This window comes from Zalophus californianus, chromosome 12 (genome assembly GCF_009762305.2).
Source record: "Zalophus californianus isolate mZalCal1 chromosome 12, mZalCal1.pri.v2, whole genome shotgun sequence".
In the NCBI taxonomy this organism is placed as follows: Eukaryota; Metazoa; Chordata; class Mammalia; order Carnivora; family Otariidae; genus Zalophus; species Zalophus californianus.
The window spans coordinates 23,775,442-23,919,620 of record NC_045606.1 but is presented as its reverse complement, the minus strand read 5'-3'; the positions used below and the strand labels follow the sequence as shown (position 1 = coordinate 23,919,620).

General features: G+C 38.5%; 1 protein-coding gene across 1 annotated transcript; it reads right to left on the bottom strand.

The window, feature by feature from the left end:
* Positions 1-38,927: 38,927 nt before the first annotated feature.
* On the bottom strand, positions 38,928-130,638 carry GNAI1 (G protein subunit alpha i1). Its single transcript, XM_027573991.2, has 9 exons — positions 130,519-130,638; positions 129,843-130,011; positions 68,371-68,413; positions 68,125-68,266; positions 58,001-58,158; positions 54,088-54,216; positions 47,955-48,084; positions 46,286-46,439; positions 38,928-41,027 (listed from the first exon to the last, which is right to left on the bottom strand). The coding sequence occupies exons 2-9, from the start codon at positions 129,958-129,960 to the stop codon at positions 40,837-40,839; spliced, it is 1,065 nt and encodes a 354-aa protein (XP_027429792.1). The 5' UTR covers positions 129,961-130,011; positions 130,519-130,638; the 3' UTR covers positions 38,928-40,836.
* Between the last annotated feature and the right edge of the window lie 13,541 nt (positions 130,639-144,179).

The window sequence follows — 144,179 nt, the reverse complement described above, 5'->3', positions numbered from 1 at the left end:
ATTAGTTTCAGGTGTACACTATAGTGATTCAATAGTTCTGTCCATTACTCAGTGCTCATCAGGATAAATGTACTCTCTTAATCCCCTTCACCTATTTTCCCCGGACCCCTACCCCCTTCCCTCTGGTAACCATCAGTCAGTCAGGAGTCTGTTTCTTGGTTTCTCTCTCCCTCTCTCTCTCTCTTTTTCTCCCCTTTGTTTTATTTCTTAAATTCCACATATAACTGAAATAATATGGTATTTGTCTTTCTCAGACTTATTTTGCTTAGCATTATATTCTCCAGCTCTATCCACGTTGTTGCAAACAGTAAGATTTCACTCTTTTTTATGGCTGAATAATATCCCATTGTGTATATATATACATATATACTATATATTATATATATGACTATATACTTTATAATATATAATAAGAAAAATATGTTATATATAGAATATATCTATATACATCTATACATATATATATATTCTTTATCCTTTCATCTATCAGTGGACACTTGGGCTCCTTCATAATTTGGCTGCACCAGTTTGCATTCCCACAAATAGAGCAAAAGTGTTCCTTTTTCTCCACATCCTCACCAACACTTATTTCTTATGTTTTTTATTTTAGCCATTCTGACAGATGTGAGGTGATCTCTAGTTGTAGTTTTCATTTGCATTTCCTGATGATGAGTGATGTTAAGCATGTTTTCATGTGCCTGTTGGCCATGGATGTCTTCTTTGAAGAAATGTCTGTTCGTGTTTTCTGCCCATTTTAATTGGATTATTTTTTTGAGTGTTGAGTTGTAGAAGTTCTTTATATATTTTGGATACTAGCCCTTTATTAGATATGTCATCTGAAAACATTTTATCCCATTTTGTAGGCTGCCTTTTAGTTTTGTTGATTGTTTACTTCATTGTGTAGAAGCTTTTTATTTTGAGGTAATCCCAATTCTTCATTTTTGCTTTTATTTCTCTTGCCTCAGGAGATCTGTCTAGAAAAATGTTGCTAGGGCTGATGTTAGAGAAACTTATGCCTGTGCTCTCTATAAGGATGTTTATGGTTTCATATCTCACATTTAGGTCTTTAATCCATTTTGAGTTTATTTTTGTGTATGGTGTAAGAAAGTGGTCTAGTTTGATTCTTTTGCATGTGGCTGTCCAGTTTTCCCAACACCATTTGTTGAAGAGACTGTCTTTTTCCCATTGTATATTTTTTCTCCTTTGTCAAAGATTAATTGACTATACAACTTGGGGTTTATTTCTGGGTTTTCTCTTCTGTTCTATTGACTGATGTGTCTATTTTTAATGCCAGTGCCATATTGTTTTGATCACTACAGCTTTGTAATATCACTTGAAGTCTGGAATTGTGATACCTCCAGTTTTGTCTTTCTTTTTCAAGATTGCTTTGCCTATTCTGGGTCTTTTGTGGTTGCATACTAATTTTAGGATTGTTCTAATTCTGTGAAAAATGCTGTCAGTATTTTGATAGGGATTTCATTAAGTGTGTAGACTGCTTTGGATAGTATAGACATTTTAACAATATTTATTCTTCCATTCCATGAGTAAATCATGTCCACTCTTAAAAATGGCTTGCTAGGCTGTGTCTAAGTTCTTGCTTCCTCTATCCACTATTCTCCTCCCCAAATTCCTCCTATGCAGCAGCCGTACTAAATGGTTAGTCTGTTAGTTTGAGCCCAGCATGTTTTCTCTCTCCTCCTACCAGCAGATCACATGCTATTCTCTCTGCTTGGAACAATGCTCCCTGACAGGTGGTCACCTCACCATCACCCATTCATCCAAGTCTGTGATATGATGTCTTCCAAGAAAACTTAACTGATCATTGAAGCTTGGGATAACACTCTGAGGTTCCTTAGGATCTGCTTTATGGTACTTTGGTATATAGCTTGCTTACTTACCTCAAATTCCCAGGGGACTGGAAAATTAAAAAAGGTATTCATATATTTATTAAATTTTTATTCCTACATCTAGCACAGAGCCTACACATAATGCTTTCAAGAAACTTTTATTAAGTAAATGAAAAAATGAATTTTTTCATTTAAACATTTAAACATTTAAACATTAAACATTTAAACATTTAAACTTAAACATTTAAACATTCACTTAAAACAACCTAAAGACAGGCAGCACAACCACGTAGCAAATTAAAAAAGAAATACACCAAAGAAAAAACAAAAAGGTAATATAGAGTCAGAGTGAAAGTTGTGTATTCACTGCGGTGATCGACCTAGGGTTCAGATGGCTGAGCTCCCAGGTAAATGGCCTTGTTCCTATGTCAGCCTGACACTTGAACCCTTTTCTCTCTGTCTTCCATGAAAATACTGTCTTTTGGCAAAACATTTCAGAGATGCCATTGTCTTTAAAAGGAAGTCCACATCTCTTCATTTGTCAGTATTTCCCATACTTTGTTCCTCAAGCAACAGACTTAAATGATTTTAACGAATCTGTCCTATAAAACTGTTCTCTGGCCAGAAACATTTGGGAGGTACTAGGTTAAATTAAGCAGTTTTCTTTAGTGCAGGCACATTCAGAATGTTTATTATGCTAACCTACTTTGTAAATCTCAAAAGATTTTTTTTTGAGAGATGGCTTGCAGAAATAATTGTCAATAGATTGAAACAATTTGAGAAACATTGGCTTAAAAATATCAGTAAATTTTTCACTACAAGAAATTTGAGAGAAAAAAGAGGAGGGTGTTGCAGAGAGATTCCCTCCATCCCTCAGGAAACTAATTGATCAATTATTTTCTGAACTATGTGAACTTTGTGAGCTCAAAACAAAAAACGATATATAAAAATAGTGACCAATTTATATATTATCAAGGCTACTTAAAAGTATGCATTAAGTGCATACAGCATACAGTATGATAAGTATAAGATCTTGATCTTTCTATAACTACACACTCTTGTGGAACACACAATTCACTGTGGGGCAAAGATGTTCTGCATTGCAAAGACTAAATATAACAGTTCAGAGAAAAAGTTTAGCAAAAATGTCAGCTAAAATAGATAAGGAAGACATAAAGATTTAGGAGAGAACTTAATTGGCCCTATGAGAAAATAGTATGAGACCTTTTTGGAGTCTTGGAACTTGGGGTTCAGTTTACAGCGAACACAGTGGAATGACGCACCATTCGTTTCCAAAGTTAGGCTTTGGGTGTCAGTGGGTAGCTTTAGTGGGTACCTCTACTCTGTGTGCACATTTATACTTAGGAGCCTCTTAGGAGAAAAGGTACTGACACTTTGATGACTATGATTTGAGGGTATGAAACTGTGACTGACCAGAGTGGAGCCAACTGAGTGATTCTTGATTTTCTTGGGCCTGAGTTCCTCAGAAAGAAACTCCTCTCAGTGAGAGAGGCTGGGCCAGGGAGCAGCACTTGAGTGTGCCAAGGTCTCAGTTATCAGAAGAAAGTGTCTTTTCAGGCACACTATACTCTTAATTCTTTAACTTCTCTAAGCAGCCATTCTGGCAATGAGGGAAAATTTAGATCTAAGACAGGCAATTTGACCAGCTCATGTCATAAGAACCCACTTCAAGTTTCTGTTAAACATGGGGGCATGGAAGTCTTCAGTATAGGATCCTTAACTGGGCTTATATTAGAGGGGTCTAGTGGACTGTGTGTGTGTGTGTGTGTGTGTGTGTGTGTGTGTGTGTGTGTGTGTGTACACATGCACATATGTTCACATTTCATCACTATTTGCACTGAGGAAATATTCCTCTTCCTTTCGTGGTGATTCTGAGGGGACCTGTCAATCACATAGTCCCACCCTCTCCTAGCCACAGGATTTGGCCTAGCTCATCAGGGTAACCTATCTAGTCAATGAGTATGATAGTCTAACGGATAGATATGCACATCTGAGTCCTTCATGAGATGAGCTAGATATCGGGAAAGAGAGAGGCTCTCTTTCTTTTAGTTCATAAACTATGCAGATAAGGAGCTGAGGCTGACTGCATTCCTCTTTTCTGTCATGTAGAAAACCTTCCATAATAATGAAGTTGTCATGTAGAAGGAAGCAGAGCCCAGAAATGGAGAAACTGAGTCAGCTTTGTTAGAGACCCTGAATCCAGATGTTCTCAAAGTCTACCTCATGCTTTCACTTCTCAGGTGCATGAATCAATATTTACTTATTTACTCCCTTAAGCTAGCTTGAGTTTGCTTTTGGTTTCTTTTAGAGAGAGGCTTTTACTAATGGAGGGACCTTTTCACAAGGAGGAGGCAGGAAATGGACGAGACCACTGGCAGCAGTTTTCATCAGGATCTTGGGGAGCAAGACTCTAGGGATTCAGAAAGAGGTGCCTGATGTTCAGATGAGCCACAGACTTGAAGAATTGCTAGGGCTCCCAGCAAAGTTGGCCATGACAGCTAGGTCCCACTGTACAACTAGGAAGAACGCCATCTGACCCTGGGCCATGCTCAATTAATGGCAGAAAGGGGTTTGGAAATGGAGTTTGACCTCTAGGAGACTTACTTGTGGTATTGCTCCCTTGGAGTCTGAAGGGTGAGTCCAGTGACAAATATTTCATAATTGACCACAAGCAAATGTTGAAAATTTCTAAAACAAGTCCTTCCAAAATTGTAATTTCCACAAGCAGAATTGGTGGAGGCTTGTAGGAACTGTGGTTTAAGGTACAGTTTAAGTATAACCTCAGACGACTTATGTAGAGAAAGAAGTGAGGAGAGGTCATTCTAAAGAGAAGGAAATACAATGAAATCTTGACATATTCATACAACTGTGAGAACCTCAGACTGATAAGACAAGATGACAATTTTGGAGGGGGTTGCGAGAAATAAGCCTGGCTAATTATAAGAAACATGGATTATGGTGCAGCTTGTCAGAGAAGTTTAAATCAGACTTAGTATAAAATAGGGGAGAAGATCGGGCAGAGCAAGATGGTGGAGGAGTAGGAGACCTAGATTTTGTCTGGTCTCAGGAATTCAGCTGAATAGGGATCAAACCATTCTGAACACCTATGAACTCAACAGGAGATCAAAGAGGAGAGTAGCAAAAACTCTCTAAACAGAGAAGCGACCACTTACTGGAAGGTAGGACGTGCGGAGAAGTGAATCCGAGGCGATATTCGGGAGGATAGACGGCGGGGGAGGGGGCCTCTGTCGGCCGCTTCTGGCAAGTGCTAGAGCTGCGGAGCACAAAATCGGAACTTTTAGAAGTCGGCTCCACTGAGGGACGTCGCTCCAGTGGCTAAGCGGGGGGTGGAACCCTCGCGGGACAGTGTGGTCTCAGGACCCTTGGGGTCACAGAAGGATCGGGGGTGCCTGAGTGTGGCAGAGCTCCCAGGTATCGGAGGGGGAAGCCGGCTGCAGAGACGGAGCCGAGGCGCGGGCTCTCAGCTTGGGGTTGCCATAAACGGTGATCCGCGGCCCAGTCGGGCCACTGCTCCTCCAGCAGGGACCCAACAAGCGGCAGAGCCGGGGAGACTCCCCTCCCTCCCCCGGGAGGAGCAGCGCGGGAGCGCACCGCAGGGATCTGCTAGGTTTGGAGACTCCACACGGGGTCGGGTGCCAGAGAGAGAAACACTCGGTCACAGGCCGGGTGAGCACGGAGTGCGGCCGGAGACCGGGGAGATGGGAGTGACTGCTTTTCTCTGGGGGCGCACTGAGGAGCGGGGCCCCGAGTTCTCAGCTCCTCCGGGTGGAGATTGGGAGGCCACCATTTTCACCCTGGTCCTCCAAAGCTGTACGGACACCTTGCAGGGAACAAAAGCTCCTGAGAGCAAACCCGAGCAGCTTGCTTAGCCTGGACTCACAAGGGCGGGGCAATTCCGCCTCCGGCAAAGACATTTGGGAACCACGGCAACAGGCCCCTCCCCCAGAAGATCAGCAGGAACAGCCAGCAAGCCAAGACCAAGTTTACTGATCAAGGAGAACGGGAGAACTCCAGCGCTAGGGGAATACTGCACATAGAATTCATGGCTTTTTTTTTTACCATGATTCATTAGTTCATCAAAGTTAATTTTTTTAACTTTTTTTTAATTTTTCTTTTTCCCTTTTTCAACCAACATCTTATCAATCCCCCTTTTTTTTTTAAAGATTTTATTTATTTATTTGAGAGAGAGAATGAGAGATAGAGAGCACGAGAGGGAAGAGGGTCAGAGGGAGAAGCAGACTCCCCGCCGAGCAGGGAGCCTGATGTGGGACTCGATCCCGGGACTCCAGGATCATGACCTGAGCCGAAGGCAGTCGCCCAACCAACTGAGCCACCCAGGCGCCCTTATCAATCCCTTTTTTAAAAAAAAATTTTTATTTTTCATTTTTAGAATCATATTTTATCCCTTCATAGTAGTTACCCTTATTTTTGGCATATATATATAAGTTGTTCTCTCTTTAAAATTTTGAGATATAGTTTCTTTTAACAGATCAAAGTATACCCTAAATCACTAGTGTATGGCTTTGTTCTAGTTTCCTGCCTGATCACATTCTCTCCCTTTTTTTTTTTAAATCTTTCTTTTTTCAAACAACTTATCAATTCCTTTTATAAAATCTTTTATAATTTTCATCTTTACAGTCATCTTCCATCCCTTCATTGTATCAAGCCTTATTTTGTACATATGTCTTTCTTCCTTTAGAATTTTAGGAGGCACTTTTTTCTAACAGACCAAAATACGCCCAAAATCTAGTGTGTGGCACTGACCTATGCACTAGCCTGATCATATTTGATCATATTCTGCTTTTTTTGTATTGTTCTGTTTTGTTTTTATCTTTTTTTTCTTTTTTTCTCTTTCTTTTTATTTTCTTTCCCTTTCTTTTCCCCTGGTTTCAGGTCTTTTCTGAATTGTATACAGTATATTTGCTGGGGACGTTGTTAACCTGTTAGCATTTTGTTCTCTCATTCATCTATTCTCCTCTGGACAAAATGACAAGATGAAAAATATCACCTCAGCAAAAAGAACAAGAGGCAGTACCGTCGGCCAGGCACCTACTCAATATGGACATTAGTACGATGTCAGACCTAGAGTTCAGAATCATAACTTTAAAGATACTAGCTGGGCTTGAAAAAAGCATGGAAGTTATTAGAGAAACCCTTTCTGGAGAAATAAAAGAACTAAAATCTAACCAAGTCTAAATCAAAAAGGCTATTGATGAGGTGCAATCAAAAATGGGGCACTAACTGCTAGGATAAATGAAGCAGAAGAGAGAATCAGTGATATAGAAGACCAAATGATGGAAAATAAAGAGGCTGAGAAAAAGAGAAACAACTACAGGATCACGAGGGCAGAATTCGAGAGATAATTGATACGATAAGATGAAACAACATTAGAATAATTGGGATCCCAGAAGAAGAAGAAAGAGAGAGAGAGGCAGAAGGTATATTGGAGCAAATAATTGCAGAGAATTTCCCTAATGTGAGGAAGGAAACAGGCATCAAAATCCAGGAGGCACAGAGAACCCCTCTCAAAATCAATAATAATAGGTCAACACCCCGACATTTAATAGTAAAACTTACGAGTCTCAGAGACAAAGAGAAAATCCTGAAAGCAGTTCAGGAGAAGAGATATGTAACCTACAATGGTAGAAATATTAGATTGGCAACAGACCTATCCACAGAGACCTGGCAGACCAGAAAGGACTGGCAAGATATCTTCAGAGCACTAAACGAGAAAAATATGCAACCAAGAATACTATATCCAGCTAGGCTGTCATTGAAAATAGAAGGAGAGAGAAAAAGTTTCCAGGACAAACAAAAACTAAAGGAATTTGCAAACACGAAACCAGCCCTCCAAGAAATATTGAAAGGGGTCCTCTAAGCAAAGAGAGAGCCTAAAAGCAGCATAGATCAGAAAGGAACACAGACAACATACAGTAACAGTCACCTTACAGGCAATACAATGGCACTAAATTCATACCTTTCAATAGTTACCCTGAATGTAAGTGGGCTAAATGCCCCAATCAAAAGACAAAGGCTATCAGATTGGATTAAAAAACAAGACCCATCGATATGCTGTCTGCAAGAGACTCATTTTAGACCCAAAGACACCCCCAGATTGAAAGTGAGGGGGTGGAAAGCCATTTACCATGCTAATAGACACCAAAAGAAAGCTGGGGTGGCAATCCTTATATCAGACAAATTAGATTTTAAAACAAAGACTGTAATAAGAGATGAGGAAGGACACTCTATCCTACTTAAAGGGTCTATCCAACAAGAAGATCTAAAAATTGTAAATATCTATGCCCCTAACATGGGAGCAGCCAATTCTATAAGGCAATTAATAACAAAAGCGAAGAAACACATTGACAACAATACAATAATAGTGGGGGACTTTAACACCCCCCTGACTGAAATGGACAGATCATCTAAGCAAAAGATCAACAAGGAAATAAAGACTTTAAATGACACACTGGACCAAATGGACTTCACAGACATATTCAGAACATTCCATCCCAAAGCAACGGAATACACATTCTTCTCTAGTGCCCATGGAACATTCTCCAGAATAGATCACATCCTAGGTCACAAATCAGGTCTCAACCAGTACCAAAAGATTGGGATTATTCCCTGCATATTTTCAGACCACAATGCTTTGAAACTAGAACTCAATCACAAGAGGAAAGTCGGAAAGAACTCAAATACATGGAGGCTAAAGGGCATCCTACTAAAGAATGAATGGGTCAACCAGGAAATTAAAGAAGAATTTAAAAAATTCATGGAAACCAATGAAAATGAAAACACAACTTTTCAAAATCTTTGGGATACAGCAAAGGCAGTCCTGAGAGGAAAGTATATAGCAATACAAGCCTTTCTCAAGAACAAGAAAGGTCTCAAATACACAACCTAACCCTACACCTAAAGGAGCTGGAGAAAGAACAGCAAATAAAGCCTAAACCCAGCAGGAGAAGAGAAATAATAAAGATCAGAGCAGAAATCAATGAACTAGAAACCAAAAGAACACTAGAACAGATCAACAAAACTAGGAGCTGGTTCTTTGAAAGAATTAAAAAGATTGATAAACCCCTGGCCAGACTTATCCAAAAGAAAAGAGAAATGACCCAAATCAACAAAATCATGAATGAAAGAGGAGAGATCACAACCAACACCAAAGAAATACAAACAATTATAAGAACATATGATGAGCAACTCTATGCCAGCAAATTAGATAACCTGGAAGAAATGGGTGCATTCCTAGAGATGTATCAACTACCAAAATTGAACCAGGAAGAAACAGAAAACCTGAACAGACCTATAGCCACTAAGGAAATTGAAGCAGTCATCAAAAATCTCCCAACAAACAAAAACCCAGGGCCAGATGGCTTTCCAGGGGAATTCAATCAGACATTTAAAAAAGAATTAATACCTATTCTCCTGAAACTGTTCCAAAAAATAGAAATGGAAGGAAAACTTCCAAACTCATTTTATGAGGCCAGCATTACCTTGATCCCCAAACCAGACAAAGACCCCATCAAAAAGGAGAATTACAGACCAATATCCTTGATGAACATGGATGCAAAAATTCTCACCAAAATCCTAGCCAATAGGATCCAACATTACATTAAAAGGATTATTCACCACGACCAAGTGGGATTTATCCCTGGGCTGCAAGGCTGGTTCAACATCCGCAAATCAATCAACGTGATACAATACATTAACAAAAGAAAGAACAAGAATCATATGATCCTCTCAATAGATGCAGAAAAAGCATTTGACAAAGTACAGCATCCTTTCTTGATCAAAACTCTTCAGAGTATAGGGATAGAGGGTATATACCTCAATATCATAAAAGCCATCTATGAAAAACCTACAGCGAATATCATTCTCAGTGGGGAGAAGCTGAGAGCTTTTCCCCTAAGGTCAGGAACATGGCAGGGACGTCCACTCTCACCACTGCTATTCAACATAGTATCATAGTATTAGAAGTCCTAGCCACAGCAATCAGACAACAAAAAGAAATCAAAGGCATCCAAATCAGCAAAGAGGAAGTCAAACTCTCACTCTTTGCAGATGATATGACACCTTATGTGGAAAATCCAAAAGACTCCACCCCAAAACTGCTAGAACTCATACAGGAATTCAGTAAAGTAGCAGGATATAAAAGCAATGCACAGAAATCAGTGGCATTCCTATTCACCAACAACAAGACAGAAGAGAGGTAAATCAAGGAGTCGATCCCATTTACAATTGCACCCAAAACCATAAGATACCTAGGAATAAATTTAACCAAAGAGGCAAAGGATCTGTACTCAGAAAACTATAAAATAAAATACTCATGAAAGAAATTGAAGGAGACACAAAGAAATGGAAAAATGTTCCATGCTCATGGATTGGAAGAACCAACACTGTGAAGATGTCAATGCTACCTAGAGCAATCTACACATTCAATGCAATCCCCATCAAAATGATATCCACCTTTTTCAAAGAAATGGAACAAATAATCCTAAAATTTGTATGGAACCAGAAGAGACCCCGAATAGCCAGAGGAATATTGAAAAAGAAAAGTAAAGCTGGTGGCATCACAATTCCGGACTTCCAGCTCTATTACAAAGCTGTCATCATCAAGACAGTATGGTACTGGCACAAAAACAGACACATACATCAATGGAACAGAATCGAGAGCCCAGAAATGGACCCTCAACTCTATGGTCAACTTATCTTTGACAAAGCAGGAAAGAATGTCCAATGGCAAAAAGACAGTCTCTTCAACAAATGGTGTTGGGAAAATTGGACAGCCACATTAAGAAGAATGAAACTGGACTATTTCCTTACACCACACACAAAAATAGATTCCAAATGGTTGAAAGACCTAAACGTGAGACAGGAGTCCATCAAAATCCTAAAGGAGAACACAGGTAGCAACCTCTTCGACCTCAGCCGCAGCAACTTCTTCCTAGAAACATCGCCTACGGCAAGGGAAGCAAGGGCAAAAATGAACTATTGGGATTTCATCAAGATAAAAAGCTTTTGCACAGCAAAAGAAACAGTCCACAAAACCAAAAGACAACCGACAGAATGGGAGAAAATATTTGCAAATGACATATCAGATAAAGGGTTAGTATCCAAAATCTATAAAGAACTTATCAAACTCAACACCCAAAGAACAAATAATCCAATCAAGAAATGGGCAGACGACATGAACAGACATTTTTCCAAAGAAGACATCCAAATGGCCAATAGACACATGAAAAACTGCTCAACATCGCTCGGCATCAGGGAAATCCAAATCAAAACCTCAATGAGATACCACCTCACACCAGTCAAAATGGCTAAAATTAACAAGTCAGGAAACGACAGATGTTGGCAGGGATGTGGAGAAAGGGGAACCCTCCTACACTGTTGGTGGGAATGCAAGCTGGTGCAACCCCTCTGGAAAACAGTATGGAGGTTCCTCAAACAGTTGAAAATAGAGCTACCCTATGATCCAGCAATTGTACTACTGGGTATTTATCACAAAGATACAAATGTAGGCATCCGAAGGGGTACGTGCACCCCAATGTTTATAGCAGCAGTGTCCACAATAGCCAAACTGTGGAAAGAGCCAAGATGTCCATCGACAGATGAATGGATAAAGAATAAGTGGTATATATACACAATGGAATATTATGCAGCCATCAAAAGGAATGAGATCTTGCCATTTGCAATGACGTGGCTGGAACTGGAGGGTGTTATGCTGAGTGAAATAAGTCAGAGAAAGACATGTATCATATGACCTCACTGATATGAGGAATTCTTAATCTCAGGAAACAAACTGAGGGTGCTGGAGTGGTGGGGGGTGGGAGGGATGGGGTAGCTGGGTGATAGACACTGGGGAGGGTATGTGCTATGGTGAGCACTGTGAAGTGTGCAAGACTGTTGAATCACAGATCTGTACTTCTGAAACAAATAATGCAACATATATTAAGAAAAAAAAAAGAAAAAGATAGCACGAGGGCAAGAATGAAGGGGAGTAAGTCAGAGGGGGAGACGAACCATGAGAGACGATGGACTCTGAAAAACAAACTGAGGGTTCTAGAGGGGAGCGGGGTGGGGGATGGGTTAGCGTGATGATGGGTATTAAAGAGGGCACGCTCTGCATGGAGCACTGGGTGGTATGCACAAACAATGAATCATGGAACACTACATCAAAAACTAATGATGTAATAAATGGTGATTAACATAACAATAAAAAATTAAAAATAAATAGGGGAGAAGAGAACCGTTTTTGTATCACCAAGTGGTATGAATTTAGCCTCACCTGTTTCACTTGCTTCCAGTATAAATACAATCACATGTCTTACTTTCCAGTTAGTGGAGTTTTCAAGTTTCCTTGTATAGCATAAGTTCCTCTCTTTCCCTTTTTGACATGTCCTGCTACACTCCCACCCCAACCCCACATTGAATTGTTGAAGAACCAAAGGGCTTACTCCATACAAAGGAAATTATTTCTGCTTCCATATACTACACAGGGAGAGAGGCCAGTAGGGTCAGACGGGCCCACAGTCAACACTGGTTTGGTCACGGGCATCTCACACTGTCAGATGTTGCTTGCCACCTCCTTCTGAAGTGCCCTTGCAGCTCCAGTTTCCTGCCCAGGATGGCGTGGTGACCAGTTTTCAGCTTCAAGGATAGAGATCTGAGGTAAATAGTTATTTTCACAGACACTGTTTCCAAAACAGGTCACCATATACCAGAGTGGCTGGGTCTGAACTCACCCCGCCTCATAAGGAAGCTGGAGTCACAGGGATGTTCTTTTCGGGTAAACTCAAAATTCCACAAGCTCTGCCTCCCAGCAGCTGATCATGGAGTACATTTTGCTGCCCTGCTGCAAATTAGCTACAAGTTGAACAATACCAAGTGTTCTTGGGGATGTGAATAAACTGCAAGTTTTATAAAATGCCAGTAGGAGTAAAAATTGCTACACCCACCTTGAAAAACAATTTCACATTTAGCAGAGTTCAAGATGTGACTCTGCTTGTATTAGATAATTCTGCTTTGAGATGTGACTCTGCTTGTACTCTCTACTTCTACTTCCTATCAGCTCAAGATGAGCATGCTCATGGCAGTATTGATGAAAGAAAGGAAAATGATCAAAACGTTTAGCAATGAGGGGCTCCTGGGTGGCTCAGTCAGTTAAGCGGCTGCCTTCAGCTCAGGTCATGGTCCCGGGGTCCTGGGATCAAGCCCAGCATCGGGCTCCCTGCTCCGCGGGAAGCCTGCTTCTCCCTCTCCCACTCCCTCTGCTTGTGTTCCTTCTCTCGCTGTCTCTCGCTCTCTCACAAATAAAATATTTTTTTAAAAAGTTTAGCAGTGAAGAATACATAAATTGACACGATCATACAATGGATTAAAATTTAGTGAAAACGAACAAGAGCTACACATGCCAACATGCATAAAGCTCACAAACAGGTTGAGCAACAAGAACAAAGGCAAGTCCTAAAAGAACACATGCAATTTGAGGCCATATATCCTATACCATTTCAAAAATATGAAAAACTGAGCAATATATAAAGACTATGTACATGTGTGCTAAGTTAATAAAGTAACACAAAGATTGCTAAATATCAACCTCAGGATCCTGGTTAGCTCTGTAGAGGATGGAGAGAGCCCAGTCAGGGTTAGCCATATGGGGGGGCTCCAAAGATACTAACTTTATGTAACACAGACAACACAAGAATCTGTTTTATTTAAACCATACATCCATGCTCTGTTTTGTGCACACCTATCTACATACAAACAGATAGAATTTCATAATTTAAAAAAAAATTCTTGAAGGATCATTGAAGTGGGCTCTGGAGCTCTAGAAGTGCAAGTCAGTCAGAACATCTTCTCGGCTCCCTCTTGACTCCCTGGCTTGCAACATTCTACAGAGGTGAAAAATCATTTGCAGGGTGACTGGGTGGCTCTGTTGGTTAAGCAGCTGCCTTCAGCTCAGGTCATGATCCCAGGGTCCTGGGATCGAGTCCCATGTTGGGCTCCCTGCTCAGTGAGGGGTCTGCTTCTCCCTCTGCCTCTGCTCCCGGCCAACTTCTGCTCTTCCTCTCTCTCAAATAAATAAATCTTTTAAAAATTTTTAAAAAAAAGAAAAAGAAAAACCATTTGCACAAGAACCTCCGGGGCTTTCTGAGCCAGGAAAGCTCAAATACCAACTCCTCCCTAGCTGTGCTCTGCAAACAACCACAGATACTTGTGACCAGATCATGAGACACTGGGAGAGCCTCCTTACACAAGAGTCTCCCTATAAACGATGACCACTCACATCTTCTTCTGGAACTTTACCTCAAGGTCTCTCCCCTCCAGGCAACCATGGCTCAGGCGTGTAGCCTCCCGTGTAGCCATCTACTCTACATTTGTTCAGCATTTGTTCCTTCCCTGCTTTTCTCCTCTCTTTCTTCACCTCCTTTCCTGTTCCTTTTTTTTCCTTTAAATTTTTTTATTGTTATGTTAATCACCATACATTACATCATTAGTTTTGGATGTAGTGTTCCATGATTCCTTGTTTGTGCATAACACCCAGTGCTCCACGCAGAATGTGCCCTCTTTAATACCCATCACCAGGCTAACCCATCCCCCCACCCCCCTCCCCTCTAGAACCCTCAGTTTGTTTTTCAGAGTCCATCATCTCTCATGGTTCGTCTCCCCCTCCGATTTCCCCCCTTCATTCTTCCCCTCCTGCTATCTTCTTCTTTTTTTCTTAACATATGTTGCATTATTTGTTTCAGAGGTACAGATCTGTGATTCAACAGTCTTGCACAATTCACAGCGCTCACCATAGCACATACCCTCCCCAATGTCTACCACCCAGCCACCCCATCCCTCCCACCCCCCACCACTCCAGCAACCCTCAGTTTGTTTCCTGAGATTAAGAATTCCTCATATCAGTGAGGTCATATGATACATGTCTTTCTCTGACTTATTTCACTCAGCATAACACCCTCCAGTTCCAGCCACGTCATTGCAAATGGCAAGATCTCATTCCTTTTGATGGCTGCATAATATTCCATTGTGTATATATACCACATCTTCTTTATCCATTCATCTGTCGATGGACATCTTGGCTCTTTCCACAGTTTGGCTATTGTGGACACTGCTGCTATAAACATTGGGGTGCACGTACCCCTTCGGATGCCTACATTTGTATCTTTGTGACAAATACCCAGTAGTGCAATTGCTGGATCATAGGGTAGCTCTATTTTCAACTGTTTGAGGAACCTCCATACTGTTTTCCAGAGGGGTTGCACCAGCTTGCATTCCCACCAACAGTGTAGGAGGGTTCCCCTTTCTCCGCATCCTTGCCAACATCTGTTGTTTCCTGACTTGTTAATTTTAGCCATTCTGACTGGTGTGAGGTTGTATCTCATTGAGGTTTTGATTTGGATCCTTTTTTTTTTTTTTAACCTTTGTTCTCTACTTGCCTGATTCTTAAAGCACATAGTTAATAGAGAAGAAATGGAGTGAGAAAAAGACAAAAAGAAAAAGAAATACTTCCCCAAATACTGTTCTGAATATACTCATTTTGTCCCTGTAGGTGTTTGAGAGGGACACAGCCTTCCTTACTCGCTAAGTATAGCAAACATAAAGAAGTTTTATTTTGCATCAGGACTTATCAGTGTCTTTAAAACACTAAGGGGAGGATCTAGTATGCTATTCATTTCCAAATGTGACCAAAAAAATTCCTTCTTTTCTACCTGTCTTTCTTGAATAATACTAAGTTCTGTGGAGAAATTATGGGAAATACTGAGTTTGAATCATGACCAATATTGTTTTCATAGTAAAAGGAAAAGAAGTTAAAAATTATACTTTTTCTACATGAAATATTAGTAATAAAATATTTTAATTGAATTCTCCTACTTTCTACAGTGGATTCTTTGTTGATAGGCGGATAGCAAATTCTCTCTGGTAAATACTGCAGTTTAGTGAATATTTTCTCAATGTAATCACCTTTAAAACAAACTAACATCATGCTTTCTCCCCCAGTACTGAATGAGTGTCTGCTGTATATTAGGTACTATCTTACTGCTGGGAACACAATCGTGAAAAATAGAGACCTAATTACTTTCCTCATGGAGCTTATATGTAAGAAAAATATATTATTAGAAATTAATCCCTTCTCTTTTAAATGCACTTAACAGTAACATAAGGAATACAATTTTAAGGCAAATTTAATGTGATTCTTTTAGCCCCCGATATGTTTTTCAAATTGTTATGACTCTATTCAGGTAAAGGCCTGGATTAGTTACCTGGGTTTTATTATTTGAAAACTATTAAAAGTAAAAAATATTGTGTAGGGAAGAAAAAGTCGTCCTGTCATAAAAAAAAAATTGACTTAGAACTTTTGATTTAGCTGGTCCTTGCTCAAACATCCCTCTTCTTTTTAAATTTTATTATGTTATGTTAGTCACCATACAATACACCATTAGTTTTTGATGTAGTGATCCACGATCCATTGTTTTTGTATAACCCCCAGTGCTCCGTGCAGTACGTGCCCTCCTTAATACCCATCACCGGGCTAACCCATCCCCCCACCCCCTCCCCTCTAGAACCCTGTTTGTTTCTCAGAGTCCATAGTCTCTCATGGTTCGTCTCCCCCTCCAATTCCCACCCCCCCTTCATTTTTCCCTTCCTTCTCCTAATGTCCTCCATGCTGTTCCTTATGTTCCACAAATAAGTGAAATCATATGATAATTGACTTTCTCTGCTTGACTTATTTCACTTAGCATAATCTCCTCCAGTCCCATCCATGTTGATGTAAAAGTTGGGTATTCATCCTTTCTGATGGCTGAGTAATATTCCATTGTATATATGGACCACATCTTTTTATCCATTCGTCTGTTGAAGGGCATCTCGGCTCTTTCCACAGTTTGGCTATTGCGGACACTGCTGCTATGAACATTGGGGTGCATATGGCCCTTCTTTTCACTACATCAGTGTCTTTGGGGTAAATACCCAGGAGTGCAATTGCTGGGACATAGGGTAGCTCTATTTTTAAATTTTTGAGGAACCTCCACACTGTTTTCCAAAGTGGCTATACCAACTTGCATTCCCACCAACAGTGGAAGAGGGTTCCCCTTTCTCCACAACCTCTCCAACATTTGTTGTTTCTTTCCCTGTCCATTTTTGCCCTTCTAACTGGTGTAAGGTGGTATCTCAATGTGGTTTTGATTTGAATTTCCCTGATGGCTAATGATGATGAACATTTTTTCATGTGTCTGTTGGCCATTTGTATGTCTTCTTCAGAGAAGTGTCTTTTCATATCTTCTGCCCACTTTTTGCCTTGATTATTTGTTTTTTGGGTGTTAAGTTTGAGAAGTTCTCTATAGATCTTGGATACCAGCCCTTTATCTGTAGTGTTATTTGCAAATATCTTCTCCCATTCTGTGGGTTGCCTCTTTGTTTTGTTGACTGTTTCCTTTGCTGTGCAGAAGCTTTTTATCTTGATGAAGTCCCAGAAGTTCATTTTTGCTTTTGTTTCACTAGCTTTTGGAGATGTATCTTGAAAGAAGTTGCTGTGGCTGATGTCCAAAAGGTTACTGCCTATGTTCTCCTCTAGGATTTTGATGGATTCCTGTCTCACATTGAGGTCTTTCATCCACTTTGAATTTATCTTTGTGAATAGTGTTAGAGAATGGTCGAGTTTCATTCTTCTGCATGTGGCTGTCCAATTTTCCCAGTACCATTTATTGAAGAGAATGTCTTTTTTCCATTGCATGTTTTTTCCTGCTTTGTCAAAGATTATTTGACCATAGAGTTGAGAGTCCATATCTGGGTTCTCTATTCTGTTCCATTGGTCTATATGTCTGTTTTTGTGCCAGTACCATGCTCTCTTGGTGATCACAGCTTTGTAATATAGTTTGAAATCTGGCAACATGATGCCCCCAGCTTTGTTTTCTCTTTCAACATTTCCTTGGCGATTCGGGGTCTTTTCTGATTCCATACAGATTTTAGGATTGTTTGTTCCCGCACTTTGAAAAATGTCATTGGAATTTTGATTGGGATGGCATTGAAGGTATAGATTGCTCTGGGTAGCATAGACATTTTAACAATGTTTATTCTTCCGATCCATGATCATGGAGTATTTTTCCATCTTTTTGTGTCTTCAATTTCTTTCATGAGTGTTCTGTAGTTCCTAGAGTATAGATCCTTTACCTCTTTGGTTAGGTTTATTCCGAGGTATCTTATGGTTTTTGGTGCTATTGTAAATGGAATTGTTTCTCTAATTTATCTTTCTACAGTTGCGTTGTTAAAGAAAGCAACTGATTTCTGTGCATTGATTTTCTCTCCTGCCACATTACTGAATTGCTGTATGAGTTCTAGTAATTTGGGGGTGGAGTCTCTTGGGTTTTCCACATAAAGTATCATGTCGTCTGCAAAAAGAGAGAGTTTGACTTTGCCGATTTGAATACCTTTTATTTCTTTTTGTTGTCTGATTGCTGTTGCTAGGACTTCTAGTACTGTTGAACAATAGTGGCGAGGGTGGGCCTCCTTGACGTGTTCCTGATCTTAAGGAAAGGCTCTCAGCTTTTCCCCATTGAGGATGATATTCGCTGTGGGTTTTTCATAGATGGATTTTATGAACTTGAGGAATGTTCCCTCTATCCCTATACTCTGAAGAGTTTTAATCAGGAAAGAATGTTGTATTTTGTCAAATGCTTTTTCTGCATCAACTGAGAGTACCATATGGTTCTTCTCCCTCCTCTTATTAATGTGTTCTATCACATTGATTGATTTGCGAATGTTGAACCACCCTTGCATCCCAGGGATAAATCCCACTTGGTCATGGTGGATGATCCTTTTAATGTATTGTTGGATCCTATTAGCTAGGATTTTGTTGAGGATTTTGGAATCCATATTCATCAGGGATATCAGTCTGAAATTCTCCTTTTTGATGGGGTCTTTGCCTGGTTTGGGGATTAAGGTAATGCTGGCCTCATAGAATCAAACATCCCTCTTCTGTTAATAGGAGCACACTGAATCATAGGACAAAAGCACCTTCATCCATCCGGGCTTTTAATTATTGTTTTTGCCTTTTATTACCCGAAGTTCTAGCAAGTGTACTCAAATCAACTGTGAAGTCAAATTACCAATGCCGTTGAGAATCTGAGAATTAACACAATTGATGAAAAAAATGATGGAAAAATACTATAATCAAATCTGATATAGAAAGGACAGTCTGGCAGAATAAGAAGTGTTAACAAATAAAGAAAAGTAATTATAAGAATGATAAAATGAATTATTCAAGGGTGAAATAAGAGAGAGGCTTGACAAATATGGTAATCCCTCTAATATTCTTCAAAATACCCCTTTAAGATCATTCTGTAAAAGCCAAATATGAAGGTAGTCAGACTCTATCACATTCATTTATTTATTTGGAAAAATACTATACCAAAAGTATATATTGTTTTACTCTTTGTTCAACAAATTAGAGCACAACTGAAACGTAATCTAAATTTTGTTAAATATAAGCTATGTATTTTTTTCAGTATTCTTAAATTTCATCTGTCAGGAACACATCCAGTCAATTTTATCATTAGTTATTACTCATTTTTCTTCCTATTTTAAAAGGATTCACGTCAAAAGCATTTTTCATTGTCTATTATTCTCATATGAAGAAGATTTCCTACCCTGGTATTCTCCTAGTTTAAACATAAATCTAAAAGTCACACTGAAGTTTAGAGCCCTATTTTCTCAGTAAATGAGTTCCTAATTCTAGTTTGGGAAATTGTAGTTAGCTGACTTAGCCGTGTGCTTGAGGTTGCTAAAATATTGAAACTTTCATTTTTAATAGGATGGGTTTTGGCTCCAATTACTATGCTCTTGACACCAAAGCAATGAAAACAATAAGTCTCTGTTGTAGGCAGAATAATGGCTCCCCACAGATGTCTATGATCCAATCCCTGGAATCAGTGGATACATTATACAGTGTAGGGAATTTTACAGATGTGATTACGTTAAGGATCTTAGCATGGGAAAGAGTAGCCTAGCTTACCCAGGTGGGCCCAATGTAATCACAAGGGTTCTTAGGGAGGCAGGAGGGTCAAAATATTTAGATGGAAGCCAAGGTCAGAGAGGAGAGGTTGGGCTGCAGGGAGCAAGGGGCCTGTGAGGCAAGAAACACAGGCAACTTCCAGAAGCTTGAAAGTCAAGCAAACAGATTCTCCCCTAGAGCCTCCAGGTGACATGCAGTCCCGTGGACCCATGTTAGACTTCTGACTCCAAAATTGTAGGAGGACAGTTTGTATTGAGTAAAGCCACTAATTTGGTGGTAATTTGCTGCAGCAAGAGGAAACCAATACAGTCGTGTTTCAGTTTTTTTCCCCCCTGTTTTCTGCTCTGCTGAAAATGCAAGGAAAACTTAGGTTTCCCCTACCTCAGGTCTCTTTTAGGAGAAACTTGGCAAGCAACAGAAAAATGGCTTTCATTTTCCAACTGTTCTTTATAGATCAGTTCAAATGTCTTTCCTCCACAAGGCGTAAGTCCATCCCCTGGCCTCTCCTACCAGGATGCTTTTATTTAAAGTGACCATAGGTCAATTCTGAAGGTGCAATGGGTGAAATTAATAACTATGCTGGGAAAACAGGGATAAACTGGAACTGTCGTGGGACAGGTGGTCACCTTACTTATATTTCCACCACAGTGCTCATTGCAGCTTGCTTTTGAATTACAGTTAAATACTTGTTTGTCCCGCCGCTCCCCGCCACCCCCCCGCCCCATTTATTTTCTCCTTCTGCCAGAGATAAGGGAGGTTTTCCTCTTTCTCTATTCTCCATGATATATTTATCATCATCATTACCATTAGCATGCTCATGACCATCAGTATCATGATCATTATCATAGCTAAAAGTTCCATCGTACTCACTATGTGTTGGACACATTGTGTGCATCACATGTAGTAACTCAGCCCTTGCAACTATGGAGGATGGCACTAATGTTATCCTCAGTTTATAGACCCATTATTGAGGCAGGGAGAGGCTGAGTAATATGCTCAAGTTCATACAGTGGGAGGTGGCAGAACCAGGATACAGCTGTAGACAGGACAGCTTCTCTATCACTCTTGCCTCCCCAAGTAGGACTTTTCACTGACACAGTATATGTAGTCATTTGAAAAGTAAAGGACATAGAATTTAGCACAATTACACCCCTAATTCTAATTGTTAATGGAAAAAAGGGTTTAGGAAACAAATAATTGCAATATAATAGTTCGTGTTCTATCTAAACCTCTATGACATGGGGCACCAGGGTGGCTCAGTCGGTTAAGCATCTGCCTTCAGCTCAGGTCATGATCCTGGAGTCCCAGGATCAAGCCCCACGTTGGGCTCCCTGGTCAGTGGGGAGTCTGCTTTTCCCTCTGCCCCTCACCCTGCTCATGCTCTCTCTCTCTCTCTCTCTATCTCACTCTCTCTCTCAAATAAATAAAATCTTTAAAAAAAATTTTTTTTAAATAAACCTCTATGGCAAATTAAAATAGCTATCCATACAAAATGTTGCCCTTGATATTTTAAGACGTCAATTGAAATTATTAGAATTAACTTGGGGAAATAGAAGTCACTAGAAAGAACATATGCATTTTTTATTTTCCAGTTGATTAAGATATAAGTGACATACAGCACTGTAAAAGCATACATCATGATTCAACTTACCTATATTGTGAAATGATTAACACAGTAAGTTTAGTTAATATCCATCATTTCATATTTTTTTTAAATTAAAACTTTTTTTCTTTGTGATGAGAAGCCTTAGGATCTACTCTCTCTTTTTTTTTTAAGATTTTGTTTATTTATTTGAGAGAGAATGAGAGAGAGCACATGGGGGGGGAGGGTCAGAGGGCGAAGTAGACTCCCTGCCGAGCAGGGAGCACAATGCGGAACTCGATCCAGGGACTCCAGGATCATGACCTGAGCCGAAGGCAGTCGCTTAACCAACTGAGCCACCCAGGTGCCCAGGATCTACTCTCTTAACAACCATCAAATATACCATACAGCAGTGTTGACTATAGTCATTGTGTTGCACATTAAATTCCCAGTAATTATTTATCTTTTAATTGGAAATTTCTACCTTTTGACCACCTACATCTAATTCCCCTTTCCTTCCCGCTCATCTCTAGTAACAAGGCTGATCTGTTTTTCAAAGAGTTTGGTTGGATGTTTTTCTCTTTTTCTTTTTTAAGATTCTACATCTAAGTGAGATCACATGGTATTTGCCTTTCTCTAACTTTTTTTTCCCTCTAACTTATTTCACTAATCATAACCTCAAGGTTATGTCACAAATGGCAAGACTTCTTTCTTTTTTATGGTTGAATAATACGCCATTGCATTGTGTGTGTGTGTGTGCGCGCACGCACGAGCTTGCCCATGGTGTTGTCTTTATCCATTCATCCATTGGTGGACGCTTAGGTTGATTCCATGTCTTGGGTATTGTAAATAATACTGCTATGAACATGGGGATCCAGACATTTCTTTCACATAGTGTTTTCATTTCCTTCAGATATATTTCCAGAAGTAGAAATGACAGATCATATGCTAGTTCAATATTTAATTGTTGAGAAAACTCTATATTGTTTTTCATAGTGTTTGTAAAAATTTACAGTCCCACCAACAGTGCACGCAGGTTACCTTTTTGCCACATCCTTGTCAGCATTTATGTCTTCTTCTTGAAGATAGTCGTTCTAACTGGTGTAAGAAGATACCTCATAGTGGTTTTAATTTGTCTTGCCCTCATGATTAGTAATGTTGAGCCCCTTTTCATGTACCTGTTGATCATTTATGTATCTTCTTTGAAAAAAAATGTCTATTTAGGTGCTTTGCCCATTTCTTAATAGGATTATTTGGGGGGTCGTTAATGGGTTTTATGAGTTCTTGATATATTTTGGCTATCATCCCTTTATCAGTTTATGGTTTGCAAATATGTTTTCCCTTATGTAGGTTGTATTTTCATTTTGTTGATGGATATTTTTGCTTTGCAGAAACTTTTTAGTTTGTTGTAGTTCCACTTGTTAATTTTTTTATTTTGTTGCTTGTGCATTAGGTGTCATATTAAAAAAATCATTGCTAATATTGATGTCAAGGAGCTTACTGTCAATGTTTTCTTCTGAAAGTTTTATGTTTCAGATCTTATATTTAAGTCTTCAATCCATCTTGAGTTAATTTTTATGAGTAGTATAAGATAGTCTAGTTTCATTCTTTTACATATGAATATCTAATTTATTGACAAGACTATATTTTTTATGGGGTATTTTTGGCTCTCATGTCATGTATTAGTTGTCTTTATATGCATGTGTTTATTTCTGGGCTCCCTATTCTGTTCCTCAGATCTATATGTCTGTTTTTATGCCAGTACGTGTCATTTTGATTACTATAACTATATAATATAGCTTGAAATCAGGAAAAGTGATTCCTCCTGTTTTGTTCTTTGTCAGGATTGCTTTGGCTCTTTGGGGTCTTTGGGATTCCAGAAAAATTTGGGGGTTATTTTTTTCTACTTCTGTAAAAAATACCACTGTAATCTTGAGAGGGATTGCATTAAATCTATAGATGGCTTTGGGCAATATGGTCATTTTAACAGAATTAATACTGTTTGATCTATGAACACAGGATTCCTTTCCATTTATTTGTGTCTTCTTTGATTTCTTTCATCAGTGTCTGATAGTTTTCAGTGTAGCGATCTTTTATGTCTGTGGTTAAATTTAGTCCTAAGTATTTTATTTCTTTTGATGCTAGTATAAATGGGATTATTTTCTTTACTTATTTTTCAAATAATTTGCTAGTATATAAAAATGCTACTACTTTTTGCATGTTAATTTTGTATTCTGCAACTTTATGGAACTTGTTGATTAAATTTAACAGTTTTTTGGTGCAGTCTTTTAGGATTTTCTATATATAAAATCATGTCATCTACAAATTGAGACAGTTTTACTTCTTCTTTTCCAATTCTGATGCCTCTTATTTCTTTTTCTTGCCTAGTTGCTCTGGCTAGGATTTCTAGTACTATGTTGGTTGGGAATGGAGAGTGAGTATGAAGCTTTAGCCTTTCACCATTCAGTATATGTTAGCTGTGGGCTTGTAACATATAGCTTTTATTATGTTGAGACACATTTATTTTATACCTAATTTGTTAAAAATTTTTATCATGAATGGATGTGAAATTTTTATCAAATGCCTTTCTGCATCTGAAATAATCATATGACTCTTTATTCTATTAATGGGATGTACCACATTGATTGATGTGTGTGTGTGTGTAGAACAATCCTTGTATCCCAGGGATAAATTCCACTTGATTGTGATGAATAATTCTTTAAATGTGCTACTGAATTAGGTTTGCTAGTATTTTATTGATAATTTTTGCATCTGTATTCATCAGTGATAGTGGACGTAGTTTGTTTTTTCTTCCTAGTGATGTCATTTTCTGGCTTTAGTATCAGGATCCTTCACTATAAGTATGTGTCTCTTTCAGGCTAAAGTGCTCTCTTGTAGGCAGCATATAATTGGAGCTTGCTTTTTATCCATTCAAACATTCTGTGTCTTTTGATTAGAGAATTTAATCCATTTGTGTTTAAAGTAAATAGGTTAAGAAATTCCTAGAATTGCCATTTTGTTAATAGTTTTCTGGCTTTTCTAGATCTGTTGTAGATTTGTTGTTTCTTATTTCTTGTCCTGCTGTCTTTTCTTGTGTTTTCAGGTCTCTTGGGTATCAGTATGCTTTAATTACTTTATCAGGTTCTTTTGTGTAATTGCTACAGGTTTTTGCCTTGTGGCTATCATGAGGCTTATATAAAATATCTTAAAATTATAGCACTCTTATTTTAAACTGATAATTTGATTTTGATAGCATTCCTAAACTTTACACTTTTACTTCTCTTCCCCACAATTAAGTTATTATTGACATTACTATATTTCATATTTTTATGTTGTGAATCCAGTAACAGATTATTGTAGCTATGACTATTTTTATCTTTGTTTTTCAACTTTTAAACTGAAGTTGTAAGTGAATTATACACCACCATTACCATAATGCACAATCTAATTATGACTATATACTTATTAATACCAGTGAGTTTATACTACCTTCTTCTATTTTTATGATGTTAGTTATGAAAGTATCCTTTTACTTCTACTCAAAGAACTCCCTTTAGCATTTCTTATAAGGCAGATTTAGTGGTGATGAACTCCCTCAGAGTCTCTCTCTCCTTCATTTCTGAAGAACATCTTCAGCAGCTATAGAATTCTTGGTTGACAGGTGTTTTTTTTCCCCCCTTTAAAATTTTAAATATATCATCTCATTTTCTCCTGGCCTAACAGTTTCTGTTGAGAAATACATCAATACTCTTATGGGGATTCCTTTATACGTAACTTGTCTCTTTCTTGCTGCTTTCAAAATTCTTTCTTTCTCTTTTGACAATTCAGTTATACTGTGTCTTAGTGTAGCCCTATTAAGGTTCAACCTATTGGGGGTCCTTTGACATCCATGAATCTGGATGTCCATTTCTCTTCCCAGTTTCAGGTAGTTTTCAGCCATTATTGCTTTAAATATACTTTTTGTCTCTTTCTCATGCTCTTTCCTTCCAGAATTCCCATAATGCAGATATTGTTTCTTTTGATTGTGTCCTATAAGTCCTGTAGGCTTTCTTTGCTCTGTTTCATTCTGTTTTCTTTTTGACCTTCTAACTGGAAGATTTCAAATGTTCTGTCTTTGAGGTCACCAATTCTTCCTTCTTCATGGTTAAGTCTCCTTTTGATGTTCTCTATTCAGTTCTTCAGTTAAGTCATGGTATTTTTAGCTCTAGGATTTCTGTTTGGCTTCTTTTTTCTTCTTTGATGGTTTCTATTTTGTTGAATTTCTCCTTTTGTTCATCCGTTGTTTTCCTAATTTCACTTAGTTGTCTGTGTGTTCTTATAGTTCATGAAACTTCTTTAAGATTATTTTGAATTCCTTGTCTGATAGTTCACAGATTTCTATTTCTTTAGGGTTAGTTATTAAAGCTTTATTAGTTTCTTTGGTATTTTCATGTTTATGTGATTTTTCATGATCCTTGATTCCTTATGTTGTATCAGTACATTTGAGTAAGCCATCTCTTCATCCAGACATTACAGATTCATTATTTTTTTTAAAGATTTTATTTATTTATTTGAGAGAAAGAATGAGAGATAGAGAGCACGAGAGTGAAGAGGGTCAGAGGGAGAAGCAGACTCCCTGCTGAGCAGGGAGTCCAAGGTGGGACTCGATCCCGGGACTCCAGGATCATGACCTGAGCCGAAGGCAGTCACTTAACCAACTGAGCCACCCAGGCGCCCTTTACAGATTCATTATGGCAGAGAAAATTCTTCACCAGTTGGCTCAGTTTATCCGGATGTGTCCACTTATAAAGTCCTTGGGGAGGTGGAGCTTGCTATCAGTGTCTATTTATAAGTGAGGCCACTGCCCACACTCTGAGGTCGGGGAGGCAGGGCTACTACTGGCTGAGAAGAGTTGAATAAAACCCCAGGCTTTGTTCCCTGCCCAAGCAAGCCTGCAGGACAGTCTCCACAATTTCTTGGGTTCTCCAGTCAGGCTTACTAGATGGTCAGGATTGGGAACTATACTGAATAATAGGTGGGGATACAAATTAGCTTCCCTGCCCTGGTGGGGCAGCAGAACAAGCTCCTGAGGGCCTGCATGGCTTATTGTTTGGGAACCTGAATCAGGCAAGACTATGTACTAAATTCCCTGGTATTAGAGCCACTGGTTTTGTTCTGCAGATGGGGGAAAGCCCTGGTCTGTGCTTTCTGTTCAAGTACCAGTTAAGCATGGATGTTGGGTGGACTGTGCAACTTCTGTGTGCAATACTGACATTCAGTGGTTGAGTGGGCTGAAGGCTGTATTTGGCTATGAGTGAGGCTACAAATATTTTTCCTGCCTAGGCAGAGTGGGAAAACTGGTTCCAAGGTCAGAAAGGCTCTTTGTGGTCTACTCAAGTTGACCCATGCCCCAAGTTCTCTGGCAGACTAGGGCCACTGGATTTGCTCTGTGGACAAACAGGTCTACCTGCTGGACTCTGCTCAAGTATTGCTAGGCTATATAACATTCAAGATGTTTTTGGCCAGGCTTTCTGCTAAAACAGTTCCAGGAGCTACACTTAGCTGTGGGCTGGGCTATGACTCAGCTCCAGGGCCAGCAAGGTGTTTATGTGAAGACCAAAATCAGGCAGACCTTTCAGGTTCCCTGGTCAGATTACACCATTGCCTTGGCTCAGCAGATTAGCAAAGCTGCTGGTTGGGACTACAGCTCAGGCCCCACATGTATGAACTTAGTCTCTCAAGATCCAAACGTTGGTTATGCAAGTCTCTCCCTCCATTCTCCATCCCAATCAGATTCCCAGTGGCCAAGCCCCAAAGATTCTGCCACAGTTTCTGTGGGACAGGACTGGACTGGGAACTCCCGGGAAGTTAACCCCAAGGCTGGGGTTGCTGGATGTCTATCCTGGACTCTCCCCCCCTGGAAGGACCATAGGCACAGGGTAGACCTCTCTGCATGATTTTTAGCCAGCGTGGGAGAGGGGCAATGTGATCAATGTGTAGTCATTCCTCTTACCCTTCTATTGTGTTGTCTGTTGGTCTCTGTTATAGAGCACGGTGCTTCAGTCTCAGCCCTGTGTTCTAGGATTCTCTCAGTTGTCTTGTATATGAATAGGTCTTAGTTCTTCTTGTGAGGAGGAGCAAAGTCAGGAATGACCTATGTCATCATCTTAGTGACATCTCTCCTGAATTTTTAAGTTGCTTAACCTTAGTATCTGTAAGTGGAACTGGCAGCTATATTTTCCTAAACAGGTAAATGCTTTCCAATTGCCCTTGACAATAACTAAACAAAAGGCATTTTTTTTTTTGTCCAAGGTTCAAGAAAAATAACATTTCTTCAGAAAATAAGGAACATTTATATGGCTTATTAGATAAACTCTTTTGTCAAATTTGAGAAAATCATGTTGAGATACAACCCTGGGCTGGGACTGCCAGCCAAGTGAGTGAAGTCTTCTGCCACTTAGTAAACAGAGTAACTATGATTTTGATTATCCACACACTTATGAAAAAAAAAAAAAAAACGAACAGTAACAACAGCAAAAAATAGGCCTAAAAGAGGAAGTTAGACTCTTAGGATTGATACAGCTATTTCTCTATGGAAAAGTACTGCTTCCAGTCTGAACCGTGGTGTATTTAGGTAAAGTAAGTTCATTCTAGGGCGCCTGGGTGGCTCAGATGGTTAAGCGTCTGCCTTCGACTGGGGTCATGATCCCAGGGTCCTGGGATCGAGTCCCGCATCGGGCTCCCTGCTGGGTGGGGAGCCTGCTTCTCCCTCTGCCTCTGCCTCTCTCTCTCTCTCTCTCTCTGACTCTCATGAATAAATAAATAAAAACACTTTAAAAAAAAAGTAAGTTCATTCTACTGATTCAGTGATATAAAGGATAGAAACACATGGAATTACCAGAATGCAGATAAAACGTGTATTCATGTTTGCATGGTGGTTTGATTAAAAAAATTATTCTTTCAAACATTATATTGTTTGATACAAAAATAGGGATATAAATTTACTTGAATCTTAATGCCTTTATCGGATATGTAATGATTTAATCAAATTACAATTAAGTTGATCTAAAAATAGGGTTGTTTTTTTATTCATAATTGTTAGAGCAACTTAAATAAGCTTTAATCATTTGGGCTCTTCCAAACCGAAAGAAATATACCTAAACATAGTTCTGAAATGCCTAGTGTCTTTATGATTTCAATAATTACAAGTGAACTTATTCACCTATTCTGATATAGCTAACTTTTATTTGGTGCATTTTGTGCCACATAGAAAATTGTGATATTTCTCATGGAGTAACTTATCCATGTATATTCTAAAGAGGAGTACAGCTAAAATATGCATAATGTATAATAACCTTCCTCAGATTGATACGATTGAACTAATGAGCTCAGATCCTGAGGGGAGTTTTGACAAACTAGAAAGCTTCAATTGTATAGATAAACAGATGTGATTTTATTGAAACTTTGAGAACAGATGTGATTTTATTACTGTCTTTTGTCTTTATCAAAAACCAAAACATGCATTGAAGGCATTGGACTATTTGATATGCTCTCATGATTTAAGTCCTGCAGAATATGAAATTCCTGTCCTCCTTCACAGCTCTGGGGAGCTACTCTTTCCGAAAAAAGTTCAGAAGCTTTTTTAATGCATGACTGTCCTCGGCCCAGTCCTGTGGGAGGTGTGGAGGAAGAAAGGAATTTGGCTAAGGGAATTGAAACATATTAAAAAAACAAAACACAACAACATTAAAAAAAAAAACGAATCTTGTGATTTGGCTAAAGAACACTGAAGACATGGGTTTGTAAACCAGGGCTTAGTAATTTTCCAGTACCCTGATGGGTCTACTCCTACTCCATGTATTGGAACTAAAAATAACGACACAGCTAATTTAAAAATTCAGTTTTAGAGTATGGATTTTAAAGTGTGTATTGCTCTCTTTTATTACAGCTGACATATTTGAAGTGAGAATGAGCTAGTTCCCCCCCTCCGCCCACAGTAAAAGGCCATATTACATCAAACCATAGCATTTCAGAACTGGAATAGTCTTCACATCTAAGCTTTTTATCTATGGTATATGCTCCTCTAAAAACTTGGGAACTTTTCCATGGAATGCAAATCGAGTTGTGGAAGAAAAAAAAGTGTTTTACTTTTCAAGTAGAAATATAATTCTAGATGCTTGAATATTTTATATATTCCAGTAGCCACATTAACAATGTGAGAAGAGGTCGAATTTTAAAGATACATTTAACTTAACCCATTATATCCAAAATATTAGTTTACCATGTGCATTCTTTTTTGTATAAGTCTTTGAACGCCTGTGTGTGTGTTAGTCTTGCTGCCCATCTCAATTTGGAACAGCTACATTTCAAGTGCTCCATAGTCACATATGGGTCATAGCTACTGGGTCAGCACTGCTCCAGTGTTTGTAAAACAGTGTGTTAACACACTAGGCGTCTTTCCTGCAGGACTTCTCATAGCCATTGGCATGCTAGTGTGCACCATGCACAGTTATTAACATCTACTTAGGTAACAGCATTTGGGATATGCTACTCTATACCTTGTGGCACTCAGGAAAAATGTCTTTATGCCCCTGGATTTTGAAAACACGGTTAACAAATGACCTGTAGCTCTGAATTTTATCTGCCTCTGCCACCTTACTAGTAGTCAACATTCTACCAGATACTTAACCTTTCTTAATTTGTCTCCTTATCTGAAAAATGGAACTTTGATCAGTGACTTTGCAGGACTAGTCTAAGGACTAAATGAGAGCATTAATAACGTACCGTAAGTGCCTGGTACTACAGGCGCTGAGTAGATATCTCATGTCTGCATTTTTATATATATTTATGATGTTAAAGGAGACAGATCATCTGTAATATATTTAAAACTATGTACAGATTTATGGTCTTGAATGAATCTTATGACACTAGTAAAATTTTTCAAGGGACTCAGTTTGGAACTATGTTGTTCTAAATCTGCACCTTAGGTGCAGGAGATTAAAGGTGGTGGTCTTAGAAGAAAGCGTACTTTATACTGATTCCAAGTTTTCTCATCTACCTTCAGTCATTAATTATAAGATTTTAGATGAGCTTCCTTTTGAAGAACAGATCCACAGTTAAAATTAATTGGTACTCTACTATAACAGAGAATTTAAGAATGGAATAAAATGTATGCCCATGCCTACACAAATATTCTATTCATGAGAGGTTAACTGTCTTGTGAAGTAATTGCTTGAGAAATGGTCACTTATATTGACAGGTACTTATCTTTGTCATAAAAAAAAAAAAAACCAAAACCAAACAAACAAAAAACCCTATGTTATTCTCCAGTGGAGTGCTACAAAGTGAGTCCAGCACAAATTAGATGAATGAATTTGCTGCCAGGATGGTTCACATTCCACAGGCTACAGAATACCATTCACATTTTCTTTATCCATTCATCCATGGTGGAAGCTTAGAATGCTTCCATCAACACTTGCTATTTCTTGTCTTTTTGATAATAGCCATTGTGGTTTTGAGTTGCATTTCCCTGATGATTAATGATGTTGAGCACCTTTTCACAGACCCATTGGCCATCTGTATGTCATCTTTGGAAAAATGTCCATTCAGATCCTCTGCCAATTGTTGAATTGGATTGTGTGGCATTTTTTGCTATTGAGTTGTAGGAGTTCTTTATATATTTGCAAATATTTTCTTCCATTATGTAGATTATCTTTTCATCTCATTGATCGTTTCCTTTGCTGGACAGAGCTTTTTAGTTTGATGTAGGCCCACCTGTCCACTTGTACTTTTGTTGCCTTTGCTTTTGATGTCAAATCGAAGAAGTCATTTAAGGCCAAAGTCAAGTTACTTACTGCCTATGTTTTCTTCTAGGAGTTGTATGGTTTCAGTCTTACGTTCAAGTCTTTAATTCATTTTCAGTTACTTTTTGTGTATAGTGTAAGACGGTAGTTCAGTTTTATCCTTTTGCATGTAACTCTCCAGTTTTCCCAACATTATCTATTAAAGAGACTGTCTTTTATCCATTGTATATTCTTGTCTCCTTTATTGTATGTTAATTGACATATATATGGGTTTATTTCTGGGCTCCCTATTCTGTTCCTCAGATCTATTTGTCTATTTTCGTGTCGATACCACACTGCTTTGATTACTGTAGCTTTGTAATATAGTTAGGAATCAGGGAGCATGATGCCTCCAGCTTTGTTCTTCTTTCTTAAGATTGCTTTGACTATTCGGATTTCATGCAAATTTTAGGATTGTTTGTTCTATTTCTATGAAAAATATTGGTATTTTGATAGGGATTACATTGACTCTGTAGATTACTTTGGATAGTCTTTCTATTTGCATCTTCTTCAATTTCTCTCGTCAATGTCATGGTGTTCAGTGTGCCTCTTTGGTTAAATGTATTCCTAGGTATTTTATCCTTTTTGATGCAATTGTAAATGGGATTGTTTTCTTAATTTCTTTCTCATAGCTTGTTATTAGTGTATAGAAATGTATAGAAATGCAACAGAGTTTTGTATATTGATTTTGTATCCTGCAACTTTACTAAATTTATTAGTTCGAACAGGCAGCAGCTTTTAAAGTATGAAAATATATACAGTTCTGTGGGGCTGCAAATCTGAAGTCTCATTGGCCACCACAGCCAGGTGTCCTAGAGGTGTCCTCTGGGTGGCAGTAGCAAAAGTTAGGGTGCCAAATGAGTGTATAAGCTCCTTTCCAGGAGATACTGATGACCTGGAGTGAGGCAGAAGGAGAATGCAAAGATGGTCAGTCCACCGACCTCTCTCCCTAGAGAGCACTTCAGGAGATGCCTAGATGTGTGCCACATTAGGAGCCTGTCTCTTAGGTTGAAGCTCCAGGAAAAGTAAATAGGCCACTTCCAGAAAGACTATGTTTCAGTCTATTGTTTGTCCCGTCCCCTGAGGGTGGTAACTAGTCAAGAACTGTTTCTCCATGTGTTACAGTCCCATGAAACCCATGAAAGCAAGCTCTGCTGGGCTACCAGAAACAAGTAATCAAGGGGCATCCCTGGGTGACAGTCACAGAAACTAGGACAACAGACACATGTACAAGCTCCCCTCTGGAAGACTCTGTCACTCAGGAGCACAGCAGAGGAAGAGCACAAAGCCTATGCCAGCCCTTTGAGGTCTCTGGAGAGGATTATAGTCGGCCCTTAGATGTGTGTTCCATTAGCCTGACTCTCAGGCTGCAGGTATGAAGAACTAGTAGGCTTCTTCCACAGAAATACTGGATGCCTCAGTCTGTGGCCTCGTGCTGTGCCCTAGGGGCAGTAGCCAGTTAAGAACTCTGTTTCTGTTTCTCTCGTGTGTACACCATGACCATAAGCCCCACTAGCCACCCAGAGCGAGGTGTTCTGGAGGTGTTCCCTGGGCAGCAGCCATAGAAGTCAGGGCACCAGAGGAGGGCACAAACTCCTTTGCAGGAGATAACAGCAAGCCGGAGTGAGGCAGAAGGAGAGCGCAAAGATGGCACCTGCTGGCCTCCATCTCCAGAACATTTCAGTAGACCTCTAGATGTGTGTGGAATTAGATGACTGCCCTTAGGCTGATGCTTTAAGATAAGCAAATAAGCCTCTTTCATAAAAGTCTGGGCAATTTTCAGTCAGCGGCCTCTGCACTGGGCACTGGGGTGGATGAGTCTGCACACTTGAGCCTTTAAGAAGTGTTTTCTCAGTTCACTATAGTCTTGCGGGTTTCATGGATGCAAGCCCCTGTGGCTTTCAGAGCTGGACTTTTTGGGGGTTCATCTCTCAGGTGCAGGTGTTAAAAGTTGTGGTGCTCAATGCCAGGTTCAAACCCTTAGCTGTTCACAAAGAAGCATGGGGTTTTGAGATTTTTCTCAGTCGTGGGTAGCCATGCTAGGAATGGGTTTTATGGTGAGATTGTGACTTTATCTCTCCTACCCACTTCAATATGGGGGTTTTTTTCCCCTCATTCACTCAATGTTTAGGAGTTGCTCAGCTAGTTTTTGGGATGTTGGTGGTTTTGTTCTGTTTTTGTGGTTTTTTTTTTCCCAGAGGAAATTGTTCCATATATAGCTATAAATTCAGTGTGTCTGTGAAAGGAGATGAGCTCAAGGTCTTCCTACATCTTGACCTGGAAACCAGTACTATTTAATGTAATAAAAATTAAGGACAGAGTTGTCTGGAAATAGCTTTGACTTCACTCCTTTTTGATTTCAGAAGGAAAGGATCGAAGCTGTACTGTGAAGTTGCACAGAAAATAATTAAAATTCAAGAGTGCCTAACAAAATTCTAGGTAATATGTAATCTCCCAAATGGCTTACTTTTAAGACTAGCTTTATACTGAAATTGTACAAACATCTCTCAATTTAGTAAAAATGAACTCCAAAATTACAGATCTCATTAAAAAAAGAAAATTCTGGTAAGATAGAGAATACATATATAGCATATGCAGGAATAAAATTAATTTTAAGCATCCCTTCATAGACACTGCAACTGGAAGAGTAATTTCTTTGGCCTTGAATCTTAGGTTATCAACAGTCCCGCTCTCTATCCTCCTGGGCATTCTTTTAGATGAGGCACTATGCAATTCAGGAGGAAACAGCACCTTCTCTTATTAAAAGTGGCACTTACCATCTGCTAAAATAGTCGTTCAATCGGCCTCGATCTTCTATACCTGCTTTGCTCAACACTACTGTCTCAATTTTCGTCAGTAAATCAATGCATTCTTAATTCGAACAACTGTCTCTTGGCGATGGCAGTTTGCTGGTACGGAGCTCAGGAAGATAGCCTGTAAGTCAGGGAAGCTGGAAACATCTGTCCTTCTGTACGGTGCTTGAGAAGATTCATCCCATGGCATGCGTGTCATGGCCTCCTCAGCCCCAGTCTGCATGCTGCCAGTGACTTCCTGCCTGTGCACTTTGGGGTGTTTCTGTACTTGATGAAATGTGTTTCACAACTTTTAAGGTAACTAAGAAAATCCAAGTAAATAATAGAAATCACAACAGACACCAAGGCAAGTCATATTGATTAAGGGAAAAATGCCTGGGAAACCCGCCAATGGAGTTGTGAAATATAAAGCTCGTGATATAGAGGGGCATTTTAACTATTAAGATAGGGTTTTGAAAAGCAACTAACAAGAAAAAAACCTTCCCATATCAACTTTAAAATAACCTAAATCTCTCACATTTTTGGTTACATGAAAACAAGAGATGCATTTTTGGTCCTCCTTCACTTGTTCCATTCTATCAGGATCAATGTGAGACACTCAGAAGTTTTAACTATAAAGATAAATCCCAGTGGTTATTTTGTTTCTGAGGCGTTGCATCCAAGGCTCATAGCAACAACCACTGGTCAAGCACTGACGATGATTTTAAAGGCACTGCCAAATTAAATAGTCTTTATAATCAAATAACAGGGACATTTATTGTTTGCCACATGCCAGGCTCACTTCTCAGTGCTTAACAGTCATTGTGAACTTACTAAATACTGACAACCATTATGATTAGTGGTCTGATTAGTTAATCCCTATTTTTTTCAGGTGATAAAAAGGAAACAGATACAAATTAAATAAATTGCCCAAGGTTACCCAAGTAATAAGAAATAGAGCCAGGATTTGAACGCAGACTGGATGCCAGAGCCTAGGCCCTACCACCACTCTCTACTTGCTCTACAATAGCACACTGAGCAATGACAATAGTAACATCTGTAACATTGATGATGTTATTAATTAAATTCATTTACACAAGGCACCATGGTTGGTTTGGCAGACACTACATGATATAAAACATCTAAAACTGTTCATACTCTTAGGTAGCTTCAAATCTAATGGATGTTACACTTAATCTTAGCCAAAAGGCCGAGAAGCAATTAATGGATGTTATAACATAAATAGCTTGGGTATAAGACATAATAGGTATCATATTTAATTTTTTATTTTTATTGAGATATATTTGACATATAACATATTAGTTTCAAGGTGTACATGATAATTTGATATTTGTATATATTGTGAAATGATCACCTAGTTGACATCTGTCACCTCACAGAGTTACAAAATTTTTTCTTGTAAAGATTTACTCTCTTTCAAATATGCAATACCGTATTAACTATCATTGTCATGCTGTATTTTATATCTCCATGACATATTTTGTAACTGAAAGTTTGTACCTGTTAACTTCTTTTGCTCATTTTGCCCACTGCCTGTTCTGGCAATCACCAATCTGTTCTCTGTATCAATGAGCTTCTTTCTTTTTTAACTTTTTTTAAAAAAGATTTACTTATTTATTTGAGAGGAAGAGAGAGAGAAAAAGGGAGAGAGAGCATGAGTACGGGTAGGGGCATAGGGAGAGACTCTCAAGCAAACTCCCTGCTGAGGGCAGAGCCCGCTTCGGGGCTGGATCCTATGACCCATGAGATCATGACCTGAGCTAAAACCAAGAGGCGGGTGCTTACCGACTGAGCCACCCAGGGGCCCCAGCTTCTTTCTTCCCCCCCCCCCTTTTTTTTAATCCACATATAAGTGAGATCATATAGTATTCGGTCCTTCACTCTGACTTATTTGGCTTAGCATAGTGCCCTCAAGGTCCATCCATGTTGTTGTAAATGGCAAGATTTCATTCTTTTTATGGCTGAAAAATATTCCATTGTGTATGGAATTGATCCACTCAGCTGTTGCTAGACACTTAGATTGTTTCCATATCTTGGCTACTGTAAATAATGCTGCAGTGAACATGGGGATACATATACATCTTTTTAATTACTGCCTTTCTTCGGAAGTGAAATTGCTGGATGATATTACAGCTCTATTTTTTTAATTTTTTTGAGGAACTTCCATACCGTTCTCAATAGTGGCTGCACCAATTTACATTCTCACCGCAAATGCACAAGCGTTTTTTCTCCACATTCTCACCAACTCTTATTTCTTGTCTTTTTAGTATATGTGCTGCCGAAGCGAGCACATTTCTTGTCTTTTTAGTAATGGCCTTTCTAACAGGTATGAGGCAATAGCTCATTGTGATTTTATTTGCATTTTTTTCTGATCATTGGTGATGCTGAGCACATTCATGGACTTGTTGGCCATCTGTATGTCTTCTTTAGAAAAATACCTATTGGGCACCTGGGTGGCTCAGTTGGTTAAGCGACTGCCTTCGGCTCAGGTCATGATCCTGGAGTCCCTGGATCGAGTCCCGCATCCGGCTCCCTGCTCTGCAGGGAGTCTGCTTCTCCCTCTGACCCCCCCCCCCATGTGCTTTCTCTCTCTTTCTCTCAAATAAATAAACAAATTCTTGAAAAAAATAGAAAAATACCTATTTAGGTCCTCTGCCCTTTTTAAAAATCGGATTGTGTGATTTTCACTATTGAGTTATAGGAGTTCTTTATATCTTTTCAGTATTAACCCCTTATCAGATAGGATTTGTGAATCTATTCTCCCATTCCATAGGTTGCCTTTTCATTTTGTTATTTCCCTTGCAGCACAGTATCTTTTCAGTTTGCACTCCTACATATTTTTGCTTTTGTTGCCTTTAATTTTGGTATCAGATCCAAAAATTGATTGCCAAGGCCGATGTTAAGGAGGTAACTATGTTTCTTTAGGAGTTTAGGGTTTCAAGTCTTAGATCCAAGTCTTCAATCCATTCAATTTTTGTGCATGTTTTAAGATAGTGGTCATTTCATTCTTTTGCATATGGCTGTCCAGTTTTCCCAACACCATTTATTGAGGAATGTCCTTTCCTCATTGTATATTATTGGCCCCTTTGCTGTAAACAAATTGACCATAAATGCATGGGTTTCTGAGCTCTCTAGTCTGTTCCTCAGATCTGTGTATCTATTTTTATGTCAATACCATACTATTTTGATTACTCTAACTTTGTAATATCGTTTGGGATCAGGCAGCATGATGCCTCCAGGTTTGCTATTATGTATTTTTAATTTAAAAAAAAAAAGTGTCGTGGCTCAGATAAACTCAAAACGTTAAGAGTGGGGACAAGCTACTTATACATTTTCTGGAAATTAGGTAGCATTCTCAAGAGTTCTGTAACAGGGGGCACCTGGGTGGCTCAGTTGGTTAAGTGTCTGCCTTCAGCTGAGGTCATGATCCCGGGGTTCTGGGATCGAGCTCAGAATCGGGCTCCCTGCTCCACGGGAAGCCTGCTTCTCCCTCTCCCACTCCCCTGCTTGTGTTCCCTCTCTCACAGTGTCTCTGTCAACTAAATAAATAAAATCTTAAAAAAAGAATTCTATAACAGACATTAAGTCAGAAGTCACAGATTGAAAACCTTGTTGATTTGATCTTGCTCAAGTTAATTAACCTCTCTGAGCCTTTTCTGGTCTTACAGTTACTTTGGTATTCAAGTAAGACCACAGGCATTTTATTCAGGACTTTTTCAGTAAGTAATTGAATGACTTAGATTAAGCATAAAAGGAGTCTTTTAGAAGGGTATTTAATGAAGGGCATTTTAGAAACCAGAACAGCTTTTAGAAACTTAGGGATGAGAACTGGGACTACAACTGGTTCATTTTGAGTCACGTGCCTAGTGACAGGAGACTAGGACTGGTCAGGCTTGGAGCCTATGCCAGCGAGGACTGGCAGCTCTCCTAGAACTATGGAGTTCTCAAAAGGGCAGAATAAAGAAGATGCCAGTTGAGTCTAAAAAGATATCACAAACAAAGGTCCTAATAAATAAAAATAACATTAGATAGGAGTGAACACTTCCCATGTCCTGGACATTGTCTTAAACATGTCTCACATGTATGTAGAGAGATGCTTGAAAGAAAACACAGGCTATGCACAAAGTACTATTAAGATGTAGTGTGGGAGAGGAGTGGAAATGAAAGGAACTGGGCTCAGATGATGGAAGAGCCCTGTATAGGAGGCGAAGTTAAATTTGATTTTGACAGGTGAGAGACAATGCAGGTCAATGCACAGATGATAACACAACCGCAGTTCTGTTAGGATCACTGGCCTGGATTAGAGAAGGGAGAAATGGGAGGTGGAGAATTTAATTAATAAACCATTTCCTGTGCAAGTTACACAAAAACCTGCTTTCAGTAGGTGGTCGTAGGTATGGGAAAAAAAAAAGTGAGGCAGTGGACAAGTAGAATTGTGAGCAAGATGGAGATGAGGGCTAAAAAGAGTTCTAAGTGGCTAAAAAGTTCCCCACTAAAGGACTGAATCAATGATGGTATTGAGTGGCCACACCAGGAGGTAAGAACTTGTTTAGTGGTAGAATGATGAGGAATATGGCTTGGCGCATATGGACCCAGAGCTGGCGGCACCTTCTCAGAAGCGGGTATCAAGCAGTCAGCCCTAAATGTGATACCATAGCTCATGAGGAAAACTTGGAGCCGGAAAATTTACTCAAGCTTCTGGAGTGGATGAAATTGCAAAAAGATACCAAAGATACAGGAGAAATGGACATTCTAGATAGATGCTTAAATCCTCAGGCAAAACATGTTTAAGTCAACAGGTTTGTAAAATTTTAAAAATTTGAATTTATTAGGATTTATTAGTAACACAATTACACAGAATAAAGTTCAGGAATTCACCAATGATGGTCACCAAGATGTGCTTCTTTGTGGCTTTTTAAACGGTATTTCTCATGATTCAAATTTATTCATAGTATAGGTGAATTTCATACATAGCTTCACAATATGGATGTTACAGGTCTTCCATCGGTAAAATTAATGAAAACATATCTTTCATGAAAGGCACATAAAGAATCTAAACTAACACATTTAAGAAAGTGTGACAATTTTGAATTTCTTTACAAAGAAGAAAAACGAATCCCCAAAATAGAACAGGTGAAAATGTAGTCTGTGGTTACCCCCCCACACACACACATACACATACTCTTCAAGAAATACACTTCAACAAAATGACAGCACATAACTCAACTTAGAAACTACTTATCCACGAAGCTTACTGAAGGACTTCTTCAAGATGAGGAAACAAAACAGAAGGAGGGTAGGGAATGCTGTTCATGTTGCTGAAATGAGGTCACAGACACACGTTGTGAGGAATCAAAAGAAAAGACTATCAAAATTCAATATCGAGCTGACATGTAAGACTTATTTCAGGACACATACAGTCACTGACTTCTTTATAAATACTACTACTCATTTTCTAAGTGTAATTGCCTGTTTCATTCTCAGAAATAACAGCACAATTTAAAAAGATATTGACTCAAGCAAGTGGAGGAAATCTGAATAGTCTAAGGGAAGAAAGTAATTTTAATATAGTGTGATAATTAAATTTGAAACTAGTTACATATATGAATTTAAAGCTTGCATTATATCAGCAGCAGAAAAATGAAAGGTCTTTCTTGTTATCTTCCAAATAAGGAACTATCATGTATACTAGGTACAAGGGATTTCCCAAAGGAAATACACAAATGAATGTCTCAAAATTCATTATGCTGACATATTTTTTACCCACAAAATGCTCTCAATAATCCACCTAAACTTAGTTATAAATAAAAATGTAGTTATTTAAAGTGTATAAAAATTAATCTGGCATCACCTTTAAGGAAATGCATGAATACCATCCAAATATTAAAATTCAAAGTGAAAACAAACCAACTGAATAAAAATTGTTTACAGTAAGCCTAAGAGAGTATATCCTCAGAAATCTGAAATTTTAGTTTTTCAAACCAAATCCAATGTAGAATCAGATCAGCATGCACTCTTAAAAGAAAAATTAAAATGCATACAATGTTTACATAACTGATCCAAAGGCAGCTATATTCATCCTCTTAAGAACATTTCAATAAAACACATTGAATTTAAAGAACAAATCATGTTATTAAAATAGTCTGTGCAATGTTTATACAAATAACTTTTTTAGGATTATAAGTATACATATAATCAAGATAAGGACGGCAATGTTTCCTATTTTTAATTACTATACTTAAAAATTTACAGGACATGAACATAAATAAAGCTGTTTAAAACTGGCAAACACAGTAATAGTCTGTCATTCAGTACAAAGTACTTAATATTTCTGATATGACCAAAGCCATCACGCTAGAATTTTGCCACTCTTAAAGCCTAAAAGTAGTGTGGGAAAACTAAAGTTATAAATACATGTATACATACATTTGCATATTTACACTTAACGCAGAAATCATCAATACACTAGAGACGAGCGTTAACACTGCCCTTAGTTTCACACTGCAGGACCACCCTTTACATTTAAGAAAGATCCTTCTGTACCTTTCAGTTAAAAAAAAAAAGACACAACAGAACAACTTTGGTCAGGTCCCAGATGCATTTGCTGTATACTACATTCCCGTGTTGCTGCAAGACTCTAGTTTAGAGAGATCCACATATAAGCACTCATTTGGTTTGAAAATGCATTTTTTCCCATTAACTGCAAGACTCAGAAGAGACCACAATCTTTTAGATTATTTTTTATGATGACATCTGTTACAGCATCAAAAACAAACTGCACATTCTTAGTATCTGTGGCACATGTGAAGTGGGTGTATATTTCCTTTGTGTCCTTTCTTTTATTGAGGTCTTCAAACTGACACTGAATGTATGCAGCTGCCTCTTCATATGTGTTTGAGCCTGAGATGGGAAAAGGCAAGAAAAACATAAGGTGAAAAGTTAAAATGAGTACATGGCTAAGCAAAATGGACCTGCAAATACTGAAGTTCGTTTCATACATACAAAATATGTGGATTCTGTCACTGTGTTTTTCCTTCTGGGATGAGAGAAATGATTTCTTCTAAATGAAAAATGCCCAATGTTAATTACCCTTTCATGACTGTCAGCCTTTTAAAAAAACCCCACAATCAAGAGCATGGTATTCCAGGCTCCCCAAGGTCTTTGTCCCCACCAGATTCAAATACCAGATCTCCCTTTTTTCTTCTCCCTTATATGCTCCATCCCAACACCGAACCAACTCCCTTCCCTGATGGTGGCATGCCATTTCCTTTCTAGCCTAGTGGTTGATCAAGAAATGTTGGCTGAATGCTGATCAGTACTTTTTAATTCCCTTTTCTCTATACACATTACTTAGCTTTTCCCATTTTTCTTTATTGAAAAACTGGGACATGGGTCTCCAGTGTGGCTTACGGCCATGAGGTTAAAGACTTCTGAGTACAAACACTCCAGAAGTGGTCCGTATCTAAAGACAATCACATGCATATTCTGCGATGCAGCAATAGTGTCTCGGTGTGCCATGGACAGAACCACGTACATATGTTCACCAGAAGACCTATAAGGCTATTCATAGCAGAACCAACTTCTATGTCAGGAAACCACCCCAAAGTTCATTGATTACAGACTGGCAAATAAAGCTTGTATATCTGTATAATGAGCTGCCGTACAGTAATGAGAAATGAGAATCAAAGTACTATTGCTATGCACAACATGAATGAGTTCCAGAACCATACTGTGCAACAAATGAAGCCAGACACACAAAGGGTATAAAACTGTACAATTCAACTGATGTTTGTTTGGAAGAAGATGGAAAACAATCAAAATTAATCAATGAAGATGAAGGTCGGGCGCCTGGGTGGCTCAGTCGTTGAGTGTCTGCCTTCAGCTCAGGTCATGATCCCGGGGTCCTGGGATCGGGTCCCGCATCGGGCTCCCTGCTCAGCGGGGAGCCTGCTTCTCCCTCTGCTTCTCTCTCTCTCTCTCTGTCTGTCTCTCATGAATAAATAAATAAAATCTTAAAAAAAAAAAAAAATGAAGATGAAGGTCATAATTACCCTATGTGTGTGTGTGGGGGGGTTGTGATCACTTAAGACTAGGAGAGGCATGATGGGGTTTCTGGGGACCTGGTAATATTCAGTTTCTTGATCTGAATGGTGAATAGATCTGTATTTTCACTTTTTAAAATTCAGTGAGCTTCACATTTATGCTAAGTGTGCATGTATGCATCTATTTTATATGTGTACATATAGAATACCTCAAAGATGTTCCATTTGGGAAAAAAAAGGTGAACTCTCTTTTGCAGTAATAACACAAAATTATTTGGTTTTCAAGGTCCTCTGTTACCCAGCCTGCTTGATAAAGCTATTCTGACATCCTCTCCTCCACACCTGTGGTTCACTCCATGTCGGGCAGGACCCTGTACACCAGCTCCCACCTGTGATACTACAGCATGCTTCCCCTCCAGTGGACTTCACCAGTTTCCATATCTTGGCTTTTGTAAATGCTGCTGCAACGGATGTGGGGGTGTGCTTATCAAGTGTTTTCATCCTTTTTGGAAAAATTCCCAGAAGTGGAATTGTTGGATATTTCAATTTTCTTTTGTGGGACTCTATACCACAGTGGCTGCACCAATTTACACATTCTCATCAACAGTGCAAGAGGGTTACCTTTTCTCTACATCCTCGCCAGCACCTGTTGCCTTTTTGATAATACCTATTCTAACAGGTGAGGTGATAACTCACTGTGGTTTTGATTTGCATTTCCCTGATGAGTAGTGATGGTGAGCAACTCTTCATGGACCTGCTGGCCATCTGTAGGTCTTCTTTGGAAAAATGTCTTTTCAGATCCTCTACCCTTTTAGTGGATGTTTTTTGCTATTTAGAGGTCTTTATAGGTTTTCAATATTAATCCCTTATCAGATACATAATTTACAATATCTTCTCCCATTTTGTTGATGGTTTCCTTTGCTGTGTAAAAGCTTTACAGTTTGATGTGGTCCTACTTGGGTATTTTTGCTTTTGTTGTCTTTAATTTTGATGTCATATCCAAAAACTCATCACCAAGACCAATGTCAAGGAGCTACTGCTTGTTTTCTTCCAGGAAGTTTTATGGTTTGGAGTCTTCGTTTTAAGTTTTTGATCCATTTTAAGTTCATTTTTGTGTATGGTATAATACAGTGCTCCAGTTTTCCTAGCACAATTTATTGAAGAGACGGTCTTTTCCTCATTGTATGTTCTTGGCTGTAAATTTTTTGATCATATATGTGTGGGTTTTCTTTTGGGCTCTCTATTCTGTTCCTCATATATATGGTCTATTTTTATGGCAATGCAATACTGTTTTGATTACTATAGCTTTATAATATAGTTGAAAATCAGGGACCATGCTGACTCTTTGTTCTTTCTCAGGACTGCTTTGGCTATTCGGGTTCTTCTGTGGTTCCACACAAATTTTAGGATTGTTTATACTATTTCTGTGGGAAAAAAATGCCAGTGGAATTTTGATAGGGATTGCATTATATCTGCAGATTCCTCTGGGGAGTATGGGCATTGTAACAAAATTTTTCCAAACCATGAACATGGACCATATTTCCATTTATTTAGGTCTTCTTCTACTTCTTTCACCAATGTCTTGTGGTTTTCAGTGTAGAGATTTTTCTTCCCTGAAATTTATTTTTAGGTATTTTTTCTTTTTAATGCAATTGTAAATAGTATTGTTTTCTTAATTTCTGATATTTCATTACTAGTTTATGGAAATGCAAAATGTTTGTGTATATACTGTGTATCCTGCAACTTGACTGAGTTCATTGATTAGTTTAAAAGTAGTTTGGTAGTCTTTAGACTTCAGAGGTTTATTTATATATATATAAATATCATGTGCACATAGTGACAGTATTCCTTCTTCCTTTCCATTTTGGATGCCTTTTCTTTTATTGTCTAACTGCTCTGGCTAGGACTTCTAATAGTATGTTGAATAAAAGTGGCAAGACAGGAAGACAGGGACTCCTTGTTTTGTTCCTGATGTTAGTGGAAAAGCTTGCAGTTTTTCATTATTAAAGTATGATGTTAACTATGGGCTTATAATGTATGGCCTTTATATGCTGAGGTCCATATATTCCCTCTGTACCCACTTTGCTGAGTTTTTATCATAAATGAATGCTGAATTTTGTCAAAGGGTTTTTCTGCATTTGAGATAATCAAGGCTTTTATCTTTAATTTTGGTAAGGGGGTATATCATGTTGATTTGAAATGTTAAACTACTCTTGTGTCCCTGGAATAAATCCCACTACATCATGGTGTATGATCCTTTTTAATAGATGTTGAATTCTGTTCACTAATATTTTGTTGAGGATTTCTGCATTTATGTTCATCAGGGATATTGGCCTAGAAGTTTTTTATGTCATCCTTGTCTGGTTTTGGTAACAGGGTAATGCTGTCCTCATAAAATGAGTCTGGAAATATTCCCTCCTCTTCCACTTTTTTGCAAGAGTTTTAGAAGGACTGGTATTAATTCTTCAGTAAATGTTGGTAGGATTCATCAGTAAAGCCATTTGGTCATGGACTTACTTATTGGGAGGTTATGATTACGAAGTAATTGGTCTGTGCAGATTTTCTATTTCTTCATGACTCAGTCTTGGTAGGTTGTATATTTCTAGGAATTTTTCTACTTTTTCTAGGTTGTCTAAGTTTACATTTTAATTTAACTCTTTCATGTTGCTAGCAGACCACCATATGCCTTACAAATCAAAATTTAGTTTATTAAATCACAATAAGTTTGGTATTCTGAAATCCTAAAGCAATAAAGTGTCTTAATGAAAGAAGTTAATGCAACCTATCAATTAAAAATATGTTTTGGGAAAACAGCTTGCACTGAGTGCATAGCTCAACTTCCTGTATATATTATGGGTAGCTAGACTGCTAAGTGCCAAGAGCTAAAAGATACATGAATAAACTCATGAGCACATTTCTCAATCTGATTTTAAGGATGTGGTGGGAGGGTGCTATCTCTTCTTCACGCGCTAGAACCATCATATATAAAGGCAGGTACAGGTGATAACCTGGTTCACAAATGGAGACCTGGGAGTGGGGTGGTAATAGAATTGAAAGGGAGATCGAGGAGATTTGAGAAAACAAAACACACGGGTTCAGTTTGAGTTTCAGGTGCTAAAAAACATGTACATGTTCAACAAGCAGCTGGAAACGTAAGCTTGAGGCTCTAGACAGAAATGAGAATCCACCATGGAATTTAAGTGTTGAGAATAAGACTGCGAAAGGAGAGTGCACTGAAAGATCACAGGTTACAGATGGAATGTGGTGAAATGCCAACACATGGATATTTAAGTAGAAGAGGAGGAATAGTTTCTTATTCAGAAACCCAGTATGTAAACCAGATTAAAAACGAAGTCCCTCTGCTTTAATAAGAGAGATGCTGTGTGCGTGTCTGGGCAGCAGAGAGAAGCATCTCCGTTCCTGGGACCCACTTTTCAACAGCAGCCCAGGAGATTGCAGGGAACTCAACGAAAACCAAGTTTTAACTCAAACTTCCGACTTCACGAATGGGGTACTGAGACCCAGGTACATTAACGGCCATGTTCCAGATCAAAGAGCTAATCACAGAAAGGCCAGGGCTGTACCTCAGGTTCTCCTTTTCGAAGTGTGAACCATTTCCTGCAGCAGGGAGATTACAGGACCACTAACAGTCTCATTACCAGGGCTGGGATTTCTTGTGAACCTTTGCCTGACTCCCCCGAAAAGTTAACTCATGGATTCCTTCTTCATTTATTCCCTACAATTACCGTTCGTGCTCCTTTGCAGTAACATGTTGCACTGCTTTTTTTTATGAGTACATCCATCTTTGAGGTTAGACTGCGTGCACACACCTGTCTTACCATGCATCAAACATACCTGGTCACTGGACAAACAAATCAGTATTTTAAATGAGTCATCACAGAAAATTGTCTAACAGTTTTCCCATATGACTATGCTATTTTCAATCATCTTAGCTACACGTCAAGGAACTACTTGTCCTTGAATGCAGTTTAATAATTTCCCTTAAAGGTAAGAATTATTAAGGCAAAGATTCAAATCTATAATTGAAATTTTGCATTAGGGGGACTTTCCCTAGAAATACATGACTTGGTAAGTTATCCACAGAAAGCAGAATACCTGCATATTCTGGATAGCATATAGTGAGAGGGCTCTTTTTGATTTTTTCTTCGAAGAGATCCTTCTTGTTTAGAAAAAGTATAATAGATGTATCTGTAAACCATTTGTTGTTACATATGCTGTCGAACAACTTCATGCTTTCATGCATTCGATTCTGTAACAGAGAAGAATACAATCAATTTGTCACAAGGGCAAGGATTTTGAGAAGCATTACTTTTTAAAAAAGCATTATAATAAAATAGAGCTTAGTCAGCTAAAAACCAGCATACCACAAAAACACATTTCTGCCATTTAGGGACAAGTACACTTGATTACAGGTAAGATGAATGCATACACCACTCATCACTTTTTGCATTCAACCAGTGCTCAGAGTGTCCGCTATGTGTCACTCTGCCCGGGGACACCCTGCCGCAATCTAGAGATGCCAAGTGCAAACATCTGGAGACCTCACTGTTATAGACGGAATCGAAGTTTCCATTAAAAGACAAGGAGAGGTTTTTAAAGATTAATAAATTAAACCGAATAAGCTGAAACACAATTAGCTCAACACTCTAAAGATAATGGTTTATTAAGGAAGGAAACCTCCAATCCTGTTTCCTGCCCTTCTAGTGTCTGTGGTTTCTAAAAGGGCATGGATACATTTTATGGTGCCAAAATTACAGAAATGGATGTATGGTGGTATAGTGTACCTACTGCACTGCAATTGTATGCGCCTGATTTTAAAAATACAAAAGTGACATTTTGGGGTGCCTGGGTGGCTCAGTCGGTTGGGCGTCTGTCTGCCTTCGGTTCGGGTCATGGTCCTCGAGTGCTGGGATTGAGCCCCGCATTGGACTCCCCGCTCAGAGGGGAGCCTGCTTCTCTCTCTGCCCCTCACCCTGCTCTCATGCTCTCTCTCAAATAAATAAAATCTTTAAAGAATAAATACAGAAGTGACATTTCAAACTTTTTTTCCCCAACCTGTACTAATGTTAATTTAAAATGACAGAATTTTAGATTTCTATTTAAAAATATTCCCTCTAGATTAATGGTACCTTGGAACACATCTGAAAATTACGTGTCAATAGCAAAATGTAACCTGGATCAAAGATTACAGAGCTGACAGAAGTTAACATTTAAGAAAAATGAGCCTTAGACTATTATGGGAACTAACTTTACTTTCAGTCACTATGTAGATAACCAGATACTAGAAATGCATAGTTAAGCATATAGCATTGAAGTGAGATTAACTCTCAGTCTTTTCTTATTGTGGGGGTCCATCCTTGCTTCTTGAGTGAGTGTAACTTCCCTTTTATTATATAAACAGAAGAGCTAGAGAAAAAGAAAGAAAGAGACTGAACTTTCAAATAATTCATGCATTAGCAAGAATTACTCAAGAATTTTTCTCAGAAAAATTCTTGGCAACATCTCCAGCCCTTCATATTTCACACTTAATTTTCTTTTTTTTTTTTTTTTAAGATTTTTATTTATTTGACAGAGAAAGAGACAGAAAGGGAATACAAGCTGGGGGAGTGGGAGAGGGAGAAGCAGGCTTCCCGCGGAGCAGGGGGCCCGATGCGGGGCTCGATCCCAGGACCCTGGGATCAAGACCTGAGCCGAAGGCAGACACATAACGACTGAGCCACCCAGGCGCCCCTCACGCTTAATTTTCAACAGTGGTTCTACTTGCCATTTCTTCATCTTCAGCTAGAACCAGGTCATAGTCACTCAGCGCCACACAGAAGATGATGGCGGTCACTCCTTCAAAGCAATGAATCCATTTCTTCCGCTCAGACCTCTGTCCTCCCACATCAAACATTCTGTAAGAGAACGTGTTTGACATCACATTAAATGTTCAAAAGCTCTGAGGGGTTCTATACTATCATCAAAAAAGCTCCAAATTGCAGGGGGATATGGAATGGGAAGAAAGGAGAACATTATAGGAGGAAAATGATGTCACAAATTGGTTTTTGCAAAGGGGGAAAAAATCTGGTTTTTAAAAATTTTTGATTGAAAACAAAGCCCAAAATACCCTCAAATAAACAACACATTCATTAACATATGAGAACACTTAGATCAGAACATTAAAGCAGAAACAAATGAGTGGACTGCACTATTAGTAAACACTGAGAAGTCACAGGAAGCAGCCAGGCAACGCGGAGATAATAGAGTATATTCAATTTGCCAAAGTCACAGAACATTAGAGCCAGAGGACACGGTCCCCTCTTCCCACTACAAAATGTTTCCTTTCCCTCAGAGGCAACAAGTAGGACGCTGACATAGAGAAGAAACCTTATTCCAGGTAAGAAAAAGCTGAGCAAGAAGTGGTATTTACATGGGGAAAACAGGTTGTGTAAATTAAAAAGTAAAACCACGTATAGGAACAAAAAAAGATGAAATAGGAGATCAAAGGGTTAAGACTACTGAATAGTCTTAAAATTTAGAGTGAAAAAAAACTGTTATACAATATACCATAGTAGACCATTGTAGCTTAGTGCAGGGTAGTAACACAAACAGTATAAAGACGATGATCTTTTCATCTTTTCCTTATAAGAGTTTATTAAGTTAAGAGTTGAAATTCACATAGATTGTTAATGCAACCTAGCAATAACCACTTATATAATGGAAACACGATGCAAACTGGTACAATCTAAAAGGCTCCATTTATCTCGATGGCGCACTAATTAAAATAGTCCCTATTTAATTCCCAGGCAAAAAGTATTTCCCTGCAGAGTAGTACTGGCCTATAAACCAAATCTGAGTTCATCAATTAATACTGTTACTTTTACCATCATTTAAGTGCCCTTCATTCCACTGGGTTAGTTAGTGAATTGTTACGTATGCTATATCACAAAAGGATTCTACCACACAATAAATTAAAATGGGTAGGACACAAAAAAGGGAGCTGGTAATAAAGATCAAATAAGAACAAAATAAAAACTTAGATCTGTTAAACTGCCAAGGAAAACAATTTGAAAATAAGCTTACCAAAAAGACTTTACTTTAGATAACTTTTCTGATCAAATGGCACATATATCCCGACCACTCAATATAAAGTAACAACCAAACCCATTCCAACCCACAATTTCCTTCTGTGATGGTGAGTTTTATGTGCCAATTTGGCTAAGCAGTTATTTAGTCAAACACTAACACAGATGTTGCTGTGAAGGTATTTTACTGCTGTACTTAGCATCTCTCATCAGTCGTCTTTCAGTGAAGAAGCTTATCCCTGATATGGGCAGACTTCACCCATCCAATCAGTTGGAAGGCCTTAAGAACAAAATCAGGTCTCCCAGAGGGAAAGGAAATTCTACCTCAAGAATGCAGCATCAGTTCCTGTCCGAGCCTGCTGTCCTGCCCTACAGGCCTGCACTCACCAGCCCCCATGGTCATAGAAGTCAAGTCCTTGGAATGGATAAGCCTGACTGACAGAAATTTTAGCACCCACAGTGGGTGGGTCACAAATACCTAAAAAGGTGAAGCAGCTGTAGAATTGGGTAAGAGGTGGAGGCTGGAAGAATCTTGAGTTACTCAACAGAAATAGCCCAGATTGCTTTGAAAAGATGGTTGATTAGAAATACAGACATAGGGGCGCCTGGGTGGCTCAGTTGTTGAGCATCTGCCCTCAGCTCAGGTCATAATCTTGGGGTCCTGGGATTGAGCCCCGTGTCAGGCTCCCTGCTCAGCAGGAAGCCTGCTTCTCCCTCTCCCATTCCCCCTGGCTTGTGTTCCTTCTGTCAAATAAATAAAATCTTTAAAAAAAAATTTTTTTAAAGAAATACAGATATAGAAGGTAATAATTTTGGAGATACTTAGGAGTGAAAAGGATGGCGGGATCCTCTCCTATCTTAGAGGATATGTGTATCATCATGAACACCATGTTGGGAGATACATGAATGTTAAAGATGTTTTTGATGAGTTCTCAGAAGGAATTGAGAAAATATGTTCCTGGACACTGGAGAAAAGGCAATTCCTGTTGTAAAGTCACAAAATCTTTGCTAGACTATGCTCTAAGGCTGGGTGTTAAGAGATGAACTTGAATATTAGTTGAGGAAATTTCCAAGCGAAGTGTGCAGGGTATGGTTTTGTTTCTCCTTGTTGCTACAGTAAAATAGAAGAGGAAGGAAGGAGAAACTGAGGAAGGAGCCATTAAGCCAATAGGAACCAGGGAATAAGGCCAAGTGACAAAGGCCAAGGAATACCGAGGATTTCCAACCACTACCAGAAGCAGAAAGAAGCAAGAGAGGATTCTTCCCTAGAGCCTTCAGAAGGAGCACAGTCCTGCTGACATGTTGATTTCAAGTTTCTAGGCTCCAAATTTCTGTTGTTTTATGCCACCTAGCTTGTGGAAATTTGTTATACCAGCCCTAGGAAATGGATATATCCCCCCCACCTTGCTTTATTTTTCACTATAGTGATTATTACCTCCTGATAATTATAGTAATTTCATCACCCCTCCCTCTTTCCCAACAATGTAGAGACAAAGACTTTGCTGTACTTCATAAATATTTGTTGAATGAATGAACTATGTCTACAGAGTATTCTAAAACACCTTCAAGGAATAATAGACGAGCTTTCCTAAGTTCAAGATCTAGGTCTTCTAGTTATGCTGTGGGAATGTTGCATATAAGAGAGCTTTAACTTGATAATCAAGTAATTTACAGAAGAAATCTCTATCTAATTTAGAAATGAATGAAGGTCATTCATATATTTGTCATAAGCAAAGAACCTTTCATCTAAACCAGTACTTCTCAAATGTTAGTGTAAATCAGAATCACCAGGTGGATAAAGGTGATGCTGCTGATCCGGGGACCATACTTTAGAATCACTGGTCTAATTCATTAGCCATGAAGCAAAAATGACTAAAATCTGATGTTACAAATGACTGTGACTAGGCATTATTCCATTTTCACGCATACATTAGAATTATCTTCAAATCCTGATTTTTTTAAATTAACCAAAAATAGAAAATTATAACACATTCTCTTTCATAGGAACAGATGAGACTTTTTTCTAGCATCAAATAGGGGAATGGATTTGAGTTTTCTTAGATTTCTTCTTTTAGGGGAAGAGGGGAAAGGTCACAGGGATACTGAAGATTCTGAGATGTTCTGACATTCTCAGGCTGTCATCTAACACTTCCGGGACCAAGACTGGTACAAAGCTAGCTGACCATAGAGGCCTATCAACCTTATAAATATAACATACTCCAAAACCCATTTCATATTTATAGTACTATAGAAAAGGAAGACACGTTTGTCTTATAATTTTATAATAGAAGGGATGCTTTAATTCTATATTTGGCAAAAATATTAGAGTAAAATTGTTGATTCCTTAAAGCAAAATAATCCACGTAGACACTTTCCGCAAATGCCTAGTCGCAGAAGTGATAATATACATTCTTAAATTATAATGCTTTATTGCCTCATTTTGAATTTAATTCCAATCATACCAAAACTAAGCGAGACTGAAATTTTACATCAGCTGTTAAAATGAAACAATGAACTACAATACAAAACATGCAAAATGATAAACACACTGGAGAGTTCCCAGTAGAATTATTCTAAGTATATTTCTGCCCTCATTCTTCTAAGGCTCATTTAACATATAAAAAGCAAAGTTAGAACCAAATGTTAGCAATGATAGTAATTTAACAGAACTCAAATCCAAAATAAGATAAAGTTTATCTCAAGTTCCTGACAAACCTATGTTTAAGACAGCAAGTGAAAACAGTAACTAAACACATCCTGTGAAATTCTACCTCACCCAAGGAGACTAAAGATAAATGGACTTTCTGGGAACATCATGCTGAGAGCCAGCTTTACTGAATCCCAGCACTTGTGTGATGATGAAATGACAATTCTGAGACACCGAGGTTAGAAGTGAAGAGTATGCTCTGGAAGGTGAATATTTAAGGTGAATCTAACCAAGACTGAAAGTGAATTTTGTACAGATTGCTTAAAGTGCCGAATGACTGACTGCACCCCACCCCCCCCAACCCCCCCGCTGACAGAGCTCTGCCCTCTTCATTTCCCTTAGCGGCAATAACCGCATTTATGTTTACACCTCTGACAATGGGCAAGATTGTAATGCTCTCTGCTAAGAACTTTAACCAAATGGCCCCTTTACCTACTAGGGTAACCTAACTCAAGAATTTGCACTTGTTAACCCTCAACTCCCTGCATTTTCTCCTCAGACTACATTTGTTAGAACAAAGCCATTATTTGAACAATTTAAGTTTGCTTTTTAAAAATAAGGCATTTAGAACAGAGTCAAAAAAGCAAAAAAAAAAAATCAGAATCTAAGTTAAAAAAAAAAACTTGGAAGCCTCATTTTGACAGTGAGTTTCCTTAGATAAATAGGACAATAGTTCCCAGACCAGACATACCAGACTATTTAAATATTAATGTTTTACTATTCCCGACTTTGGTATTTAATATCCTAGAAATAGTAAACAGATTAAAAGAAAGTAAATGATTTTGGTTAAGAGCTATTGCCAGAAGCCAAAAAATGTCCACTGACAGATTAAAAACTGGTGAAAACAGAAAAGAATTAAAAGCAGATGAAAAACACGACCATGTATTAAAGTACAAAGTTACATGGTCAGATAAAGTAATTATGATCTATAATTCTGTTTTAAAAAAGCAGGGCCATGTTTGTGGGCTTTTAGGGAGGGAAGCTGCCATGGAAAATTAAAATTCAATTGCAGTTTTCTGGAAAATTCAATTACATGAACCACTGAATGTGGGATAAATTGGTGACAAAATGATAGTAACAAATGTATTTAAAATACTTATGGAAGGGGGGGCTCCTGGGTGGCTTAGTCAGTTAAGCTTCCGATTCTTGATTTCAGCTCAGGTTATGATTTCAGGGTCGTGAGATCAAGCCCTATAATGATTTTCTCTCTCCCTCTCCCACCCCATCACATGCACCCATGCTCACTTGTGCGCTCTCTCTCTAAAAAAATAAAATACTTATGGAAGGAATCATAAGTACAGTTGCATGTATGTAACTGTACTTCCCACAACTTGTAACAGTGAGCTTCTTTATGAATATCTTTAATCTTTGACTAGGAATCTTTAGATGCTTTCAGAAATTCTGCTTTATTATTACTGTTTCAGAGCATTAAACTGAAGCAAAGTCCAACAGTTTTTTTCATACTTTAAAAAAAAAAAGAGGAACATAGGTCTGTAAATTAATGTTTCACTGAACTTCCCTGACTCTAGCGCCTTACGAAATGAGTGTATTGGACAAAACGAGTTCCAAGATCCCTTGCATTTCTAAAGCCTATATACAATTCAGTGCTTCTCTGCTCAAACCTCAGTAATTTAATATTTAGTACACACTCTAAATTAAATGACATTTTCCATCATGAAAAAGTGCAAACATGTTTGCATGAATGAAAATTTTCAGGAAAATTTTTAAAAAGGTACCCTTCATTTTTAATATTTCCATAAAATAAGCATATAATCAGTAAAATTCTTTTTACCTAAAAATATATAGCAACTTTCTCCAAATATACAATATCAGAGCAATATTTTCCATTTAGAAATAAAAGCCAAAAACTATTTTTATTTACATCACTTTAAAAAACATAGCCAAGAGATTTGCATGGCCATTTTGTCTTAAATAAATATATAAATATTCCTCCTAAGAATGTTTCTTGTCCTCTTTCAAAATATTTTGTCCAATCACCTAAGAAAAGTGTTTTGTAATTTCTAGCTCAGTTTAAAAAAAAAAACTTTTATTAATTCTACCTTTCTTTACTAAACAAGGTGTTTTATACCTAAGTTTGTTAAGTGATATGCTTTGAAGCTACTCACTTAAAATGAAGATCTTTGAAAGTAAAATGGGTTTCAACAATTCCTGTCGTTTTCACTCTGGTTCTGAGAACATCCTGTTGAGTTGGGATATAATTTGGTTGTGCTATTCTGTCCAAGTCATTCAAATAGCTGAGGAAATAAACAAAACAATATGCTAATAGTTAATATAGCCATTAATGATCATCTACATCAAGGATTAAAACATTTTGATGCATGCAATATTCCAAATTATTGTGAATTTTTACATTTCTCTGTAATGATGTAATAATACAACCAATTTAAGTTTATATGTTACACAATTTCCACTGAAATGAAAATGTTTATACTTCTCCAGCCACAAAGCTCTTTTAACATTTTCTAGGTATTGTGTACTTTGCTTCCTCAGGACAGGAATTAGTAATTCCCCTTGTTGGAAACAGAATAACTTCTAAAAGACCACACGCAACCAACTGTACACTAGGAGTTTGTGTCTTGAAATTCTTTATCATACTTTTTTAAGGTGGCACTGTGTTTATTTTCCAGACATTACTCTTGCTGATGATTTAGAAAGTCAAGTTTTTGAGAAAGCAATGAGTAAACCTCTAGCCAAAGGCTGAATTCAATGCTGTTCCTTTTTAATCAGATTTAAGTCACACACAGGGAAACACTACACATGCTCTTTTACTCTGCCTCTTCCTAGCTCCCTAAATCAATATTCACGTTTTACTTCTCACTGACTTTAGTTACCCACCCATTCAACACTCCCTGCCAATGATGCCAAATACGCTGTGCTACTAAAATGTAGTGGTGTCATTTTATATAGTAAATGATGTGACAGAAAGTCCAGGTATGGAGAGATTAATGTGAACTTGAGTGGTTAAAGAAGCATTCATGGATGGTGAGGAGTGTAAATACAAACCTGAACAATGGGACAGAAAAAACAGTGCCCTCCACATAAGGGGAAGTAGTCAAATAGTATGGAGGCAGGAAGAGTCACACCTTGTTTCTCAGAAAGTAAGGCCCCCAGGAGGTTGTGCATAAACTTAATGAGCAGTCTGGAATTGATCCTAAGGTCAGCTGGGTGTGGGGAGCATCCCTACAGTGTTTTTCTGATACTAGAGGGAGTGGTCAAAGATAATTTAGAAGATATACATCTATGTTTATTACAGAGAGGCACCAACTACCACAACTTTGATATTATCCTCTGAAACTCTTCCTTAGCCATTTAGAACAGTCTTGCAAACAAAAGAGCTCAATAAATATTTGATTTGTGGAGATGGAGCTGAAAAGCTATCCAAACACTGAATTAGGAATCAAAAGTGTTTTTAGATAGTTAAGTATATGTATGTGACACTGATACTAGAATACACAGAGGATAGCCTAAGTTATCCATATTGTATTTATTGAACTTAAAAATATCATCTTATTATTGCACTGGTGGTAATCCCCCAGTACTTTAATCGGTGTTTTAATTCCACATACATAATGTTATACATTATTGTAAGAAAATCTGATTTAATAAACAGGTCAAGGCAAGATTTTACTAACTGTCCCTCTGAAGTAGTGTGTTACTCTTATTTAAAATGTGCTTTGAGGGTGCCTGGGTGGCTCAGTCGTAGAGCGCCTGCCTTCAGCTCAGGTCATGGTCCCAGGGTCCTGGGATCGAGCCCCACATCGGGCTCCCTGCTCCGTGGGAAGCCTGCTTCTCCCTCTCCCACTTGCCCTCCTTGTGTTCCCTCTCTCGTGCTGTCTGTCAAATAAATAATCTTCAAAAAAAAATATTTAAAATGTGCTTTGATTACTCAGATGCATTTCTTTGCTTAAAACTGCTACAGTTCTAATAGTCTCTAAAATTAATGCACATTTATATTTCAACATGACAAATGAGAAAAACAGGCATTGTGAAAAACTCCAATTGTTTTAAATGATCACAAATTTAAAGTAAATAGGTGGTTAGATAGTCCTAACGGGCAACTTGGCAGCATCCCTCCATCTCCAGTCAAAAAACTCAGAAATCAAGATGCACTGTGACGTGACCACTATGGAGAAACAGATTTCTATGACTTCCTTCATTCTTGAAAAATGGCTCCATTATTGCCATCTTAAGGTCAGAACTACTAGTAATGAAATATTGGGGAGCCCAAATGACTTATTTTACTCAGTGCATACCCACAAACACGTGAGCACAGGAAACAAGCCTTGGTCATTAGACTGCAGTGGTCCAGGAGGTCTCACCATATGGGGAAACTGACTTCAATCGATTATACCTGAGCAGCACCCCTTATTTACTGAAAAAGCTCCCCTTGCTGGGCTCAGCTCAGAGCAATCTTCTCAACATAACAGTGATTCCCATTTAGATCTTTCTGCAGGTGCTGGTGGTGCCAAAGTATATAATATGGTCTAAGAGTTATGTTCTTGCTGTAAATACTTTTCTTCTAATTTCTCTCCTAGCCTCTGTAAAGTATGGTTTATTCATTCATTCATTATTAAGTGAGGGCATAGCAAATGACAACTATGTGTCAGGCAACGGACAAAGAACATACGGTGAAAACAGACCTGACTGAATTTACAGTGTAGTGTCAGAGACAGAAAACAATCATTTCAACGTAAATATAAACCAAATTACCTCAAAATGTACATCTGTGAGTGCTCTGAAATATTTTGTATTATAAGTATATAAAACAGGGAGGGCAAAGACATAATCTGTGAGTCAAGGAAGAAATATCCTAAGAAAGGATGATACCAGTTGGAGAGGGGAGCTATAAACTCAGTAACATGTTACATACACATATATAAAATACAAACGAAATAATACATATGGTTTATATAGTTGTAAAGCATTAAAAATACAGATTAGGAAATAAACAGAGCAAAATAAAAGTTGGTGTTGGTTACACGATAAGGTGTATTACTTCCTCCCGCACATGAAATCACTCACATGACACGTACTGAGTACTCCGCTGTGTGACCCATGACATGCTGCGTGATAATCAGAAGAGCCATCCCCTATCTGTCTGTTGTTCGCTGTGGGGAAGCATGTGTATTTTCCTAGATCTTATTAATAATTCTATCTTACCCTCACTTGCATCCCTGAACGCCAATAGCTCGGTCAAGAAAATGAATAACGTGAAAGTAAAATGCGTGCAGAGCACATTTTTTTTTTTCAGAGCACGTATTTCAAGACCAATTAATGCCACTCCTATCTGACATTTTTGAGTATGTGTGCCAAATTATGGAAACAAATACTTGATTTTTTAAAACTGTAGCTAGATCACTAAGCAGAAAGTCCCTGACCAGGTTTTATCACAACTTGATTTATGAGCTTTCTGTGGCCACCACCTAGAAAATCGGGGCAGACTTTTCTTACAAAATACTGTACTTAGCTATCTGTAAACAAGGTCTGATGCAACAGGGCACATACAATTGACAATTTTCAAGCTTAGAGCTATTTTACTCAGTGAGAAAACATCTTGGGATCACCATACACCCCTTCAAAAGGGGTACATCTCATGCAAGGTGCCTGTCACTGGACAAGTAACTCTTCTCAGGCCCTTAATTAGCATAATGAAAAGAACCACATCAGTTACCCTCCCCTTGGGCTAGTCCCAGGCAAACTAGAGATACACCCAAATTCAGAGTGAACTTTGCAAAGTTCCAATTTCTTGGAAATACGCTGCAAACAGTCCATTCTGCATGTTTCAGTTACAGTTACGTAAGCATGAGTCTCTTGAGACACTTCTGGACACAAAGGAAACAGTAGTAATGTTATCTACAAACTCACAAGAAACAGAAAAGTTTTCAAATACTGTCATCCTGAATATCCTGAGTTTTACAAGAAGGTGTCAGCCAATTCTGCAATAACACTGCTTTGGAGGTATATATGACTTGCAAGTAATTATTCACGGTGCTTAGTTCTGAAGTTATGATTACTTACTATGCTGCAGAATCATTAAGCTGGTACTCTCGGGATCTGTTGAAACAGGCTTGTACACCACTGTCTTTCCACAATCTCTTTATAACTCCAGCAAGTTCCACAGTCATAAAACCTTCTTCAGCAGCTCCAGCAAGCACAAAGAGTTGGCGGGCATCATCCTGGACATTCAAAGACCGTTTTTTTTGTTTGTTTGTTTTTTAAGTAAAAAGGGAGACATTACAGATGAAAAGTACAAAGGGAGGCATTATAGATTACGAAAAGTGCAATGGTGAATTTCCTTTGTTTTTCATTTGGGGTCATGACTTTTATTTCTCTAAAGCACCACTTAAAAAAACTGGCTTAAATCCAAAGAGCATAACCTTAAATCATGAGTCTATGTTTTGTAATATTAGTAATAGCTGTCAAGGCACTAGGAAACTGGAAGAATGACCTACACCTACAGTTCATGAGGGGACACATTAACCAACTATTCACTATCACTGACAGTTTGTTGTGCACTGATAATGATCAGTTTTGGAAACAGAAAAATAGTGTGTGCCTTACCCCTCCCACCCAAAATGTTTCTGAGAGGCACCCTAACACCATTAGAGATTATTTTAAGATAGAACCTCATTAAATGTTGGCTTTCTGATATTCTCTATAGAAAAAAAGAAATTCAGAGAAGGGAGAAATCAATGCGGAAATAAGAAAAAAGTTTCACAGAACGATCTGAAATTTTCAGGAGACCTTGAAATGTGTATACATTAAAATCAACAGGCCAGGAGGTGGGGGCAGGTGTTTGTTAATGCAGGCATAGGAAACAAAACACAGCTATGAAGGAGAAATACTCACGATGCATACTGAAGACAGCATGAAAAATATTTTAAATGAAGGAATGCTGCATATACAGTTAATTAAATTATCCTTAAGTTTTGAGACTACAAATAGTCATTCTGATCCATAGGTAATCAACGACATTAGGTTAGGGCTGTCCAAAGGAAATAAAACATGAGACACTGATACAATTCTAAATTTTCTAATAACCATATTTTTTTAAAAAAAGGTAAAATTAGTATAACAAGATATTTTACTTAACCTATACATAAAATATTTCAACATGCAATCAAGATAAAATTATTGAGATAGTTCGTATTTTTATTCATAGTCTTCAAAATCTGGCGTTTATTTTATACAGATAGCACATCTCAATTCAGATTAGACACATCTTCAATACTCAATAACTGTATGTGGGGAGTAGCTACAGTGCTGAATAACACAACTAAATTTTCAGGTAAAAACATAGTTAATCCAAAAATACGACAGATGTGAAGTTGCTAACTTCATAGAGATTTTCTGTACCCTGAAACTTGTAGCTTTATGTTAACTGGGTGGACAATCCCTAATTTTTCTCAAGGGGCATTTTCCTAAAGTATTGTAGTAAATGTTTATAAAGTGATGGCACATATAATGATAAGGTACACAGTAGAGAGGCATGTGGGGACAGAGGAGAGCAAAGAGAACTAGCTGACAGTATAAATTCATTCCGCTGCCAATTTGTGAAACTTTTTTTTTCCCCAGATAGAACCCATACTGAAAAATAATTAAGTAACTCAGCATGGGAACCTATTATACAAGCATATGTTTCCCTTTTTGGTAAATCACAAGATAAATGCATGCAAGCAAGTAACACATGTACAACAGCCTTAATAAAAAACCAACATAACACAGTTTCAAGTCATTCTTAGCACCACTTAACTAATTACAGTAAAAATTTGCTTTTTCAAGTAATTACCTTATATGAGAAATTTCTAAATTTGGTAATTTTTATTAATTAAACATCAAACATAATTTTCTCTGTCCACTTCAGAAAAGTACTTTTCACTTAGTTTTCATGAGCCTTCCTTATGATATATTTATTCAATTTCAATACAATTTCTTGATAGAAAACACTAATGCCCTCTAGTATGGGTCGTAAGATCACACTCTCTTCAATCTTTCTAGGAAGAAGCCTGAAGAAAAGACATGAGAAACTTTGGGAGTATATTTATAAACTACACTCTCTCTGTTGCATTCAAAAATTTATCTTCTAGGGGTTATAGCTCAGTGGTAGAACATTTGACTGCAAAAATTTATCTTCTTCACAAAATGGAAAATAGTCTCTTTTCCTTGAAAAGCTAATTAGAATATTCCCTTCCATGTCATTAGGAGGACATTCAGATGTCTGCAGATTGAGCTTTAAGGTAATAAATTTAAGCAGCAAGGTACCTTAGTAATTACTCTACCTAAATTTGTGTTTTGTATAAGAAGACCCTGGGGCACAGAAAAGTTAGGCAACTCATTTAAAATTTCACTGCGAACTGGTCACCCAATCACACATACCAGCAAGAAATTAGTAAGCAGCCATTGCCCAAGACAAATGTTAAAATTGCAGAATGATAACAATGATCCCACCGAGCCATGGAAGGAGCTCTTTTCAAAATTTGTGTAAAATAATGTTACTTAAGAACATTTAGGGGCCCCTGGGTGGCTCAGTTGGTTAAACAACTGCCTTTGGCTCAGGTCATGATCCCAGGGTCCTGGGATCGAGCCCGGCATCAGGCTCCCTGCTCCACGGGAGGCCTGCTTCTTCTCCCTCTCCCGCTCCCCCTGCTTGTGTTCCCTCTCTCGCTGTCTCTCTTTCTCTCTCTCTCTCTGTCCATTTTTAAATAAAATCTTTAAAAAAAAAGAACATTTAGAAAGCTGAACATGAGTGTACCAAAACAGCATGACATAGGGTAGGAAAAAAAAAATTGGGATTACTAAAGAAAAGACTGTAGTTTAATCAGAAGGGACACAGGTTAGTAAAGTGGCATGGGTAGATAGGCAGTCTTTAGTGTTGTTGAAAGAAATGTTGTTTGCCAGGCAATTTCTGAGTAGCAAGGAAAAATTCCTGGATGTAGCCATGTTAGTATGTTTACAAGCTACAAAGAATGAAAAGAAAATCAGATGGTGGAGAGAATGTAAGCTCCAGGTCGCATAACTGTGTGTTTTGGGAACTCAGAAAGGAGTTATGAAATGCTTGCATGTCAAGAGACACATCACAGGGCCTCTTTTCCCACTGATGGTCAGGGACCACTTGGCATATTGTATGTAGTGACAGCACATCTTATTCGAAGCCACTTCATGAGAATTAGGAAGAGTCCTTCTGGGCTGGGGAAGGGAAGACGGAGGGACCCTGACAGCTGTCTTCTGACATATTAAGTAAGGACCATTAAAGGAAAGAGTAGGCTTCCTTATTAGTCATAAAGCCTTTATGGATTCTTAACGAAAAAGATTTCAATTCTGTAAGAACACTTTTAAACAATCAAAGCCATCCAAAGAAAATGGGGGAGGGGGGAGAGGGAGTGAGAGACTGGAATTTTCAAGCAAAGATTAGATGATTATTTATGGTAATACAGCAGACAGAATTTATGAATGAGATTAGGGGTTTAAACAGAAAACATCAGAAAGCCCTCTATAACAGAGACTAAATAATATGATACAGGCGACTTAAAAACAGTGAAACTCTAAATTTTTGGCCACAAGGATGATATACTGAGGTCATGATTGATACATGTACAGGAATCTTTTGTTCCAGTGACTTAGCGGAATTTTTTCATTAATAACATTAGTCAACAATAGTGAATACCGCATATGAGAACCACTCATATATTTAATCTACCACATTTCTATAGGATATAATCACCCCCAAAATTTAAGACAACTATACCACTTTTATCAAAGTTAGTATACTTTTAAGGAAATCCTGAGAATAATGGAGTCACCACACCACTCCATGGCTCATGGTGCCAATCCCAGATATTTCAAGAACTGCTTTGGAGGCACCTGGGTGGCTCAATCTGTTAAGGGGCCAACTCTTGGTTTCAGCTCAGGTCATCATCTCAGGGTGGTGAGATCAAGCCCTGCACAGGTCTTCACGCTCAGTGGGGAGTCCACCTGAGAGCTCCCTCTCCCCTTGCCCTTCCCTTCCCCCTACTCTCGCTCACGCTCTCTCTCAAAAAATAAAGATCTTAAAAAAAAAAGAACTGCTTTAAGAAATATACAAATGTAAAACATTTTTCCCTGTCGAAACGCAAATGTAATCAAACTTAAAATGACTGAGGCAAAAAAATAGGAAGTCATTTTTTTTCCCCATAGCACTGCTTAACGGGGGGGGAGCCTAAAAATAAAATAATCTAAGTTAATTTTAACTAAATTGCAGAGAGCAAAATTCTACTAAATTGCAGTGAGCATGAGCTTCTCTATATAAAGAAAGGAGATTACAATAAATGTTGGACAAATATAACTTTTATACATATATTTATGAATCTTATTATTTCTATTTTTTATTTTCAAGTTAATAAAATAAAAAGTTTTAGTGTTTTTTGGATGGACAATAGAACCTGTTGTCAAAAGAGATATAAAAATATGTGCTACCTAATATATGAACTGAGGGAAATAGAAAAATACTGTGGAGCGTCACATATTACATTGCAAATGAAGGTCAATTCCACTTTGCCACATACATAAATCAATATTCCTTAGAATCAAAAATAATATAATCCTGTAACAACCTCTTAGTTCTCAAACATAAGCCAGAATACAAAACCAATTCAAAAATTCATCTGAAAAAATAACAAGTAGAAATAAACCAGGAACATTTTGACAAGGATACTGGGGAAGGAGAGCTAAAATTCTCAGATATTCAAAGCCTAAGTATGTAGGACATTCTGGTACTAAAGCAGATCAACAGGGGAAAAAAACCCAAATCTGACCTTATTATATGATAAAGGTGGCAAGGTAAATTAGTAGGAAAGGATATGATTACTTAAAAAAAAAACTCTAATAGGTAATTAGATAGCCATCTGAAGACAAAAAAAGAAATAATGTAGATCTCAACCCCATGCATAAAACAAAGTTTTGGAGTGATTAAAGAATAATGTTAAAATTCACTCCCCTAAAAAACATTTAAAATGAATATTTAGTAAATCTTTGAGAGCTTTTCTAAATTTAAACAGAATGTAAGAAATAACAGGACAAGACTTAAAAAACCAAAACCATAAGATTAAAGGCAATAAGCAAAATGTGAGAGAACATTTCTATTAGTGGACATTATGTACAAACAAGCAAATAGATCGTCAAAACACTAAGACTCCAAGAGGTAAATGAGTAAGGCAGAAAATAGGCCACTGACACAGAGAAAGAAAAGTATAGGTTGAGACAGAAAACTGTGCAATTTACTAAAAATTGAAAATGCAAATTGAGATAAGATTTACTAATAAATTAGGCAATATTTTTTAATGGTAAGACTTCTAAATTTTGGTTACTCAGAGCGCTAAGAAAAGGCACTCTAACTATGGACTCTGAGAAACAAACTGAGGGTTCTAGAGGGGAGGCAGGTGGGGGGATGGGTTAGCCTGGTGATGGGTATTAAAGAGGGCAGGTACTAAATGGAGCACTGGGTGTTATACACAAACAATCATGGAACACTACATCAAAAACTAATGATGTAATGTATGGTGATTAACACAAAATAAAATTTAAAAAAAAAGGCACTCTAGTAAATGGGACAGGAAGGTAAATTGATACAACTTTTCTCAAAGGCAATGTGGCAACACAGGCAGAGAGACAGAACTAACTAATGAAACAAACTACAAAATTAGAGAAACAGAAAAGCAGCCATTACGTAGGAGCATGCTGAGGCTTGGGGGAGAAAGGGTACTCTTCAGTCAATTCAAGGCAAGGTTTTCTCCTCCTTATATCTTAAATTATTCCAAGTAAGTGCTTTTTAAACTATATGTGACAAAGCACCAGTCCTGTGTTTTATTTTCTTTTATTTCCAAACTATTTCAGAACTATTACTATTAGAAAAATAAAATTTATGCCACATAAAATATAAACCCATTTTCTTGAACTATCAAAGTTAACATATAGATGACTCTGCCAACTGCTACAAATCTTAAGTGCTTACCTGTAATCGCAAAATTCATCTTGTGTGCATGCTTGTGGACACAGATCCATGAACCACACTTTGAGCAGTGCTGTTTTAAATGATGCACTGCCCAAGAAATGCTAACAGGCCCCTCCATAATGCTTCCCTAACTTCACATTAGAAACAATAATTTGTCATCCACAGACTGAGTACACTCATTCTGAGAGTTTTGAAAGGATATTCAGCATGAAATTTGATTGCTCTATGCCATCCTTGAAAACAACTTTGTTTCCTCTGATTTTAAATAACTAATGTGTAATCTGCTTTGCAAATCTGGAAACTGCCAAATATGAAGTACTCCACAGCAAATTAGTCACCATCTCTAAAAATTTTACATCTTTTTAGTCAATTCTCATCAAGTTAACCTACATACTAAGGTGTAATTCCAATCAAGATACCAACAGATTTTTTTTGTTTGTTTTGTTTCATCAGGGATGTGGGGCATTAAGTTGATTCTCAAGTTCACCTGGAAGAGAAATGCATAATCACCTTCACACTTTGGTAAAAGAACAACGGGATAAGTGCTCTTACCCTACCAAATACCAATTAACCCTATGAGGCAATAGGAACTAAAATAAATTGACTGACAAGAATAACAGTAGTATAATAATTATAAATGGCAACAATAGTAGCAACAAACATTTACTGAGCATCTATTATGACCAAGGCATGTGGTAAATAAATGCTGGATGTTTATTATGTCCTTATTCCTCACAACCCTCCCAGGTAAGTGTTATTATTTCCATATTATTATTTTTTAAAAGATTTTTTATTTATTTGTTAGAAAGGGAGAAAGATCACAAGCAGGGGGAGGAGTAGATGGAGAAGCAGACTCCCTGCTAAGCTGGGAGTCCGATGTAGGAATCGATCCCAGGACCCCCGGGATCATGACCTGAGCCGAAGACAGATGCTTAACTGACTGAACCACCCAGGCACCCATTTCCATATTATTATAATGAAAGAAACTTATAAAGGTTAAGTTATGAATAAGTGACTGACCTGGAAAAAGAATACATCAATGGGGTAAAAATGGAGTTCAGAAACACATCCAATTTGATGCTAAAGGCAGCATTTTCAAGTCACTGAGGAACAGAATATTTAATAAATGGCTGTAAGGCAAGGGATGATCAGATAATATACTTAGGTCCCACCTACCAAGAGACACAACATTTCCAGGTGGGTGAAGTGAAAAATCTAAAGAATAAAACTTTAAACATTCTAGAAAAGAGAAGTTTTAAAAATAATTTTAAGTTGAGGGCGCCTGGGTGGCTCAGCAGGTTAAGTGACTGCCTTCGGCTCAGGTCATGATCCTAGAGTCCCTGGATTGAGTCCCGTATCGGGCTCCCTGCTCAGCGGGGAGTCTGCTTCTCCCTCTGACCGCCCCCATGTGCTCTCTCTCTCTCTCTCTCATTCTCGCTCTCTCAAATAAATAAAATCTTTAAAAAAATAATTGTAAGTTGAAGAAAACCTAAGATACACAGAAGTCAGAATTAACTGCAAAAAAAAATTTAAGAGTTCTAAAACAACATAACTACTATTTCAAAAAGGCAAAAGAAATATATTGAGCAAAAATATTTGCAAAATTTAAAGAAGGGTTAATATTCTTTATATTTAAAGAGAATCAATGTGAAAAGAACAAGTAATTTAACAGAATTGAGTGAAAAATACTAAGAGGAATTCACAGAAGAAATACAGAAAGACAAAGATTTCCCACCTCACTAACAATCAGGAAAATAAAAAACGAGAAAAAGACAATATTTTTCAGGCATGAGATATTAAAAATTAAAGTGCTGATACTAAGTTGGCGAGACTCTGGTAAACACTGATGCACAGTTGTTAGAAAAGATTATTCATGTCGCCTTCTTTCTGAAAGCACATCTGTGGTTCCTGTCAAAATTAAATATCTGGTTATCCTCCAATTTAGGGATAATATTTCCAAGAATTGGTACTTTAGAAATGGAAATATATTCAGCGCCTTTGAATATACTGTTTCTTATTTATGGAATGCTTTTTCCTTCTTTTTGTCTAAAAACTCTTACACATGTTTCAATATCCAGCTCCCATGTCCCTTCCTCACGTCCAGGTCATGTGTAGTTCACCTTTGTTATTTCTGAGCACAATTCCAAAAGCCTCCAAGTATTTTAAGGCTTAAGCAGAGGCAAGGCAACACAAGAAGACATGGGGCAGACCAACTGAAAGCAATGTGAGAGCACGGAGACATCTGTGAGAAGGAGTTAGTAACAATGGCTAAAGCTAACAGAAGGAAGAGTCTGAAGGTAGGAGGCAAACAGTTACTAGGCTACAGCTAGATGGTCTAAGAAGAGTGACTCAAACTAGCACTAAGTGAAACACAGAGAAAAGAAGTCCCACACGTAGATTTCAAACATCAGAAAACCAGTAAAAATAAGTAAAAATTTTTAAGAAGTGTATGGTGACAGAGCCAATTATTCCCCATCAATTCTGTCATTTGGTCCTTGAGAGAAAAACAGGAAATAAAAAGACTCCACAAAATACTGCTTGCACTGACCCTTCAATTGCCTCAGAAAACAGGAGGCTACAAAACCAATCTAATAATCACATATAACATCTAAATGCAGAATGGCATATGGATGAATGATTTAAATCACCGTAACTGGAACCGGCATAAAGTACAATCTATTATCAATTCCTTCTCCTTAAGGGTGGTAGTCCACTGTAAGATTAAAAGTTCAAAAAGCATTTGTTGAATGAATCAATGATAAATGAATCAATTAAAGACAGAAAAAATTACACGAACAGTAGATAAGGCAGAAATATCTGAATATGATCAAATCATTCCAGAGAAGATGATTCAGAAGAATGTAATGAATCATTATGAAAAATAATCTTGAAATCTGCTTGAACATTTCAATTCATTATACTAAGTTTTATTTTTTGTTTAAAAGAAAAAGCTTAGTGAATTAATATGGACCAATAACTGATAAGGAAATGTTAGAGTAACTTAAAAAAAAAAGGTTTATTTTAAATTTCCCCCAAAATATCTTTTCTCATAATGCTTTCATTCATTTTTTTCCTCTTAAGCACAAATTGAGCCTCAAAGTTAAAAGAAATTCTATCAGACACTATGAAGACAAAAAGGAAAAGTTACAGTCTCAATACAAAAATCCTCATAGTATTAGCAGGGAGAAAGCCAGTGCGTGCACACACATGCACACATACACATATATACACTGAATGCATAAAATCTAAGAGACTATAAAAAGCCGTGGTAGTAATACTAGTAACACACCTACTCTGTACAAAAAAAATCAAAATTTAAGCTAGAGTTTCAGTTAAAGGTTTGTGGAAGGATTACGAAGTTTTATATGAGTTATTAAAAATAAATCAGTGAAGAAAAAAAATACACACAAATAATAAAACTTAAACAGATTAAGCAAACAGGGGTGGGGTGAAAGGAAAGGAAAAAAGTGTCCTATGGACTAGACCAAGGAAGCTGTGATCAAATCCAAAATGAGTTATTGGGCCAAATAAGGAAGTGCCAGCCGGGTGCTCCATTCCCACTAACCATACGACAATCCTTCTGTCATGTCCTGGGTTCCAGTTTTTTTACTGATCAAATAAAGGGGGGTCGAACTAGCTTTTCTCCTAAGGTCCCCATCCCTTTAGCTCCAAAATCCTGATACAGGTTTTCTGACAGCCAGTATTTTCCTATTCGAAAGACAGGCAAGATTTTATACTGTTTTCATTGTATGAGATTAGATTGCTTTTTAGGCTGGGCATAACTACAAATAATTAGATCATTTCAGCATTCCAGATCATGAAAACAAATTCTGAAGAGTCAGCATGAAACTAAGGAGTAACTATAAGAAATCGTTATAGAGATACAGGAGTACCCAGTATCACATGTTACACAGAAATACTGCAATGGTTACTGAGTTGTCCAAATCATCTGATGGATGAGGAAACAATTCTAGGTATAAAGAGAAGATGACACAATCCTGTGCATTCTTCGGTCATCACTTCTAAAGCTTCTGACTCACTTCACTCACTACCATCCTTTTGGTAGCAGATAAATCTTAGGTTACATAGTATGGTATTATCATGTAAGTCATTCTTGTTACTCATCAGGCCTGTTCTAATGAATTCAACAACTCACCGCCCGAGCTGAGTCACCGAAGTCGATCTTCAACCTCCCCATGGCCCTGATGATAGCAATGATTGACTGGATGGTGTTACTGTAGACCACTGCTTTGTACTGCTTACATTCCTCCTCTGAATAACCAGCTTCATGGATGATTCTAATGAGACAAAAGAAAAAAAAAAAGCAAAAAACACTTACTTCCTTTGACGGAAGGGTACAGTTAAACATAAAAAACAAATTTAATGTTTTCAATCTACTTACTTCATTTGCTTCACAATTGTACTTTTCCCAGATTCACCGGCACCTAAAAAAAAAAAAAAGTAAGATAAAGGATTTCTAACTTCATCACTTATGCATATCCAACCCCCCAACACAGGCACACTCATGAGTGCGTGCACACACATGCACACATACACACACATTTTCTGTCTTACAGCTAAATTTTATTTTATATCAAAACAATCTTTTCTAAAAGGATTTTTTTTTAAAAGATTTTATTTGAGAGAGAGTGAGTGAGAAAAAGAGCGCACACAAGCAGGAGCAGAGGGAGAGGGAGAAGCAGACTCCCCACTGAACAGGGAGCCTGATGCGGGGCTCGATCCCAGGGCCCTGGGATTACGACCTGAGCCCAAGGCAGATGTTTAACTGACTGAGCCACCCAGGGACCCCTTTTTTTAAAGGATTTATTGAGAGAGAGAGAAATAGAGTGTGTGTGGGGGGCGGGGCACAAGGAGAGAATCCTCAAGCAGAATCCCTGCTGAGTGCATAGCTTGACAGGGGGCTAGATCCCACAACCCATGAGATAATGACCTGAGCCAAAACCAAGAGCCAGATGCCCAACCGACTAAGCCACCCAGGTGTCCCTATATCAAAACAATCTTTAATGGTTTCCAAACATATAGAAAAAATGGTCAGAAATAAGTCCCATCTGTTTACTACTTCATGATACTTAAATTCAATAAACTTAACTGAAAAAAATGCTTTTAATTGTTGTATTCTCTAAACCGTTAAAAAATTCGATCTTCTGTAACTTAAAGCACTATAAATTAGTTTTATTCAAAATTTTGCTCCATCTTGGGGAAGATGTTCTGTTTGGTCAGTCATCCTAATTTTAACCTTTGCTTCTTAAGAATGAAGTAGAGGGCAGTGGTACCAAGAAGCCATATAACAAATAGTTGAATATATGTTACAAAAGCTGTGTCTCATGCAATGTATGTTCAACCACCATCATTAAACATCTGACACATAGCCGACATAATTTGCTAGCACTGAGGATGCAGTGGTATGCAGGACAGAAATGTCTCCCCCATGTTCTCCTAGCTTCCCTGTCACCCAAGTCATAAACCCATTTTCAGAACACTCCTTCACTTTCTACATATTCAAGTATGTAGGACCTTCACAAGATCCCTAGCATTATGCCATCATAACATAAAAATATTACTAATCAAATGGCCCTTTATAAAAGTAGAGCCCTCCTATCCTTCACATTTAACAGTAGCTGATATCTTCACATCACATTATATCAATTACTTGTCAGGCTCCTTCCAATTGCTAGACACAGAGAATATCTGAACATAGGACCCAAAACAAAGAAAGTATGACAAGTCTATCATTTGCCTTCATGTTGTCTTTGGCCAGGGCTACGTATCATAGAGGCATTCATCACAGTTTCAGAGATACAGCTAGGAATTTTGTTATCTGGTTCCCATATTCCCATTTTCCCAGGGCCCTTCCTACAGCGCTGTGTGATCCACCATTACTGAGTAACTTACAGTTCCAACAACACCTACTGTGATCACACTACAAATCTTCAAACATACTGTTTCCCTTGCCAGAATTTAATTTACTCTGCTTCTTCTTGCCACCCTGGTTATCCTCCATCAACCATAAACTTACCCTTTCATCAACTACCTTTTCCTGATCCACTGCCCCAGGGACCCCTGCCATGCCTCACTTTGCACATGTTTCTATGAATATTTCTTGAATTCTCAGCTGCTAACTTGTGCTAGACAGTCAACCAGAAATGTACTTGAATTTATTTAAGCTACCTGTGCGTGTTACACTTAAATAGCAAACTTCTGGGCTTTGAGACACACACACACACACACACACACACACACACACACACACACCCACCCACCCACCCACCCACCCAAAATCATCAGAGGCATCTGAGAACAGACCATAGTTAAATGAGAACAGACCATAGTTAAATGGCCTATTTGAAAATCCTGGGTTGGGGGGGAAAGCTGCTTAAATTTTACTTGTGATTCGATATTCAAGAAATTTTCCCAAGATACCAGCACATTAAGTAGAAAAGCAGGAGCTGAATAAACAATGAGGGTATTCTTCATTCACAGACAGCCTTTGAATGTTTCAGGGCATCTGCCAATAAAAACAATTCCAAGATAAACAACCCATTTTTCATTAATCAACAACAGTGTACTTGGCTCTGTGAAAAGCACCACTGTAGCCATTATGGCCTCACACATTAATTTCTCTCATTGAAGAGAGATCCACCCAACTAACATACCCTAGGTAGTTTCCAGCGGGGCTATCTTTAAGAAGGTCCTCTGGGTTTCTACAGCACTGCAAACTGAGTCAGCGGCAGCCATGCTGTGATGACAAGACCTTCTAGATCCCTGTAACCACACACAGAAGTGGTGATTCCATTGGCATAGTGTGCTCTAATGAACAGCCACCCAAGGATAGTTCATTTAGTGAGACAACTCAACAACTGGAAGGCCCAGAAAAGCTCACATGATACAAGCCAGTCAGGTCTGAGAGCCAAGTGGGGTAAAATCAGAAATAGTGAAAATAAAATAAAGAAATAAGATTATCAGTTAAACTATGTATATAACAGACAAGAATTTTACAATCTTAAGAAAAAAACAAATTTTCCTAACATTAAGTTCTAATTCACTTCACATCTCTTAAAATAATTGATAGCATGGGAAACTTAGCTTACTTTGCAATGAACACCTTAAGTCAATGGCTTGTGGTTCAAAATACCCTGAAATCTGTTTAACATTAAAGACTGAGGATGGGAGTATTATTAATTGGATTTTTTACCTAATTTGCTAGTCACAAGGTGCTCTTTGAGGCATAGATATCCCAGAGGGAGAAATGCTGAAAAAAGAGTCTTTCAAAGCTCAGCAATTTTATGCAATTAGTTTTCAATTCTCACTTCCATGCAGACGAACTCCTAATAGGAGTTTTCCTAATAGGAAAATCAGAAATGCTACATGGTCAGGGTCCCAACATAATACATACTGGTATTCTTTCCACACAGCATACAGAAGAGTTAAAGGCTGTTCTCTACAAATCTAAGTACAATCATGTCTGAGACACTAACAGGAAGAACTATTGCAAAAAAAAAAAAAAATCTGAGCTAGTGGAGAAGCACAAGAAAGGAGAAAAGTAAATTTTACTAGCAGTACTCAACTAGACAGCTATTGTTTTTCCCTTAAATACAGAAGTGGCATTAAAGAGGGCTGCAAGCACCCTTCTTTCAAGGAGAAACAAGGAATATGGAACATGTATGAAAAGATCAAAGTGTGTGACCACTCTGGTCACAACACCAGGCTGGTCAAGGTGACTAAGTCATCTACAAAGTAAATGTCAACAAGCTGGTCACTGTCAAATGAAAGAGTACTAGGAAAGGAGATTTTAACTTCCAAAGGGCCAAGAATGTGTGCAATAATATAGTCATGGTAGACTAGTAAGCCAATGGGCTATAAAGTCAAAAGTGGGATCACCAAAGGGGTCTCTTGGCCTCTCTCTTCTTTTTAAAGAGTTACTTATTTCAGAGAAAGAGAGGGCGAGAGAGCGAGCATAAGTAGGAGGGGGAGAGAGACAGAGAATTTCAAGCAGACTCTGTACTAAGTGTGGAGCCCAACACGGGGCTCCATCTCACGACAAGATCATGACCTCAGCCGAAACCAAGAGTGGGATGCCCAATTGACTGCACCATGCAGGCACCGCCCCCCTCAGATCCCTAAGGAGGAAGTGGCTAGTAGAAAACTGCACCTCTGAGAGCAAAGAGTAAGCTCAGCAGGAGTATGAAGCGGAGCTCAGCATGTGATGGTAACGCACCATACAGATGGTGGAAGGTCAAAGAGCATCGCCACAGTAACACCGAGAGGAAATTCATCCCAGTTTGGGGTCACACGTGCACAGCCACCTACTAACAAGGAGATTCGGGAAAGGGAAACACATCAAGTAAGGACAAGCAGGGAGAAGGAACCAAAACACAAACAAGATCTAAGTAAAGTAACCCTTGGCTAGAAAATTCTTTGACTAGACTTATATAATTCGCCATTTAAAAATAATAATCAAATACTGCCTGCCCCTGATTTTGTTGAGGAGCAGTATAGGAAATCTAAAGTTTTAACTGCAAGTGGTTTAAAAACAAAGAACCTCTGACCTCAGAAAACAAACACTTTTATCCCCCCAAGAAGATCCTTTGTCCAATTCTCTGCTTAGGGTCACATTTAGAACATTTATTTCCTGGCTTCAGGATTTAAGCTGCTTGATATCAGAGGCCATTCAGCTATTAAGATGGCAATTTCGCTATCTTATTCTGAATTCCTGACACCAACTCTACTTTTAAGGAATCCTAATTTTTATGTAGAATTTCAACAATTTCAAATTTTTACAGTGAATAAAGCTACAGAATAATTTAGTTCAAAGTGGAATAAAACCAAATTACAAGTGCATATAAAGTCACTTTTGTTTATCATAGTGCTGCCATACAATCAACAATATTAAGGTCCTTATATTTAAGACATAAGCAATAATTAAGGTGTAAGGGCAAATATAAATTTAAAATAGGAGGCTTAATTAAACCTAAGGGGAGAGATAACCCTACCCTCTTATCCTCAGAACATTTACTTTAGAAAAATTACAGTTATAAATACTTTTCCTCTCTTTCAAATGTGTGTGTGTGCATGCACACACACATATTTTAGGAAAACGATTAGGTTGGGTTGTTGTTGTTGTTGTTTGTCAGCTTTATAACCCAGAACATCTTTCTCAAGAGAATGGAAGCCATTTCTTTGAAATGTGAACATCAAAGAAAACAGCACCCCTATCTCCCAGTTTCTGTGAAAGAGTAGGGGTCTAACTTGGGTGGGTGCCCTGCTCCAAGATGCAAAATTACCTCCTGTCATAAAGACATGAGATATGTTTCTCCTCTGGATAAGGCGATTAGTTAACATTAATGGTCTACACAATGAACTATGTGCATAAAGTGTCAAGCCTCTTAAGGATTAATCAGGTCTACCGTGAAAATATTTACGTAGTAAGTTGCATCTGTTTAGCTATATAAGGGAATGAGATTTCTTTCTGTCTTTGCAATCTTTTAGTGGACTGCCTCTAATATACACCACACTATGGTTCAATGCTTATGCAACAATAAAAGTGTTGTTTTCTTCTTTCCTCTGCTAAATTTTAAGGAGGATTTCTAAGTTGGGAGAAGATTTTGTTTCTAATTTCATTCCTCGACAGGGATCATAACCTAAAAATCTTTTTTACTTAGCTATAAAAAGCTCTGAACTTATTTAAGTAAATACATACATATTAATGGGCTATATCTGACATTCTAGGATATAACAATAATTTGATAATGACTGTAAGCACCAACACCTAGATCCCCCAAATGACCAACTTTCTCTTTGTTAACTCTCCATAAAACTGATCCCTAAGGCATTCGTGCCTGAAAAAGGTCCCATAATATGACACCGAGCAAGAATGACTGTACAAGCAACACTGCTCTAAAAAGGTGGGACAAAAGAAGAGAACCATGGGCAGCACAGGAAGCTTGCTCCTGGCAGCCCAGTCCAAGAGACCACGTAAGTTCATGTTTCCTCTACCATAACATAACCCAATACTTGTGCAGTCATCAGCCGGTCTCTTCATGTTGCCCTTAAGGAACTGGGGCTTGATAAATGGCTGTAGTACTGATTCTCTGACAACTACAATTGCCGTAATAAAGTCCTTTTTTGTCTCTGAACCAGGAATCTCCTGTCTTCTAGAGACAGAAGTTAGCATAAAACTGGAGTAAGTTGACGTGTTAGCTTGTAAGTAGGGTAAAGCCTCAAATACTGAATAGTTCTTGACAGGCTCTTCTGTTTAATTTTCAGTTAACTCCCAAATTCTGGAAACTAAGGGCAGGTCCAGCCAATATTTCTACAGCTGTACTACTTAACTTTGAAAAATTCTAATCTTTTATTTCTTCCCACAAATGGCAGCTCAAACACGTATGTCCAATAAATCAAAAGGAACAGAACAGTGGTTCTCAAGCTAAGATCTCAGAACCAACCGTATTAGCAACACTTACAGTATCAGTAACACTTAAAAATACACATTCCCAGGCCCGAACCAGAATTTAGTGAATCAGAAACTCTGGGAGTAGGCCCAGCAATCTGTGTTTTAACAAACCCTCCAAGTGATTCTGCAGGAAGCTAAAGACTATGAACAAATGAGGTAGAAGAAAGGTCACCTTTTTTTCTTGATTAGTGATCAGAATAACTGTAGTCATTTAATTGTTGACCACCTATAAAAAACATGAACTAATTCTATTTTCCTCCTCCCCTTAAAAGTGAGATAAGTAACAATGTCTTACATTTCTGCAAATAGCTTATTAAAAGGCATCAGGCTTCTCGATTTTCATATCTACTTCTGCATTTAATATAGTGCAATTACTTGTTACTTAGGTTGAAGTATATAAAGAAAATCTGGGGGGGGGGGGCGGAACAAGATGGCCGAGGAGTAGGAGACCTGGATTTCGTCTGGTCCCAGGAATTCAGCTAGGTAGGGATCAAACCATTCTGATCACCTACAAACTCAACAGGAGATCGAAGAAAAGAATAGCAACAACTCTCTGAACAGAAAAGCGACCACTTTCTGAAAGGTAGGACGTGAGGAGAAGTGAATCCGAGGCGATATTCAGGAGGATAGACAGCGGGGGAGGGGGCCACCGTGGGCCACTTCAGGCAAGTGATAGAGCAGCAGAGCACAAAATCGGACTTTTAGAAGTCTGCTCACTGAGGGACGTCGCTCCAGTGGCTAAGCGCGGGGGTGGGGGGGAACCCTCGCTGGGACAGTGTGGTCTCAGGACCCTCGGAGGTTACAGAAAAACCAGGGGTGCGTGAGTGTGGCAGAGCTCCCAAGTATCGGAGCAGGGTGTGGGCTCTCAGCTCGGGGTTGCCATAAAAGGTGATCCATGGCACAGTCGGGCCACTGCTCCTCCAGCAGGGACCCAACAAGCGGCGGATCCAGGGAGACTCCTCTTCCTCCCCCAGGAGGAGCGGTGCAGGAACGCACCGCAGGGATCTGCTGGGTTTGGAGACTCCCCACGGGGTCGGGTGCCAGAGATAGAAACGCTCGGTCACAGGCCAGGTGAGCACGGAGTGCGGCCAGAGACCGGGTAGACAGGAGTGACTGACTGCTTTTCTCTGGAGGTGCACTGAGGAGTGGCGACCCGAGTTCTGGGCTCCTCTGGGGCGGAGATTGGGAGGCCGCCATTTTCACTCTCATCGTCCAAAGCCGAATGGAAAGCTTGCAGGGAACAAAAGCTCCCGAGAGCAAACCTGAGATTACTTAGCCTGGACTGACAAGGGCGGGACAATTCCGCCTCCGGCAAAGACATTTGGGTCCCAGGGCAACAGGCCCCTCCCCCAGAAGATCAGCCCGAACAGCCAGCCAAGACCAAGTTTACCCATCACTGAGAATGGTAGAACTCCAGCGCTACGGGAATACTGCACATAAAATTCATGGTTTTACCATGGTTCTTTAGTCTTTCAAAGTTATTTTTTAACTTTTGTTTTTCTGAATTTTTCTTTTTCCCTTTTTCAACCAACATCTTGTCAATCCCTTTTGTAAAAAATATTTTTTAGGGAGCATCTGGGCGGCTCAAATGGTTCAGCGTCTGCCTTTTGCTCAGGTTGTGGTCCTGGGGTCCTGGAATCAAGTCCCTCATCGGGCTCCTGACTCGGCAGGGAGCCTGCTTCTCCCTCTACCTCTCCCCCTGCTCATGTACTCTCTCTGTCTCAAATGAATAAATAAAATCTTAAAAAATATATATTTTTTTATTTTTCATTTTTAGAGTCATATTCTATCCCTTCATAGTAGTTACCCTTACTTTTGGTATGTATATATAAGTTGTTCTCTCTTTAAACTTTTGAGATACACTTTCTTCTAACAGACCAAAATATACCCTAAATATCTAGTGTATGGCTTTGTTCTAGTCTCCTGCCTGATCACATTCTCTCCTTTTTTTAAATCCTCTTCTTTCTTTTTTCAACCAACTTTTTATCAATTCCTTTTATAAAATCTTTTATAATTTTCATCTTTACAATCATATTCTATCCTTTCATCGTATTAACCTTTATTTTTGTACATATTTAAGTTTTTCTTTAAAATTTTGGGAGGAACTTTCTTCTAACAGCCCAAAATACGCCCAAAATCTAATGTGTGGCACTGATCTATGCACCAGGCTGATCATATTTGATCAAATTCTGTTTTTTGTTCTGTTTTTATCTTTTTCTTTTTTTTTTCTTTTTCTTTTTTCTTTTTTTCCCTTTCTTTTCCCCCAGTTTCAGGTCTTTTCTGATTTCTTTAGTGTATATTTTCTGGGGACATTGTTAACCTGTTAGCATTTTGTTCTCTCACTCATCAATTTTCCTCTGGACAAAATGACAAGATGGAAAAAATCACCGCAACAAAAAGAACAAGAGGCAGTACCGACGGCCAGGGACCTAATCGATACGGACATTAGTATGATGTCGGAACTAGAGTTCAGAATGATGATTTTAAAGATACTAGCTGGGCTTGAAAAAAAAATGGAAGTTATTAGAGAAACCCTTTCTGGAGAAATAAAAGAACTAAAATCTAACCAAGTCTAAATCAAAAAGGTTATTAATGAGGTGCAATCAAAAATGGAGGATAACTAACTGCTAGGATAAATGAGGCAGAAGAGAGAATCAGCGATACAGAAGACCAAATGATGGAAAATAAAGAAGCTGAGAAAAAGAGAGATAAACAACTACTGGATCACAAAGGGCAGAATTCAAGAGATAAGCGATACCATAAGACGAAACATTACAATAATTGGGATCCCAGAAGAAGAAAGAGAGAGAGGGGCAGAAGGTATATTGGAGCAAATTATAGCACAGAATTTCCCTAATTTGGGGAAGGAAACAGGCATCAAAATCCAGGAGGCACAGAGAACCCCCCTCAAAATCAATAAAAACAGGTCAACACCCCGACATCTAATAGTAAAACTTACAAGTCTCAGAGACAAAGAGAAAACCCCAAAAGCAGCTTGGGAGAAGAGACATGTAACCTACAATGGTAGAAACTTTAGATTGGCAACAGACCTATCCACAGAGACCTGGCAGGCCAGACATGGACAGACATGATATATTCAGACATGATATAAGGAAGGACAGACATGATATATTCAGAGCACTAAATGAGAACATATGCAGCCAAGAATACTATATCAGCAAGGCTGTCATTGAAAATAGAAGGAGAGATAAAAAGCTTCCAGGACAAACAAAAACTAAAGGAATTTGCAAACATGAAACCAGCCCTACAAGAAATACTGAAAGGGGTCCTCTAAGCAAAGAGAGAGCCTAAAAGCAACATAGACCAGAAAGGAACACAGACAATCTACAGTAACAGTCACCTTATAGGCAATACAATGGCACTAAATTCATATCATTCAATAGTTACCCTGAATGTAAATGACCCAATCAAAAGATACAGGCTATCAGATTGCATAAAAAAACAAGACCCATCGATATGCTGTCTGCAAGAGACTCATTTTAGACCCAAAGACACCCCCAGATTGAAAGCGAAGGGGTGGAAAACCATTTACCATGCCAATGGACACCAAAAGAAAGCTGGGGTGTCAATCCTTGTATCAGACAAATTAGATTTTAAACCAAAGACTGTAATAAGAGATGAGGAAGGACACTATATCCTACTTAAAGGATCTATCCAACAAGAAGATCTAAAAATTGTAAATATCTATGTCCCTATCATGGGAGCAGCCACTTATATAAGCCAATTAATAACAAAAGCGAAGAAACACATTGACAACAATACAATAATAGTGGGGGACTTTAATACCCCTCTCATTGAAATGGACAGATCATCCAAGCAAAAGATCAAGGAAATAAAGACTTTAAATGACACACTGGACCAAATGGACTTCACAGATATATTCAGAACATTCCATCCCAAAGCAACGGAATACACATTCTTCTCTAGTGCCCATGGAACATTCTCCAGAATAGATCATATCCTAGGTCACAAATCAGGTCTCAACCAGTACCAAAAGAATGGGATCATTCCCTGCATATTTTCAGACCACAATGCTTTGAAACTAGAACTCAATCACAGGAGGAAAGTTGGAAAGAACTCAAATACATGGAGGCTAAAGAGCATCTTACTAAAGAATGAATGGGTCAACCAGGAAATTAAAGAAGAACTAAAAAAATTCATGGAAACCAATGAAAATGAAAACACAACTGTTCAAAATCTTTGGGATACAGCAAAGGCAGTCCTAAGAGGCAATACAAGCCTTTCTCAAGAAACAAGAAAGGTCTCAAATACGCAACCTACCCCTACACCTAAAGGAGCTGGAGAAAGAACAGCAAATAAAACCTAAACCCAGCAGGAGAAGAGAAATAATAAAGATCAGAGCAGAATTCAATGAAATAGAAACCAAGAGAACAGAACAGATCAATGAAACTAGGAGCTGGTTCTCTGAAAGAATTAACAAGATTGATAAACCCCTGGCCAGACTTATCAAAAAGAGAAATGACCCAAATAAACAAAATCATGAATGAAAGAGGAGAGATCACAACCAACACCAAAGAAATACAAACAATTATAAGAACATATTTTAAGCAACTATATGCCAGCAAATTAGATATACTGGAAGAGATGGATGGATTCCTGAAGATGTATCAACTACCAAAACTGAACCAGGAAGAAACAGAAAACCTGAACAGACCTATAACCACTAAGGAAATTGTAGCTGTCATCAACAATCTCCCAACAAACAAGAGCCCAGGGCCAGATGGCTTCCCAGGGGATTTCTACCAAACATTAAAGAAGAATTAATACCTATCTTTCTGAAACTGTTCCAAAAAATAGAAATGGAAGGAAAACTTCCAAACTTGTTTTATGAGGCCACCATTACCTTGATCCCCAAACCAAAGACCTCATCAAATAGGAGAATTACAGACCAATATCACTGATGAACATGGATGCAAAAATTCTCACCAATACACTAGCCAATAGGATCCAACAGTACATTAAAAGGATTATTCACCACGACCAAGTGGGATTTATCCCTGGGTGGCAAGGTTGGTTCAACATCCGCAAATCAATCAACATGATACAATACATTAATAAAAGAAAGAACAAGAATCATATAATCCTCTCAATAGATGCCGAAAAAGAATTTGACAAAGTACAGCATCCTTTCTTGATCAAAACGCTTCAGAGTATAGGGATAGAGGGTACATACCTCAATATCATAAAAGCCATCTATGAAAAACCCACAGCGAATATCATTCTCAATGGGGAAAAACTGACATCTTTCCCCCTAAGGTCAGGAACACGGCAGGGATGTCCACTATCACCACTGCTATTCAACATAGTATGAGAAGTCCTAGCCACAGCAATCAGACAACAAAAAGAAATCAAAGGTATCCAAATCAGCAAAGAAGTCAAACTCTCACTGTTTGCAGATGATATGATACTTTACGTGGAAAACCCAAAAGACTCCACCCCAAAACTGCTAGAACTCATACAGGAATTCAGTAAAGTGGCAGGATATAAAATCAATGCACAGAAATCAGTGGCATTTCTATAACCAACAACAAGAGAGAAGAAAGAGAAATTAAGGAGTCGATCCCATTTACAATTGCACCCAAAACCATAAGATACCTAGGAATAAATTTAACCAAAGAGGCAAAGGATCTGTACTCAGAAAACTATAAAATACTCATGAAAGAAATTGAGGAAGACACAAACAAATGGAAAAACGTTCCATGCTCATGGATTGGAAGAACAAATATTGTGAAGATGTCAATGCTACCTAGAGCAATCTACACATTCAATACAATCCCCATCAAAATACCATCCACTTTTTTCAAAAAAATGGAACAAATAATCCTAAAATTTGTATGGAACCAGAAGAGACCCCGAATAGCCAGAGGAATGTTGAAAAAGAAAAGCCAAGCTGGCAGCATCACAGTTCCGGACTTCCAGCTCTATTACAAAGCTGTCATCATCAAGACAGTATGGCACTGGCACAAAAACAGACACATAGATCAATGGAACAGAATCGAGAGCCCAGAAATGGACCCTCAACTCTATGGTTAACTAATCTTCGACAAAGCAGGAAAGAATGTCCAGTGGAAAAAAAGAGAGTCTCTTCAACAAATGGTGTTGGGAAAACTGGACAGCCACATGCAAAAGAATGAAACTGGACCACTTCCTTACACCACACACAAAAACAGACTCAAAATGGTCTAAAGACCTAAATGTGAGACAGCAGTCCATCAAAATCCTAAAGGAGAACACAGGCAGCAACCTCTTTGACTTCAGCCACAGCAACTTCTTCCTAGAAACATCGCCTACGGCAAGGGAAGCAAGGGCAAAAATGAACTATTGGGACTTCATCAAGATAAAAAGCTTTTCCACAGCAAAAGAAACAGTCAACAAAACCAAAAGACAACCGACAGAATGGGAGAAGATATTTGCAAATGACATATCAGATAAAGGGCTAGTATCCAAACTTTATAAAGAACTTCTTAAACTCAACATCCAAAGAACAAATGATCCAATCAAGAAATGGGCAGAAGACATGAACAGACATTTTTCCAAAGAAGACATCCAAATGGCCAACAGACACATGAAAAAGTGCTCATCATTGCTCGGCATCAGGGAAATCCAAATCAAAACCTCAATGAGGTATCACCTCACACCAGTCAGAATGGCTAAAATTAATAAGTCAGGAAATGACAGATGTTGGCGGGGATGCGGAGAAAGGGGAACCCTCCTACACTGCTGGTGGGAATGCAAGCTGGTGTAGCCACTCTGGAAAACAGTATGGAGGTTCCTCAAACAGTTGAAAATAGAGCTACCCTATGACCCAGCAACTGCACTACTAGGTATTTACCCCAAAGATACAAATGTAGGGATCTGAAGGGGTACATGCACCCTGATGTTTATAGCAGCAATGTCCACAATAGCCAAATTGGGGAAAGAGCCAAGATGTCCATTGACAGATGAATGGATAAAGAAGATGTGGTATATATATATATATACAATGGAATATTATGCAGCCATCAAAAGGAATGAAAGCTTGCCATTTGTAACAACATGGATACAACTGGAGAGTGTTATGCTGAGCGAAATAAGTCAATCAGAGAAAGACATGTATCATATGACCTCACTGATATGAGGAATTCTTAATCTCAGGAAACAAACTGAGGGTTGCTGGAGTGGTCGGGGGGTGGAAGGGATGGGGCGGCTGGGTGACAGACACTGGGGAGGGTATGTGCTATGGTGAGCACTGTGAATTGTGCAAGAATGTTGAATCACAGATCTGTACCTCTGAAACAAATAATGTTACATGTTTAAAAAAAAGAAGAAGATAGCAGGAGGGGAAGAATGAAGGGGGGGAAATTGGAGGGGGAGATGAACCATGAGAGATGATGGACTCTGAAAAACAAACTGCTAGAGGGGAGGTGGTTGGGAAAATGGGTTAGCCTGGTGATGGGTATTAAAGAGGGCACGTTCTGCATGGAGCACTGGGTGTTATATGCAAATAATGAATCATGGAACACTACATCAAAAACTAATGATGTATGGTTATTAACATAAAGTAATAATAAAAAGTCTCCTGATGAAAAAAATATAATCTATTTTCACATAATTATGTAGTTAGAAAAGGGAAAAGCAATTTAATAGCATTTATAGATAACTGTGGATAGTCTTCTTTGATTCTGTATCAAAATTTGAAATGGATAGCTTAAAGATTGGTTATAATGCATTTCTATGAACTTTTCATACTTTGATACTTTAAAGTTCATTGGTCTATCTTGTACTTGGATGGGTATTTTACCCATGTCTGATTTGGAAATTAGTTCACTAAGCTGTGCAGAACTCGGTATCATGTATTTTTAACACAAAATGATACTAACATAGTAAGAATATATATTATCTGTAGTATATGTATTTATTTAATCACCTTTTTAATATTACCTGTAATTTCATCAGAAAAGACTTTAGGTCTTGGGAAGATATCAGACTCTCAGTGCTAGGGATACATTTTTTTAATTTCAAAAAAATTTTTTTGCTTAAAATCTCTAATTTTATTATTGGCAGCTAACACTGTTAGCTGTTTTCTTTGAAGTGACAAACTAACTCTGCCAAATCCCGAAGTAGGACTAACCATAATTTCCTTCAAGGATAAGTGGTATTCCAAGAAAAGAGCAACTAGTTCAATTCACAACTCAATCACACAACTGTTTTTCCTCAAGATAACCAACAGGCTTTGGAACATGGCAGAGTCCCTTAGGTATACTTCATATTTGGTTACACAGCATATTAAAGAACTATGTACCTAACAGTCAAGATTTAATAAAAATGATTTTTTACAACATCAGCTTTTTTTATCACAAGTGCATACTAGTGAAGACTACAATGACTACTGGTACTATTTAGCGCCATGACCTGACTCAGTAGTTTGACAGATCAGTATTTTGGTACTAGTATTTGGTACTATTAGTATTTGGTACTATCATAACAAACAACAACACAATAACAAAGGCAAACAACATCTTAGTATTATTATGAAAATGGTCTCTGAGAGAGGAGGGTCCATAGTTCACTCCTAGAAATGCTGATTTAAGGTCTTTCACAGGCACTGGACTATAAGCTATGAAGGAAGAGAGCTTTGCTTTTTGTTTGTTTTTAAGATTTTATTTATGTGAGAGAGTGAGCATGAGTGGGGGGCGGGGAGGGATAGAGGGAGAGGGAGAAGCCGACTCTGCACTGAGCAGGGAGCCCCTCCCAACACAGGTTCAATCTCAGGAGCCTGAGATCATGACCTGAGCCCAAGTCAGATGCTTAACCAACTGAGACACCCAGGAGCCCCCAGAGCCTTGGTTTTTTTCACCATGATATCCCCAAAGCTTTCTCCTATACTGAGCACATGGCAGGAATGCAATAAACACATTTGCTGGCAGGCAGACAGGAAGGAAATACACCATGAAGAAAGTATGAGAAAATGTAGCAATATTTTCATGAACTGTGGAAAGAGAGAATTCTCTTAGAAGACTGGAAAAAATAAAAGTGTGGTGGGAACTTGTGACTGCCCATTAAAACAGGTTCTCTTCTATTGTAATAGGAGTCCTGGCTGGGAACCTGGCAGCTAAAGACTGTATTTTCCATCCTCACTGCTACAGTGCTAGGTATAACATCACCACATTTCCCATCAAAGCATATGATGTGTGCAAAAGGAAAATGCAGCCTTGGATTCTCTCTCCTGGTCCTTCGTATGAGCCAGAAGTTAGAGGTGTCTGTGGTCTTGTTTTAAGTATGTGGATTAAAACAATGCCCACAGGCATTAAGACAATGCTGGGGCAACAAGAAGGCGGAAACTTGGGTCGTTGAATGCACCTCAAGACTACTTAACTTTAGATTTGTTACATGGAAGAAATAAGCATCCATCTTCATTAGGCCATGGTCAAATTAGGTTTCTTTGGTACAGAGCTTGAACTTCAGGCTGATAATTTTTTTTGAAGTTGTCTAGGTTTAAATATATAAGCAAATACATAAACATAGAGATATATAAACCAAAGAAACTAAAAATTCCCAAACCTACAAATCACCATAAATGAAGCAGAAAGGCAAAGTACAGAATAGATGAAAATATCAGTAATTAATGAGTATCAAAACATAGATTTAATGCATAATGAATTAACATTAATTGACCAAAAAAAGAGAAAAATTTATAGAGGAAAAACAAACCTGTATTTTTAACCTATATATAAATATATATTCATGAAAAAATACATTAAAAGATGTATATCATTAAATGTTTATATCTTAGGCAATTTTATTCTTCAAATATTTCTGTAATTGCCAAATTTTTATGTTGTACATAATGCTGAGTCAAAATTATGCAATTTATTTAGAAAAACTTGATCATATCTCTCTTGTGATCAAATTTGAATAAAATTATCTTTTTAAATCCCATTTGCTTCAGACCCACATCCCCGTATCACTCACTCATGCATATAAATCTCACATTGTAATCACAGCAAATTACTTCTACTACCAAAACTTTCATGATCATCCCTACCTTCCCCTATTTTATCCTAAGTGGAGCCCTTTATCAAAATGGACACTAAAAATGACCACAACATGTTTAGGCAGGGGAGTATCTGGGGCTGAGCCTTCCCAACCAAGGTACTTCCAATTTTCAGGTACTGTGGAAACTAAGATGACAGACACTGGGTCTACACCCCATGGCCCAATATGGTGGACAGGATGACCACAGCCCTACAGAGACTTGGGTGACAGATTATGAGGCTGCACTTCGAGGCAGCTCAAGCAGGCAGGCTCTCTGCAAGCCATGATTTATAGCATGAGACACTTCATCTGTGATGCCAGGACCACCTATGTAAGAGCCATCATGTTCAAGAGCAGAAGAGGCAGAGCACAGCACATCTAAGACTCTGGCCCTGCTACACTGAGTTGCAGTTAGTCACTCTGCCCTTTCTTCCCACTCACCCCCATGCCAATTAGGCATAACAGCCAGGAGTGGAGGATGGCAAAACATTTTCATCTGAAAACTACATAAATGGACTATTTACTCAGCCATAAAAAAGAATGAAATTTTGCCATTTGCAACATGGATGGACCTAGAGGGTGTTATGCTAAGTGAAATAAGTCAGACAGAGAAAGGCTAATACCATTTGATTTCACTTATATGTGAAATCTAAAAAAAAAAAACAAAAAACAAAAAACCAAAGAAACAAAAAAACACAAATAGATTCATGAATACAGAGAACAAACTGGTGGTTGCCAGAGGAGAAGTCAGGGGGCAGGCATGGATGAAATATGTGAAGGGGATTAAGAGGTACAAACTTCAAGTTATGAAATGAATAAGTCATGGAAATGAAAAGTACAGCATAAGGAATATAGTCAATAATATTGTAGTAACATTGTATGGTGACCACACTTATTGTGGTGAGGATTCAGTAATGTGCAGAATTGCCAATTCAATGTTGTACATTTGAAACTAATATAACACTGTATGTTAATAATAATTCAATTAAAAAATAAATGGGCTGTTTTGGGGCACCTGGGTGGCTCAGTCGTTAAGCGTCTGCCTTCGGCTCAGGTCATGGTCCCAGGGTCCTGGGATCGAGCCCCGCATCGGGCTCCCTGCTCAGCGGGAAGCCTGCTTCTCCCTCTCCCACTCCCCCTGCTTGTGTTCCCTCTCTCGCTGTGTCTCTGTCAAATAAATAAATAAAATCTTAAAAAAAAATAAAAAATAAATGGGCTGTTTAAATAATCAGATTGGACTAAGGCTTAAGCAACATTGAACATTTTGTAATTTTCCCTACTAATTAGCAGGTAGGGGTTTAGCAGGAGGTAGGCTGATTTTAGGCTAAATTAAAACAGAAATGGTGTGGGCACCTGGGTGGCTCAGATGGTTAAGCGTCTGCCTTCAGCTCAGGTCATGATCCCAGGGTTCTGGGATCAAGGCCCACATTGGGCTCCTGGCTCGGCGGGGAGCCGGCTCCTCCCTCTCCCTCTCCCCCTGCTCATGCTCTCTTTCTCTCACTGTATCTGTGTGTCTCAAATGAATGAATAAAAAAAAAAAAATCTTTAAAAAAAAAAATGGTGTGCATTAACTGCTGTAACCCTGTAATGGTTTCTAAGCATATTTAGAAGGAGATATGGATATTATACTTTTCCCTGTCAAACACCCCAAATTTTACCTACTATCACAGCCTACTATGAAGAATTATCAAAAGGGATTTGGATGACCATGTGTTACACACCTGATGTGAACTAAGGTCATTCTCTTACCACTTTAAACATTTCCCTCAAGTAATCCTATGCATATACTACCATTCTATTTTTCTATTTTCACCAACGCAGATTAAATCATTTCTATGTGACACCATGCTTCTGGTGGAATGGGAGAGAACAGAAAAACCCAGAAATAAACCCACAATTAAATGGTCAATTAACCTTTGACAAAGGACAAATGACTATACAATGTTAAAAAGACAGTCCCTTCATCAAATGGTGTTGGGAAAACTGGACAGCTACATGCAAAAGAATGAAACTAGACCACTTTCTTTCACCATACACAAAAATAAACTCAAATGGGTTGAAGACCTAAGTGTGAGATGTGAAAACATAAAAATCCTTGAAGAGAGCACAGGCAGTATTCTCTGACCACAGACTGTAGCAACATTTTTCTAGATAGGTCTCTTGAGGCAAGGGAAATAAAAGCAAAAATAAACTATTGGGACTGCATCAAAATAAAAAGTTTCTGCACAGTGAAGAAAACCATCAACAAAACTAAAAGGCAACCTACTGAATGGGAGAAGATATTTGCAAATGACATATCCAAGAAATGGTTAGTATCCAACAAAATATACAAAGAACTGATACAAGTCAATATCCAAAAAACGAATAATCCAATTAAAAAAGGGCAGAAGACATGGACAGACATTTCTCCAAAGACATCCAGATGGCCAATAGACACGTGAAAAGATGCTCAACATCACTCATCATCAGAGAAATGCAAATCAACACTACAGTGAGATATCTCACACCTGTCAGAATGGCTAAAATCAAAAACACAAGAAACAACAAGTGTTGGTGAGGATGTGGAGAACAAGGAAGCTTTATGTACTGTTGGTGGGAATGCAAACTGGTGCAGCCACTGTGGTAAAGAGTGTGGAGGTCCCCCTCCAAATTTTTAAAAATAAGACTACCCTATGATCCATGGATTACAGTACTAAGTATTCACTCCCCCCCAAAAAAAAACCTTAATTCAAAGGCATACATACATCCTTATGTTTATTGCAGTATTATTTACAATAACCAAACTATGGACACAGCCCAAGTGTCCATTAATAGATGAATGGATAAGAGGTGGTCTTTTGGAATGGAATGGAATACTAGTCAATGGAATATTATTCAGCCACAGAAAAGAATAAAATCTTGCTATTTGCAACATCATGGATAGGCCTAGAGAGTATAATGCTAAGCAAAATAAGTCAGTCAGAGAAAGACAAGTACCATATGACTTCATTCATATGTGGAATTTATGAAGGACACACACACACACACACACCCCAACAAATAAACTTTTAACCACAAAGAACAAACTGATGGTTACCACAGGGAGGTGGGTGGGGAGTTGGGGGATATAGGAGATGTGAATTTAAGAGTGCATTTATCATGATGAAAAAACAAAATAAACAAAAAAATCATTTCTATGTGACACCATGCTTTTGGCATGTAAACATGGGACTCAAAGTTTTCCATAAAATGTTTGTTCAGGCAAAGGAAGTAATCTAAACAAGAGAAAGAATGCCACCTCTCTTTCACACAGCGGTCCAAGTGTAAGTAGTTCGGAGCTCACGGTCAGCGTGATAATGTAGGGAACCAAGCGCCTTTTTAGCTTATTGCTGCTCTGCCATCTTCACAACATGGCTTCTGGCTCAGTGTAGCTGTCTGTTTGTGATCGCACGTGTACACAAACCTTAGAGGCAGTGCGAGGGAGACCAAGCAAGGGAAGTGGAGGAAATGCTCTTTCCTTATAAGTGTGTAACCCAAAAAGTGTAACCATCATTTCCACTCAAATCCCCACGAGCAGAACCTAGCCTCCCAGCCTCACTTGGCTCCTTGCTGTGTGGGTGTGTCTAGAAAATAAATACTGAGGGACAGTGCATATTGGGGGATAATCAGAAGTCTCTGCTATACTCCTTAAGTCTCTTCTTTTCTTCCCTTTGTAATCTGTTTATCTTTTAAGAAACTTTTTAAAATTAAGTATTATGTCAATCAACATATATAAAATAAAACAGTTGGGTTTTTGTTGTCATTGTTTTGGTTTTCCTTCTAAAAACTAAATGAGATGCCTTGGAAAAACCCAATAAAGCAAGCTCATCAAGGCTACTGAATCAAGTAAGTATGAGATACTGTTAAATAGACGGGAAAACATTTTTTAACTCTAGTAGGATTTTTCATTCAGATTCCTTTGCAGGTATCTTTAAATTCTCACTTGAAAGAAACTGGAAATAAAAGGTCTATTTTGGATATGTAAAAAAGACAACTCAACTGTAATGAGTGAAGCATACTCAAAAAAGGCCATAATCCTTCAGTTTTTCACTACGAAGTATGATGTTGTCTGTGGGTTTTTCATACAATCCTACATCAAAAGATTGCTAAATAAAAGTATACTTACATATTTTTAAAAGAAAACATTCAAGGTACATTTGCATTTTTTTAGGATTTCCCCTTAAGAGGGGTAGTTTTTTTTTTAAGATTTTACTTATTTATTTGAGAGAGAGTGCACGAGAGAGAGAGGGCGCAGGGGTGGGGTAGAGGGAGAGGGAGAAGCAGACTCCCCACTAAGCAGGGAGCCTGAGGAGGGAGAGGGACTGGATCCCAGGGTCATGATCTGAGCCAAAAGCAAACGCTTAACTGAATGAGCCACCCAGGCACCCCAAGACAGGCAGTTTTTGACAAATTCAAATCCCATCAGTACAAAGGAAACTTCTCTCCGCATATCAACATATTCAAAACTTAATTACCTCAATCTCCCAATTTTTATACTCCTTCAAAACTGCTTTTCTCAAATGTTTAAATTTGTATCTTCAGTGCAAATTTCTTGGCACAGCATTCCAAGGATCTTAGGATTTGAACCCAAATGCCTTTTAGTCTCACCTCTTTCACATGCCTGCAACCACTTTCCAGCCACGTAAATGTTCAAAAGAATCTATCTAATCCACACAACCAGAATTCTAGCATCTTGGTGTCAACAACTATGTTAGGCAATCAAGTCAAAGTTAAGTAAGACAAGGGTATTGATTCTAGGAAGGTGTAACCAGAATGTAAGTAGACAGTTAAGGAAATGAACAATCACAATGTTTTTTTTTTTCTTTTTAATTTTATTATGTTATGTTAGTCACCATACATCATTAGTTTTTGATGTAGTGATCCATGATTCATTTTTTTATATAACCCCCAGTGCTCCATGCAGTACGTGCCCTCTTTAATACCCATCACCAAGCCAACCCATCCCCCCACTCCCTTCCCTCTAGAACCCTGTTTATTTCTCAGAGTCCATAGTCTCTCATGGTTCGTCTCCCCCTCCAATTCCCACCCCCCCTTCGTCTTTTCCTTCCTTCTCCTAATGTCCTCCATGCTGTTCCTTATGTTCCATAAATAAGTGAAACCATATGATAATTGACTTTCTCTGCTTGACTTATTTCACTTAGCATAATCTCCTCCAGTCCCATCCATGTTGATGTAAAAGTTGGGTATTCATCCTTTCTGATGGCTGAGTAATATTCCACTGTATATATGGACCACAGTGTTTCTTCTTTCCTATATGAAGTACCCCCTATATGGCAGGCTCAATGCTAGACACTGAGGACAGAGTGAGTGGAAATAAGAGTTGTGGTCCCTGGTCTCATGACGGGGGAGAAATAGGTGCCAGGTAACAATACAGATTGTGTGGTAAGGAAAGCCTACTCAGAGGAAGTGATTAATACATGCAGACAGTTGACTTAAAATATCAACACCTGCTACAAATGTAGCTTAACAAATTAATGTATCTAGTAATTCGCTGGAAGAACTGAATTAATAAAAAGAAAATGACAGTAAAAAGTTACAGAAAAGTTAATACAAAATATGCACAAGTACATATAATTCCAAATATAAGAACTATACCCTATTAGACTTTTCCATTGCTCCGCTAACATCTGAAATACTTTTAACCACTCTTCTAGAAAGGACAGTGATAAGTGGGATTATGTCCAGAGAGGTGGCATACAGGTCTATGAACTGCTTCATTCAAAAGCTGAAGAAGTTAACAGAAAAAAAACATCAGGGAAAACAGGCTGATGGTTAATAGCTAGAGAGCCCTCATGTAGAAAGAGAAGTTACATTGTGTGACACTCAAGAAGGCTGAATTAAGATCAATAACAGAAATTACACAGAAGCAAATTTGCCTCAATAAAATAATAATCTATTAATAATCTGATGCCAGATCTATTAAACAACATCATCTGTCAATGGGACTGTTTTATACACACACACACACACACACACACACACACATATACTATAGTTTTGCTAGAGATCACTTTACATCAGATATAAATTAAAAAGAAATGGGGCAACTCCACATTTCCCATAGTTAACAACACTCTACTGTCCACTTAGTATTTTGTTAAGAGGATCGATTTCATGTTAGGTACTCCTATCACAATAAAAAGACAGTGGGGGGGAGGGAGGGAAGAAATGGGGCACAAAAGAGCTCTGGATTACACTGCTGAAAATCATTAAAATTATTTGTACCATCCTGACTCATGCAGTTGTGTTAACATGTAGATTTCATATCAACAACAACAATAAAAGACTCGGTTGAGTTCATACTTTCTGGCCATACTCAGTTTCTGTACCAGGTCAAAGTTCCACACAGATCAATAAAAGACAAGGCTTCGCTGCTTTTTCTCATCAGCTGTCTCCACTGAATGAGAGTGAATCTAACAATGATTAATGATGGGGCAGCCTTAACCAAAGTTAAGGCTTCATGCACATGGACACAAAGAGATCTCAAGTTTATAAAAAAGAAAATAGGCAAAAGTCCTTGAATAAATATCCAAAAAAATTAATGTTTTACAAGGAAATTGGGAATTACTTTTTATTCAAAAATGAGGATAAATAATGCACCAAATCACTGGCTAGGACATGATAAAATAGGTTCACAAGCACTGGCACACTAATCAGAAGGTTTATAAAAGCAGAAAGTCTTCACATGATGAGTTATTTAGAAATGTAATCCAATGAAGTATAAGAGAATATTTGAACTTAACTTGAGAATACTTTAAGTTCTAGTTGAACCAGTTGCTCTAGGACTACAGAACCATAATCAGTGAACTTCTTAAATGTCAAGATTTTCTTTTTTCAAGCTGTTTTTACTAAAGCCATATTACACTTGGTGTATGAGGCACTCATATCAGTGACCTATATGATAAAGGGCTAGCATATGATAAAGGGCAAAATCTATAAAGAACTTATCAAACTCAACACCCAAAAAATAAATAATCCATTTAAGAAATGGGCAGAAGACATGAACAGACATTTTCCAAAGAAGACATACAGATGGCCAACAGACACGTGAAAAGTTGCTCTACATCACTCAGCATCAGGGAAATAAAAGTCAAAACCACAATGAGATACCACCTCACACCTGTCAGAATGGCTAAAAATAACTCAGGAAACGAGATGTTGGCGAGAATGTAGAGAAAGGGGAACCCTCTTACACTGTTGGTGGGAATGCAGCAAGCTGGTGCAGCCACTCTGGAAAACAGTATGGAGGTTCCTCAAACAGTTAAAAATAGAGCCATCCTATGACCCAGCAATTGCACTACTAGGTATTTATCCAAAGGATACAGGGGCACATGCAGCCCAATGTTCATAGCAGCATTATCAACAACAGCCGAAGTATGGAAAGAGCCCAAATGCCCATTGGCTGATGAATGGATAAAGAAGATGTGGTATGTATGTGTACACATACACACACGTACAATGGAATATTTACTCAGTCATCAAAAAAAATGAAATCATGCCATTTGCAATGATGTAGGGTATATTATGCTTAACAAGTCAGTCAAAGAAAGGCAAATACCGTATGACTTCAATCCTATGCAGAATTTAAGAAACAAAACAGATGAACACAGGGAAAGAGAAGGAAAAATAAAATAAGATAAACACAGAGAGGGAGACAAACCATAAGAGACTCTTGACTATAGACAACAAACTGAGGGTTGCTGGAGGAGAGGTGGGCAGGGGGGTGGGTTAAATAGGTGACGGGGTTTTATGGGGGCACTTGTGATGAGCACTGGGTGTCATATGTAAGTGAGGACTCACTAAATTCTACCCCTGAAGCTAATACTATATGTTAACTAACTTGAATTTAAATAAAATCTTGGAAGAAAAAAAAAGATGCACTGAGAACAGTGACGTTAAAAGTGAAAATGTGTATCTCTGAATTAATGAGATATGAGGTGTCCCCTTGTTTCATCCTCACTGATGGACCTAAATACCAGGTTAGGGCTTCTACTAGGGATTTATTATACTTAAAGTTTGAAGAGTTAATAAACATAAAAAAATACTCAGCATCAATAGTCATCTGGGAAATGCAAATCAAAACCACAGTAAGATGCCACTTCTCACCCACTAGAATGGCTAGAATCGAAGAGTGAGATAGTAACAAGTATTGGGGAGGATGTGGAGAAATTGGAACCCTCATACACTAGTGGTGGGAATGTACGGTGGGGCAGCCACTTTGGAAAATACTCTGACAGTTCTTCAAAATGTTAAACAAAGAATTATCATTTGATCCAACATTTCTACTCCTAAATACATACCCAAGAGAAATGAAACATAAACTCAGGTAAAAATCTGTACTTGAATGTTCATAGCATTATTCTTAACTGCCTTAAGACAGAAACAACCTAAATATCCATCAACTGACAAACATGTAAACAGAATGTGGCATATCCATATATGCAAACAATAGATATTACTCCGCCATAAAAAGAAATGAAGTACTGATAGATGCTAAAACATGGATGAACCTTATAAACAGTATTCTGAGTGAAAGGGGTCAAACACAGAGACCACATATTATAGGATTCCATTTATATGAAATGTTTGGAAATGTCAAATCTGGAGACAAAAGTAGATTAGTGGTTGCTCAGAGTTGGGGTGTTTAAAGGGGAAATGGAAGGTTACTGATAAAGGATATGGGGTTTCTTTTGGGTAACAGAAATGTTCTAAAATTGGCAATGGTAATAGCTATACTACATTGTGAATATACTAAAAATCATTGATTCACACAACACTTTAAATGGGCAAACTGTGTGACTGATATCTCAATGAAGATGTTTTTAAAAGTTAAAGAAGTTTGGTGAAAATAATAATAGATAGTTTAAGAAAATTTTAAAAACCTGATTACAGATATTCCATTTACTTCCTTCCCATGAAATCATCCCAAAACTTTCAATAACACTTTGCTCCTTGCTCAGTAAGACCAAACCTTTTCTAAATGGAACATTCTTTTTTTTTTTTTTCCATTCCACAACCCCCCCAACCCTCCATTGTGTAGCATTTCTGACAGCAAGAGTTTGCTGAAAGACTCGTCATTTTATCTAAAGCAGAAGTCCAAAGATTTTATACCTAAGCATATAGGTGGCGTCTGATATAAGAAAATGATATATTTCTACTTTAGTATGATTTTAGTACTAGCAAAATAGTCCCTCAGGAGGAAATTTTAGCCTGTAGTCTGTAGACTTGCAAAAGTCAAAAGCTTTTAAGACAGTCATTTCAAACCCAGTCATTGTAAAGCTTTATTAAAGAGAGCCAGGAGGGTTCCTACAGAAGCAAGTGGCTGGAAATGGTCACCCCAAGTGTGCCAAATGTATGACAGAGAATCTTCCTAAAATCGTCATCCATCAATTCACAATTCTTGCTATTTTTTTTTCTTGCTCCCTATTTTAAATTCGAGAAAAAAATATGCTTTTTAAAATTCTGACAAATAATGAAAATAAAAATAATCAGGGTGGGGCCCCTGGGTGGCTCAGTTATTAAGCGTCTGCCTTCGGCTCAGGGCATGATCCCAGGGTCCTGGGATGGAGCCCGACACTGGGCTCCCAGCTCCGCGGGGAGCCTGCTTCTCCCTCTCCCACTCCCCCTGCTTGTGTTCCCTCTCTCGCTGTCTCTCTTTCTGTCAAATAAAAAATAAAATCTTTAAAAATAAAAAAAAACTAATAATCAGGGACAGCAGCACAGAAAGAGGGTAATGGAAAAAACTGTTATTTAAAATAGATGAGAGGAAACCAATAAACACAGAATAAGGAGAGAACAAGTATCAGTAAAGAAATAAAAAACAAAGCACATGCACTGACGAGAGGAAATCACAAGCTCTGTAAACATAAAAAAAAAAAAGAGCCTATCTCAATGATCATCCAAAGAAAGGGACAAAATATTTTCAGCCAAACCAGTTGGTATGGGAGTTTGAGTATGCTCACATACTATTACTGAGACTAGAACTGTTACAACCTTTCAGAAGGCAACAGACAATATATTTTTTAAAACCTTTAAAAATAACCTAAATCCAATTGCTATGATCTTTTCTAGATATTTGTCCTTAAGACATTTATGTATTTTAATAATACAAAAAGAATGTAGTTAACCTAAATGTCCAAGAAGGAGTTTATTAAATTTATGACAGAACTATATGAATATTTTTATATAAGCATTAAAAATGTGATGATTCTACATGAATCAACATAGAAAAATGTAGGGCGCCTGGGTGGCTCAGTTGGTTAAGCGACTGCCTTCGGCTCAGGTCATGATCCTGGAGTCCCAGGATCGAGTCCCGCATCGGGCTCCCTGCTCGGCAGGGAGTCTGCTTCTCCCTCTGACCCAACTCCCTCTCATGTACTCTCTCTCTCTCATTCTCTCTCTCAAATAAATAAAATCTTAAAAAAAATTTTTTAAATCTTAAAAAAAAAAACATAGAAAAATGTATAGGATACATCATGTGGAAAAAAAAGCAGGCTACAGGGGCACCTGGGTGGCTCAGTTGTTAAGCGTCTGCCTTCGGCTCGGGTCATGATCCCAGTGTCCTGGGATGGAGCCCCACATCGGGCTCCCTGCTTGGCGGGAAGCCTGCTTCTCCCTCTTCCACTACCCCTGTTTGTGTTCCTGCTCTTGCTATCTCTCTCTGTCAAATAATAAAATCTTAAAAAAAAAAAAAGCAGGCTACAAACATGTGTGAATAGATCAAATATATATATGTACATATATAATCAATCAGTATCTGAAAGGATATACACTAAAATTGTTATCTTTTGAAGCTAAGATTATAAGAGTTTTTCATTTTCTGATTTACATCTTTTGTAAATTATTTTATAACAGTCACATATCTTGCAATAAAAATAATAATCTTACAATGGAAAAGAAAACATTGAAACAAAGTCTGAGTATCTGGTGGGCAATAACGAAAGGTAAGAGATAAATATGATGGTTAAGGAGAAAGCTGAAAAAGAGACACAGCTAAAATAATTTCTTAAACACACAAAAATGTGCACGTCTTTAAGAAAATGACCTCATAACAAATTAGAAAAATAAGAATATTTTTAAAATTAAGTAGAGAAAAGTAACGTGATAAGGAGATTAAGACATTAAAATGGTAACATCACTAAGACTATAACAACAATTCTGAAATTTAAAAGTTAAAAACCTAGTTAGATACCCACATGCAAAAACATTAAGTTGGACCATTACCTTATACCATATACTAAGATCACCTTAAAATGGATCAAAGGCCTAAATGCAAGGGATAAAACTATATAATTCTTAGAAGAAAACACAGGAAAGCCTTCATGACTTTGTATTTGGCAATGACTTCTTTGATATGACATCAAAATGACAACAGAGGAAAAAAACAGCTTAATAGGATTTCATAAAAATTAAAAACTTGTGCCTCAAAAATACTAAAAGGAAAATGAAAAGACAGCCCACAAAATGGAGAAAATGTTTTCAATATACCTAACAAGGGATTAATACGCAGAATGTGTGTGTGTGTGTGTGTGTGTGTGTGTGTGTGTGTGTGTGTGTGTGTGTGTGTGTGTGTGTGTGTATCCTACAACTCAATACAAAAAGACAAATAACCCAACTAAAAAATGGATAAAGAACCTGATTAGACATTTCTCCAAAGAAGATATACTAATGGCCAATAAGCACATGAAAAGATGTTCAGCATCCTAATTATTAGGAAAAGGCAAAACAAAGCCACGCTCGGATACACCTCACACCCATAAGGATGGCTACTATCATAAAAATGAAAAATAACAAATGTTGACAAGGATGTGGAGAAAGCAGAACCCTTGTACTCCACTGGTGGGAATGTGAAATAGTGCAGCCACTACGGAAAACAATCTGGAGGTTTAAAATAAGAAAAACAGAATTTTTTATTTTAAAAAATAAAAAAAAATAAAATTACTATGTGATCTAGCAATTCCATGTCTGGGTACATACCCACAAGAATTGAAAACAGTCTTAAAGAGATACCTGTATCTGTACCACCCCCATTCATAGCAGCATTAATCACCACAGCCAAAAGGTGGAAAGAATTAAAAGAATTAAAATGTCTATCAATGGACAATGGATAAACAAAATATGGTAAATATGGACAACAGAATATTAGCCTGAAAAAGGAAGGAAATTCTGACACATGCAACATGGATAAACTCTGAAGACATTATGCTAAGTGAAATAAGCCAGACACAAAAGGACAATTACTGTATGATTCCACTTACATGAGAGATACAGAACAAATTCATACAGACAGAAGGTAGAATGAATGGTAGTTGCCAAGGGCTGGGAGGAGGAAGAAATGGGGGGAGTTATTGTTTAACAGGTACAGACTTTCAGTTTGGGATGATGTAAAAGTTCCAAAGATGGACAGTGATGGTGCTTGAACAACGGTCTGTCTATTCTTTTTCTCTTTAAGAGAGGGAGAGAGGGGAGGGGAAGGGCAGAGGAAAAGAGAGAATCTTAAGCAGGCTCCATGCCCAGCAACAGAGCCTGACACAGGGCTAGATGGATCTCACAACCCTGAGGATCATGACCTGAGCAGAAATCAAAAGTCAGGATGCTTAACCAACTGGGCCATCCAGGCACCCCAACAGTATGACTATTCTTTTTTTTTTTTTTTTTAAGATTTTTTATTTATTTATTTGACAGAGGGAGACAGTGAGAGAGGGAACACAAGCAGGAGGAGTGGGAGAGGGAGAAGCAGGCTTCCCGCTGAGCAGGGAGCCCGATGCGGGGCTCGATCCCAGGATCCTGGGATCATGACCTGAGCCGAAGGCAGACGCTTAACGGCTGAGCCACCCAGGCGCCCCAACAGTATGACTATTCTTAATGCCACTGAACTATATACTTAAAAATGGTTAGAACGGTGAATTTTATGTTATGTACATTTTTATCATAATAGGAAAAATTTGTCAAGTGTGTCTAGTGCTCAAGGTGTGGCCTTTGGGGGCTTGTTTCTAATAATTTCACAGTCATCTTAAAATCTAGTAAATTACTGAAAAGAGGCTAAAGAGATAACTAGAAATTTCTAGAGCACCTTTCATATGCATAGATTTATGTTAAGTTTTTGACATAAGGTAGCTCCTAGGGCTTTAAGTTGCTACATGATGTCCTACTGGAGTCAGCACAGGGCAGTGATTCTCAAACAGGACAGTACTGACCCATGGGCAGTGTAACGGAAATTTATGAGAGCATGTTTGGTTTTAAAGAGTGGCTGTGTGCAATATACAGAACAATCCTATCAATGAAACATTGCCCCCTGTGCTGCACAATTTTCAAATGACCCTCTGGACACCCATATTGGTTAAAAAAACAAAACAAAACAAAACAAAAACACCAGGGTCATAATCTGAGTCTAGAACCCCACTATGCATATAAACACAAGGACTTTTTTTGCATGCCTTAAATATATACCAAATTTTTCCAAGAATGCAACTACTTCACAAATGGAGAGAAGACTTTATCACAACAGTTGAGCACCATTTCTGACAATGACATTCTCAGAGGCACACCTACTGAAGTTTGCATGTAGAGCAAACTACACATGATTCTACATATGGAAAAAGTATTTGAGTTTTATGACTTGTAGTTCCAGCTGAGCATCCACATACTGAAAAACATTATAAATTACTTTCTTTTATTTCTCTAATACATTAGTTACATGTTATACTGTTTTTAGTAAGTATATATAGATAGGTTATAATTATCTATACATCTTATCTCAGGACATTACAGGTGACATTAAATCTATTTGCTACAAAATGGATGTATATTGCAGATATTCCACAGAATGTGAAGCAATGAAAGGAAGAACTTTTTTCTCTTCCATCTATCCAGATGCAGCAGTGCTCAGAATCAGGATGAGATGCAGAATGACAGAGGTCATTCTTACATTCACTATAAGGCTGGACAAAGATCAACTCCAAGTTTTGCTCCAACTCCAAGAGGTCTATGAAACTATGAATGGTTCTCAGGTGATTTGGAGTTATGCAACACTACCAGAAAACAACAATCCGTTAATCCACTCACTCCCACTGGTTATCATTTATAATGATTCCACCCACGTCATCAGTTCTCACACCCAACATGATGCCCCAGGTGATAGATACACACCAATGGTGACAAATTTATCATAAAACCTCTATAGAGCACATCAACTTATAAACCTGAAGACTAAAAAGAGCATCTGAAGCCTGCTTGGGGAACTGTAGCAAATCACTTAAGAATCACAGGTACACATTTTTATAGAGCATTATATGTAAAATAAGATCCTTATCATCACCAACCAATGACATTAGGAAGAATGGGAGGAATGAAACTGAATATAAATATGGATTATTTTTATAAATATGTATTATCAGAACTCCCATAGTTTGAAAGCACTAAAATTAAATTACAATATGTAGAGTTAAAGAATATTAGAATGAAAACTCAATGAGTAATCATAAAGCCAATCTAGAATACTAAATTAAATCAATATGCAGATATTTGCAATGGTATTATCTGAGACTCTCCACTTCCAATAGTGCTCTACACAGTCATTTATAGTCAAGCAAATGCAAAATGCATTTCTACTGCTAATCCTATGATTATTGATGTTTAGAACAATTTATCAATCTACTGTGAACAAAGAAAAACAATCTAACAGCAGCTTTAAAAAAAAAAAAAACAATTTTGGAATTTCTGTTGTTCCCAATGAACAGTCTTTCTTTCTGAAAGACTGCATTTCTGTGATCATTCTTGTATCACAATTACTAGTTTCTACCTATGTTCCCCATGTAAGTATGAGAGCTCCCCCAGAGGAAGGACTGATTTTCTCATTCTTAAGTGCTTAGTGCCCAGTATAACGCCTACTAAATGGTGGTAAGCAAACCGTATCTGTTTTTGTTAATGCATAAAAATGGCTACCTTTATAGTTCTGTGTGACAAGCACTAATGCTAAGCATTTTGCATTCATTTTATCATCAATCTTAATAAGCACTATGTTCTATCATAATGGTAAAACTGAGGCTTAATAAAAGTTAAATTGCCAAAGATTACCCCACTTTTAAACAGAGAATCAGGAGCCAAAGATTTCATATTAATTTACCTTCTCTGTCTTTAATTCTCAAAGGAGTAAAATGTAATGAAGGTCAAATGAGGTGACACTGTCCTAATGGTGGAGTAACTGTTATGAGAATATTTTGCATATTTACTTTAATATTTTGATTATATCTATGCCTTATTTCATTCCTAAATAAAAAAAAATTAAGGATGATATTCCTAAATAGCATCTGCTCTTTTGGGATAGATAATATGACAGGCTGAAGAGTAATCTAGTTTTCCAAAAAGTACTATAGGAAGAAATACCTCCAGTTATAGAATAATTTAGCTAAAAGAACTAGTAATGACATATTTGAGGGAGAAAATAAAAATAAATGAATGGCATATTCAATTTCACAACAGACACACACAAAAAATACTCTTGGCAAATCTCCAAAGATAAACTGAAAAAATAAAGTTTGTCACTAAAAACAAGTACCCTGTGCCATTTAAATTAGTGAAATATTACATGAGGTCTTTCTACTTTATATAAATAGTTTTATTTTTATACTGAGAAGAGCACACTAAACTGCACAGTCACTTTTCCATTAGCAGATACATGATGGAATGTTAACAGCACTTTACATGACAGAAAGAAAGAATAAAACTGACTCTAATGCAACAGATCTCTAGATGTGAAGAGAGATTGTGAAAAGACAAAATCACTGAGCCAGAAAGGACTTGTAAAGGTCATCTAGCATCTCTGTGAGTCTCTGGGAGCACAATAAGACTATACCATTCCTGAGAAATGAAAAATCTCTCATTTCTGGAGACTAGGGAGGAAAAAAAATCCACTTCCTCTAAAAAGTCACTCCAGAGAGCAACAATATTTAGAATTATAAAATTCCTAATAGCACTCAATATAAATCCCTGAACAGTCCAGCTTCAATCCATTTCCTTTTGTTTGGTCTTTGTGGAATGTGCAAAACAGTCGACCATTAACAACACAGTCTCACTGATAAAGTCTTCATCTTTCTCTTTTTGGGGGACAAGTATGTCAGCCTTAGCTTTTTCTTATAGGCTTTATTTTCTAACCTCTTATAAATCCTTTTCTCTGATGCCCCTCCATTACTCTTAAAAGGCCGAATGAAGAAGCAGGTGGTACTCTAATGCTCTGAAAAGTCAATCTGCTATTATTTAGCCATCATTCTTGCTCGTCCAATTGCTGGTACCTTTGTAAAGTCATCAAATGAAGCTATGAAATCATGGAGAATGTCAGAGGAGACATGAGCAAGAAGGGGTGGGAAAACAAGATGGAATCAATTTCTGACAATTGTGAAAACAACTCATTAAAAGGTAAATTGTAAGCACTCAGAAAAGTCACTGGCATGAGGAGTGCGATAGGTTCACTAAAAAAGCCAGCCCTGTTTTGATAAGATTACTGTAGGATTTTAATAAAATACCTTAAAGAGCCAGGCAAACTACCTGGCACATTAGCAGACAATGACTATTAATGAAATACACTGATATTTTTACAGATTCCTTAGGAGGATGCCTGGCAAACAGTAAGCACTGTACAAGTTCCTGTTAATAAAACAATTGAGCACCTTTCCAGTGACTTCCAATCATACTATACAATTCCATGGTCTACTAGAAATGTTGCAGGAATAATTTCAGCTTTCTGGTAAAGAGGACAGATGAAGTAAGGGACGACAAAATCTCTCTGGACTACACTTCCTATCATTCTATGATTCAATGTACTTTGTGTTTTTGTTTTTTTTTTTTTTAAAGATTGTATTTATTTATTTGACAGACAGAGACACAGAGAGAAAGGGAACACAAGCAGGGGGAGTGGAAGCGGGAGAAGCAGGCTTCCCGTGGAGCAGGGAGCCCGATGCGGGGCTTATAGAGCCATATAATGCACTTCTGAAAACATATGACACTTGAAATTCTTTCTTGTTGACACAAACATAATTAAGGAGTGGAAAATTTCACTAGCATGCCAGTGATAAACAGCTGACATTCTTAAACTCTCATTCTCTAAATCAATGTCTTCCAAAAGATTTCTCTTTAATCACCAAAGCCATACTCAATTAACTTCTCAAATGCTTCTCAAAACAACATGCTGCTGCTGATTTAAGATCTAATTTCCTTCTCAGCATAAAATAATCTCCAACTACATTTATGCACGCCTTCATAATGTAGCCAGCCAGTTTCTCCAATGCTCCTATACCTGCAAAACAATACCTAACAGGGCTGAGAGAATCAAATGAGGTAATAATGTAACAGTACTTCATAAAGTACCAAGTACTATATATGAATGAGCTTCTCACAAACCGTAACCTTGGAATACTAATATTATGAAGAATGCCAAGAAGTGTTCTGTGAATACCAGGCTACACAGTACAGTGTGTACCTTCTTTTTGAGAATTCACAATGCACACTAGCATATTAAAGATTCAAGTGTCCTACAGTAAAAAGTCTGTCAACTTTAACTTCTTAGATGTGGGAAGCCAATTTACCTGATTTATGGAAATTCCGAGTTTTGGAGAAAAGTGTTTGGAAGATACTATGCCATACGACATAAACTATTATGTTAGCTATCAAAGCATTTTTTTTGAAAAATAATATTACTAAATGGAAAGACTATTAAAAATGTACTTCCTGCCTTTCTTAGGAAATACTTAAGTATTTTACCAAAATATTCTCTTTAATAGATTTTCACACTGCTCTCACGAATATAACGTACCATAACAATTCAAGGTAATATTCTTCTTCTTAAAAGTACTAACTGGTAAAATCACTCCAGATAACACACTGGCAAATAACTTGAAATGAAGCCTTTGATCTTCAAATGAATATCACAGCATAAAAATCTCTGAAGGCCTCAACCAAAAGGGGCTGCAAACTGACCAATTTCCAAACTCTGACTTCTACTGAGTTTCTCCTAGACACTCAATTACTCCATGATGGGAATACCAGAATATATCCTTCTTACATGAGAACCACCTTCCTAGAATATAAAGTTGAGCACAGATCTTATAGAATAACAGACTTTTTAAAACAAATTAAAGTTCTTAAGATACCTGGTTCATTCCTGCCATTTTTCTTAATAACTAAATTGAGGTTCAGAGAACTACAGAGAAACGGGGCTCCATGCGCTCCTGTGTTTTAATCTACACTCTGCTGACTGTCATATGCTCACATCACGTGCAAACAGTTCTAATGTTACCCCACATATTTTCAAGGAAAAATGTCTGCAGTGAGCTAACCTAAAAGAGAGGCTACCTATACTGTGCAAAAGTCACTTGCGGAGTAATGGTGGAATCATTTAGAAGAGAGACTGTCCAGTTCCCTAGAGGCTTGCCGGGAACCGATATGCAACAGAGCTGTCTCCAAGCAGAGATCTATGAGACAAAGTAAGGGGCAGGGGATTTGTTTACTGATGGTTAATGAGTGATCCAACCAACTCAGGGAGGTCAACATTAACTAGCAGGTAATGAGCATCTAGCATGTGCCCAGCCCTTGACACATGTCTAATCCTCATTACAATCCCTATGAGACAGATGTTTTCTGCCAATTTCACAGATGAGGAGATTGAGTTCCCCAGAAATTTAGAAATGTGCCATGGTCACCCCACGAGTTAAAGTGCTGAAGTGGAGATTCAAACTGAATTCTGCCTATTCGAAGACTGGAATATTTTAGTATAGAAAACTGAAATGGAGAGAATCTACCTGGATATAACCACAAATAAAGATTCTTGGCCATCCAAACAGAAAACAAAGATATTTTAAAATACCAACAGTTTGCTGAAAACAAAAACAATAAATAGAAATGTCTCAAGTGTCTGTGATGAACCACCCACTGAGCATTTTACTTGAACTTGAGCTGTGGTCATCTAGGATTTAGGCTTTTCGAGACACTACAAGACACTATATCAAAAGAAATAGAGGAGTGAGGAGGAATCAAGTCTCACAGTCTAGCTCAAAAACAAAGGAGACCAGACCCAGAGCTATGGTTCTTAGCACAGTGTCACTCGGCCAAGCCCATCTGGATTTGCGCCACAATAAGGCACAAGGGCACTGAAATAAACAAGTAAAACCTAAAAAGAACTGTTTCATAAATGTGTCTGTGGGACTGTGAGAGCACAAGGCACCAGCAGCTGTGGCCCAGGACAGTACTCTCAACCTGACTCACCAAGAGACTTGGTGAGGCCCCAACACAGACACAGCACACTCAAGCCTGGGCACCAAGAGTCCCAGCACGTGTGGGTTGGGTAGTGAGCAGTGGCAGGAGCTAGGCCACCTCCGACCTCAACAGCTTGAGAAGACCTCCCCACGATGAGTCATGCCAAGAGCAGAAGAAAAGGACAGAGTCCATGCGGAAGCCAAGAGCAAAGGCACGGCTCAAAAAGTCTCCCTGGCAAATCCCAGGATGGATTGGGAAGAATGTGAAAGGGATGGATTTCTGAGGCTGGCAAGATTAGCTTGGTGCCTGTTGAGAAAATAGGCTTCACCACTGGCAATGCGTCCTTATTTTTAAAGGTCACTCTTTGGAAAAAGAAAAATTTAGTATCTAGAAACACTGTTAAATATTTGACTGATTAACCATACAAACCCCTCATTAAGAGTTTTAGAATTAGAAAGAAATGATTTCAGAAGTTCTCCTTTAGGATAAGTGTTTTTTGTTTTTGTTTTTTTGGTGATTTCAGCAGGTGCATAAAATTTACTCAAAAAGTTTAACAATCGAGGTTCACCGTACAACTTGAGAGTTTCTCTTCAGGGGATTCTCTATGTTTTCAACTTTCAACTGAAATAAACAGCTCTTTCAGTTTTGAGTAAGGGGAAAGTGCCACAGCGTGTGGTTATTCCAATGTTTGATACCTTAAAAGAAATTTCAATTTGATTAATTCTCAAGAAGTTTACTTGCTTTGCCATTCACCCACTAACCCTTATAATCTATGATAATTTCATTTAAGAATTTGAGATGGACAGGGCGCCTGGGTGGCTCAGATGGTTAAGCGTCTGCCTTCGGCTCAGGTCATGATCCCAGGGTCCTGGGATCGAGTCCCGCATCGGGCTCCCTGCTCAGCGGGGAGCCTGCTTCTCCCTCTGCTTCTCTCTCTTTCTCTCTCTGTCTCTCATGAATAAATAAATAAAATCTTTAAAAAAAAAAAGAATTTGAGATGGACATACATGGCTGTGGAAATATGAAAACAATGTATATTTGATTTTCTAAAACGGCCGTGGATTTAATAGACTTCTAGAAAGCCAAATTAGATACTATGCTCAGGTTATCCATTCAATTTCCCCCTAAAATAAGATAGTTGAGTTTTCACAAAAGTATTAAGAAGCAATTCTTGGATAAACATATAATCCCTGAGGAGTGATATTAATCAGCAAAAAAGGGGGGGAGATAATAGCACTGAATGAAGGCTCACTGATCATGTACTATAAGAAGGAACCTTAGAATTTTAATGCTTTTCAGGGCCTCAAAGGTAATTTAGATAGAGAGTTTTCAATCTTGATTTAAATATAAACCTTTTTCTTCTAATGTGGACTTCCACTGAAGTCCAATTTCCTATTTCCCCCTGGTTGGATCCATTCAAACCACAATGGTCTCCTCACTATTCCTAAATATACCCGGAATATTTCCAAAGTAGGGCCTTTGCACTTGCTGTTTCTAATCCTTGGAAGTTTTATCCCAGTTATTAGTGTAATTTACTCCATCATCTCTTTTAAGGTATTTGCTCAAATGTTACCTTCTCACTGAAGGATTCCATGAACAACTATTTAAAATTTCAACTCCCAGCCTCAATACTCATCTGCAATTCCTGCTTCGTTTTTCTCCATAGAATCTAACACCATATAACATAATATATACTTAACTTATATATCTTGTTTATTGTCAGTCTTTTTTCTACCCTTTCTCAGCTTATTTTTTTTTACCCATTCTTTTTTTTTAATTCAGTTTAAACTTAATTTAAAAAAAAAGTTCATCCATTTCTCTTCCCTCCCCACGCTGACAACCACCAATCTGTTGTATTTATGAGCTTGGTGGGTTGGTTAGTTGGTTGACTGATTTTTAGATTCTACATGTAAGAGAACACATGGTATTTGTCTTTTTCTGACTTATCTCACCTAAGCATAATGCCCTCAAAGTCCACCCATGTTGTCCAAATGGCAAGATTTCAATTTTTTTATGGATTAACAATATTCGAGTGTGTCTTTGTATCATAGTACTCTTTACCCATTCATCCACTGATGGACACTTAAGTTGTTTCCATACCTTGGCTACTGTAAATAATGCTGCAGTTAACATTGGGGTGTGCATATATGTCTCAGAGTCAATGTTTTCATTTTATTTGGATAAATACCCAAAAGTGGAATCGCTGGATCGATCACCTAGTAGTTCTATTTTTAATTTTTTGAGGAACCTCCATACTACGTTCTGTAGTGGCTGCACCAATTTACATCCCTACCAACAATGCACAAGGGTTCCCTTTTCTCCACACCCTTGCCAACAGCTGTTAATTCTACTCTTTTTGATACTAGCCATTCTAAATAGTGTGAGGTGATATCTTGTGGTTGTGATTTGTATTTTCCTAATGATTAGTAAGCACAGTGTCTTTTCAAGCACTGTTGACCATCTGTGTATCTTCTTTGGGAAAATGTCTATTCAGATCCTTTGACCATTTTTTAGTCAGACTGTTTGCTGTTACTGAATTGTAGGAGTTCCTTACCTATTTTGGATACCAGCACTTTATTAGATATTTGGTTCGCATGTATTTTCTCCCATTTGGTAAGCTGCCTTTTCATTCTTTTCAATGTTTTCCTTTGCTGTGCAGAAGCTTTTTAGTTTGATGTAGTCTCATTTGTTTATTTTTGCTTTTGGTGTCAGAGTCAAACAATTACAACCTAAGTTTTCTTTGAGGAGTTTTATGGTTTCCAGTCTAATGTTCAAGTCTTTAATCCTTTTTTTTCCCCCAGAGGGAGAGCGCACATGTGCTCGTGTGCAAGTGGGGTGGGGGTACAGAGGGAGAGAGAGAATCTTAAGCGTGCAGCCCAACATGGGGCTCAATCTCACGACCCTGAGATCATGATCTGAGCCAAAGCCAAGAGCCAGACAGTGAATGGACTAAGCTACCCAGGCACCCCATTTTGAAATAATGTTTATGTATAGTTTAAGACAGTGGTCCAGGTTCCTCCTTTTGCATGTAGCTGTCCAATATTCCCAATACCATTTACTGAAGAGACTGGCCTTTTTCCACTGTGTATTTTCAGCTCCTTTATCATAAATTAGTCAATCATGTATGTGTGGGTTTATTTCTGAGTGCTCTATTCTGTTCCATTGATTTATGTGTCTGTTTTTATACCAATACTACACTGTTTTGATAACTACTGCTTTGTAACATAGTTGGAAATCAGAGAGCCTGATATCCCTAGCTTTTTCTTTTTTAACACTGCTGTGGCTATTTGGTGTCTTCTGTGCTTCCATATATATTTTAGGATTATTTTTTCTAGTTTTGTGAAAAATGCCATTGGGATTTTGATAAGGATGGCACTGAATCTGTAGACTGCTTTGGGTAGTATGGACATTTTAACAATCTTAATTCTGACAATCCATGAGGAAAGAATATTTCTCTGTGTCTTCCTCAATTTGTTTCATTAATGTCTGATAGTTTTCAATATACAAGCCTTTCACTTCCTTGGTTAAAGTTATTCCTAGCTATTTTATTCTTTTTGATGCAATTGTAAATGGGAATTTTTTTATTAATCTACTTTTCTGATAGTTCATTATTAGTGTATAGAAAAGCAACAGATTTTGTAAGTTGATTTTCTGTCCTGTAACTTTACTGAATTTGCTTATTAGTTATAACAATTACATACTGGAGTCTCTAGAATTTTCTATATATAATCATGTCACCTGTAAATAGTGAGTTTTACTTCTTCCTTTCCAATTTGATGCCTTTTATTTCTTTTTCTTGCCTAACTGCTCTGGCTACGACCTCCAAGACTATGCTGAATAAAAGTGGGAAGGGTGGGCATCTTTGTCTTATTTGTGAATTTAGAAAAAAGCTTTTGGCTTTTCACCACAGTGTATGATGTTAGTTCCATATATGGCCTTTATTATGTTGAGGTGGAGTAAGTGTACTTACAATGTGTACTTGGGGATTTATTTCAGCTTACAAAGGATACTTTAAATCCCTCACTCACCACTAGACCCAAGGTACAGGAACCTTCTCTTGTTTTCTTTCACTTCTTACAACAGGATACATGGCACACAATAAGCACACAGTATGTGCTTACAGACTACAACATTCGCATTTAAGACAGGGGAAAAGTGGGAGAATTATGCAAATGAACATGGCATTCTCTAAGCCCTGCTCCAACAGTTCTTTGTTAAAAGATGATTAAGGATAAGCTTCAACAGACTTGCCTGCTCATACATACATTAGCTTTCTAATAGTCTACTCAGTGACAGTGAATTTTTTTTTCTTAAACATCTAACTACATAACTCTGTTATCATTCTTTCTGGAATGCCATTGCTACTTAAAATTTCAAAACCTCAATTATAATCACTGATCTTTAATAATAAAGACACCAGCCTACTCACTGACTTTGACACCTTAACGCTTCTAAGAGTGCAAAGTCTTAAAAACTAGACTACATAAATTATATTTGAAGAAGGTAAGTACATAGGAGTTTTTGTTTAACCTTGACGAAATCATGTGATTTCAAAATAAAAACAAATACTCCTAACAACCAAATTCTGAAATCACTAAAAACCTTTATTGTAGACTTAGCACACACACACACACACACACACCAAAAATTCATTTTTACACTTTATACAAGTCTGATAGAAAGAGAGAATTGGGGGCGCCTAGGTGGCTCAGTCGTTAAGCGTCTGCCTTCAGCTCAGGTCATGATCCCGGGGTCCTGGGATCGAGCCCGGCATCGGGCTCCCTGCTCCACAAGAAGCCTGCTTCTCCCTCTCCCACTCCCCCTGCTTGTGTTCCCTCTCTTGCTGTGTCTCTTTGTCAAATAAATAAAATCATTAAAAAAAAGAAAAAGAAATGTAGAATTGGAAATTATTTAAATTGGCAATACTATCTAAGAAAATTTTGTTTCCTCTTCTATGTAAGAAAAAAACAATTCAGTCATGAAGAAAATATCCAAAAAGCAAAATAATTTAGGTGTTTGATTAACAGCAGCTCTGAATGGTTTGTTCTTATTCATGGCAGGAGACTCAAAGCATTAAATTTTGTTTTTACCAAGGAAGGCTCAATAATTCAAAAGTTTCATAAGCCTACTTACTGAGTCAATAATTTTGAAAAATTTCTGTACTTTGGTTAGAAATACAACATTTATCCATATAAAAATGAATTCTCAAAAGCAGACTAAAAGAGAATAAAAAATAACTGACCTATTTATTTTCATAATATTCAATAGGTATTTTTGCTGCAGTAATATTTCTAAAGATGAATCTATAGCTTATAAAAATAACCTACTTTAAAAAATATTGTATTTGTAGCTTAATAAACTGTAAATCCAAGTCTTTCACAATTAGACCCCAGAAATAATTCTGGAACACAGCCCAGAAAGCTATTCCTGAGGTCAAAGCTCTAGTTACAATAATTGAAATCTTTCTAAGTTCTTGCAACTGAGAGAAAATACCAATTTCAAAAGATATTTTATAGTTTTCTCTCAAATGTAAAATATACCCATCATTTGCTTTAGTATAAAGAAAACCACCCTCAACAATTATGTAACAATTGAACTTTGTTACTTGTTAACCATAAACCTAAATAAAGTTACTCTAGTAAATAATATAAATTATGGTAGAAATTTCTTTATCTAAAAAGTACCCAAATAAAAAATGAAAGCTCCAGATAATTTCAGTATAGAAGTTAACATACACACTAGAGTTCACAGAATCAGGTTCTATCACCCCATCCCTGCCACTCTTTCCAGGGCAAATACCCAAGACTTTGGAAAAGATTAAAGCTTTATTTCTAAAAGTCCATGTGCAGTGAGTTCAATCCTACCTTACCATAACTGTACTAAACCCAAAATTTGACATATTTTCACAGGGGCTTAAAAACACACACTTAAAACATTTACAATCTAGAACTCAAACACAAGACATTATAATCATAAAAATAACAAAATAAAGGTGTGCCTCTTTATTGCTCTTTAAAAAAATCAGTTTAGTGAGTATATAAACCTGATTTCCATAAAGCTTACATAAGTTGGCTGCATGAAATATTTCTAGGAATTGCAGTGCAGGAAACAGAGTAGATGTCACAAAAGATTAAGAAAACTAGACAATTTTCTAAATGCAAGGAAAAAAAAGTATTATATTCAGTTCACAATTTTTTTTTCCTCTCCTTCTTGCCCAAGGCACAAAAGACAGATCTGTTTTTTTGTATTTTCTGAAGCACCCAGGGCCCTGTTTAAGGATGGTAAGGCCATTAACTAATACGACCCCTCAAAATAAGCTGACCAGAAGCACTCCTTTGTATATTTATATTTTAGTATTTTGGATGAAACAAGCTGTCTATCCCAAGCACTTTTGAGTTGTTTATTAATCATCTCTTTTTCTTCAATTGTATCAGAGCAAAAATACCTCCAATATATCCCTGGTTAACCTGTAGGAAGGGAAATGGTCTTAACTTCAATTTGATAATCAGACCTATCAGTGTTCAAATATACTTCCAAAGTTATTAGAAAGATACTGTACAAGCATTAACTACAGCTTCCCATTTTTTAAGATACACATATTATAATCAAAACCTTAAACCAGGGATGTAAAACTATGTATTATGCCTTTATCAAAGAAAAAAAAAGGATGCCAAATTAAAAAGAATACTTGGATTCTTTTTGAAGAGTACATCAGACGTGACAAACTTGATTAATTTAATCGGCCCTCTTAAGAGTCTCTTTATCATCATGCTGTGGCCAGCTTGTGAATGATACGGATATTTTTACTTTGTGGCATAGTCTGAAAAAATTAACATTTCAGCTACTTTGGTTAATGGGGAAGTCATTGACATAGAAGAAAGTATTTCTAAAATATAATAATCCACATTCATTCTTTGCTAAATATAGTTTTTAAGTATAATTAACTCTTTCTTCAAAGATTCAGGATATTTAATTATACCTGTATTTCTAAAATATATACATATATTTCATTTTTCATTTGAAATATTTCAGCCCTAGATAAAAAGATATAAAAGATGAGACTGAATCTGTACTAATCTCAGACTATATCCTAAACTTGGTTTCTCACATTTTTTTCCTTTTTTTTTTTTTTTAAAGATTTTATTTATTTATTTATTTGAGAGAGAGAGAATGAGAGATAGAGAGCACGAGAGGGAAGAGGGTCACAGGGAGAAGCAGACTCCCTGCTGAGCAGGGAGCCCGATGTGGGACTCGATCCCGGGACTCCAGGATCATGACCTGAGCCGAAGGCAGTCGCTTAACCAACTGAGCCACCCAGGCGCCCTCTCACATTTTTAAAAAACAAAACACTGACACTATTTAAATGTACAGGTAGGAGTTATTCTCCCCTTTAAAAAATCCAGTTAAAACACCTGATTATGTATATCAGTTAATACTGGTGTTTTAAGTTATAGTTATTAATTCTTTCAACATAAGATATAACTGTAATTTATTCAACCAACATTTACTGAATGTCCACTCTTTACCAGACTCTGTCCCCCTAATGGAGGGAAAATACCCTTTAATTTCTCAAAAGCAAAAGTCCACTTAATATAAGACGAGGATAGAAGTTTACTTTAGATCTAAGAAAGTACTTGACAAGCAATATACCAAGAGGGTTAAGAACCTGGAATTTGATGAGACAGACAAGACCTAGCCTGGCCACTTACTAGTTGTACAACCTTGGGCAAATTACATACCTATCTAAGCCTCAATTTTGATTTCCTACTTTGCAACATGAGATTAATATTACCTACCCCAGTTCTAAAAAATTGAAGAAACAGGGTCCATGAAAAAGAAATGAGAGGCAAAGAAAGGAGAATGAAGAACATAAATACAAAAGTAGAGAAATCAACTCAATATAAACATATCAACCGAATATTCTTATTTGTGCACTTTAATAGCTGAAGGGCTGAATAGTAAACAGCTCTGAACTTAAAATTCAAGTGCCTCTCCTTGTAAGTTCAAAGCCCACCCCCAGCATTTATTCCCCCCATAACTAAGGTTTCCTTTTGCTTTATTTTGCCACTAAACTCCTTGAGGGCAGGACCCATGTTTGATGCTTGTTTGGCTCCACACACTTGACAGAGCCCACAGTTGACAGTAGCTAATTAAAGATTTATTGAATGATATCTGCATTAAGGTCCCCATTATCCTCATGTATAAAATCAGGCTACATGGTAGGAACACCACTGAGCCTTATTATTCATGATACTCACAGATGATTCCTCAATGAGGCATTTATTCCAATGAAGGTGGGAGCATCACAGGAATGAGGGTTTTACAATAGCTCAATTATAGAAAGTGGAGGAGAGAACTGAGACATCTTGCGGCATTTGGTAGTACAGGCATGCCAAATGCAAAAAGTAGTCTCTACCGGATTCATATCACAATCGGCACAGAACAAACAAGTAATGTTCATAAGAACTGTTTAATTTGTAAACTTGTAATTTTTTTGGCTTTATGACTGCTTAGAAGTTAGAAACGTGATTTTTACACCTAGTTATGTGTTGCATAATTGTATGAAGTGATGTCACAATGTATGTAGACCATTAGGAACCTGTAAGAATTGTTTCCTCTTTATTAAAGACATAGATATTATTCAATTTTGACAAACACTGTCCCAAACTCAGCTCATAAACACACATGGGCAGGACTGGAAACTGGTAAGGATGGAAAGGTATTCCTAGAAAGAAGAACAGCATGAGCAAGGGTATCAAAGATGAGAAAGCACAGGAGGTCCTCAGAGACTGCCAAGGGATAGTCATGGGAAATATGAAAAGGCAGGGTGGAAGCCAAACCACAGAAGCTCTTGAATACCATACTAATAAACAGGGTGATATTCTGTAAATAACCGGAGCTATTAAAGACTTCTGAGAAATTACTGATAAGATCAAAGCTGTCATTTATGAGGACTAATTTAGAATGGAGGGCAGAAAGTGTGTAGGTAGGAAGACCAGGTGGGAGGGTATTACAGCAGATTAATTCATGTGAAAAAATGGGAGGAGGAGGAGGATGGACAAGGCAATGGAAATGAGAGTAAACAAGGCTTGGGAAATAACCAGATGTGGGAGCACAGAAAACGAGGATGCCAAAACTGCGATGAATTAGCCTATAACAACAAAACTTCTGTTTACTTATGAAATATTTCAGTCATACAAAAGTATCCAGAAAATAAGAGAACAAACATCTGGGCCTCAGAAGATGAAAGCATTACAGCACCCTAGACACCTCTCCCTCATCTACTTCCCTTTCTCCCTTCCTTAAAATAACCAGCACTCTGATTTTGATGGTTAGCCTCACCAGGCACTTTCTTATACTTCCTTATATAGTCTACCTATAAACATATGATACAGTTTTTAAGATTTTTTAACTTTATATGAATGGGTCATAGAGCCTATCATTTTGCAAACTGCATATTTAACATTGCCACTGAGATTTATCACACTGTTTCCTTTCTCTGTACAGTATTTCATTTGTATAGACAATTTCATTTTTAAGATATACTCTATTCATTCTTTCGCATTTAGTCACACCTGATGATGAATAATTTAGGTATTTCAAATTTTGCTCTTACTAGCAATATCGCAGGGAACATTTTTCTCACTACAGCTACTATACTTTCTCTGGAGTCTGTACCTGGGAGTGGGATTACTACCTCCAAGGGATGTGTATCTTTACCCAACATGCTTCTAGCAACTGATGTTCCCACCCAAAAGGATATTAAAGTTGTCCAGCTCAGCATTTGGTGTTGTCTGATTCTGAGAAGCATGAAATGATAACTCATTTTAATTTGCATTTCCATCATAATAGGTGGTACATAGCATGCTTTTTGCCCCACTTTGTTCATGGTGCACACGTCATCAATGTTAACAGGAATGAATTAATCCATTTTGTCTACTACAATTTGCACTTGTTCCTTGTTGTTTAAGAAAGTCTTCTCTACTGCTGAGAAAGTTCTCGGGTTGTATATTCTGAAGGCATATATAATTAAATTAATACCAAAAAACCATTTGTCAAAAATCACTCAAGGCACAGTTACTGACCCAACACCTTAAGCAACTCTAAACCTTCTTACTGAACTTGAGATAAAACAAGCAATGTACGTCCAAAAGCAACAAAATCAAGAAGCACACAACAGGAAATCATATGCAACAAGTATGCAAAGTATTAAAGGGTAAGTTCTGATGAATCTCAAAATGGACAAGACTCACTTTAGAACAGACTGTCCTTCCACCACCCCTTCGCAAATTAGATTGCAGATTAAAGTAACAATGTGAAGCCATTTTTACTCATCAGTTTAGTACAGACAATTACAAGAACCCTCAATGCTAATGAAGGTGAGGTGAAACAGCTGTCTCACATGCCACCTGCAGGGGTGGGAACCAGAATACGCGGGGAAAGCAATCTAGTTGTACACATCATCAGTCTTAAAACAGTTCAAACCTTGTAACCCAATAATTTAAGGAAATAATCAGGAATACAGGCAATGACAGACACATAAAATGCAGTCCTCATGGCAGAATATCTGATTATAAAACTGAAAGACCTCAATTTTCAACATTAGTGTGATTCAATAAATTATGCAGATCTAGAAGATGGATTAGTGTAGGCACTAAACTTGAGATATATTTGGAAATATTTAATGGTAGGTAGATACATAAGCCACAAAAGTACATCGTTATATACATATACAGTATCATTTAAACTATTCAAAATGCATAGAGGAAAGAAACTTACTCAAAGGCTTATTTTCCCAAATATTCAAAGAACACATGCAATACTCAATAATTAGACAATCAGCCTTTGAAAATAATTAGATACTAGAACAAAAGAGAGCGGTGCCTATATTTTCTTCCTATAACACAATAATGCTGTACATAACTAAGGATATTCAAGTTACATTGAGATATTAGTAACATCTCACGTAAAGCTCAAGACTAAATGACACAAAGCATGTAAGGCAATGAACATATATGCTGTCGCTGATGGAACAGTCTGATAAAAAAAAAAGGCCACTTCTTCGTTAAGAGATAATAAGTAAACTATTTTTTGATACTAGATGTATAAAGGTTTTGGAAGCAGCACCAAACTTTTTTGTTTAACAGAGCCTGACAGCCCTTTCTTTCCTTGGCCGAGGAGCGGGCGCCATGCCACGGCCCTGTACTGCTGTCCCGCCACAGCTGCCTGGACCTAGGAGGATCGAGTGTTTGACCAAAAGGTAGCCCAACCTCCACCTGCCAAAGGCTGAAGACTCCACAGCTGAGGACAAAAAGTGAGATGGGCAGATCAGAGTTGTCTGATTTTGGAAAACAAATTAAGAGTTTGAAGCAGTGAGAAGTATAAACTGAGCATAAAACTTATGGAGGAATCAGAAGGCTGGAAGGAAACCACCATGGCAAGGCCACCAGCTCCAAAGCCAAAGGCACAGTCTTGTTCCCCACCCACCAGCTTTAAAGTTTCAGTGTTGGGTTTCCTCTGAGATGTCTGCCTCAGAACACACTCTGTGCCGGAGCTAGCTTGAAAAGTATCTCCTCCTAACACAGAAAAAGCCTTACCTATAAACGGGGGTACTCTTCACAAACCATGCCAAATGTTTACTGTGTCTACCAGCACAGATGCCTTTTTATAAGAGAATAATACATAAATATTAAAGATAAAATTAGAAAAACAGATGATAGTTAGAAAAACTTTGTGAATATTTTACGCCCAAGAAAAGTTGCAGACTCTATCTTTTATGAAGTCTCTATACTGGAATTATCACACCACTGTTGCATTAAAGTATGCAACTATCTTGGATCTACACCATACAATCCATTATTAGAAGAAACATACTCAGAATAACAGAATCAATATATCATAACAGAAATGCTCCAGCTGAATGCTTCAATTTAAGGCACACACATATCCAATTTTAGAATCTTACTAACAGTAAACTAAACCTTGAAAATGCTGCAAAGGTAAATGATAGATATGTTATTAAAAACCTTTCTTAAATCACAGACTACATACATGGGAAATAAATGACAAGTAAGTCACATCTCTATATTCTTACTCAAAATGTCCTATCAAATGCACTGAATATCTTGGTTGCAAAGTTATCCATATAATATTTAATGACTAAAACTATCATAAATCTAAATAACTAATCTTAACTTTCAGAAATCCAGAGAAACCATTATGCCAACTGATTTCTAGAATACCACACAATTCTGAAACTATTAAAGTTGAGTTCTCAACTTAGTCCCCCATGTATATGGGTTCATTCTGTAAGAACTTTACAGCATTTTCTACTTTTATTCAGAAAAAAAATAAAAATGAATTGTTTATCTGAAAGACTCGTTCTGATGCTTGAATTTTCTAACACTTTTTGTTTTGTTTTGTTTTTTTAAATAACATTTGCTCACTGATTAACAAAAACATACACATACCCAAATATAATTCAAAATCTACACAAGTCTATGAATTATAAAAGTTCTGCTGACTGGCTCTTCAAATATAGCCACGACTAAGAGTCTGTTAAGAGTTTTCTATTCTTCAGAACTACTCATTTTATACTGGTTACATTTTATATCGGAGTTTAAGTCATCTCAAAAGACTGCTAAAACTCCCATGGGCTACGCTGTTGGTTGATAACTTTTCAAGAAATTAGTCCTAAAATTCTAAGCATCGCCATGTGCACAGTATAAATTATTCTGGAGTTCCTTACTAACTCCTTGATCTGAAAGCTTTTGAATAGCTTTTGGCAAAAAGCAATAAAATTCAACCTGATGTATAAAATGCAGTCATCCAAAACAAAGTTAAAATGATCTACTACATAGGCATAGTAAGAAAAAAGGGAGAAGAAACCCAAAACCCGTTTTCTTTATCCTTAAATTTATTAGTAAACAAGCCAAAATAACCATATTGCTTTTATCCTGTGGTAAAACACTTAAAGAATATTTCCTGTATTTTAATTAATATCTGCTTCCCAAAGACTGTTCCATTTCCAGATACCTAGATAATGCAGGCTATAACATTGGCATCTATAAATATTTATTGAATGAATTTACACATTTCGTAAGAACCAGGTGTCATAACTAACTTAAAGCCTAACCAGCAAATGAAAGCAGAAGTGATAGATCATTTATGCTATATTTAATCACAAAATGTTTCATAGTTTGTAGCACCTGTCAGTAAATATTAATGTAAAGGATAGTTTTCTAAGATCAGAATTGCCTTTTAAAGGCAATGGAAATCATGTTGTATGTGAGGCCAGATTAGGAGAGATGAGGTTACATAAAAATAGTACAATCAATTATTTCAAGACCCATGACTATAAACTTTCTCAGAGTTTGCAACCATCCTTGATTTACTTCTGAGAAAGGAATGTCATCACGAACATTACCAGATGAAAATGTTCATAAAAACATATTTATAAGGTCACAGTCAACCTGACCTGAATAATCATATCATCAAAAGATGAAATCCACTTTAAAAATTCTTGCTAAATACACAGAAGATTCATTATGACTAATTATAGTTTTTGATCACTCTCCAGGAAGTGCATGTTTCCATGCAAGATAATATCAAACAGTTTTTCTCAAAATGCGCTACTAAAAAACCATTTCAGGTTAACATTAAGAGCTTAACTATATAAGTGTTACAGGCTTTACATATGCACATGTACATATGTGTATGTATAAATTACAGTGAGCTCTTACTTTGTGCAAAGCATTGTTTCAAATACCTTATAGATGAGGTTATGGGAGATTTCACAAATGTGGCAAAGATGGGATAAGTCTTGAAAAATGCTTATCCAATGGATAAATGGAAAAGATCCAGGAGGATCACCTACTCTAGGATTCTGCTTCCCAAAGTATGCACTGGCCTGGGGATCAGCGGCAAAGACAGCCCCTGAGAGCCCATGAGAAATGCAGAATCTCAGGCTCCATCCCAGACTCAGAATGAAAATCTACATTTTAGAAGTTGACAACTTATTTCTATGCATATTAAAGTTAAGAAGGGCTGCTTTAGGAAAATAAGGTGAGCAGACCTGGACCAGCAAAAGCATACAAAAAGGACAAGTATGAAAAGACCTAACTTCAGAGCAGAAATGTAAAGAACAAAAGCGGATGTATATGCTGGTAATATTTTGAAAATTACTGATGTGTTTTTTTTTCCTCCTTCGCATTTACATGCATAATGGGAGAAGAGGCAGATGGGGTGCCTTAGTGCCATCAGATGAAAATGGATGAGCACAAGTGGTTTACTTTCCAGGCATCGCGTGGCAGAGACCATCAGCCTGGCAGCCGTAGCGTCATCCGTGGCCTAGTAGCAAAGGCAGAGGGGAGCTAGGGATGAGAGAGGCCGGGAGTCACCTCTATCTTGATATCCCCCTCTGAGCCATGGTTTCAGAGGTGACCAGTATTGCAGAGAAGATGAAGAGACTGCTCAAGGCAGAGGGTCTGTGTGAGATCTGGGAGAAGAAAGTCACCGAGGCAGGAACACATCTACGCAGCCTGGTGGAGAAGTGTGGCTGTGCAGAAGGAACATCTGAGGTCATCTCGCCATGGCATATCTGCACCACTGTGAAATGCATAGGACAGATAATCTTCCACATGCTTGATGTGACCAGAGAAGACTGAGCACTCAAGGTAGCCAAGAAAAAGCCTGGCTACCAGTATTGGCTTTGCAGCAAAAGGCTGCCCAGGAAAAACAGATCAGGAGGTCCATAGCATCCATGAGATACAAAGGAGGGGCAAGACCGTAAGAGAAACCATCCCGGCCATGAACAAAATGAGCCATAATAGACCAATAAGCAGTGGATGCTGGCAGGCAAGAAAAAAAAAACCCGGCTGCCAGGAACAGGGGCACCATGGAAATTAATGAAGAAGTCCAGAACAGTACTGGGAGAGCCAACCCACCACACACACACACGCACGCACGCACATACGCACATACCCCTCATCCAAAGCAGAGACCACATGAGCAAAGGGTGGCGAGAGGCAAAAAAAAAAAAAAAAAAACGTACAGGAATGAAGGGAAACCTTAAGTTCAGTATTGCTGGATGATAAAACGCGAGAAAGGAAAATAAGCAAAATATTTAGAAAACAAAGTCGAGAGAACTTTTGACTAATGAGTGTGAAAGCAAATAAATCAAGGATCGGTGGTGCCACCAACTAAAACAGAGGCAACAGGGAGAAGGAGGAAGTGGCTGGGTAAGTGGGTGAGAGTTGGCGCCTTCCGTTTGGAATATTGCGTTAATAAGGTAAGTAAAGTAAACCTGCCCTCTACCCTCACCCCACGAGACTAAGAGGAAAGCTACAGCCAACCTGGGGTGCACAGGATTCACAAAGACAATGTGCTGGTTAATATGTGCTCAAAACAGGGGCGCCTGGGTGGCTCAGTCGTTGGGTGTCTGCCTTCAGCTCAGGTCATGATCCCCGGGCTTGCTGCTCCGCGGGAAGCCTGCTTCTCCCTCTCCCACTCCCCCTGCTTGTGTTCCCTCTCTCGCTGTCTCTCCCTGTCAAATAAATAAAATAAAAAATCTTAAAAAAAAAAATGTGCTCACAATAGAAAATTACTAGAGGACGCTATCTACCTACAGTGACATACAGTCAAGACCCTACAAATATGTGAACCCTAAGAACTTTATATAATAAATTTTTCACAAAGAGACTATGAATTAAGTATGGTATGATGAAAGTGACTTTTTTAAAAAGCTAGAAAATATTAGAATAAACTATTTACAAAAGGTTAGAGTTTCTAGAAATACAAATATTACTAATAAAATAAACAACTCAGTATGCTAAAAGGCACATTAGTTTACTGCTAAATAGATAAGGTGAACAGAAAATATATAAGTAACCAAAAAGAGAAGGAGATTAAAAAAAAAAAAAAAAAACCTGGAGAAAAGTTGAGACAGGAAGTTAGAATGAGAAGCCTGACCTAATTATAAAACAAAAAATCCAGAAGACAGAGACTAACCATAAAATAATCTCTCTCTAAAAAAATATATTTGTATGGATTACATGAGTGCCTGTTCTATTTCTCAATATTCCTATATAATTGAAAAATAACTTTTTAAATAAAAAGCAGTTTAAAGAGCGAATGTAAAGTGAAAAAGTAAAAATGGGAATGCAGCCTCATATTTTGAAAAGGTCAGATGGAAAATGAAAGAGTTAAAATGATTTAAGGACAGCATGGACAGTTTTGCTTGGATTTTATTATTTTTAATGCTAGGCATGACTTGAGAATGTTTATGGACCAGGACACAGGAGTCTTTAGGAGAAATGTGAGGACGGCAGAGAGAACCAGGGTGGATGGAAGGTTCTGGGAGGCAAGAGAGGATGAGTGAGTGGGAGTGCACAGCACTGGCCTTGATGAGCACCAGCTCATCAGTTCCAGCAACTTAACTGACCAGACTGACGACTGGTTTACAGTCAGAGCACATCCCTTGCCTATAATTCTTGATCTTGTTGCTGATTACACTGACTGCTCAGTTTGTGAAAACTCAGTAGATCAATTTTAAATTGCACTGAAATAAATTTAACTCTTGAAATTAGATTAACTTCAAAACTACCAATAAGAAGGCAGTTTTCTTCTAATTCCTATTATATTATATTGATCTTAGGGGCCATTTACTTACAGGTCCCATGCTTCTTAAATATCATGAAAGGCTGTCAAATAAAAGACATGTGCCCAAACAAACAATAAATATTACAATATAGATAAGTAAATTACTAGAAAAAAATTTAGACTGTGCCTTAGAAAGGCAAAGTAAACAGAAGAAATTCCAGGTAATTCAAGGCTAAGTCTTTAAGAGACTCCTCTGAAATATTATTAAAAGAGACAAATACTATCATAAATTCAATGTTTCATTGTTTCTATATCAAGGTTACTACCACTTCTCAAGAGATGCTACTTCTCTCTTAAAAGTAAATTCATGGTCATTTTAGAGTTTTATTAGGAATCGGTTTGAGTCATCAGTACAGAAAGTTTCATAAAAGGTTTTTAAAATTTGGGGGAAGTAATCATAAATTCCCCAGAGAAATGGCACATTCATCTGAGTCAACTCAAATAATGTTTCATAACTTACACTAACAGCCTTGTTTTATTTTCAAGAAAGATAAAAGGAAAGTTTGCAGGAAATTATTACATTTATTCTAAAAATGGGTAATAAAAGGGAGAGAAAATTACATTTAAATCATTTGTAAAGTTTTCCAATTACTTAAAATCTACTCTCTCTAGAATTCCTAACAGCACAGATATTTACCTGGTCTTTTCCCAATGGGGATACTGTTAACAGAATGCCAAGTCCCACAAGGAAGCCGTGGCTGGATCAGAAATTAGTAATTAAGACTGATTTTATACTTCTTGATATCTTTGCTATGTACATACCCATTGCTAAGAAGAGCCAATAAAAGGATTTAATATCTATGACCATAAATGGATCAAACTGGAAGGAGACAGAGAGGGAGGGCTGACTCCAAAGAGTCTCTGAAGTATTTATCATAACAGCTTATATTTATTAAGAACTTCTGTGCCATGTATTATTCTAAGTACTCTGGATGTATTAGCTTACTTTGTCCCCCAGCCCTATGAGGTAGGTACATTTATTACCCAGAATTTATGAGAAAAAATTTTAAAGCTTAAAGAATTAGGATAACTTGTCCAAGATCTCAAGGAAAACATTTTACTGCCAGAGTTGTAGGTCAATCGCCTTTCCCTGTGTAAAGAGTCTCTGGATAAAGCTAAATAAATGCTGGAGGGCTAAAATTCCTTCTATGTGGAGACTGTAAGAAAACAAAGTTATAGATAGCAAAGTCTCTTCTAAATTGCAGGTTTCTATATAATACAGAGCTTACAGCCAGGCAGGATCAAAAAATAAGCTCAGAAATGCATGGAAATGGACAGATTTATAACCACAGTAATTTCTGAGATGTACATGACCACCACCCTCATCTGTGATCAATAATGAAGAACCCCAATGTTAAAGCTCACCTCCCCTAGTATCAATTATTATACCATTTCTTCCCTATCTGCCACTATGAGGAACTACTTTTATGTATATATTTTATTTCCCTAAGTAAATCGTAAATTCTCATAAGGATTTGGTAAACCTAAGGCATAACTCCAAACCAAAAACATACAACACACTTTGCAAATGCCACCAATAATTCTTGCCACATAAGGACAGGCAAGACATAAAGAACAGACTTTGGTCAGTTTCTGAGCACCCTACTGGCTCCAGAAAGCCAAAGTTAACAATCTCATTGTCCTGCTGTGAAAGATATTATTGTGAGAATACATTTGATGCCACATCATATGACTGCATGCATTTTAAGAAAGCACTCAAATAACATGTGAAATACCAATGCAGGGCGCCTGGGTGGCTCAGTCGGTTAAGCGACTGCCTTCGGCTCAGGTCATGATCCTGGAGTCCCGGGATCGAGTCCCACATCGGGCTCCCTGCTCGGCAGGGAGTGTGCTTCTCCCTCTGACCCTCTTCCCTCTCGTGCTATCTCTCATTCTCTCTCTCAAATAAATAAATAAAATCTTTAAAAAAAAAAAAGAAAAAAGAAATACCAATGCAACAATCCTGTTGAAAAAGTGTCCACAAAAAAAAAAGTGTGCAGAATACACAAATATAAAAATCACATTTCACTCTATACCTAATTTCCCAGGAGTCATAACATCCTTCTGATCATGCAACAAGAATTAGGTATCCTAAATTAACTCCAGTTTTTAGAAGAGTGTGAATAATAATGTAGTAGGTTTTAGTTACGCTAACCAGCAAGATATAAAAGAAATAAATGAGAATACACTGGGCCAAAACTCAATAAAATTATCCAAGGCACAAGAAAAATGTATCAACTTTTTCACTTTAAAAGATTAGTCAAAATTAATGTTCAATTATTTAACTAGGCAATCATTTAATCAACATTTATGGAAGGACTACTCTGTGCCATTAGATGATAAACAAGTCGGACTGGATTTATGCTCTGAGGAAACCAACCCTAACAAGAGGCACAACAGATGATAAAAAAGTAAATGCACAAGATGATTTCAAAATGGTATAATTAGGAAGGGAGAGGAAGGAAGACAAATTTAGACTAGATGGTCAGGAAGAACTTCACTGAAGCAGAGGCAAACAAAAATAAAAGTCTTACTCTGTAACACTATGTCTGGAGTAAAATACCATGGGTTCGATATGAAGCACTAGAAACTGGTGATTTTGCTGTTACCATGATAGTCACATAAATTGTAAAGGACTGAAGAAAATGAAGTTAAAATCATTCCGCATGTTCTAAAGTTATACATGACATATCAATGATGCTGCCACACACACACACAAAAAAAAAACACCAAAAATGTGGAAGTGGGTTTGGAATCAGGCAATGGGCAGAGGCTGAAATTTTGAGGAACAAAGTAGAAAAAGCCTGGATTGCTCCCAACGCGCTATCAAAAATACAGATGTTAACACCTATATGAGCATATATTAGAGAAAACATATGAGATCTCAGAAAATATTTTCATTGCCATGAACATGCTGCTGACAGACATACGGATTTTAACAGTGCTGCTGGCGAGGACTTGGATGTAAAGGAGGAACATGTTATTATAAACTGGCAGAAAGGGGATCCTTGCTACCTAGTGGCAGAAAGCTTAAGTGAATTATGTCCTATGGTTATGTGAAAACAGAACGTAGAAGCTATGTACTTGGGTATTTAGATGAGAAGATTTCCAAGCAAACTGTTGGAAGGTACACGCTGTTTTCTTGCTTGCTGGTTATAGTAAAAAGGGAAAAGAAAAAAGATAAATTAAAAGAGTCCAAAATGAAAGAATGCTGTCAGGTCACAAGAATTCTACAGGCAAGAAACCGGGTGACAAAATTACTCAGCGGCAAACATGTGCTACCTTTCATTAAAAAGGAAGGGCGGAGTCTAGCACCTGGAAGGTGGAGCAGGATCAGAGGATTATTCCCAGGTCTTGAAACCTAATGTAGTTTGGACAGTGCAGGGGACTGGATGACTCCTTTTCTTTGTTCCACTTTCTTTCTGAACAGGAAGACCTATAACTGGATACTCTGTGCTGGTCCCACCATTATATTATATGAGCAAATGACATGTTCTGAAGTTTCACAGGTTCACAGGTAGAGAAGAACTTTGTCACAGGATGGATTATACCCAGAATCTCACCCAAAGTGAGTTAGATTATGAGATCTGGATGAGATTTTGGACACTGTGCTGATGCTGTCATGGGCTGAGACTCTGAGAGATGCTGGAATTCGGTAAATGCATTTTACATAAATCTTTAGCAGCCAGAGGGCAGACTATGGGAGGCAGAGTAAATAGCTCCCAAAGATGCCCACGTCCCAATCCCTGGAACCTGAGAACATGTCACCCTACATGACAAAAGAACTGTGTAGATGTGATTAAAACAAGCCTCCTGAGGTGAGGTAGTTATCCTGCATTATCCAGGTCCAATGTAATCACAGGATCCTTGTAAGTGAACGGACCAGCACAAGAGCAATGCTACATGAGAAAGACTCTACCAGCCACTGCTGGCTCTGAAGATGGAGAAAGGTCCCATGCGCCAGTGAAAGCAGGTAGCCTCTATATAGAGGCTGGAAAAGGCAAAGAAATAGATTCTCCTCTGGGACCTTTAGAAGAAAATTAACCCTGCTGACATCCTGATTCTAGCCTGGTGAACCCCATTTTGGACTTGGACCTCCAGGAACATAAAGTTAATTACATTTTACATTGTTTAAAAGCCACTACGTTTATGGAGTGAACATCCACCTTAAAATGATGTTTGCCTTATTTCTGGTAAGGTTTTTCATTAGTATGTAACAAGTTATGACAGAAGGCTAAGCACTTTACAAGCTTAGGTGCTGCTGCCCTTAGTTCATACAGCTCAAATGCCATCTGGGATCTGAGCTTCCCCAATGTCACACTGTGGGAAGTCACACATTGGGTAGCTGCAGGCCAGAACAGGTGACCAAGAAATACATGACCCAGAAGTGCAACAGATACATTCAGGTCCTCCCAAGGGAATCTATGGTAGTTTGAACTTTCCAAGGCTGAGGCACGCGTAAGAAAAACAGTTAAGACTGTGGTTGGATGCTCACTTTTTGTTTAAAAAATCATAGTACTCATTCTCAGGTTTAAATAACATCTCCCACTAAATCCTAGAAGACAAGCATTATATTTCCAAGCATCTACTAAATCCTATAACATAGGCATTAGATTTCCTATCACTGATAAATTTAACAGGACTCATACTCTTTATTTATGGTTAAAAGAGGCCAAAAATAAAGATTACAAAATGAGATGTACAAAAGAAAAAAAAAATGTAAGGAATGACATAACAACTGCAACATAGCAGACTTTCTTCCAATGCATATCCGCTGTCATTTTTCTCTAATTTCCCTAATTTCTCAAATAATATAAGGACTGTGAAAGGTTCTCATAAAAATCAAAAAGAATTCTTAAACCAATTTGCTTTTAGATACCATGAGCTTATTTTGGTCATCACATGCTGTTAACACTCCTTTCTAGTTTACTTTGTTTGGCTGGATACTTATTCCCAACAATACTGAAAATGGCAAAGTATATGGTTTGTATTCTAGGTTAAGTCCTAATTCTACACTAGGTATTAACATAATTAGGAACTCCTTAAGCACATGACAAAGTAAATGGTTGTTAGGGATGGATACAAGTACAGCTTACAATGATTCTGCCCCTGAAGTGTCCACACGAGTCAGAGAAACAGGCAGGGCACACAGCTAAACAACACTAGAGACGAGAGTGCAATATGCTTCGCCATATGCCAACGGCTCCTATCTGGAGGAGGAGGGTGCCCTGAGGAGACGAGTATAAGGGTGGAGGAAGGGAGGTCTAGAAGAAAGTTTTTATTGTGCAGGCAATGGAGAAGTCAACAAAGGTTTCTGAGCAAGGAATCAGCGTGATAGGAAGAGTAAGCTAGAGGCAAAAGACCAGAAGCTGGAAAGAAAGCCTTCTGGACTCAGGTCGCCAGAGACATGGGAGACCTTGAAACTACAAATTTCAAGAATGAGAAACAGAAGATATAGAAAAATCAGCCCTTTCAAAACACACGTTAATACCACCTGTAGTGCCTATCAAAGTAACTGTTAACCTCAGGTAGGTGAGTAAGGGAGAAGCACAGAACCCTTGTTGAAATACCAGGTCCATTTATTCAAGGAAATGGGACTCCTGACATCTAAGATCCTGAGCCAATGCTAAGGAAATAGCTAAAGCCATGCAAAATCCAAAGTCCTGCAATGCCAGAATTTCCCAACAAAGGAAGTCACAGGGCAAGTTTAAAGGGAACAAAAAGATTAATGATGTAGCTTCTCAAAGAGCTGGTTGCTGGTCGCAATGGAAAAATATTCACCAAGCAGAAGAGAGCTTATCCCTCACCTCATTTTCACTCAACCTATAACATTTAAAACAAACTCCAGAAAGAGAAAGGGTGTGGATTTTTGTCTGTCTGTGAGGATGAGTGGAGAGGATAATGAGGTGGAGTAAAGGAGATTCAAAACTCAGCTTCAGAGTGAAATGAATAATGAAGAATGGATGAAAGTTTTACTTTTGTATAATTAACCCTTTACATCTTTGAAAATTGTAACAATATTTAAGAAGCACCCATATGCATAATATAGTCTTACTGAAAAAAACAGCCAAAACCTAATGATACAGCCCTTAAAAAATGATAAACCGTAACATCCTCAAAGGTATGACAGTAAAAAATGTTTTCTCCTCAGGCAATTAGCCATCTATAATGGACAGAAAACTTTTGTTATAAAAATAAGTTTTTCTATTTAGGATTTTATTCTCATACCAATGCCTGGAAACTAAACTTAAAGATTTGAATCACTCTACCGCTGACCTAATTTCCCTTAGGTCAATGATTAGACTAGATCCTCTCTTTTTTAAGGCCTAACTCACTGTTCCTAATATGGATAGTGAAATATCTGATTTTTAAAAAAATTTAAAATAACAGACACCCAGTACCAAATTTTTTTTCTAATAATGCGCATCTCATACCTAAATCTCTCAACCCAGATGTCTAAAAGACAATACATACACGCCTCAAGAAAAAAATGCAATACGATGAACTATTTAATATGATATCTTAACTATACTTTGGATGCTTTTTGCCTTAAATGGAAAAAATTCATTTGGTGAAAAAAATAAAATTGAAGAGGAAGACGACTTGATATAAATGGAAGTGACAGTGGTTATAGAATACCTAGAAAACCATTTTGTATTTCCAGTTGATTCAGTTGTGTTTTTTTTTTTAAGATTTTATTTATTTGAGAGAGAGAGAGAGAGCGCGAGCCAGAGAGACAAGTGGGGGAAACAGCAGAGGGAGAGGGAGAAGCAGACTCCCCGCTGAGCAGGGAACCCGATGATGCGGGGCTCCATCCCAGGACCCTGGGATCATGACCTGAGCCGAAGGCAGATGCTTAACTGGCTGTGCCATCCAGGCGCCCCTCAGCTGTGTTTTACATGGAATGATTTCATTGAGTTAGTTACACATACGACTTTAAACATCCAAAAAAGAACCAAAGGTCAAAACTTCACTGCTAAAGACAAATTAGGAAAAAAAAAAATGTTTTGAAACATTCCAAGAATAACATTTATGAAATAAGCCAGCATTTTGTTTATAGGAACTGGAGTGCTGGGACCCTGGGCAGAAGGGTAGCTAGCGAAGGAGTAAGATCAGGAGGAAGAGGAGGGAGAGCTGGGCCAACAAGACAGGGTTACAAAGGGATTTCTACAGAGAGAGGAGATGCTGGGGAAAGCCAAACACCAAAGCTAGAAAGGACAGCTGAAGGAATTCAGTGACCTAAAAAATTTTAAAAATCATTCTGAACTCTTTCTAACATTAGTGGTATAGAAAAACAAAATCTCGTAATTTCTTCTGAAAATCATGACTCTGCTACACCTTCCGCATAACTCTCGTTATAGCTGGTTGCAGAGGTGCAACTTTTACTTTTCTACATTATACATTCAACGGTACTTACTTATTAATCTAGGCTCTCACCAGAGATTAATTTTTACCCCCAGGGGACTTTGGGGATTATCTGGAGACATTTTCAAGGATCAAAGGTTGAGGGGGCTGCTCTTGGCATCTGATGGGTAGAAGCCAAAGAACATCCTACAATGCTAAACATCCCACCCGGTACCAGACAGCCTGCACAACAAAGAATTACCCTGCCTAAAATGCCAGTAGCGCTAAGGCTGAGAAACACTGATTTCTTCTGAATATAGGCAAAATCCAACTCCTCTGACCTTCATCCTAGTCCATCTCTCTCCAACAGACATCTAATTAAAGCATTTTTCAATTGCTTTAAACATGGTGGATGGCTGGCTCAAACTAGAGTCACACTAAAATACACGGAAAGAATACATCAGGGCAGGAGCGCAGAAAACTGCAAGAAAAGAACTTTGTAAGCTTCCTTCTGTTTCATTTTTGTCTCAAGCACATCCACATCAGAAGAGAAACATCTACATGTTTCCGTATCGAGGTGTGTCTCTTCTATGCTCAATACACTAAAAATACACTGACCCAGGCAAACAAAATATGTTATTAACATAAAAACTTAGGTGAACAGCATTACTGAGAAAGATTTATGTTGGGGGCAAGGGTAAAGAAAGCCACCCGGGTCTTTAAAATGCAATGTTATTTCACAGTTTGCTAGCAAAATGACTCAGATCATTATTACTTTTAGTCATGCCAAGTTTGCTGCTTCTAAGCCTACTAGTAATGGAGAAAAAAACCCCACCATTTTTCCTGCAGTCATTAAACCAATGAAACAGAAGCTTACTGAAAACAGGTTTGTGCAAGATCTTTTATCATAACTGTTCTAAAACAAAAGCAATCGCTGGAAGTGCAAATGAAGATTCTAAGAAATCCTTCCCCTACCTCAAATAGCTACAGAGTGTGTATGTTGGGGATGGGGGGCAAACAAAAGAAAACCCTAACTCATAGATCTACAATCTTATGCTGTGAATATTTTCCTAATGTATCCCTCAGTCAGAATCCTGGCTTACTTTTTTCTTTTTCTTTTTTTTTTTTTTTCTGGTCTCTCCTTTCAAAAAGCTGGAAAAGACCTCCACATAGCGTTCCACCAAGAGAACAATACTAAGAACAAATAAAAGCCTGGCGTGTCCCTGGCCAAACTCATTCATCAGAAACCGTGGCAGCTGGGAGAGAATTGTTTTCCGCGTGACCCTTTCGCACCTTTCACATAGGTTTCTCCCCTCGAGTACCTGCCTTACCTACTACTGGAGCAAACGTTACCCAACTTCGATGGTTTCCACGTCTCCACAGTAATAAAAATCAAGCACCCAGCAGAGCCTACTTCCTTGGGCAAGGGAAATATAATCAGTGCTCCTTTTACACTTACTGAGTCGCCACAGGAAGTTAACAGGAAGGACACATTTCGAGCCCACGGAACCTCACAAAAGGTGCACTCATTTCACAAAGCGAGGCACTCTTGACAGGGGAAAACCACCACCGCGATACGACACCGCGTACGAAGGGTTTTCAAGGGGGGAGGGGCGGTGTGGTTTTGTGTTTTGTGTGTTTGTTTTTCCTTGCCGCGAATGCTCCCTTTCATCTTCAGAAGGCTGAGCTAACTTCAGAGAAACCGGGCTTACTCGCGACCCGCTCCTCGGCTCCTCGCGGGGTCCACACCAACGCCTGTGAGTGAACTGAAGCTCCCGCCCCCCCCCCCCCCCCCGCCCCGCGCGGGCGAGTTCTCACCGGCCAGGGAGGAGGGAGGCAGGGGGGGACCAGGGAGAGGAGCACCCGCCCCGGCTCTGCACCGCACCGGCCCGGAAACCATCCCCCAGCGCTACAAGCCGCGCTCTCGGCCGCTCTGACACGTCCGCTCTGGGTTTCCAAACGCGAGGGGCCAGCAGCGGCCACCTCAGGGCGCCGCGCCCAGCAAGCCGCTGCCCGACCCCAGGGCCCTCCCTCCCCGGGACGCGCCTGGCCGCCCTTACCGAGCAGCAGCAGCTTGACCTCGCGCGCCGCCTTCTCGCCATCCTCACGGAGGTTCCGGTCGATCATCTTACTCCGTTCCACCGCCGCCTTATCCTCGGCGCTCAGCGTACAGCCCATTGTGCCAGGAGCGAGAGCTCGCCGCCGCTCCCTCCACGTCCGACGCGCTGCCTTCAAACACAGGTGAATGCCTCCTTTCCGGGCGCGGGCGTTCGAACACCTCCCGACGCTGGCCACGAAACACCCCCACCCACTTCCTAAACGGAGCGAGGAAAGCGCTGTCTGCAAAGGAGCGAGCTGCACCGCGCGGCTCTTCCCCGCGGCCGGGTTCCGCTCCTGCGTCCCTCAGCGCCCCCGAAGTCCCAGGTTCTCAGGCTCTGGATACGCTGGCTGCCGCCCTCCCGCTGGTGGCCGCGCCGCAGCCTCAAGAAGCCCGGTGGACCTCGGCGTCCGCGCGCCGCCGCGGCCCCGCCCCTTGCCCGCCCCGCCCGCCACTCCACGACCCCTCCCCGGGCGCGCTCCCGCGCACGTGCCCTCGGACAGCGCCCCCTCGGACGGGCGCGCGCGCCCGCGCTGCCACCGACCCCGGCGCCGCGCAGCCCCCGAGGGCCCGGCACCCCCGCGCGCGCCCCTTGGAAGCGCCCCCGGAACGCCTAACTGCCCGGCTCGCTCCCCTACCTCGCTCCCTCCGTGGGAGTGGGTTAATTTCTTCCCTCTTACTCACACCGCGGGATCTGTGCGGACCTGCCCTTTCGGGGTGCGGGTGGGAGAGCTGCCAAAGTTGGAAGCTGAAAAAAGCCAGTGCTGGGCGTTTGAGCATGCCCAGCTCCGGCAGCCACGCAAGGGTTTTCGAAATGTAAACCCCTGTCGGCTGGCCTTCAGGGTTGTGGGAAATAGAGGGAGCTGGGAAGGGAATGGAGCCATGGCGAAAGCAGAGATGGGGACAGTGGGGAACAGAAAAGTCTGGGAGGGGGCTAGGAGGTTAACTTCCTTCAGGTTTTTCTTTAGGTCCTTCTTTTCCCTCCTATCCATTCTCAGCGTTTCTTTTCACAAGCAGAGAACATTTTGATAGATTTTCTCATAACTTGAGAAAATGTGAGACAAATATTCACACTATATTTTATAATGACAAGAGCAATAAAACACACCTACACAGATAAATCTGCTCCGCACCAAAACCTATCTCCTCTGGAGCAGCATGTAAGCTTCCACGCCAAATTTTGGAACCCTATTTATGACCCCGGTAGTAAATCATAAGCTATCAGGCATGATATTCCCTTTTACAGGCCTTAGTTAGCCTCCTTGCCATAAAATGAGTTGGAGTTTATTCATATTATGGTTCCATCCTTCCAGTGCCACTGGTCTGGGGGAGATAAGCTCGTAGGGCCCTGGGAGGCATTTCACCCAGAATGGAATGAATGAGTGCAGGTTTAAGGTCTGGTCTCTTCTGTCAGTTACACTACACTTTTCCCTTACTGACATTGCAGGAAGTGTTGATTGATTAGAAGAGGGGGCTGGTAGCAAAGAGAAAAACATTCTCTTCAATGTATTAAAAATTAGGAAATTGCTCTTTGGTTTCCACCTGGAAGTCTTACTATCTAAAAAGTGTTTGTAAAAAAAAAAAAAAAAAAAAAAATGGCTTGAGTTTTCCATGAAGGTAAGGCTGAGCTGATGCCAAAGGCAGAAGTGGGTCACTGAAGCCAGGCCTGTGGGCTAGCAGAGATTGAAGTTTCCTCCTTATTGGACATGCCCTTTTGTGTCCTCCTACAATAGCCAAACCTTCTGGGCTTAAGAGATAGAATTTCAAGAACTGCCTCAACTTTTCCTATGACCTTTTGTAACATAACAAAAAGGAGCAAGCTTTAAACTGTACTTAATCACCTTCTACCCTCTTTGTATTTCTTGGTGCTTTAAATGTTGATGCTCAGAAACTCTGGAGTTAAACTTGGCAGAGTGAACTTTCAACATAGTGTTTGTGTATTAGCCATTTTGGATTATTGGCTATGAGGCCTTTCTCAACATCCATACTGAGTGTAGGGCCAACAACCACAGGAAAAGAGGAAGCAACCATGACTTAATACTGGATGAAGTGACTATAAAATTCATATTTTGGAGAAAAGAAGATGCAACAAAATTATCCACATTACCTCTCTCATTTGACAAACTTGTCAAGTAGGTGAGGAGTTAAAATATAGTACATAGGTGAATAAGAACTGAAAATTATCTTTATATGAAGCTAATCTTCTTAGAGGATGCAGAGTAATGAAGTAATCAGCAAGGGGTGGGGGGGGAGTCCAAGAGAAGAAAGTTACCAAAAAAAAAAAAAAAAAACCAACTTTGGAAGGAAGCCATAACCAGGATTAGTGAAGGATTTCAAGGGGCATATATTGGTCAGCTGGGGCTGCCATAACAAAATAGGACAGATAGGTGACTTAAACCACAGGAATTTATTTCTCACAGTTGTGGAGGCTGGGAAGTCCAGGAACAAAGCACCAGCAATTCAGGTCTCCCATGAGGACTCTCCTCCTGACTTACAGGTGGTCTCCTCCTTGCTGTGCCCTGGCATGTACAGCTCTCATCTCTTTCTCTTCTTATAAGGACTAATTTCCCATCATAGAGTCCCAGACTTATAACCTCGTCTAAACCCAATTACCTCCCAAAGACCCACCTCCAAATACCATCATATTGGAGTTAGGACTTCAACATACGAATTTGGGGGTGAGGGGGAAAGGAAGACAGTCTGTAACACAGTACATTTTGTTTGAGAGGAAAAACCAGCTAAAAGGGTTAATACGTAAAATACGTGTTGGGGAAAGCAATTGTTTTATAATTGGAATGTAGTTTGGCTGTGAAGAATGATAGGAAGTGTGGGACAAAGTTGGAGAAAGCTTTAGATATTAAGGTGAAGTGTAAGACTTTATGCAATGGGTGCTAAGTGTTCCTTACATTCTCCTGAGTTGGGTAATAAGTGTTTTAAAAAGAATAGGCTCTTACCCCACAAAACAAATGAGTTACCAGTAAATGGATTGTGTTAGTAATTCAGATATGAGGCAGTGAGAGTCACTCAATAACTTACATAATTATGATGTTGCAAAGTGTGATTCAACAACCTTGTCAAGGAGGTGGAGCAGGAATTATTAACTCATCTATTTTATAGAGTGAAACTGAAATACAGAGGTTAAGGCAATCTACTTCAGAATATTGTTTTCCCTTCTGGACATCATATTTTTTGAACAACTGTATTGAGATATAATTCACACACCATATAATTTATCCATTGAAAGTGCACAATTCAATGGCTTTTAGCATATTCACAGAGTTGTACAAACATTATGGCAATCAATTATAGATTATTTTCACCACCCCAAAAAGAAACCCAATCACCCATAGCCATTATCCCCAATTTTTCAATCCCTGACCCCAAGTCCTAAGCAACCACTAACGTATTTTCTGTCTCTGTAGATTGGTCCATTCTGGACATTTTATATAAAAGAAGCCATATAGCATGTGGTCTCTTGGGACTGGCTTCTTTTCACTTCACATATGGTTTTCAAGGTTCATCCATGTTGTAGCATGGATCCGGACTTCATTTCTTTTTACTGCTGAGTACTAATAAGCATCATATGTTGAGAGAGTTAATTGTACACCCAAAACTAATATAACACTGTATGCTAACTATACTAGAATTAAGTTCTAAAAAAAGTTAGAGACATGTTAAGACCAATTGGGACACATTCAACTGAGGACATGTAGGTCTTAAAAAGTATCTCAAAACTGTGTCATAACTCAAAACTGCCGGACTTTGAGGTGGTACATTTAGAAGTATTGGAAGAAAGCTACACCAAACAAATTTTACTTTGATGTGAAGAAAAATGGCGTACAATTCCCCCAAAGGGAATAGGCAACCTTAGAAGCTTGCTCATTCTTGACTACGATATAAACATCTAGACTGGATGATTGCATTTTGGGAAAGATCTAGAAATAGATAAACCTTAAAGATCCCTTCCAACTTTGAGATTCTATATCATTCAGAAGTCAGATGGGATCAGTGTCAGAACTGAGATTAAAATTCAAAGACTCCTTCTGGCCTCCAACCTTGTCCCTACTTATCTTGCCATATGACAAACAAGCAAAAGTGGGAAAAGGGAGTGTATCCAAGATGTGTTGGCTTGGTGTGTTGATAGATTAGTGTAGGGATAAGGAGGAACCAGAGAAGAAGACAGAGTCAGGACAACCTGACATACACACACACAAAGGGAGGGAGAAAGAAATCAGAAGGGCAGTGGGTATCTTTGGCTCACACAGGTGAGAACAGACGTGGCATGGGGACATTTTTCCATCGCCTACATTGAGGTTTTTGCTTTCTAAGTGAGAAGGAAAGAGTTTGGTTTGGGGACAGACAAAAAAAAAATTAGAAAAACAGAAGGGCTAGCATGGCATCTGTACCTCTCTTTAGCTAGAGCTAGAAAAGCCCAAACCAAAACCATTTCTATTAGAGAAGTGGGACTCTAGGCAAAGGTTGAAAAAGAAAAGCCCGTTGAATTATTACTGAGAGACTGTATAGGAAAAGTCACACTCTTTGGGTGTTCAAGTCACATTGTAGGGCAGAGATTGTAGAAGCTATCATCTCTGAATGGAACATACCACCTCTCAGGCACCTGCACACTCATGGACTAAAATTTCTAGATGCAGGGCTTTGGGTATGGACATTCACCTTCTCCTGATGGGCACTGCACCAGTGGCAATCCTCCGTTTCCCTCAAGTAGCTTCACAGACAGTGGCCATGACAAAAGGAACTGGAAAAGAAGAGAAAAAACATGCAGAATATTAAAAAAAAAAATGACTTCAACCAACGGACTTGTCTGGGAGCACCTGAGAAGATGAGGCCACCTTGGTGGGCTCTCAGAATTATTTGGGGAATGCTTTTAGGAGGCTACAGTTCCTGCTAAAGCAGGTAAGTCTTGAAGTCACTGTTGATGAGGCCAGGGGAAACTGAAGCATACAATAGGACATAGTGAAGGAGGGAGAGGTTTAGGGGAAAAGGGTAATATATGATTTCCAATACATCAAAAAATATCCTCAGGGACAAGTATAAAGAAAAAGAATTGACAGTAGTTTATGGTAGAAGAAGCTCTAGGCAGGTAATCAGATAAACTTAGAGCAGTTCAAAGCTCTGTTTTCAAGTTGTCTTTGAAAGTCCCTTCACCTCTGTAAACTACAGTATCCCAATCTGTCAAAGTGATTTTATTGAATTAGATCACGTGCCAGGTCCCAATAATTCTGAGTTCCTACGAATCTGTCATTTCAACAAGGAGTGGTTGGCAAAGATACAAAAGTACTTTGATGTACTGTTGCGAATGGAATCCATACTATGTAAAATTCCAGGTTAAGTAAGTGCTCTGAATGCAGAGCTTAATGAGGAAACGTTTACGAATTTTAATCACAAAGAGTGGTAGACACATGGGATGGTAGATGGAGAAGTAGATTTGAGATTTATCGTTTCATTTTAGCCGTGAGTCTTCTCAAGTGTTATGCTGGGGTAGGAAAGGAAGTGCTTATGGTACAAAAGAAAGAACACAGCTGCCCCACTTTTGGACCTCAGCCTCTGATTTTTCCACCTCACTCCCGGTGATGCCTTCCAGCCACCAATTCTTCAATGCCTTCGAGTCCTTCCATCCCTGAGCACAGTCCTTTCCCCTGTCCCTCGTGACCTGTCATGTGCTAATTTCTCTCATTATGCAGCTTATGTCCCATCTTCCACTAGGATAATCACACTTTTGCCGCGAACCTTCAAAACACCGCCACCATTGTATTCAACAGGGAAAACCTCCAACTTGGTTAAAGTCTTTGTCCGTACGTGTCTTTGCACCTGCACAGCTGAGCTCGAGGGGAGGAAACGCAGTAGTCAGCAATTCCACCCTTCCATTTGTTCTGGCCAAAAATCGGAAGTCAACATTGATTTCGCCCGCCCCCCCCAACCCCTATATATCCAGTGTGTCAGGAAATCCCGCTAACTCTGCCTTCAAATAAATCCGGAACATGGCGTGATATCAACACCCACTGATACACCCTGGTTCAAACTGTCTATGGAATATTGCAATAGCCTGCTCCTATTCCCTCTGCTTCTACCACTGTCTCCTACTATTGTCTAGCTAGCAACTGGAACCATGCTTTAAAAATGTCAAGTCAGATAGCTTCACTCCTCTACTCAGAACCATCCATTCACTTTCCACCTTACTTAGAGAAAAATCCCATCTAAAGTTCTTATGATGACATACAAGGACTCGCCTGACTTACCAAGTTTACCTCTTTCACCCCTAATATTATTTCCTGCCACGTTCCTTCCTGCTCTCTGTGGTTCAGCCTCACTACCTCCAGGATATTCCTTGAACTTGCCAAACACACTCCATCATTGCACTTTTGTGCTTCTGTTCTCCCTGACTGAAACACTCTCCTGCCAGATATCTGCTTGGCTCACTCCCTTATTTCATTCAAATCTCTGTTCAAATGTCACCTTATCAGGGAAATATACTCCCTAACTACCCACCTGTCACTCTTCATTCCCTTACTATGCACTTCCACTTCTTTGTAACTCTTAGCACATAACCCACATATTTTTGTGATTATTGCCTGTCTTCCCTCACTTGAATATGAATTCAGAAAAGCAGAGACTTTGTTTCTTTTGTTTACTGTTTTATCTCCAACAGCTAGAACAGTAAATACCCCCGGGAAATGGATAAATGGAAGAAGCTGGATTTAGAGCGTAAATCTAGTCTTCTAAACCATTCATTAATTCATTCAACAAAATTGACTGAAGGCCCGTCATGAGCCAGGCAATGTTCTTAGCACTGGGAATAAATGAGTGAGATGTATTACCTCAGGGGGCACCTGGGTGGCTCAGTTGGTTAAGTGACTGCCTTCGGCTCAGGTCATGATCCCAGGGTCCTGGGATCGAGTCCCACTTCAGACTCCCCCCTGCTCAGCGGGGAGCCTGCTTCTCCCTCTGCCTCTGCCTGCCACTCCCCCTGCTTGTGCTTTCTCTCTCTCTCTGTCAAATAAATAAATAAAATCTTTTAAAAAAAATCCAATTTATCTTTAAAAAAAAAAAAGATGTATTACCTCAGGGTGTGAATGGGGGCAGTGGTTGGAGAGAGATGTTAAATAAATAGGTAAGCTGATCAATTAAACCGGATACATTCAAAAGTAGTTCTAGGTGCTATGAAGATTACAAAACAGAGTGTTTTACAAGAGAGCACACCAGTTCAGGTCTTTGGAGAACAAGATATCAAAACAGAATGAGTGTGCAAGAGGTTTATTAGGGGAAGAGAGGGGAACAGGAAGAGCGCCTTCAAATGGGATGCAGCTCTGACACCTGCTGAAGGAGAGAAGGAAAGAAGGACTGGGTAGGAATAGCCTCAGACTAGGGTGCAACTCCGAGAAAATCTTGACCCCCTCACTCCCTAGTAAATATTGCTCATTGGAAGAGTCCTGCCTTGGGCAGAAACAGCCTGGGGTCTTGTACCCTCACCTTGCTCACCCACTCTGGGCAGCCTCTGAAGGGTAAAGTCTCAGACCTACACTGAACACTGCAGTGGATCTAAAGATGGGCAGTTAGAGGCAGTCAGTCAACTACACTCCCCTAAAGGGTTATCTGAATGATACACTTCCATGGCCACAACAGGAAGTGACTCTGAGAGAAGAATTAGGTACTTTTAGCCAACTATTTAGAGAGATCATTCCAAGGAGGTGACACTTTGAGCTAAGAAGTGGAAGATAAGAAGGAACCAGATTTAAGAGGATTCTAATCTCCCTCACTGGCAAGGTGCGAGTGCAAAGTCCCTGGGGTAGAACTAAGGTTGGCCCACTCTAGGAACCCAAAGGGCGGTTTGAAGTATAAAAGTGAAGATGAGGGGTAGGAGACAAGACAGATGAGGGCTGCAAGGTAGGCCAGATAGTGATGAGTAGACCATTCAAAGATGGGCAGAATTTATTTTAACTTTATTCTAAATTAGAATTTGTAAGCCTCAACTTTTTCTTCAAAACTGAACACATAAGCAGAAGTGCTGGGATGATTAAATAACAATGTATAACCTAATTCCTGGCACACCATGTGCTCAGAGTTAAACAGTACTTTTCTTTTTGCTTTGTCAGATCCAAGAGTTTAAGTATTTCACTCTTTAGCTGACTGGGAAAGAGAAGAGATTAAGGTAGAGAAGACAACTGAGGGCTTTGAGAGCCAAGACAAGGGATTTGCATAAAATCCAAAGAGGGGAGATTAGGTTCTAGTCAAATTTGTGATACAGTATCCATGTGTGTCTTGATGGCCAATGCTTTTTTTTTTTTTTTGATGGCCAATCCTAAATTTTTGAATATATTTTTGTGATTCCTATCTGCCTTATCTTTTCACGGGTCTCAAGCTTCCCACTTTTCTTTTTGAGAATAAGCTTGAGAATGGGGAACTTTTTCTTTCTCCCATATTTGACTTTACCAAAATTCCTAAAATGCTGTCCTGATAAAGGACCAACTGAACTTTGGGCCAAGCTTGAAGCAAAGGCCAGCTTCTCAAGGAAAGAGCTACCTGGCTTTCTTAAAGGGTATGTGTTTATTTACTACATTGGATTGAAAAAGATCTCTATTGACACCTCCCCCTCAGTTTTTGCTTCCTGCTGGCTCAGCTGTTTTTTCTTTCACTCTGGCTCTCTGTTTCAGCTGTGAAACTGACATGTGTGCCTCTTGTTTGCTCAGTAGGAAATGCAACAGAAGGACTGATCAGGACTGGGAATAGGAGCCAGGCCAAAGGGATTCGGGGAAGCACTAAGTGCCTTTTTGTCCTAATTACAGTTATTGGCAATATTACTCCAAATAATGGTAGTAAGGAGTTTTGCAAGCATTTGTTCAATATCACTACCTTATTAGGTTATGTATGGATTAGGGACTAAATGGGACAAAATAAGCTTTATATTAAGTTATTAAGAAATGAGCTCTTTGTAAGAGTTCAGGGTCACTGAATGGGGGAAGAAATCACAGGAGGGACTTTAAGACATGAAACTCTCCAGATTTTCCATGCACCCAATTACAGCAGCAGGCAAAATGGAGAGGTAATTAGTCAAATGCTGAAGATCAAGTCCTAAATGTCCTGTGAAAAGACAGGCATAAAATATGCAAATTGGCTTAAGGCCTGCCTGGGGTACACTTTTTTTCCCCAAGTAAGCCTGAGCGCATGAATTTTTTTTCTTTTCTTTTTTTTTAAAGTAGGCTCTCCGCCTAGCACATAGCCCAGTGTGGGGCTTGAACTCACGGACTTGAACTCACTACCCTGAGATCAATAGCTGAGCTGAGATCAAGAGTCAGATGCTTAACCCACGGAGGCATGCGGGTGCCTCCCCACCCCCCACGAATTTTTAATGTGTGTTGACTGGGAGGTGCTGCTAGCCCTCAAGCTTCAGCCCCTATTCAACCTCACCCTTCTACAAAGCTCTACTTGGGATATCGGGGCTGCAGAGCTACTGACAGTGTGGGGCTTTGATTCACAAAGTGTTCCTATTCCTTTTCGAAACAGCTCTTTGGGAACTTCTAGATAAGTAAGAGTGTTTATATTGCCAGCGCACTTTCAAGCATCTCTGGGTCCTCGAAAGTAAAATTTTAAATAATTTCAAAGCTCTACCCTAATCTCTAGCAATTCTCAAAGCAGAGATGGACAACTGACCTATATTGTGTTGAGCCATTAACAATTGCTTTTTCAACAACAAAAAGCTTATTCAGAGATAGAGCCAGAATATTGAGAAAGGTAAAGTAGGGCATTGGCTCCTTTTTAGAAGTTTGGCTTCCATAAAATTATTGAGACTTCTAACAGAAAGTGACTCACTGAAGGGCATTTTGGATAGCACAGGAAAACACTGAAAAGAAAATGTAACAAAAGTACTGTGACTGCAGTGTGGTCAGTGTTCATGTTGATAATTTTATTTGTCCTCACTTTGTACACATGTAGAACTATGATGTGATTAGTTTTGAAATTGAGATGTAATCCACGTATAGAATTCACATGGATTTAACATATTCACAAGGATTGTGCATCATTACCCCTAATTTCAGGACATTTTCATCACTCCCAGAAAGAAACCCTGTACCCTTTAGCAGTCGTTCCCAATTCCCTACTCACCCCAGCCCTTGGCAACCACTAATCTGCATTCTGACTCTATGGATTTGCCTATTCTAGACATTTCATGTAAATGGAATCATACAACGTGTATTTTGTATCTGGCCTCTTTCACTTAGCATAATGTTTTCAAGTCTCATCATGCTGTTCCGTACTTCATGTCCTTTTATTGCTCAATAATATTATCCCATTTTATAGATACGCCACATTTTACCGTTCATCCGTTGGTGGATATTTGGGTTAGTTCCACTTCGAGGAACTATTGCAAAACGTGCTGACATGGACGTTCATCTGCAGGTATTTGTTTAAATACCTGGTTTTTCTTTCTCTTGACCATATACCTAGGAGTAGGATTGCTGGGTCATATGGTAACTATATAGTTAACTTTTTGAGAAACTGCCAAGCTGTTTTCCAAAGTGGCCGTACCATCGTATTCCCAGCAGCAGCATATGAGTGTTGATGTGGTTAGTTTGGGATTTTTAACTATTCGGTTCTGCTACTGAAACCAGATCAGACTTTGCGTGACACTGCAATTTCAAAGAATACAAAAAAAAATCAAGAACATTGTGAATTGCATGGTCCTCTGTTACTATTTGGTCATTTTATTTCTCAGTTTTAAGATTCACTTTGGTCAAGCTATTTTTACTCAGAATAAAGAATTATCACATATCATGGCGCTGGTCACAGAGTAGGAATTCAACAAACACCTATTAGATGAATGGATGAATGGACAAGAGGTAATCTTAGTGGTTTCATTAAAAGCACTAAAAAGCATGAAAAGCATTTCATTAAAGAAATGTCTTCCTTTCTTGCCAATAAAGTATGCTACCACCGTTCTGGTATTGTCATAACATTTGAAGGAAGCAAAGTAAATCCAACGCAGTAACATGAGCCCAGGAGTGAGGAGACACCTAGGCTTTAGTTCTGTTCTGAAACTAATTTGCTGTAAGCCATTGGGTGATTATCTTCAGTTTTCTCATCTGTCCCATGGTAATGGTATCTGTGTTAATCACTTGACAAGTTGTTGGGCAGATCATAGGAAATAATACATTCATAACCCTGAGTCAGCTGCTCTCTCCCTGCCCTTGAGTGCCTCTGATTCTGCTTTCCTACATTTCCTCTGTTTCTTACTGATCTGGTCCAGACGTGCTTTGTTTACTTACACACACACACACACACACACACACACACCCCCCTCATTCATGTGATGGTCACAGAGCAGACCTATAATCCAGATTACTCAGAAACACCTAAAAATCACGTATGGGTTATTTCTCTTCTTAAAGGATTTTTTTTTGGGCGGGGGAGTGCTGGGGGTATCTCACAACCAACAAGATTTTTTATTTATTTTTTATTTATTTATTTATTTTTAAAGATTTTATTTATTTATTTGACAGACAGAGTCACAGCGAGAGAGGGAACACAAGCAGGGGGAGTGGGAGAGGGAGAAGCAGGCTTCCCGCGGAGCAGGGAGCCCGATGCGGGGCTCGATCCCAGGACCCTGGGACCATGACCTGAGCCGAAGGCAGACGCTTAACGACTGAGCCACCCAGGCGCCCCCCAACGAGATTTTTTACAAGTTCTTTATTCCATGGAGCTTTGTTGCCCAGCATCTCTTGGTTCCTTTGCGCGGCGCTCCCCACCAAACTGCTCTTTTGTTCTCTTCAATCCTCTTAGAAGAAAAATCAAATACCTTTCATTTTGTGAAGTAGAGGACCCTCCAGCACTCTTTTGTTCTTGGGACTCAGCTGGCACTCACACCCTCAGGATCTCACTTCTCTTTCAAATAGCTTGCCAAGGTATTTTCCCCCTTAACAAAAATAGTTCTATCCCACAGAGAAATTACGTTTCTATCTGTTAAGATAATACATTGTTTTCATTTCATTCACATGAAAAAGTGCTTTGGAAAATTTAGGATAGTAATGGATACTTCAGGGATTTTACGTTTGACAATCCCTTTTCTTGGGAGGGAAGAAGTGTCTCTCTTTCCAGTCTGTTGGAGAACAAAATAGAGAGCAGTTCTCACCAGCCATTTTAACTTGTCCTTGTTGTTCATCACAATATAGGACTACGGGTGGGCACATAAGCCAAACATAATGAGATTCCCTGTGAATTTGTAGTTGGAAATGAGAGGTCAACAACTTTAGGTGGCGGGATCTGTAAAATGTATGTTCTGGCTTTGTGGGTAGCCACATTTTCATTCAAGGAGAAGAAGAAACCTATCTTTAGGTATTTTTCAAAAAATGCTTCAGAGAAACAGAACAGAAGAGAGAAGGAGAGGAAACTGGTTCTAGTGCTTGATGACTTTGATGTGCTCCTGGTTTTGGATACCAGGAGATGGTTTTGTATCCCTATAATACTAACCTCTGTCTACCTTTTGCTTCCCCCTTAAGCAAGTTTGACTTGATTTCTATTGTTTGCAATCATAAGATTCCTAATAAATATTTACAAAATGAGAACTTGATATTACAATTAACATTTTTCTAAGCTTCCAGCAATAATATCTCTTTTGGTTTGTAAATGTATTTATACGTTTTACCTCATTTGATTCTCATGACAACCTGTGATGTAGGCAGCAGAGGATTTATTGTCCCATTTTATAAATGAGGAAATTAACTTTTAGAGAGATCAAATGACTTACCCTTGGTGAAATAGTCAGTAACTAGCAGGGCCAGAAACAGAGAACAGAGCTTCTCTGTGCTTCTGTGACACTCCAGAGATGATGTAAAGAGGAGCGGCTTTTAACTGAATTTCCAGTATATTGATATAAAAGGTTTAACTGTTGGAAACTTAACAATTCTTAAATCCCACTCATTACACATTACACCGCAGGAAATTGTAGTAAATTCCAGTGTAGGATATAGGAGGCAAACCCCTTATTAATGAGACAAACGAATGAAAAAGACTCTACTGTACTGCTCTTTTCCAAGAAAGTCACATGATTTTATTTATAGGGTAAGCAGCATAACGGGTTCGAATTTGAAAAGGCTTTTTTCTAGCAATGTTAAATAGAGTATTTATATTTTATTTCTATGTAATACCATAAAATATTTCCTCTTCTGCACCTATAATTTTCTCTGTTAAACTTGAATCTTTTGCCGTCTAAGAACCAAGCAATGGCCTTGGAACACTGGGAGTATGTAATTCACACAATACAGAAACACTAAGCACAGAGTATACTAAGAATACTTGGAAAATCAAGAAAGTCCTACTCTATCTCTCTAATGTGTTGTGCATTCTGAATTCTCTGGAGGTAACATTGTTACAGACTCTGGATACCTGAGGTAGATCTAATAGGATGGAACACAGAGACCTGAACTGGGCTGAGAGCAATTCCACCCACATCCATCCAGGAACCCCTGGGGCTGGCCTACATAGGTGGGAAACATCAGAATAGATGTGGCTGAGAAGACACACTTCTCAGGAGGGCAGGACCAGGGGAGCAGTCCACATAGGCTCTGTGTCTTCTGAGACCGTACTCAGGACATCTCAGAGATAACGACAGCGATAGGCAGAGCATTCAGCCCCTCGTACCCGTGGCCTTGTATTCTGTTTTTTAAATAGCAGTATTTATCTAAAATTATTTTAAAGTCTTCTCAGAGTGGTGAACTCATCATATAACATATTTTCCCACTTGGAACAGTTACATAGATTTTTTTTAAATTTGTTGATAGAAATCTTTATAATATACGCTATTTACATTATGTCTTAATAAAGCAAAGGTATGAAACAGGTCAGATCTCATTTATTATCCTTAGGAACTTCCTTCTATTACAACAGTATATGTAAGAGTTGGGTAAGGTCACTTGGACCAAATGTCTTCAGACAACCCTCACGTTGCTGATGTCTGCCACCTCTGTCCCCTGTCACTGCTCCCTCTGCCATTGAAAACTCTTCTTGCCACCACTTGTGCTCTTCCTGGAACCCACTGTGACCAGTTCTGCACCCCATTCTTTCCCCTTTATGATGAAATTGACTTTTAGAGAGATCACTATTAATCCACTATTGCTTTTGCTTTCCATTATTCTCGTTGCCTTAATCATCTTCTAAAGACTTCTCCTGGCCTTCTCCAATTCTTTTAAAACTTATAAAAGGTACTTGGCCTTTGTAAGCATCCCTCACAAATAAAAATATCCCTTAATGTGTTTCTCCTAGCTTGTATATAAAAGTGAAAATTTAGAAA

Excerpts from the sequence above, each read along its gene's own strand:
- GNAI1 (XM_027573991.2), bottom strand. The coding sequence starts at position 129,960 with ATGGGCTGTACGCTGAGCGCCGAGGATAAGGCGGCGGTGGAACGGAGT. Across the intron at positions 68,267-68,370 it reads ACAATTGTGAAGCAAATGAA|AATCATCCATGAAGCTGGTT; the intron begins GTAAGTAGATTG and ends TTGTCTCATTAG. Across the intron at positions 41,028-46,285 it reads ATGCTATCCAGAATATGCAG|GCTCAAACACATATGAAGAG; the intron begins GTATTCTGCTTT and ends TTCCCATCTCAG.